This window comes from Vipera ursinii, assembly GCF_947247035.1.
Source record: "Vipera ursinii genome assembly, chromosome: 2".
NCBI lineage: Eukaryota > Metazoa > Chordata > Lepidosauria > Squamata > Viperidae > Vipera > Vipera ursinii.
In genome coordinates, this window is record NC_139513.1 from 86,710,861 (window position 1) to 86,855,039 (window position 144,179).

Genomic DNA, 144,179 nt, shown 5'->3' on the forward strand with positions numbered 1-144,179 from the left:
TTGAGATACACTACTGTAGACATGCGACATCACGTGACATCATGCAATGGATCAGGACGGTTTTGCCATTGCCGGCAATGGGATGGGCACAGCTTCCGGATGACGCATCCAGCCCGCGGGCTGGCAGTTTGACACTCCTGCATTACTGCTTTCTTCCCTCCATGTAGTAGTTCTATTAAAGACTACACATTGAGTGCTTACTTCTAGGTGTCTGCAGATCTGTTGCTTGATTATCTTTTCCAGGACCTTCCCAGATATTGATGACAGCCTGATTGGTATGTAAACTATAATTCTGCTGACTACCAACTGCCAGCAGTTCGATTCTCATTGGCTCAAGGTTGACTCAGCCTTCCATCCTTCCAAGATTGGTAATATGAGAGAATCCAGATTGTTGGGGCAATATGCTGAGTCTTTAAACCACTGTAAAGCACTGTAAAGTGGTATATAAGTCTAAGCACTAGGTTTCCCAATTGACATGGTTGTTAACCCCTCCCCCCATTTCTACTGTGGTGTGTTTTCTACACAAATTAGCAAAAAGTTATCTATTTCTTCTGCTTGGGTGGGTAGCCCGTAGGTACACATTCTCATTCTTTTTTTCTTTTATTTTAACCCATATGCATTCAAAGAGGCTTTTATCCTTGGTTTTATGCATTTCTAAAGAGATATGATTTTTTTTTACATATAATGCAATTCCACCTCCTCCTTTGGTAGGTCTGTTTCTTTTGAACATTTTATATTTAAATATAACTATAATACAATATTAAAATAAATTCAAATACTAAAAGAAATTCCCAATAAATTCAAATACTTCCTGAAATAAAATATAAATACAGAATTTGGCTCAATTTTAGCAATAGCAATAGCACTTTGACTTATATATTGCCCCAGAGTGCTTTACAGCACTCTCTGGTGGATTACAATATCAGCATATTGCCCCCAACAATCTGGGTTCTCATTTTACCGACCTCAGCAGAATGGAAGGCTGAGTCATCCTTGAGCCGGTCAGGATTGAACTCCAGACTATGGGTAGAGTTTGCTTGTAATACTGCACTTTAACCACTGTGTCACCAAACAAACAAATAAAAATTATAAGCTGTTTACAATTTAAAACCAAACCACCAAAGAACACAGCTGACCAGAAAAGCAAAATATCAACCATAAATCTACCAGAAGCAAATAAAACCAAATCAGGAGCTACATAATCACTCTGTTCCCAAGAGCAGGTCTTTAATAACAACAGAAGAGTAGAAGCCCTAGAAATGTCTGCAGGGAGATCATTCCAAATGGCAATAGAGTAGACATACTTCCCGAGTCCCGCAAGATGACACTGTTTATTTGACAGGTTGCAGTTACATTATAAATAAATAGATAGATAAATAAATAGGAGCATACTGCATTTAATTTTAATTCTGTATCAATTAGTTCAAATGTAAAGGTATGTATTTTGGTTTGATACATTCTTAACTATTAACTGTAGGGAACATATAGTTCTTATTTTTATTTTATACCTATTAATGTCATTATTTATCACCTGGATAAATACATTAATCTCACAGACTTTTATTTTTGTACATGTACATCAACATTCTGACGTTTGATACACAGCATTGTGATCTAGTTATTACAAAACTACTCACTGAAAAAAAATGGTTGAGATGACTTTACTTGGGTTTGTTTTAAACACTAACAATTAAATTGCTAAATCTTTCCATAATGCAGAATGTTACATACTGATAGCTTTATCTGAACTTTAGAGAATTGTTCAAGTATGTTTTTCTCATGTTACTTTCAGTAATTCAATAAGGCAAATTACAAGATTTGAAATTTAACAAGTTCATCAGGAGATACAGACTTTTCTCCTTTATTCTGAACTCTTAATTCCCAGATCTATACTGCTCTTCCACTAACATGTCAGTAACAGAACCCCAATATTTGAAGTTTTACATTCCTGCAATTTGCAGCCAAGAAGCATATTATTACTGTTATACAGAATGTTCAGGCAGATTTTGATAACACTAGCTTTTGTAGCACATAGTTATACGTTTGCCACAGTTCTAATAGTGTTACTGCTGCTTTTTACAAGTTTGTACATTACCATCAGTTTTCATTAGAGGACAAGGAAAAACAAGCTTTAGTTTAAAATTTGGGATACCAAAGAAGGCCAGTTGTATCAGATACAATACTAGCAGTGTAGTACTTTGCACCAGATGATGTCTGTGAAAATTGAAGACATAATTTTAAATTATTCTAATTGGAGAATAATCTAAGCACTTAATATTTAAGAAATGTACTTTCAATCTATATACTTCAGTACAGTCCATATTCCATTTCTCAAGGGGCATGGTATTGCCACTACATAATTAAGTACTAAAGAAAATAATTCAGTATTATATCTCAGATTCAGAATTCCTCATTTGCATAGAATAATTATGGCTTGATCAGTTTACCATGTAGGCATCATATCAGGGAACCACATTCTTCCAAGATGTTTGGAAACTTCAGAATGAATTTGATCCAGATTATAGTCACTATCTGGAATGAGCACTTCTTCCATGATGGACAATTGTCTGAGTCTGCCTCCACACATCTTTACAAATTCAATAAAGCCTCGACAGGTAACTTCACATTCACCAAGTCCCATGGCAGTTAAATTCTTACAACGTTCAGCAATGCGAATGAGCTCATCATCCAAAGGCTGAAGACCATTAGCACAGACAACCAATTCAATAAGTCTTGGGCAGTTCAATCCAATGCGGCCAAGCATTGATTTGCTTACGGCACGGCCAAAGTAAAGATGAGTTACAGGAGTTTCCTCCCTGAAGAATACATCAAACTCTTCCTCATATAGGAAGAAGTACATCACAATGTTGACTTTAGGGGAGTGCTTAATCAGCGCATCCCAGCTTTGCTTTTTGATGGTGTGAAATTCAGTCTGTCCAGGATTCTCACTTACAACGTCTATACGGAGATGTTCCAGGTTAACGTGCTTCTCACTTGAAAGAGCCAGCAACAGTTCATCACTTAGTAGTTGGTAGTTAAGGGCCAGCTCCCTAAGGCTGTGACACTGGTCAGCAACACAAAGAATTCCTAAAAAAAGATAGAAAATTCAACCTAAGTGTATAAAATATACTTCAATTTATCTTTTTATGCTATAGTGCTCATATGCCCAGCAAAGTTGCAAATATTTTAATCTATTCTAAACGGGGGAGGGGGGAATCATGAAATTGATGGGGAAAAGTTCTATATTATTTCCTCTGTTTGTTCAGAAAACACACATCTGCAAATTCAGTGAAGAAATACTATCAAGATATCAATAGGTTTATCATTTGGTTCTTTGCAGTGACATGTTCTAAACAAAACATTTACATACAGTAAATCATTCAGAAAAAAATATTTAAAATCAATGATGTTTCTTTCAATACAACTTCAGTCCAAAGCCATGCATAATAGACATAACTTGCAAAGATTTAATTGGTCACAGGAACATATATTGTCAGCAGGAAGACAAAAATGTGATGCAAGGAGGGTTTTTAGTTCCATTCCTTTTTCACTTTTAATTCTGCATAATTAAAGCCACTAAGTAATTTTATTTTGTAATCGAGATATTTTTGTGAAATCTTTTGACAATCATTGATTTGTAATTTTGCCTAATTTGAACTGAAAATAAATAAACTAAATACCTATTTAACTAGGTATCTAGTGAGCAAAACTCTCCCCCAACCATCTTCTGATGTGAAAAACATACAAATCAAAATAGTAACTCTTATGACTCTCACAGAACAACCATGTTTGTTGTCATCTTTTAAAAAAAGAACATGTGTTGCAAGTTGCAAGTAGGCTCGTGACCGCTTGGATGAAAAGATGATTTCCAGAGCCTCTCCATTTATGGTGCTTCTGGATCCCTCAGAAAAGAACAACTGGATACAGAGCTAAGGAACAGGACTACACGGGTTTTGGAAAGGAAAAGATTTCTCTCTTTGCCCCAAAGAGGATGAAATGATTAAGTGGTGAAGATTTGAGACACCCTATTGAAACATTTTGAAGTCGCAACCTGTCAACTTATGAAGAGAAATGTACTTCTTTTCTGGGTCTCACATTCAGAACATGATAGAAAAGATCCTGACTATAAATTTCTACTGAGACACATTGAAACAAATGATAGAATTTGATATAGTCTGAAGATACTGCAAGGAACTGAATTTCTGTACAATACAGCAATGAATCTAGAGGTACCAGCAGTATTTTTTTAGCCATTTCCTGTTGAATGATATGACCTTACAAGAAATTCTACAAGAATCAAATAATTGGTTAAACACGTTGTACCAATGGAAACAGTTTGGACTCTGATTCTTTGAGATATATGGAGAACAAACTAAAAGAATAGAGCACTTAATGCAGAAAAATCAATATAATTTACTAAGCATTATTTAAGTCTGGTAGAAAGAAACTACCAGAAGAACGCATAGGGGAATGCACAAACTGAAGAGTGTAATTTATTTAAAAAATTATAGACCATGTATCTCTGTCCCCCGAGTGCAAATGGGCATGGAACCTTCTTGGGACTGTGTTATAAACAGAAGTGTAATGTTTTCAATGAAAAAAGCAAGGAACTCCAGTTGCCTTTTAGAAAAGTACCCTTGAGATATGAAATTACAAGCATATTATTGTGGTGATGTGCTACAGATGGCCACGTCAGGCAAAAGATTACAAAGACATATGGAAGAGAGATCTTGTAATAATGGAAGACTTCAATTACCTGGACATCAGCTGGAAAACCAAATCAGCCAAGTCTTCCACTGTTGATTGTTCATTTTTCCAAAAGAAAATGAAGGGGGGGGGGAAAGGTGGCTGGTGCTCCTATATCTGATTTTAATCAACAGGGAAAAGCTGGTTGAAGAGCTAAACAGAAAGGGAACCCTAAGAGAATGGGACATGACATACCGATTTTCAATATGCTGGTCATATGGCACACACTATATTTCCGGAGAGCTAATGTCAGCAAACTCAGAGAAGTACTAGGTGGAACCCCATGGATGGCTATCCTCAGATTAAACAATATATGAGAGTCAGTAATGTTCCCAAAATAAGACCAACTACACACCACTCCAATGAGAAGAAAGATGGGAGAATTTAAGAAGCCATTTTGGTACAAGGGATTGGATGCTTAAGTTTCAAAAGTCCTTCAGATCTTATGCTTTATGCTTCTATGAAATTCAGAGCATTCCACAGCAGGTTAACATTACCAAACTGTAATATAACAAACCTGCTTCTTCATTTAAAAGATTAGCCTCTGTTGCTACATCCAAAAATCTATTCAATGTTTCTAGTTAAGAATGAACCCAGGAGCTGCAATGACAAGAGTAAAAAATGGCATGAAATAAATTCTATATCGCAAGTTAATTTTGAAACCAAAGGGCAAAGGCAATACAATTAGAACAGTTCATCACTCTTGCTGCAATGTTGTATTTTTGTTTACTTGGGTTTATTACTTACCAGCAGGGGATACATGAGGGCAGCTGCTCATTTTAAGCAATTTTAAAGTATCACTATTATTAGCAACAAGGACCTTCAAGGATGGATCATCTACTGGAGTATCTTCAATCTTAATGGAAGATAATGACTTGGAATTGATGAACACCACTGTCAACGCTGATACAAAATGAGCCTATTCAAACAAATTAGAAAGGAAACATTTCATATACATTGCCTATACAGTTATAAATTCATTGCACTTTCAGAAGTGATGTTTATCTAGAAGTATTTAATGAGTCATTACCATAAAATATACATAAGGTTTAGAGCTATTAATATTGAAGAGCAGTCTCCTAACAATCAATGAATCCTCTTTATGAGTACACAAGTCCTAAACGCAATAAAGATGGTTTTTAAGTTTATAATGAGATATTAAGTTCATGCTGAATTACTCAGCAGATCAAATTCAAATACTGAGGTAACAGCATAATTTTGCCAAAAGATTATAACCAATTATGTCATTTAGATGAAAGAAAAGCATTGAGCAATAGATTACTTCTCCTCACCCCGTCCGGTTAGTTGAATATTGACTGCAGTAAATTAGAGACACAAACAGAAAATGAATTGTGGGAAGAGAATTACTCTGAAGTAATTATAATTACATCAATTTATGAAATGATTTGAAATAATTGTGAAGAAGTACTGTTTGAGTGGAAGTTCACTTGAATTATACTGAAAGTAGTCCAATGACATGAGGATGTTGTTGTTGTTTTTTTTAAAAAACCACTCTTGTAGATTTTATTATCAGGAATGTTGCTCTAAAACTTCCCCACCTCTAGTCAGCATGATCATGATGGATAGTGTTGTGAATTATAATAAACCATCTTGAATGCTTATTTATCTAATTTAGCAAAAATATGCAATACAATTGTAAAAATTTGCAGATAAATGGATCGGCAAATGGTTAAGATTTTCAGAAGCAACTAAAATGATAGTAGATAACTTGAATATTCCAGCGCTTACAAAACTATTTTATGAAACAGGAAATATACGTACATTTCAAAGAACATGGATTTGGAGCATACTATTTCAGCAACCTCATCCCATTCATAACATTTTTTCAAACTTGGTATATTTTCTATTTTTGCCTATGTACTGATCATCAAGTGATCAACATACCACTAATGTAATATTTTCAACAATATATAGAATTCTTTTGTTTTCTCATGTTAGCATTTGTCATGATGTAAGGTTTTCACGGTAGCACCTGCTTATTTAAATAATAGAGTGGTACACAACTGTGCTGCTTCACTTGCATAGCAATATTTGATTCAGTGAATGGAAAAGGATGGAAAACAGTTTCACTAATTACTTCTTTATGCTGCAGCTACTTCTTCACTTTGTTCCAGAGGATTGATGGATTTTCTAGAAATGACAAGGAACTGCAGCAGAAAGAGACAGAAAAAGTCATTTTTTGTCTCTCAATTTGTAAAGGTTCCTATTGTACCAGAACTTTGTTCTTAAAGCAAAACCAATCAATGAATTATTTCCAAAAATGACACACTGGGGAAAAATTATATAGACTTTGTCCCCAAATATATGTATATAATAGTTGAATTTATCACTTTTCCAAGTTCATATCTTTGCAAGCAATACCTTAGAAACATCCATGAAACTTGGCTTTGCTGTTGAAATTAAGCCAAGTGTCTTGATAGAACAATTCACCAGCTGAGAAAGAATATCACATGCAGCTTCTGCAGACTCAGTACTGCTGTCAACCTGAAAAACAGCATTTCATCAAGATAAAGATTATCTCATGCTGCCATTCCTTTAAAGCATATTGGAACCCTTTGATTCTCAGCACTACTAAGTACTGTTTTTCATCAGTTAATTAAAGTTAACCACTCATCACCTACAATTCTTGAACAGAAAGGTGCATAAATATATATAGAAGCTGATACAGGACTTCAAAGAAGCAGACATAAATTGAATGCAGATGGTCCTTGCTTTGCAACAACTGGGCCTGGCAACTAATATGGTCATTAAGCAAGACATCATGTGATCACAATGGACTTACAACACTTCCAATGTTAACTGAGTCACCATAGGTCATTAAACAATACATTGTGTGACTACAACTTGCAATTTTAGGGCTAGCTTTTCCATTGACTCTGCTAGTCAGAAGCTGGCTATAAAGCACGCAAATAGTGTGATCACTATGGGAAGTTGCAATAACCATAAAAACCTAATGCTTATGAATATTTGATTCTTGATCATGTGACCACAGGGATACTGCTATGATTGTAAATGCAAGAACTGGTTGTAAATTTACTTTTACAGTGCCATTATAACTTCAACCTTTGCTAAACAGGTTGCTAAACAGGCAGTTGTTAAGCAAGTTCTACCTGTACATTTAAAAATATAAGGAGCCACCGTGCACTTACTAGGATGTAGCTGACAGGTGATCAAGACTGATTCAGTTTTAAAGAAAGTACACTAAGATTTCAATCAAGAGACAGTCAAAGACAGTCCCTTACATGTTTATTCCCACAAATTTCTAAAATTAGATGTGATGACAAATGATGAGTGATCCATATTTCAATCTGCTTTTGTTTGGTCTGTATATAAATATGTTTATTCACTTGTGCTAAATGTATTGTTTGCTGCCAGCAATTCCTCCCACACCTTCTGCTCTGAAGAATTGAGGGATTTATTTATTTATTTAGCATATGGTATATAATACATGCACTTGCGATATATATTAGCATATATTAATATATTAAGAACTGGAGGATATTGTGAACCACATATGGGCTGAAGGGACAAGGGTGTAAGAGAAGATTGAGCTGGAGTCCCCAAATCTATTTTAACACTTCTAATTACCATTTCTTCAATACTTCAAGTAGGCAATATATAAAAGAAGTTTCCCACACAAACAAAAAACAACAACAGAAAATGCAATCCAAGGTGCAAAACATACAACAAAATTCAGAGTTAGTAAAACATTCTTTACCTTGAAGCTTACATACTGCAAATGATTAGCATGTCTTTTGATAATCTGCTGAATAAGATCGGGATGAGTAGACTTCAGGTAAGACGTAGCAGGCTGATTAAGTTCAAATTCAAACTTTCTCCAAAGATCAGGGATATGAAATACCTCATTCCATCGCCGGCAAACTGAAGATGCCCGAGCACGATCAACAAGAGGCAGACACTGAAAGATTTGCAAAACTATATGGATTGGCAGGTTTCCCCAGTCAATCAAGTTGAAAGAATGAGATGCACCAAACATTGAACTATAAAAACCAGTTTTTTGCTTTTTTTTGCTTTCTAATGTTTGAACAACGGGATTTTCATATTTAACTGTGTCCTTGATTCTCTTCATACCGATAAGAAAAAAAAAGTCACGTCAAATGCTGTTGAGTTGTGTAGAAGTGGCAAAGCTTTCTGTAAGTTTTCAAATACAGTTGATCTCTAGAAAAACAGGGACAAAATTAAAGGACTTTCAGAATGCCAAATCAGACAATCTTTGTTCCAAGAAAAATACTACAATGAAATCCATATTATTAGAAAGATTAGGCATTATCTGAGGGTGGATGACTGCCATTCAGCCCCCCACTTTGACATGGTCAGTTGGATGTCTTTGATTGACATCCAGGAAAAAATGTGGCTGAATTTAAGATCACTTCGCCCTCCATGAGTTTTAACAGCAAAGTGGTATCTATAGACCTTTGGAAATTAATTTATTTATTACATTTATATAGCTGTCCATCTCACATATATGACTCTGTTCCAAATCCCACTGTTATATTCAAGGCAAGTCTTGAAAATGCCATTTTCAGGATTCTTTTCAGGGCTTTGAAGATGGAAACAGTTTGTCTAGCAGTGATTTCCTATGAGATGGAACTTAGCAGTCTGAATTCCCAAGAGGAAAGTGGTGTATTCCAGAGGAATCAGTTTGGAAAGATTCTGTCTTATAGGTGTGGAAGAATAAAGAAATGTGCTTGGAAGAATCACATGTCTGTCTTACTTTTGACATCAATCTTGCCAAACTCAAGCACCGTACTTTCTGACATCGAGCATATACTCTGAGAACTATCAGGGAGTTGCTGTCTTCACCCTCTTTCTCTCACACAAAGTATTTGAATTAAGCTGCCTCTTATTCCTCTGGAATGCACTCTCTTTCTCTCTCTCCAGGAAATCCAGACTATATTCTATCATGCTTGATTTATTCATCTTCATAAATTTCCCATATTATTTTCTTTAAAAAGGTTTGACCTTGTACTGGAGGCGGTCCGGGTCTGGATGGGGAGGAACAGGCTTCGACTCAACCCTGACAAGACTGAGTGGCTGTGCGTACCGGCATCTCGGGATATTCAGGATATCCCACCCCTCACTATGGGGGGTGAGTTATTACCTCCTGTAGATAGGGCTCGCAACTTGGGAGTCCTCCTAGATTCACAGCTCTCCCTAGAAGACCATATAGTAGCTGTGACTAGGGGGGCCTTCGCCCAGGTTCGCCTGGTGCGCCAGTTGCGGCCCTATCTAGACCGGGATGCCTTACGTACGGTCACTCATGCGCTCGTGACCTCTCGTCTTGATTACTGAAGCGCTCTCTACATGGGGCTACCCTTGAAGACCACTCGGAGGCTCCAACTGGTACAGAATGCAGCCGCGAGAGTTGTATTGGGAGTTTCCCGATACTCCCACGTCACACCTTTGCTCCGCGAGCTGCATTGGCTACCAGTTGTCTTCCGGGTGAGGTTCAAGGTGTTAGTAATGACCTACAAAGCCCTTCATGGCATGGGTCCGGAATACCTTGGGGAGCACCTGCAGCCGGCGTCAACTTCCCTCTGCCCAGTACGCTCCCACAGAGAGGGCCTCCTCAGGGTGCCACCGGTAAAAGAATGCCGACTGGTGGCCCCCAGGGGGAGGGCGTTCTCTGTGGGTGCACCGGATTTATGGAATCATCTTCCGGTCGAGCTCCGGATGGCGCCCGATCTCCGCTCCTTCCGGCGCGATCTTAAAACCCATCTCTTTAAACAAGCTGGCCTGGCCTGATGGGACGGGGTGGGATTTTTATAAATGAACTTCAATTTTTAATCTGTATTAATTTATTATGGGCATTGTTTAATCACGTTTTAATAATTTTTAATTTTTGTATCTAGTTTTTATGTATTGCCCTGTTCACCGCCCTGAGTCCTCCGGGAGAAGGGCGGTATGTAAATTAAATTAATAAATAATAAATAAATACTAAAAATGGTAGTGAGAGTGAGAATATAGATGGTTTACCTCTCAGAAGGTTCCTGCCCTCATTCCTTTCTTAGGAAGTTGACAGGGGTGATGGTGAAATCAACAATAACAATAAAAATTTTGGCAGTACAGTCTTAGAAATAAGGTAACTGCAGGTTAAACTGCTGTACCCATAGCGTAATAGACTCTTAAGGTAAAGATAAAGGTTCCCCTGCACATGCGTGCTAGTCGTTTCTGACTCTAGGGGCCAGTGCTCATCTCCGTTTCAAAGCTGAAGAGCCAGCACTTGTCCGAGGACGTCTCCGTGGTCATGTGGCCGGCATGACTAGACGCCAAAGGCGCACGGAACGCTGTTACCTTCCCACCATAGTGGTCCCTATTTTTCTACTTGCATTTCTTCATGCTTTCAAACTGCTAGGTTGGCAGAAGCTGGGATGAGTAACAGGTGCTCACTCTGCTACACGGCACTCGGGATTCGACCCACCAAACTGCCGACCTTCTGATCGACAAGCTCAGTGTCCTAACCCACTGAGCCACCTTGTCCCTTCTATAGATTCTTAAGTTATTTACTATTTGAGATTTCTTCATAGGAAATTGATTGCCACTGGCTATTGTGGACAGACTGTACAAATATTTCCCCCCCCCCGAAAAGGAATATGTATAGCTATCTCTATGTGGTTCTCCTCCTTCCCAAAGGGATTGAGGAAGAAACCAAATTTTAAACCTCTTAAGTGAGGGATGCTCTGGGCTCTTCACTCTCCCCATTCCTATTCAGGTAAATGAAACCCCATGGTAAGATCATCCAGTGGCACAGGGTCAGATTTAATCAGTCTTCTGATAATACCAATGTATACATCTTTATCGTTGGTAGAGTAAGTGATGCTATTAAAGCACTTTCAGCTGCCTGGAGGCTGTCCTTTCAGAGGGAGAGGATTAGGTTAAGACCTAATTCCAGTAAGATGGGAGTTACTGTGGGTCTGAAAGGTCAGCTGCTTCCTGGAAGATTCCATCACTAATTTTAAATGGATTTGCACTTCCTCTCAGACTCACAGCTCCTGCTTCAGGAGCAGATGGCAGCTATGCCTAAGAGGCCTTTGCTCTGTTCCATCTAGAAAACCCTTTTCTGGAATGTCTGTCGCTTAATTGGATGACTGTAGTACGCTGGACCTACAGCTACCTGCATGATAGGTTCTATGAGGCTCCCTATATGTCTCCCTCTATTAGAGGCTCTCATCTTTTACAGCCATGTAAGTATGGCCCTTCAGTCACTGTTCCCCTTCTCTAAAATAGCATTCTGCACATTATGTGATTGGCCCTTTCTCTTTTAAGAAATGGGTTGTCCCATCATGTCTGGTGATCAGGATATAGGGCTGAACATGTAGATTAGTTACGTCAGCTTGTGACTGATGAGTTTGTTTTTAGCCAGGCTACTATCCTACGTGCAGTGTTTTTGATATATATATTTAAGACTGTTAGTTGCCCAGAGTCATGAATTTGAGATAGGCAACTATATAAATTGAAATAATCAATAAAGTCAAGGAGGGTGGATTGTTCTGTTGGCTTCTTTATTGAAAGACTTTCTTTACAATTGCTAACATTTTTAGCCATGATTCCTGAATCATATTATTTCTAGTTGCTATTTTACATGATTATATATTTTTAATTGTTCCATATAACCCAGGGCCAGCAGACTGGAGCAGCCTATAAACCCAATAAATAAATACATATATGCATATTGAAACTTAAAAGAAACTACTTAATAGCAGAAATAAATTTACAAGACATACCATAAAAAGACCCATTAAAAAGAGGATTTATTTTATACTTTTTCTCTAATTGCAACAATATGAATTTTTTTATCATAAAGATCAGGCTACTGATACTGAATGGATAATGTTGATTCAGTTAAGTAAATATATTTAAAGTATGTTTAATTTATACAATGATGGTACATAGGACATATGCCTTGCACGTACAAGTTCCTAGATTTAAATTCCAAATAACATTTAGATGGCAACAATAGAAAGACCTGTGAATCTAGATACATAAACAAAAGGGAAAAGATACCAATTAAAAATGGCAACTTTGGATTGGTTGAAAAGGCTATTATATAAATTTCTTTATTCAAGCATTTATATCCTCTTTTCCCCTCCAAAGCTGTACAAAACTGCTACTAATAGAGACATATGCTTTATAGTATTTATATTAATTACGTTTCTTTAGGCACTACTGATTATTAATTTGTTACATTGACTTAAGTAAGAATTCTAACTAAAAATGTCTAATTAATTGCATGTTAAATTGCAGTTGGCAAGTAAAATTTCAAAAATCTCCCTTTCTTTGATGGAAAGCTTTTAATCAAACAAAAATTAAGCTTAATGGTTTCAAATTTATTTAATAAATTCATCATTTTATCAAATATACTAGACTTTCATTATCAGTTTAGTCAGTTATAGCTAATGACTAATGAATGGTCTGAAATTTAAATCCAGTGAATAAAACAAGAATTGACTAAGAGTACATATATTACTGTACAAATTTATATGTGTACGCATGATAACAGAAAAGTTGCATCTGAATATATAACCCTATCTGCATCTCTTTGCCCTATGAAATATATGAAATATATAGAGAAATTCTGCTGTACAGCATAGGTTCTAAAACTAATTCTATGCAGATGTAAGCCTAATTGTTTGAAGTCAGATCCATTAAATTTGTCTCATTGAGATTAGTAGTGAATAGTATTAAAAATAAGAATGGCTTAGGAACAGAACAAATGATTAGACCAACATCTACTACAGGCAGTGGAATGGCATTCCTCCTACTCATAGCATGCCGAAATATAGACCAATATTCAGAGGTATATTAATAATAGAACCAATAATAACAAATAGAATCAATAGACTAGCTCAACTGCTGCTATGCACCAATTTATTAGTTCCTTTACAAAGCTGCAAATTCTCCTTCGGAAATCAGTGTGCCAGTTAAAAGATTAGAAGTTGTAGTTTCATAGTTTTAAACTCCTTTTTGGTGAAAACTTTCAATAGATTAATCTCGCACATAGAATACAGGGATGTAAGCAAAATAACATGAAGTGAGTTGAAGAAACAGTAAGAAAGACACGTAAAAGTCTTTTTGTGTGCATGGGGTGGAGAAAAGGCTTAAATTTATTTAATTTATTTATTTTATTTAATTTGTATACCGCCCTTCTCCCGAAGGACTCAGGGCGGTGAACAGGGCAATAAATACCAAAAATACAAAAATTAAAAACAGATTAAACCGTAGTGCCCAAATACAATAAATAAATTACTTAAAAACAATAATTAAAACCCCAAACCCATCAGACCAGGCCGGCTTGTTCAAATAGGTTTTTAGATCACGTCGGAAGGAGCGAAGGTCGGGAGCCATCCGGAGCTGACCAATAATAGAGCTCAACAATGAATTGGTTTCAGATCACAATAGCCTGTTATCCTTTTTAAAGCTTGGGTCTTTTTAAAGCTTGGGCCACTGTAGACAAATCTTTTTGAAATACTGAAAGATGTTTCTCCACCCCCCCCAGCCCCAGCCCCCAATCATGGTATTTTCTAGAGGCAAGATGGACTTGAATCCAAAGGTTCAGACCATTCTGAGAAGCAGTTACCTTCAATCAAGGCACAACACTGCAGAAGATATCTCTACTGCTATCATCACTGCTGTATATATGTTCTGTAGTCAGAAGAATTCAGCCACCGGGGATGTTACTCCAGCAGCCATTGCATACACTAAGTTCATTTAAAAATATTTGAAGAAAATATTATATTTGAAATGTATACATGTATAAAAATATATGCATTAACATTATATAAATCAGAATAACACAACAGCGCAACAACCCTTAAAAATGACTGCAGAGGCACTGTAACATTTGTCCTGCCTATTCCCCCCTCCCCCCAGTTGGGTCGCCATAGGCACTGGGCCTTTGCACCTTGCAAATTAGTGAGCCTCCAGTTTCTTAGCCTGGTGCTTCAGGCCTTTGGTGCATTCACAGAAAATGGAGGCCTAAAGAACTGCAAGATCACACGAGATCATTAGCGCGAGACCTCGAGTGATCTCACAGTACTTAAGGCCTTTGTTCTCTGCAAATGGAATGGATGAGCAAAAGACTTTGCAAATGGAGGGAAGGCCTGAAGCACTGAAGCTTCCATCCATTTGCAAAGCCTTTTGCCATCTTTACAAAAAACTTTGCCACCGAGAACGGAGGCCAGGAGGGGCGCATGCGTCCCTCTGGGCCTCCATTTACGCTGGCAAAGGCCTTTTCTGAAAGCCTTTGCTTCCAAGAACTGAGGCTGGGAGGCGCATGCGCACCCCTCCTGGCCTCCGTTCTTGGCGGCAAAGGCTTTTTGCAAAGACAACCAGAGCCTATCGGGACGCAATCTCTCATCCCTGCAGGCCTCAGTATGCCTTTGCTCAAGGTGAAACCACGGCAGAGAGGCTGGAGAGGAGACAGCTCCCTTGATCATCGAGATCTATGTAAGGTAAGTGACCCGGTCAGGCAGGATTGGGGGGGAGAGGTAAGCATGATATATCTTAGTGGGTCGGGGGAGGCCTTGGGTGATCAGAAGCACTAGCCCCCCCATGGCTTTCCCCACCCTGAGATACCTCATGCACTTAAGGACCCGCGTATTCGATTAGCGAATGCATGAGTGAAAACAGCAAGTGATCACATTCAAGCGACGTGATTCACTCCTACGAATCCTCGGCTTACGAATGTAATTGGCAGGCTCCATTACATTCGTAACTCAAGGATTACCTGTACATGCATTTGTAAAATCAGATGGGTCTGATGTATGAATTATAGTCCTTTGAGCCCTGCCCTGAAAGGGTTGCAGAGTCAACTTACATCACCGGTCTTAAAACATGCAATCAAGCAAAATATAAAAGACCACACCACTAACGTTTTATCCTCTCATCCTTTGATTAAAATCTGTATGTATTAATAAGCTAGGTAGATCCTGAACAGAAAATCAAGTCTGTATAAACTTTTCTGCTATTTTTCAAAGCTTTAAAACTGAATACAATAGATTAAATAAAAACTAAGGGAAGCTAACGGCAGACCCACTGAAATAAACAAACAACCTAATATAGCTAAATTGAATCTCACTGATTTCAGGGGAACTACTTTAAGCGTGATGAAGTCTCAATATAACTCTGTATTGTTCACTACTAGTCTATTAAAGATTTCCATACTATGCACTTCTGAATCCAGGATGTATAACCCCAGTCATGTTTGGCTTTTCCAGATGGCAAATAATTTAATTGTGAAGAATAATAATGTGGTCTTAAATTCTACTCTTCAGAAAGTGACCAACAGAAATTCTGTACTCATGGATGCCATTTTTACCAACAGACTGGTTGCAGAGCACTGCATTTCCAATAGTGGTATTTGGCCCCAAAGCCTCAACTATGATTCCATCACAAATCCCTCCAGAAAATAACATCACCTCAGCCATTCTAGCTCTGAGGACATTAATAAGTCCACTATGACTTCTGTTAATGCATGGTAATGCTTATACTACCTCTTATTATAGTAATGCTTTAAGTAAGATATTATGCACATTGTACTTATATTTCAGAGATAATATGTATTATAATTGGACATAAAATACTGGCTAGGTCATGCAATATAGAAAACAGTTATATTTCCTTTCAGCTAATTTAAGCATAGAGCAGAATATTGTAGAGATTAGTGACTCGTACATCATAAAACTTTATCTGGTATCTTATTCAGAATAAATACACCACAAATATTTCATATATAACAATATATACCCAAATAGATTGAAGCATTTTAAATTAATTCCAGCCTAATGGCTAGTTTCACAAATCAGCTGGCCTTGAATTACAGGTGCACGTGCACACCTAGTTCCAGAAAATGTGGAAATTCCTGCTTAGCACAAACACCTTTCTGGTGTCTGAACAATCATCCCATTGCTGAGTTTTTTCTGACTGTACGAAAGCATTTAACTGGAGAGCAAGATGGAATCTCAGGAGAATGACTGACCTGTGAAGTCATCCACCAAAGCAAAGTGGCCTGCCCAGTCAAGGAAATCCATGGAAGGGACTAAGTTAAGGTTTGGAACTAGTGCTTGTTTAAGCAAATTATTTCATGTTTTGAATACAAAAATATCCAAAACTGGTTAATCATACAAAACATCACCATATAGCTAATTAAAGAGGAAACTGGACGATATCATGGAGCTAAACCTCTGCCACAAACTCTGTACTTTGAATTATTTAATAGCAGATTGCCTGTATTCATAAAAATATTAAGTATGACCTTCTTCAAGTGCATGTTTGAGAAATTACAAAATCTATATTATGCATATAATATTCGCTGAGAAAAACGGTTCTGATATGAAACACAATGTAAAAGAAATACTTTTTTCTTTAAACTCTTTAAAGATGACATTACTTGGAGAAGAAAATTCATTCTAATTTCCTTTTTATATAGTATAGTGAATTGAATTCTCATTGGGCAGTATATTTAATCTGCAAATCATTACCGTAGTTTCTGGCGTATAAGACTACTTTTTAACCCATGAAAATCTTCTCAAAAGTCAGGGGTCGTCTTATACGCCGGGTGCTGAAAATTTAGGGACAGGGCTGGCTGGAAAACCTGGAGCGGATCTCCCATTTAGTCTGCGCAGGGAAAGCGGGACCAAATGGAGAAAAAGCTGCAGTCTGTGATTTTTTACAGGCTAGGGTCTGGGCGTCTTTCCTTCTAAAGTTGAAGAGCAGCTGTAGTATATCCCAACTTGAAAGGCAGGTGGGGAAGGCAGCAGCCAGAGCAGCGGCTTAGCTCTAAGAACACATTTGACTCAGGAACTGGGCGGGCTGGCTGGAAAACCTGGAGCGGATCTCCCATTTGGTCTTTTTTTTAAAAAATCCCATTTATATCCTGCCCTTCTCCGAAGACTCAGGGTGGCTTACAATTTAAAGCACAAATCAATGTGCTTAGCAATAGCCTTCATTCTGTGTATATGCCTGTTTATTAGGGCTTTCACCACCCCCCAAGCAGCATTATTACAAAGTCAGCTTATTGCCCCCAACAATCTGGGTCCTCATTTTACCTACCTTGGAAGGATGGAAAGCTGAGTCAACCTTGAGCCTGGTGGGATGCGAACCTGCACTAATTGCAGGCAGCTGGTTTTACGTAAGGCTCTGCACAGGGAAAGCTTTAGAGTGAATTAGGAAAAGTGAAAAAGTGAATTAGGAAAATAGGGAACGGTTGCTGGAATTGGGTATGTGTAGTTTAACAAAGAGAAGGGTGAGGGGTGACATGATAGCAGTGACCCAATATCTCAGGGGCTGCCACAAAGCAGAGAGAGCCAAGCTATTCTCCAAAGCACCTGAAAGCAGGACAAGAAGCAACGGATGGAAACTAGTCAAGGAGAGAAGCAACCTAGAACTAAGGAGAAACTTCCTGACAGTTAGAACAATTAACCAGTGGAACAACCTGCCTCCAGAAGTGGTGAATGCTCCAACACTGGAAGTTTTTAAGAAGAGACTGGACAGCCATTTGTCTGAAATGGTATAGGGTTTCCTGCCTTAGCAGGGGGTTGGACTAGATGACCTCCAAGGTCCCCTCCAACAACTTCTTCTTCTTCTTCTTCTTCTTCTTCTTCTTCTTATTATTATTATTATTATTATTATTATTATTATTATTATTATTATTATAGTTTAATCCACTTGCACTGTTTTGTTTACATGTTTGATGACAAACAGCCTTATGTTTATAAGTGACAGTTTTCCTACTAAGCACCTGCATGTCATAAGCATTTGAATTAAAATTACCATATTAAAATCAAATCTGATGTTTTTTAATTTTTATTTGGTGTGCGTTGGAAGAGGGGTAGTCTTATACGGCGAGTATAACCCAAACCCTATAATTTAACAGGAAATGTAGGGGGTCGTCTTATATGCCCAGTCGTCTTATACGCCGGAAAATACGGTATTTGTTCCAATTGCACTGATATTACAGCACAAGTATATTACAAATTATATTACATACTGTGCTCATCTGCAATAATCCAATGTAGTTTTTCAAGGAAATGCACTTTGATTAATATTTGATTAATACCAAAGAATATAAAGCCTATCGGTGTTAATAATTTTACAGTATTATCTGGAAATTCTAGGAAAAGAAGCTAAATGAAAAGCAGTACAACTACTATTTTGTGCAAATTTAAGAAACGGGTAAGGGCAGGAGTAAAAAAAATGTTCTTGTAACTTTCAGAATCCATCTTCCAATAAAGTATTCAACATAGAGAAAAGTGCCATGGATATATAGTTTGTTTAGGATAATTTGTAAATAACATTACACACCCAAGCAATTTGCCACTCCCCTTTTTTCTTGACTGTGTGAGTGCTGAATGGCAAATGGCCTAACGCCCTTCTTTCAGCACTTCATACTGTGTTTCTCAAGCTGTGGGAATACAGTGTAGTGCTACCGTTATGCTGTGTGCATCTCTTTCATTTATGCATAAGAAATTCATTTAGCATTGTAAGAACCAACTAGGGAAACCTATTTCAGCGTAATCCACATTGGAAGATTCTGCTTTCGCTTCTTGCATCCAAATTCAGGGAAATTGTTTATCTTAACTACAGTTACTGAAAGGAAGCCAACCTTAACCTGAAAATTACAACTGACCAAATCTAAGCTTTCATGAGTAATATAACAAGAAAAGAAGTGAAAATTTCCAATTTTTGTGGCTTCACTTGTGAAAAAAAGGTTTTTTTCACATTGGAAAAAAATTCACACATTGAAACCCAAGAGTTTTCATCTAGTAACATTAAACTATAGTCAGTTATGTGCAAAAAGCAACAGCAAAAACAAAGAGGTAGAGAATAGCTCTCAAGGCTTTTATTGCAGAATGCCAGCTTTGTAACATATAGATATGGCTATCAGATCTCGGCTACAAACATTCAAACTTCCACTACAAGTAGGCCTCGATTTATGACCATAATGAAGCCTGCATAGTGGTCATAAAACAGGTCAGACAAATGACCAACCTTATTTTATGACTTTTTTTGCAGTGGTCATTAACCAAATGCAGCAGTTGTTAAGCGAACCAATGGTTCACTATTTAAGCATGGTTTTACCCCAAACAAGAAGTAACTTGTTTTCAGCTAAACAGTCGTTAAATGCAGTCACATGATCGCAGCATACTGCAAATGGACGAAAATATGGCCGTGCTGAAATGTGGTCACATGATGGCAGGGAGGCTCCGACAAGGGGAGCTTCAGACTGAGATCGTAAGTCCCCTTTTTCAGGTTGCTTGTACCTTCGACCAGTCAAAAACTGAGGACCAACTGTACATGGCAACAAAGTGAGCATGCAAATTTCATTGCTTTTAATTTAATTTTAATTTAATTTAATAACATTTATATACCGCCCTTCTCCCTGAGGACTCAGGGCGGTTCACAGGGCAGAATAAAATAACCAATACAAACATTAAAAACAGATTAAACAATTGCCCTAGTTAAAAACAATATAAATACAACGCTAAAAACCCCCAGAAAAATTAAAAAAGCAAAAGATAAAACAACCCCAACACTCCCCCTCAGGCTAGGCCGGCTTGTAAAAACAAAAATGTCTTGAGATCGCGGCGAAAGGAGCGAAGATCGGGCGCCGTCCGGAGCTCTACCGGTAGCTGATTCCACAGCTCCGGAGCGCCCACAGAGAAGGATCTCCCCCTGGGGGCCACCAATCGACATTCTCTGATCGGTGGCACCCTGAGGAGGCCCTCTCTGTGGGAACGCACAGGGCGAAGGGAAGTTGATGCCGGCAGCAGATGTTCCCTGAGGTACTCCGGCCCCATGCCATGGAGTGCTTTGAATACCGTTACCAGTACCTTGAATCTCACCCGGAAGACAACTGGCAACCAATGCAGCTCACGGAGCAGAGGTGTAACGTGGGAGTATCGGGAGACTCCCAACACCACTCTCGCGGCTGCATTCTGTACCAGTTGGAGCCTCCGGGTGGTCCTCAAGGGCAGCCCCATGTAGAGAGCGTTGCAGTAGTCCAGACGAGAGGACACGAGCGCATGAGTGACCGTGCACAAATCATCCCGGCTAAGATAGGGCCGCAACTGGCGCACCAGGCGAACCTGGGCGAAGGCCCCCCTAGTCACAGCTCCTATATGGTCTTCCAAGGTGAGCCGTGAATCTAGGAGGACTCCCAAGTTGCGAGCCCTATCTACGGGGGGTAATAGTTCACCCCCCATAGCCAGAGGTGGAATGTCCGAATAAACCCGGGATGAAGGTATGCAAAGCCACTCAGTCTTGTCGGGGTTGAGTTGAAGTCTGTTCCTCCCCATCCAGACCCGAACCGCCTCCAGGCAACGGGACATCACGTTGAGGGCATCACTGGGGTGGTTTGGGGTCGAAAAGAAAAGTTGGGTATCATCATTTATCTAACTGTCACATGGATGTTTATAGTCCAAATCTGACAGGGTTGATTTTCACCTACTATCTTCACATGGTTACATTCTGAAGCCATGAACAAAGAAGCTCCAATGCTCATGTTTCCTGTGCAGCCTGCTATAGCATAAGTAAGAATAAGAAACCAAAACTGCAACCTTACAAGTATTTTGAAATTTGAGCAATGTAAAAAATGGGATTCCTCAAATATGTCTCTTTTTTAAAAAACTTTATCCTGGCATTGAAAAAAATTTAGTCTAATGATAAATTTATAAAATTAAGCACTGAGAAAAAAAGATGAGAATCTCTCCTTTAGAACATTAAAATTTACAATTAATCTTAGCCAATTGGCAGGAAATTCAGAATAGTCAAAAAAGAAATACATATGGCATATTTTATTGGTATAAACTTTAGCAGTAGCCATTATTTAAATGACTTTTAAAAACCAATTGTATAAATTAAGTATGTCAACAGCTATTAACCTTTGTGGCCACGTTAACATCTAGGCCCATAGGCAATATGCCAATGATTATCTGTAGAAAATAGTAAGGAAAAAGCTTGTTATATTTATGCCATCCATGTGAAGCATTCTAGGATTCAAGATGTTGAAGTTAGTTAATAATATAATAGTTTTGATGGATAATCAAAGACTAAATTGCAATGAATTAAATGTAGAATTATTTCATATAAGCACTCTTAAAATGATGACAACCAGTGTTGTGAAGTGACTAAGGTGTTAGACCTAGCACTAGAGACACTAGAATTGTCACAAAAGCTCACTAGGTAAATTTGGACCAATTATTCTCTATCTAATCTATCTCCATAGGTTCTTATGGGGGGGGGGGAATGAGGAGGCAGACCTATAATACTTTATCTTCTGAATAAAAAGGCAAAATATAAATCTAATTAATAATAAAGTACAATTAGGTTATAAGATGTGAGATTTTTCCCTGCCAAGTTTGGAAAAAAGAGAAACTACTCATACTAGAGCACAGGGCTGAAAAGATACCAAATTTTTTTTGTTATTTAGTAAATATCTCTGCAGATCAGTTATTTATTTTAATAACTAAAAAACCCAAATATCAATATTTGACCAAAAGTCAGATGGATGGAGTCACTGAAGCAGTAGGCATGAGCTTAAATGGACTCCAGAAGATGGTAGAGGACAGGAAGGCCTGGAGGAACGTTGTCTATAGGGTTGCGATGGGTCAGACACGACTTCGCAGATAACAACAACAGATATTTTTCAAGTAAATATATACAAAAGTTCAGAAACTGGATATATAGGGCAGTCATGACATTTTGGATGTAATATTTATTAATATATTAAACAGTAATTTAACGAGAAGTAGTCACAGAAAATTAAATTAATTTAAATTAATATAATCTAATTGTAGGAATTACAGTACTCTTCCAATATTTTCCAAGATATATGATAAGTCTTGCAGAAGATATCTTTTTGGTTTACATGGCAATAAAACAGAATCAAGATGATTATTAGGTATAGCATACATATTTCTGAAAAAACATATAAGCAAACTTTTATGAATAATAATTTGGTATTAATTAGAATGATAAAATTAAATCCAAGTGAGGCTTTGCAACATCTTTCTGTAGGAGTATTTCCTTACCTAAAATGCTGGTCCACGTTACACAATGCTGGATGAATGATGTTCATCCCAATGGTTAACTGTGGCCATGAAGTAATCACCTGCATCTGCCTGCTTGTACTTTTATGCTATATAAAACAGTAAAGAAATTCTATTATAATCTGCCAAAACATTACTTCAGAACAGTCTTCTCAACTTTTCAGAAAATGCAAGAATGCAATCATTATTACAACTGACTCTAATCTCATATTATACATAGAGAATTCATTTTCTTCATCTTAGAAAAACAAATTCCATAAGCTCTTCCTTACAGCTAGATTGATATGCTATTCTGTTGTATCTGAGATAAGCCCATTGATATAAACTGTGCTGACCCATAGTTATTTTGTATGTCACTGGCATTTGACATGTCATCTCTTTCTGCACCCTCCCCGGGGAGAACTAGATGGGACTATCGTAGTAATTGTTTATTTTCAGTAAACATAACTGTGTTAAAAAACCAGTTTCAGTAGAAAATATTATCAGAAAATGCATTTTAAAACAAATTATACCCAATTCTATAATAACACTATTTCCAGCTGCCTGATAAACAAAGCATTATTTTCTTTGGAAGTCTATTTGCTTTAGGATGTACTCCAATTTGTAATGAAGGCTTCTGCATTTGCACTTCTTCAAAACCTGTCAGGACAAACAGTAGCCACTATATTACAGAGATGTATTCTTTCATGATGTATATGTCAAAATAATACAATGGCACTCTGTAAAAGAAATAGCACCATTCATGTTCGTAACATGCTAGCAATAAAGGCATAAACAACGAAAGTACCCAGTGTTTTGCTTCCCCATCTTGAAGATGCACTGACCAGACTTATATGGATGTGGGGAAAAATGCAGTTATGTCTAGCTGCTGTACTGTTTACAAACAGCTGCCTGAAGCATACCATCACACATGGAATTTTACATCAAGCAGATTTTCAGTTCATAAGGAATCACAGTCTATGGATGAATTTCTGACAATTACTTATTTAGGCTACTGCTTGACTTTTCTTTTTTTCTCCATGAGTCCCAGGGGTTCAGGCCTCCCTGTCACTTCTTGGAAAGTTATTAGGTTTCTGATAGTATAATTGCTTTATGGTGTGCATATGTCACCAGCGCACACCAAACTCATGGTTTTGGCCTTTTTCATTTCAGTTTGCTTTTTTTTCTGTTCAGTGACCTAACAGTGACTACAGTAAACAAAACAACAGGTGGCCAGAAAGAGCTTCTAGTGAAAGACAGCCCTATTTCTTTCCTCTGTTATGGGTTTAACATTTTACCTGCATTAGTCTTTCTCCTGCGGGAAGAAATAATCTCAAAGAAGATAAGATAACCTTCACTGTCATTTTTTTACCGTGAACACATTGGCCCACGTTAAAAATGCCTGCTCTCAAAAGTATACATCTACCCATACACAACACACACATGCTATATATACATACATACACATATATACATACATACACACGCACACAGATATATAGATGAGCCACACAGCCCTCTCTTGTAAATCACGACTTTGAAATTATTTGCACCCTGAAGAAGCTAGTTCTCATGAGAGTTTACCTGCCTGGCCATCCACCGACAGTCGCCAAGCCAGAATGCAACGAAACTACTTGGCCCGGGAAGCCTGGCAAGGAGCTTTATCAACACTTAGAAGGCGGCTTCCCACCTTCTAAGCGACGCCTTTTCCTTCAGCCCCCTCTACATGTCTCCGCCGCTATCCCTGACCTCCCAGCCCAATGGCGCTGCTGCCCAAAGGCGTCCCGGGCTCCTTCTCTACCTTCCAAACTCCTGCTGACCTCACCGGCGTCCGCGGCGGAGCCGGAGCCAGGCCCAGGCTTCTGGCGCAGAAGCAACAATCTTCTCGCTCCAAGTGGCAAACCCTTCCCTCCACACACACTTACGTCGCTCGCCGCGCCTCCGCCTGCCGGGATCCAGGCAGCGCAGCGCCTGCCAAGAGAGGGGCGAAGGAGCCGCACGCGACGCAACCGAGACCTACTTCCGCGACTCAGAGCTGGAGTGGGCGTTGCCGCTTGACAGCTGTTTGCCCTCCCCCCCCGCTCACCCACGTGTTCTTTCCGCGCAGGCGCTTGGCTGATACGCAACCGGTTGACCCAGATTCGCGAGTTCGAACTTCTTGTCGCTCGCTTCCGCTCTCTTGCGGACGTCGAAGGTACTACCTTCTCCACCCCTCCAGCCTCCGGGAACGAAGGGAAAGGCAATAACGCATGCGCGTACCCTGCGACGATGACGGCGACGACGACGAGTTCGTCACGTGACCGCTTCTACCATTTTGGGCTGAAGCGGATTTGTGGGCGTTTAAGATGGTAGAAAGTGCTTTTTTTTTGTCACGTCGGGAAAGTTAGCGGGTCGTCTTGCTATTTTTTTTTTTGGACGTGGGGTAGAGTCTGTAAGCAAAGATGCGAAGAAGGGGGAATATGGCTAAGAGTTAATGCAACATTTTTGTGATAGTAAGAGGGAATCAAAACATTAAGACGACTCAAGTTTGAAAGCCAGGTGTTTTTCTTAAAAAAAATACAAACACGAAGTTACTTTTTTATTATTTAGAACTACAATCCCGTTGGGTACTCATGAATTATCTGCAAGCGTTGCTGGTAGTTGAGGTTATAAGAGAACCTGTTTCGTGTCGTGATTAAGGTGTCAGACTAGAAAGTGGGAGGTGGTGAATTCTAGTGTGGCCTTGAGCCAGTCCCCCTCTCTCAGCCCTAGGTAGCAGGCAATGGCAAGCCACTTTCGCAAATGTTGCCAAGAAAACCACAGGGACTTGGCAACATTTGCCAAGGGGTCGAGACTGATTTATAGGCACCCCTCAAAAAATTGAGGCTGTAGATGTTTGCCCTAGGGCAGGGGTAGGCAACCTTGGCTCTTTTATGACTTGTGGACTTCAACTCCCAGAATTCCTGAGTCAGCATGGCTGGTTCAGGAATTCTGGGTATTGGAAGTCCTCCACAAGTCATAAAAGAGCCAAGGTTGCCTACCTCTGCCCTAGGGAATGAGATCCACTGATACTGAAACTTGTATAAAGGACATTTAGAACTGAGGTATTCATTAAAATAACTTTTGCCTCGATATAAAAAATATTTACATAAAAACACATAAAATATTTACCCTCTAATGTAAAAAAACCTATATTGCATAAACTAGAAATTTCTACTACACAAAAATATTGGAAGATATTTCATATTCTAACAGAGTTTTCGTTGCTGAAGTATGCAGGATTGGCATGCCTTAGACATTTGTTTCATTCAAATCTTGGAAACTGCAACTAATTTATTAGGTACAAGTGTACATACCTGGAGTATTTTCATCTTCATCTGTCTCGGTGAAACCTTTTAAATCCTTCTTGCAGATCTAATGGTTTCAAATATTTTTTATACTGCTGCTGTTTCTGTCACAAGTTCATGGGGTAGTTGTTTCAGAAATATTCATTGGTTCTAAATGATTTCTAAGTTTATGACATGTAAGTTAAGGTCACTTATATTTAATATAGCAAAAGAAATACTATGGGCTATCACTTAATGTTTCTAGCAACGGTGAATGTGGCCCACATTTTATCAGCAAAACTAGGAATAATATACGAATATACAAAATAGCTACAGAAATGTATTAAACAAACACTTTTCCAATATAAATGAGAAATTTCTCCTTTGCTATTTGACTGTAATAGGGGGTTTGAGATTCTGGAGATGAAAAGTCATAATTCTGGAAGTTTTGAATGGTTGGCTGTTGCTTTGTTTATACTCCTTAGGTTTATGGAAGATGGGATTCGCAAGGGTGTTTTTGTCATCAAAATACCTCCAGTCTTGGGCAGAATCACTTTTGTTGTTCTCAGTTGTACTACACCCAGTTTTAATATGTTGTATGAAATTGTCTGCATTTTGGAGGTGGGGGTTTACTTTGTATTTATTACCCATTTAAAAGGTCAGTGAATATTTATTTGTATAGGTTGCTCCAGTCAGAATAGCTAAATTTGTACACTCTTCTCTGAACAGTGAGAAGCTTCAGTGGTGTCAGCACTTACCTGGGTTTCTTGGAAGCAGGTCACTGGAGACAACATTTATTTATACAGATATACATGCTGAGCATAAAATGAGGGTTTATTAGTTACAGATTTCTCGGACAACCTTCAGTGTCCTAGGATTTCTTACAGAATAGCCTCATTTTATTCTAGCTCACACCACTTTTAAAAAAATACATTGTCCTAGGAACTTACTCTTGAATTTTGAGATTGGGAGAAACTGTACTTCCTACTGCAAATGCATTTGCAGAAAAAAATTTCCTTGACATCCTCAGTGATGTATCTTTTGATATAAGTCATAGAACGGGGTGTTCTGCAAACTACATGTAGACAGATTTTAGTAATACAAATGCACACTTTGGGCTGGAGTAGGAAAGCAATGCATGTTTGTGCAAAATTGTATCAGTTTATTCTACTTAGAATTAGAGCTTCAACTATCAATCCAGTTCATGATAACTAAATCTTACCATAATTAAATACTGCAGTTCTACTGGGTTAGAATTGCCAAAGAGATAGAAATGGGAACAACATTAATATTCTTGAAGTAGGTTAGTATGTCACATTCAAAAAGGTGCCTAATAGATTTATTAGTCACCAAGCAGTTTTCAGGACTATGTGACTATAAATATTCTTTCAAGTGGTTTAGGCAATTTGTTTTGGTCTTTATTTTTAGAAGAAACAATTGCTTCTCTTTTTTAAAAAAAAGAATGCAGCCGCGCGAGTTGTGATGGGGGTTTCCCGATACTCCCATGTAACACCTCTACTCCGCAAGCTGCATTGGCTTCCGGTTGCCCTCTGGGTGAGATTCAAGGTGCTGGTGATGACCTATAAAGCCCTAAATGGCTTGGATCCGGGATATCTGAGGGAACACCTGCTGCCGGCATCAAGTTCCCTTCGTCCTGTGCGTTCCCACAGGGAGGGCCTTCTCAGGGTGCCGCCGGTAAAAGACTGCTGGCAGATAACACCCAGGGGGAGGGCCTTCTCTGTGGGTGTGCCTGCCCTTTGGAACCAGCTGCCCGTGGAGCTTAGGACTGCCCCTGACCTTCATTCATTTCGCCGGGACCTAAAGACCTGGCTCTTTGAGCTTTCCGGCCCAGGCTGAGAGTTTTTAATTGGGGTTTTTATATTTTTTACTTCAGGGATCGAATTTAATTATTTTTAATTGTTTTTTAATTTTTGTATTGTATTGATGTTTTAAACACCTTGTAAACCGCCCTGAGTCCTACGGGAAAAGGGCGGTATATAAATCTAATAAAATCTAAATCTAAAATTAATTTTTGATTGGCTTTTGTTATTTTTAGGCAAATATTCTTGTTTGGTGCTATCATAGTTTAAAACAACAGGATTGCCATTTTTGGAGTGATGGTTAAAAAAAAATCCCAGCAAACTGATTTGAACTTCTGCATTGAAAAATAAGAAATGACTGGCATATAAAGGAATCTTGTATCTAGACCAGGGGTGTCAAACTGCTGGCCCACGGGCTGGATGCGTCATGAGGAAGCCACACCCAGCCCATTGCTGGCAATGGCAAAACCGTCCCGATACATTGCGCGACGTCACGTGACGTCGCAAGTTTGACATGTCTAATCTAGATGGTTAGCAATGATGCCTATGATTGTATCAAAAAATGCAGTTTTGAAATCTGCCTGTGAATAAACAATATGGAGGTCTGTTCATCTGCAAGAAGCTGATGAAAGTTTCGAAAATGTCTTCTAGGAGTATCTTTCAATTCCATGATGGGCAATTTTGTTTCATGTGTTCTGTTCCTGACCATGCACACACAAATACACAAGAGGGGTGGTTGCAAACACAAGCAGGAAAGTCTCCCAAGTCAAGCAAATTTGTCGTACCAGGGTCCCAAAGTCTCCCAAGACCAAAACAGCAGGCAGAAGAGTAGTCAGAGTGAGGTACGAAGGTCAGATCACCATGAAAGGTTCATCAGCTTATCCCGGATCCAAAACCACCATGACGACTATGGAAACTTCCAGAAGATGATTTTTTGAGAGGAAAGAAATAATTTGCAATCATAATTTTCTATTATCAGGGACATTAGCTTGTGGCTACTGGGAATCTAATTCAGAAGTTGAAATATGAATAGTGATTATCATCTGACACTGTTTGAGCTTATGGCAGTTTGTAAATACTCCAAATTTCTAAGATCAGTGTATACCTCTCCCTGGTGGCAGACGGTGACTCCAAGTTTCAAGGCAACTTTGATTGCCAGAGTCCCTTATCCTGAATGGTATAATTAGACTCTGCATAGCTCAGTTTTAAGTAATACGCACACAAGAAAGTAATAGAGGAACCAGGATTGGCTTGGAGAAGTACAGGATTTAATAGTGGCACTGGAAACATTCTCTAACTTCCTGGAGATTTCAAACTCTTCATCAGAGGCTGCTGGGAAGATGGAGGCCTCATTTCTTATCCCACATTTTTCCTAGAAATATTTTCTTTGTTTTAAATAGGCCATAACTTTTATATATTCAGTAGAGGAAGATGCTACAGGAAGTTGCCTCGGTCATGGATATATGGATAGTAAATCTGTACTCTGCAGTTTTTAAGGCTATGAAAACCTTTAAAAGTATGTTTTCTTTCAATAACAGTTTGAGGAAAGAACTCCTTCAAAGTGTCTGAAATAAGCACTGTAAACCCCACTTCTGACTGGTGACGCTGGCCCCAACATCTTACTCATTCAAACATTCCTTTGAAACTGATTCAATAATAGATTGAATAAAATGCAGTTCAGTGGTGAGAAAAATAAGATCCTACACTTAGGCAGGAAAAAAACAAATGTAAATGTACAGAATAGGCAGTACCTGGCTCAACAATAATACCTGTGAGAGGGAACCACAACTTAAGTATGAACCAGCAGTGTATTGCAGCTGACAAAAAAGCTGCATCAACAGGGATAGCAGAACACGAGAAGTGAAAGTACCACTCTATGCTGTACTAGTAAGGCCACACTTGGATGTAAGGCTACATCCAGGTCCGATCATCACGATACAGAAAAGAAGCTGAGGCCCTAGAAAAGAATGCAGAGAAGACCAATAGAAATGATGAGTAATCTGGGGGCTAAGCCTAGGTATATTTAATCTAACAAAGACAAAGCTTAAAAGTGACATGATAGCTGTTTTCCAATACTCGTAGGGCTGTCACAGGGAAGAGGGGATTGATTTATTCTGCAAAGCACCCGAGGACAGAACAAGAAGCAATGGGTGGAAGCTCATCAGAGAGAGATCCAAAATGAAAGTAAGGAAAACTTCCTGACAGTGAGAGCAATTAGTGGAATATCTTGCCCCCTAGAAGTTATGGGTGCTCCGTTGCTGGTGGTTTTCAAGAAAAAATTGGACAACCATTTATCTAGGATGGAATAAGGAGTCCTGCCTAGGACAGGGTTGGAGTAGAAGACCTCCAAGGTCCCTTCCAGCCATATGATTCTACAATTCTATTTATGTGAAATAGCCAATCAAGTCAGATTGGCCTTGCATCCGTTGCTTTTTAGTGATGGCAACTTACTCAAGCTGTTCACATTGAGTCCTTGCAATATTCTCAGAATGACAAAGTGAGAATGAATTTCTCATTTAAATTCAAGATGTTATGTTTAAGTTTCTCATTTAACTTGAAGATGAGTTACCTGTGAACTACACAGATTTATCTCTTCTATAATGTTTATGTCTCTAATCTGTCCTCTAATACTTTAACTTAAGGTACTTCCACACTGCCATTGTTTTCATTCTTGAAAACTTCATAAGTTCTTTGAAAGTGAATAGTAATTGTCTTCTGTTAGCTTGAAATGACAAGAATAATGGAAGTAATTTCCCTGGCCCAAGCTACTTCAGCTTCAGAAGCAATATAAAGCCTTGCACCTCCAATTTAAAAAGAGAGAGAAGGGGAAAGTATTCAGTAATCTGGGACAACTTAAATAACACATGAGCTGAAAAGAGATGTAGCTATTTTAATGATGTTCAAATGGAAGTCTGCAAAAAAAAGACACAACTGCTTTAATAAAATCTGAAAATGCTGTGCTCATTTGAGGTCAGAAGCATTTTTGATTAATTTTCAAAATATGTCTTCTGCCCTATTTTAAAATAAAGCATCTTAGCTTGGGAACAGAGATTCAAAACTGCTTTAAGCTGACATAGAAACTTGTAAAAGTTTCCTAACTTTTCTTCTATTCAACAATTCATCTAGACTTCTGTTATTTTTCTGTTATTTTTCCCTGTTACAAATAGTAATGCTGTATTGGGCCACAGGAGGGAACTGACATGTTATTAATGTAATTGGGCAATTTTTCAGTGCTGCTACAGTAACAATGAGTAATTCTTAACAAAAAGTTCCTGATGTATTTATATCAAACAGCTTTGCATAAACAGCCAAAATTGATTTATAGTGTCTTGTTTCACCATCTCTATGAAAGGTAATTCTCATTTATCACCTAATTTTCCATAGCTGCCATATTAGCACATTTTTTCATTATAGTAAAACAAAATTAAAAATGCCATGTTATAATTGCCACTCTAACAAAGGGTGCTATAATAGGTGCAAACCAGTAGATGTCAGTGTTATGTTTCAGTATACTTACAGCTAGCAATTACTCTGCAGTTTGCTTTATAATCACTAAGAAAAAGTTGGAAGCTGGAATTGATCTATTCTTTGTGACAACTAGACCAATCATTAAATCAGAAAGAATTTCAGAATAGTATAAGTAACTATCTTCAAGTGTTAAAATACCTGACGAGGTTAGAAAGTGGATTGGATAAAGAGTGATATAGTATGATAGGTGTTACATTACACTTATGGGATGAACATGGAATATAAAGGATACAGTAAAATGATAACCCAGGTCAAGGCCTTCTCTGTAAAAACATAAAAATACCTATAGCAATTATCCTTTTTATATCACAATTTTCTTTTGCTGGACAGCTTCATATTTGCTGGGATTATACATTCTTGGCAGGTTTATCAGTTGTATTCAGTTGAAGTCTTGTCACATTTAGTGGGGGAGATAAACCTCTTTTGTCTGAGTTTTTATGAGATCTGACCTTGCTGCTGCTTTTTTTAATTGCTCCAAAAACATAACTTTTAAAATAGTTAAAGTGTTTTATAGAAGATAGTTATTTTTTGTGTGTGTGAACCAAAAATATTTGTTTGGAAGGAAATGTATGTAAATAGCCAGTTTAGCACTGAACAAGAATCAATCAATCAATCAAGGATTTTGCTAAATGTGATTGAGTTGATTGTTGAGGTTGCGACAGAAGTTATGAGGAGTGAACTTACTATATTTTTTCATAAATTAAATCAGTTTTAGATTTAGTCAGCTAACACAGTATCAGGCTCCAAAATCCAAGAAAGATATGCTGAGGTTCTTCTAAGCCAGACATGTCAAACACAAGGCCCGGGGGCCGGATCCGGCCCGCGAAGTGGTTTCATGCGGCCCGCGAAGCCATCTTGGAAACAGTGAGGGAATGGCCCCCACTGCCTTGGCCCTGGCCCAGAGACCCTCCTTCTGCCACAGACCCTCAGATCTGTCCCACTCCTGCCCGGGCCCCCATAGGCACCCTTGATGCAAATGATGTAGAGCTGGCCACGCCCACCCAGTAGGCCATACGCACTCTAGCCACACCCACCCAGTAGGCCACGCTCACCCTGGCCATACCCACCCGGCCCCCTGAGGGCAACCACAATGCTGATGCGGCCCTCAATGAAATTGAGTTTGACACCCCTGTTCTAAGCAGTTTTCTTTATTGTTCTATACCTATAGATAGAAATCTTGCAAAACTGAACTAAAAACTAATGCAAATTACTTGCATCATTAAAGATGCACTTGAGATCTCTGAGGAGCTATTCTGAGTCTTTTCCTCCCACTGAAACTATCTAAACTTCAGTCTTGTTCCTTTGGAATGCACTCCCTCCCTTCTGGGAATCCAGACTGCTTTCCACCACCGCTCCTTCCGGCGCGGGTTAAAGACCCATTTATTCGAACAAGCTGGCCTGGCCTGATGGTGAGTTAACTTAGGGTTTTAATATTTGTATATTCTTACTGTTTTATTTTGGGCAATAATTTAATTCTTTTTTAACTTTTGTACTTTTGTATTTTTATTATATGCCCTGTTCACCGCCCTGAGTCCTTCGGGAGAAGGGCGGTATAAAAATTTAATAAAACTTAAAACATAAAACTTAAACATGCAGTTTGCAAAATTTCATGGCACAATTTTTTCAGGTTCAGAAACTAGGTGATGTGAGGTAGAACCTATGCAAAAGTCAGATCTCTCTTATCCTAAAAGCTTATTAGTCCCAAAATGGAGCAAGCAGACTTGGACTAATAGCTAGAACTATTCTTATATATGACGATAAAGCTATATTCTCCCCCCCCCAAAAAAAAAATTCGTAGCAATTTTTCTACGGATATTTTTGTTTTAGGCATGGCTGCTCTTGTGCCACATCCCTAATATTGTTCCTGAGCAATTTTTTTCAGGGATCAGATGAATATAGATGCACAAAAAGTTCAATCAAATCTGTTAAGTCAATTGTAGTAGATCTCCTAAGAAGAAAAAGTACAATGAATGAACTTTCACCTGATAGTTATTATAAATTAAAATATTACACACAATGTGGATAAAGATAAGCTTATCAATATCTCTTATGGTGTTTGGTCCAATTAAGCCATAAAAAATTGTCCAAATTTCCATTATATGTAATGATAAACCTTGTCATATATAAAAACGAAGCTTCATGACTTTCTTCTGATTGGTTCTCCGTTAGTCCCTACTTTCAGTGGTACTTTAAATTTTTCTGAATTAGTGCATGTATTTGCATTCAAAATGTTTTAGCTTTTTTACATGTCCACCAAACATGACAAAATGTCCCTTCATATTGTTCCCGTTTCCAGCAAAGTATTGAAGTAACATTATGCATTCTAAACAGTTTTTCAAGTGACAAATACCAATGATACATCATTTTACAAAAATTATCTTTAAAACTGGAACATAATGTGAATTTCAATCTTTTCAACCACATATTTTCCCACTGATCCATCTGTATAGTAGAGCCATAAATTGTAGCCAATTGTATCATACATTCTTTCATTTGCTTTTCTTCTGTCTCATATTTCAGCAAATGTTTTAGCAATAATGTGTTCATCATTAGTACATAATTAATTTCAAACTCAGTCCTACTTTGTTCAAAACCATAAGAACTTTTATCCACTTTAAACCTCTCTGTTAATTGTACATAAGAAAACCATTGACGAGGATATTGTTCTATTATCAAATCTTCTCTTGCTTTCATTTTACAATCTCCCTGAGAAAATTCTAGGAAGGGTCTCATTTATTGTCTTTAAAATCTTTCTTGAGCTGAAAATTATAAAGGTGTTTTGGAGCAAAACCTGAGTTTATATTTATTTTATATTCTAAGAATAGCTTGCCCGACATAATGAACCTGTAAGTCTACATTCAGCTTTATCTTACCATATCATGACACCCAAATCTCAGATCATAACTTTTCAAATCCAGTAAACTTCTGTTTCTTAACACTACCCAGTCTTTCATCCAAACTTTAATGATTTACTCTTTTCTAGTTGTTTCTGAGAGTTTCCTTACCACTATAAGTTCATTTGTAAGTTTTTTCTGCATGTAAAAATATCTTGGTAGATTTCTTTAAAGATATTTTCTATAGCAATAATTACAGTTGAATTTTTGACACAGTTGAATTTTGAGGGAGTCCTTTCACTTAAAATTGACTCAACCTACGTTGTTTATAATGATAATGATGATAACTTTATTGTCACTTTGAATGTACACCAATCGGCAAACATCAAAATGAAATTTCGTTGCATACAGCTCTCAAAGGGTCACCACCTCCGATATATACTCCTTGTTCGTGGCCCGCTCAAATTTCACATTGTCCATTTTAGTCTCTAGGGAGTGAACAATGGCACACAGGACAGATGGAAATGGGGCTCCATGTGGATTAGCCCTCAAGTTAGCTTGTATTCTGACAACCTCGCCTTCTTTCCTTTTTCTGATCCTGACTCTTCCACCTTTTCCTTAAAGAGGCCTTGCTTCTTTATGCCCCTGGAGCACGCTGCTGCCGCCACCACCAACTCCTCCAAAAGCCTCTCTCTCTTCCTCTGGGCCTGCCAACAGCCTCATCCAGTTCCTTCACTCCATAAGCTCCAGGTACTCTCCTCCTCTGCCTCCTCCGGAAACAGCCCTGATTTACAATACAATCCATTACTGGGCCAGCAGTCAGATCTTGTTGCTGGTAGAACAAATTCAAACAGTGCCAACGACTTTTAACGGTCTCTCCAACAGTTCCAAAACAACTAGAAACGTGCCATGCCAGCAAAGATTATCGGTCGTATGTCGTATGTTACCTTAGTTCCACCATGTTGCTCAAACACATTAAAATCTTCCTGATCATGTGGCCTATAGCCCTTACTATCCCTCCCAAAACTATTTGCCTTCAAGAGCCAATGCAGCCGCAGCCATTCCAGGCGCCGCCATCTTAGATCTATGGTGATGATTCTGTTGATCCCCCTGGAAAAGTGAGGTGATTGTCATCTGGGAGTCACTTAAGGTCTTCACGGGTGCTATGTCATAGATTTCCAGATATGAGTCCCTGTTCATTAAGTTGGATTCTAGGGATCAGTCAAGTGTCGAGCCCCATGGGCCCGACACTCCATGGGGGGGACAACCATGCGTGTCGGCCCTGTGTGCCACTCACCTAGCCTCAGGTGCTCTGGGTCCTACTCCTGAGTCGTCGTCTCGCCGGTCTGTCCTCTGTGCTGCTGCAGGCTCTTCCAGTTCCCTTCTCCCAGCAGCCGGTCTCCATCTGCCTCCGGTGGCCACGCCTATGCAGACGGGCCTTCCGGCTGGGCCTGCCGATGCTCAGCTGGCTTCTCCGACCACCACTTGCCAGCTGGTAGCCATGCCTGCGCAGATGGGGTCTCTGGTCGGACATGCCGATTCCCAGCTGGACCCGCCATTTTTGGCAACTTGCCAGCCGGTGTTGGGCATGCTGGCAGCCGTGGTTCCACGAACGGACCCTCCAGCCGAACTGACAGTGACTGGGTCCCTGGTTGCCAGTGGGCTGCTTGCTAGGTCCCTGGCTGATACGGCTATACCACTGAACCCTCCTGGTTGGGTTGCCGCTGGGTGACTGCTAGGTGGTGAGGCCCAGGGCACTTCGGGACTCGGGGGGGGCTCCCTCAGGGTGCCCGGTGTGGTTGAATATGGTGGGAGTGGGTGTTTGGGAATAAGGGTGGGGGTTACCTGGGGTGCTTAGCTTGTTGGGAACGGCATGCCGAAAAGGGAGGGTGGACAAACGCACATGCATGGATAAGCAAACGGAACTAAAGGGGAGGGGTGAAGTATATACACGTGTGGACGGATGTTGGCTTCTGATGGGGGGGCGGGGTTTCTGTGCCTGCTGGCTATATATGTGCGTTGGAAGCGTAGTGCTGCCAACGCTGACTTTGTCTCTGTTCGAAGCTGAATAAAAGCGTTTTTTGAGTTGTCACCCGTTCCTGCTGGTTGTTGTGAGTGTATTCCTACTTCACGGACGGGGCTGGACATCAAGATTGTTGCTGTTGTACTAGCCTCTCTTTTGCATATCAGTTTCCTTATCTCAGTTCCTTGAGTCCATTTCTTGGGGGGGGGGGTGGAATTCTTCAGATTTTGGGGTAAACTTTAATCTGCCTTCCCTAGGAATGGGGTCTGAGATGGCTTGGGAAATCATGGTCCTCATGACAGCTGTGGGCTTATCCTAGATCATCCAAAGCACGATGCAGGATAGTGGTCACACTCTGGATCTGGTATTCATGTCAGAGCAAATTTAGTACCATTTGACTTCCACCCTTTCCCTCAAATCAAAGGAAGTGGGCATCTCTGTTTGCCTCAAAAACTGGAAAAGACTGTCAAGATCTGGTTGAAGAGACAAAAGTATGGAGGGGTTTGTTCCTTTTTTAAAGCAGCTTGTCCCATCGGGGGCAGAAGTATGTAGCAAATGGTGGACATTGCATAAAGAAATAAATACTGACATCAAAAGGGTTCATTTCAAGAATAATTTATTAATTACAGTATCATTAATTAAATTAAAATTGTGAAAGTAGAGGCATTGCTTTTCATTAACCTTCTTACATTACTTTTTAAAATTTTATTGAGGGTGGGCAGGGCGCCTAGAAATAGTTCTTGTTAAATTACTTTTGTGTATTTTTTTTCCAACAAATAACAGAATTTCAAGCAATTAAATCTTTTTTTAAGAAAAAAACCCACCAAAAACATGGTTTGTGCAGATACAGAGCAATTGGATGCTGTCCATGATATCCACCCCAAATGCTCAAGGTTCTGTAAAACTGACCTGGAATTTAAGGATTTGTCTCTACTTTTCTTAAGGTTTTGAGTGAAAGTTCGTATCCAAGGAATGTGGCAGCACTTACGGGGAATCCTCGCACTGTATTCACTGTAAGACCTCTGAAAAAGACCTAATTATAAGAAAAAAGAAAATGTTACATCTGTCAGAAATTTTTTTGAAAAGATTATTTGAACAGGGAAGAAAAAACATCAAAAAGGTCTATTTTCTCATCATTATTTTATAAGAAACACAAAGAATGGGCTCAGCTAAATGATTTCTCACAAGATTCTACAGTATATTGTATGTATTAACATTAAATCTGTGTCTTTTAAACATCCAGTATTACAATTGCAAGGGGGAAATAAGCAACCTATAAATCTACAGACAGTATACAAGGAAAGCCAGTTGATAGTGGAACAACATCAAGATCAAAGTTTCCCACAACGAGGTTTCCAATTGCTCAGACACTCAAGGCTCTGAAAATACTGTGGATACATGTCTATTTGTCCAGTACTGCAAATGGGAACGCAAGCTTGATGATTCACTTATACCCTGCCCTTTATTAACTCTGCAATATCATGTTCTTCTAGGCTTCCAGGTTTTTTCAGTGTAGGGCAGTCCAAGGTTGTTGTCTTCAGGTTTAAAAAGTGTTGTCTAAGCAGTACTCAAGATTTCATAAAATCCAGTCTCCTTAAAGAACTTTCCTATCATTGTTCTGTTCCATTTCAGGATTAGCTCCAGATCTCATGTGAGATGTAGAATCCATCTATTTCTGCTTTGGTTCCAGTTTACTACAGTAAATCTTAAAAATCAAAAATCACTGTAACACTACACTGTCTGCCGACCTTGTAGTCTGCTTTTCGGTGTGAATTCTTGCCATAACCTAGAGGTGCACCAATGGGCAAAACTGAAATATTTTAGCATTTATATATAAAAGTTGGGTTCAGAACTCACAAGCAGTCTCTGAAGAATTGGAGAAAGATTAGTAATGGAGAGTTTGACTAGATAGCTCAGTAATGACATCAGGATGAAAAGTCCTTCAAGAGACTCTTTTTTTGAAGATAGTGAAGGTAGTGGTGATGAATTTTTTAGTTACAATATTCTGATTATGAAATACTTTCTCTAGAAAGAACCAGTGCACATCTAATAATGTTATTCCAACATCAAGGAAACATGCCCGGAAATTTTAATATAGTGTTCATATTATTGTTAGCATGTGTTGCTGCTTTAAACATTATTTTATAATATTTTTATTGTTTATATAATTAACTTGGTTTTAAATTGAAGCTGATGACTGTGTGATCCTGGTGCATAGTTGATATAGAACATATTCTCAGATGCTGCTATTCTCTTTGACCTGACTACCAGCCTGAACAAGACAAAAGTACTTTATACCAGACAGTGCCACATATTAACCCTGTAGAACTTCTAAGTTGTCCATGCAAGCAACACAAAGATGCTAGTAAAGGATACCCTATGCCACTGTGACATCCTGCCATGGGAACTAGAAGCTGTGACTGCTGACAGAACCCACTGGCAAGTCCTATGCTAAGAAGCCTCCGCTGGCTTTGAAGACAGGCACCACCTAAAACTGATAAAAAAGGGTAAGCAGCACCACAAAATAACACCCACAGTTATAACAATGGCCTTCCAGTGTCCCCATTTTGCTGTAGATCTGTGCTTTCAGGCTTAGACTGCAAAGCCACTTCTGTCCACAGATGAACTGCACAATAGAGTGTTGTCTTTGAACACAAAGAATGTGTGTGTGTGTGTGTGTAGGGGCGGGTATTCATGTATATTTACTTACAGAACAGAATAGCTAAATTAATCTCCAGCAAAAAGTAATCAAGTGCCTTTCCTTTTATATATCAACATAGATTTCAATCTGTGATAATTGATAGTAATATATGGAAAGAGTTCTAAGTAAAAGAGTTGCATAAATATTATACAATAGTTTACTATTGTGAAAATGCAAAAGAATTGACTAATTGTTGTTCTATAGTCTCTCACTACAATAATTTGATTGACCCAGCACCCATAATGCTTTGCTCCATAGATGGAAGGAAACTCTTTCCCATTTCCCTGCCCTGGTTATGTTCATATAATGTTTTCATGGATATGATTGTAAAGAGAGCCAACACCGATTGAAATTTTTTTTCTTGGCATTAGTGTTTGGAGGAAAAATGTTTGCTGATCTAATTCCAAATAAATGGGAAGGGATTCGTCCATTCCTAATTACTGATTAAAAATGAACAGGAAAGCAGAATACATCAGCAGATTACTTGCTCAGGTTTTTCTCTAAAATATCCTTTAGATTAGGGGTAGGTATTTTTGGGGAGTGAGAGCCACACTCAACAACACAAGCTGAGCAGAGGGAAGGACTTGATCACAGATGTGAAGGAGGCCAAGATTTTTTTTGGGGGGGGGATATCTGGAAGGATGTTACAGTTCAGGAAAGTTGTTTTAGTCATTCTTTTTTAAAAAAAATATGCTTATGGCCTGCTTTCTAGTGTTTCTTATGTGTACATATGTGTGTATTTGTGTGCACAGGGATTAATTTTCTGCCTCAAAATTGTAAGAAGCAATGTCTTGATGTTTCTGATTTTCACTGGTGACTAATTATCAAACAGTTGTGAGATCCTAAGGGCATGGGAGAAGTGAAGTGAAGATAAAAAGAGAAGCAGCTACCCTAAGGACAGAGCAAGTATAAATCAGAAGTAGACATAATATTAGAAATAACTCTGTAAACCACATCATAAATATTGTTGCTATGACTTGTTTGATGAATCAATGTAAACAAAATATGAGCCAGAAACCAATAATTTGCCCCCAAGAAAGGATCAGATTGAAACCATGATGCTGCAGAGTAATCAGGATAAGATTAGCTCCTTTGTCTTCCATATACAAATCCAATCCCCTGTGTTCTCTCCCTCTCGCTTCTTCCCTCTCTCCCCCTGCCCCTCCCTCCAGTGGAAATTCAGGAGGAGGCAGCTGTATTTTCAGGTACAACTTTAGTCAACCTAGTCATTTTCACTACTTAGAATTCCGAAGTAAGCATGCTGAAAAAGGATTTCTAGAATGTTTAATCCAAGAAATCCAGAAGGCCCTTGAATGGTGAAGATCATCCATCCATCCATTCAAAATTAACTTTTCCAAGGCCATTGACTTCCAAACAGGTACAATCATGTTATTTTAAATAAACAGTCTATCACATTCCATGTTACAATTCATCTAGCAGGGAAATGGCATTCTTCCACAAAAAACAAGATTAAACAATCTTGTGAATGCCTGCAGGCAGTGAGAAACTGGCTTTGGAAATGCCCATGGAGATATAACAGCAAGATTGATATACTTAAATTGATATAATGTGATGACCGAGACAAGCACTGAGATTTTCTATGTAAATTTATATTGACACTCAGTATGTCTGTTGAACCAACTACTATGCCTGCAGAAAAATAAGTGTGGAGAGTGACAGTATAAATGTCTGAGTTGTATTTTGAATTATAAATGGGTTCATAGCAAGATTGACTAGATGGAGCAGGACTGAACAGACAAGAATAACGTTTTGAAAAATAAGTCAATTTATTTAACTTTTGGGACTTAAGACTATAATTCCATTGATAAATTGTACAAGGTCTTGCCAACTGATGCTATCAGCAGAATAGAGGTCTTGGATTTATGGATTAAAGAGCCTTGGTGGAGCAGTGGGCTAATGCCTCCTTAAGTAACACCAGCTGCCTGCAATTAGTGCAGGTTCGCATCCCACCAGGCTCAAGGTTGACTCAGCCTTCCATCCTTCCGAGGTAGGTAAAATGAGGACCCAGATTGTTGGGGGCAATTAAGCTGACTTTGTAATAATGCCACTTGGGTGTGTGTGTGTGAAAGCCCTAATAAGCAGGCATATACATAGAATGAAGGATACTGCTAAGCTTGTAAGCCGCCCTGAGTCTTCGGAGAAGGGCGGGATATAAATGGAATTAAAAATAAAAAAAAATTTGAAATGCCATAGTTGAATGTATTCAAAATGAGGCACTACCTCAAAAAATGGGCAAAGAATTTGTAATTTATGGATATCATAAAAAAAGGAAACTGGAATATATTTGGGACATATATGCCATGAGAAATATCAGTTACTTCAACTAATTGCAGAAAGAAAAAGTCAAGGGAAAATGATATTGGAAAATGATACGCATCCTAATAGAAAAATCTTATTTTGCTATTTGGACAAAAAAGAGACTTATTTCTGTTAGTAACATCAAAAAACCAAATAGAATTATGCTCACCATACTTTATTGCTTTGCTTCAGACATCTAATCATCAGGCTTTTCTATTTATAACTGTATAAAGCTTTGAAAAGGTGTGTTGCTTCAATAAAGGGTTGTGCAAATCATGCTTTGGAAACAACCCAAAACAGCCCCGATCTACCTCCAGTACTTCTTGGGGTTGCTGGGCAAGGATTCAGAGTGATGCACATTCCATTCTTGATGAGAATCATATTTTGTGGTACCAACTATCTCCATGAACCATAATACTCAAAATACTGGTGGCTGCCTGCATAGGAGGAAGACCCCTAATGGACTGTTCCCGCACCCCTCATTGCTGTACCTGATTTTGTGAGCTAATATATGAAATTAAATTAAAGTCTTCAGCTAACAGAAATGGGATGACTTTCTTGAGAATTCCAGGTATTTTCCAACATAGCAAAAGGACTGAATTGGAACCACTGATCTACTAACATGTTATAAGAAAAAGAGAGAATCCAGAAGGGTAAAACCACCTGTGACATCCCTGCTGATTTAGTTTTAGTTGCCTATATTTTTGTTGCCACCTTCAAAATTCATATATTGTTACAAGCTACAATTCAGAGTCTGATCTTGACGCTGGAGATGTTGTTCCACCTGAACCTGTGCTTCATAATACCTTCATAAATGACTTAGATGAGGGAATAAAAGGGGATCTCATCAGATTTGCAGATGACATTAAGCTGGCAGGAACAGCCACCTCCTCAGAAGACAAGCTCAGGATCCAAAAAGATCTTGATAGACTTGAACAATGGGAGCTATCCAACAAAATGACATTTAATGTGTAGAAAAGCAAGGTTTTACACCTAGGCAGGAAAAACCAAAGGTACAAATACAGATTAGGTGAAACCTGACTCAAAACAGTAACTGTGAGATGGACCATGGAGTCCTAGTGGACGATCACTTAAACATGAGTCAGCAGTATGCGGCAGCAGCCAAAAAAGCTAATACCATCCTTGGTTATATAAACAGGCATAGAATCAAAATCACATGAAGTATTAGTACTACTTTATAAAGCCTTAGTAAGGCCGCATCTGTAATACTACATCCAGTTTTGGTCATCACATTACTAAAAAGATGTTGAGACTTTGGGAAAAGTGCAAAGAAGAGCAATTAAGATGATCAAAGGCCTGAAGAACGGTTGCAGGATTTGGGAATGGCCAGTCTAGAGAAAAGAAGGACTAGCGGGGACATGTTAGCAGTATTCCAGTGTTTGAGAGGCTGCCACAGGGAAGACGGGGTCAACTTATTTTCCAAAGCACCGGAGGGCAGGAGAAGAAACAACGGATAGAAACTGATCAAGGAGAGAAGCAACCTGGAATTAAGGAGAAACTTCGTACCAGTGAGGGCAATTAACCAGTGGAACAGCTTGCCTTCAGACATTGTGGGTGCTTTATCACTCAAGGTTTTTAAGAGGAGACTGGACGGCCACTTGTCTGGAATGATAAAGGGCAGAGGTCCCAAACCTTTTGGGCTCCAGGGACCGGTTCCGTGGAGACAGGTTTTTCTATGAACCAGAGAGTGTGTGGTTTTGTGTGCTGCCTGCATCTTGCGGATGGGACTTTGCTTGTTTGTGCGGACTGGTTGCTGACATGCCGCGGCCCAGTACCAGTCCGGGGGCTTGGGACCCCTTAGGGACTCCTGCTTGAGCAGACCTCAAGCAGACCTGGAAGACCTCCAAGGTCCCTTCCAGCTCTATTCTGATTATTCAGCATTGTCAGCCTCAGGAATCAAAAAGCCAGGATTCAACTGAGGCTCATTAGTCACAGGCATCTCCTGTTCGAATGGAGCAATCCGATGATGAGACATAAACCCCAGGTGTTAATACATAAAGAAGCAAGCAGAACAATTTCCCTCAATGAGACTTCTCGTGAAACAAAAATCAAGGCCTGAGTAATTGCAGCCAGTGCTGCAGATAAATTTAGCTCCTGTACTTGAGTCCTTGTTAGAGACAACCATTTGGCTATCCAGCTCTTCAATTGTGTTGTTGCTTCTTATTTGTGGCTCTTAACTCTTGGACTACCCAACTATTGATTTGGGGTCCTGTGATTTTTGGAATCTTTATGGACGACATTATTGCTACTTGGACTGTGTTCGACTCCGTTCAGGCAAGCATTTTTTTTTTACTAAGCATTTCAATTGCATCCCTGTCTGCTATTATTTGCCCTAAACTACAGCAAATATTCTTGGTTCTAAAGTGCTGTAAATGTGTGAGGGAGAGAAAGAGCAACCTTGAAATATATATTTTGCTTGAGCTGCAGCAATTACATGAATCAATTGAGTAACATGATGTGCCAATACGCTTCAAATGAGATAAGGAATGAGACTTCTTAGTGGTGCTGATTCCATTTAGCTCTTCTGATCTCATAGCTGCTGATAGACCTATTCTACAAGTTCTGCTCTATTTATATATCTATTTTTAAAATTACTAAATTTATGCCCTCCGTTTCTATGTATTTGATCATCAAGCCAGCTTACAATAAAAATATTGAAATATAAAGTAGAAAAACATTAATAAAATTAAATCCATATAAAGTATATTTACCTTTTAAAAACACCTGAGAAACTGGCCAGATTTCTGGTCCTTATATTTTGACCAGAAATTTTATAGTATGGTTTTACTGAAATTTTCTCAGTGTATCAATATCAATATTTATCAATATCCATTGGTGGGTTTGAAGGTAAAGGGATCAGACTAATGAAAGTAGCATTTTTGTATCACTTTTTTTCTACATGCATGCCTAAAGTTTGTGGTGTGATGTGATGTGCCTTTGTCATTCTGACCCTAGTTTCTCCCCAGCTTCCCATGGATGCACCTCTATAATTGGGATAATTTATTTATGTTAAGTTTGTTACCAATAATGTAGTATTCTCAAAAGGTTAGTGCTTACTTTTAGACCTTCATTGTTGTAACTTTGATAGATACAGTCAATGACTCCTTTGTATTTGTTTAAATAAACCCCATCTGCTTGGAGACGACATTTCACAACATCCATAGGAGTTGCTGTTCCCCAAGATATGATTCCTAGGGAGAAATTGGTAGATGTTAGTCATTAGATAGACAATAAACTTTGAATTCATTTTTGAAACCAAGTAGCTGGGTTAGTATCTTTTGGGATGAAGGAATTGGAGAAATCTTAAAAATGGGGGATAGGAGATTTGTAAAAGCAAAACATTTTGGCTTAGAAGTATTTTTGCTAAGGTGGGAAAAGAGTGGCAAAATGTTATTATAGGTAATCCTTGCTTAAAGATTGCTCTGTTTAGCAACCATTCAAAATTATGATGGCACTGAAAAAGTAACTTTACAACCAACCATCTCAGCATCCCTACAGTCATGTGATCACCATTTGGGCACCTCACAGTTGGTCGGGACTTGCAACCGTTGCAGTGACTCTCAGCCATGTGACCACTACTTGTATGCTTCACAGCTGGTTTCCGTCAAACAATCAATGGAGAAACTGGCAGTACACTCACAAGTTGTGATGATGTGATATCTCTTAATGATGATAGGTGACTCATTTAATGACTGCAGAGAAGTGAGGTTGTAAAATGGGACAAAACTCATTTGTCTTGCTTAGCAACAGAAATGTTAGGCTCAGTTGTGGTTGTAAGTCTAAGATTACCACTAAATGTTTTACATTCAGAATAAATGAATGCCACTCAAACATGGTATAATCTTAAAATCCCACACCTCAAACACAATTGCACCAGAGTTTCAGATAAATGGACGGTACATTATAAGTTAACCTATGTTTTGCACGTTGCTCTCTCTCTGTGAATGTTTTTACAGAGCATTGGCTTGGAGGAATGTAGTTAGGTTGTGCTACTCTTGTGAAATGCTGGAAAAATCTATTCATGTTAACCAATAACTGGCTTTGCTTTTATGTGAGCCAGTGCCAAGGTTTGAGAATAATTGGACAGATTAAATAGTGACTGCAATGAAAATCTATTATTCAAAATAAATTAGAAGACAGTAAAAGAGAGAACAGAATAGCCAAATGGTTTCAATGTTATTTTATAAATTAGAAGATCAACCTACAATGGCACAAAGCAGAAATTACTATCCCTCAATAGCAATTGTTACATGAGAGAGAGAGAGAGAAAGGAAAGTCCATGATTTTCTGTGAGGAAAAAAAGGAAAGTTTGTGATTTTTTTCACATTTCTGTATTAAAAATTTAGCTAATTGTAACAATACATGACTTTAAAAAGAGATCAAAATTTTTACCTACATTGTGATGATACATTTCATGATAACATTAAATCAGATTTACAACCTTGACCTTAGAGATATTTCTTCCCCTTTCCCCTTTTCTAGTAAAAGAAAAATAGATCTGATTGTGTATTTTAACATTTTTCAAAATCTCATCCCCAGCATGTCATATTTTCTACTTGCATCCTTGCCAGTATAAACGTCCTTGAATATCTGTACTAACTTTACTGGAATAGTACACACCAGTATGATCAAGGTATTTTGTTTGGATCTAGATTTTCTGATGTGACTTGGTAGACTATATTTTCATTCAGTTCTGTTCATGTAACGCTGATTCAACCAACCAGTCACGGATCAGTTTATAATTAATAAGATAGCAATTGTGCTAAAGAAGAAATAAAAATAAAAACTCATAATAATAGAATAAAGTAAAGATAAGATTATTAAAGTACGGATATAAAATGCAAAAGGATCCTATAAAATTACAATTAAATTTTACAGTAAATAATCTAAATAGCAATAGCACTTAGACTTATATACCACTTCATAGTGCTTTACAGCCCTCTCTAAGTGGTTTACAGAGTCAGCCTATTGCCCCAAACAATCTGGGTCCTCATTTTACCGACCTCAGAAAGATGGAAGGCTGAGTCAACCTTGAGCCACTCAGAATCGAACTCCTGGAGTGAGCAGTGAGTTAGCCTGCAATACTGCATTCTAACCACTGCACCACCACAGCTCAATAAATGCTATAAACAAAGACAAAAAACTATAAAAGGATATAAATAATACTAGAATTTATAAAGCACTACGATAATACAAGACTATGCTAGCTTATCTCTTTACACTTGCTGAAGCTCTTCTAGTGTTTTCTGTAATTAAGACCATTATGCTTCAGACAATAACAAATGAAATGAAATGAAATGAAAACAAGAAAGCCATATGTATATTTAAAAGTATAAAAGAGGAAAGAGAGGAAAATATATTGACTTATGGGAACCTAGTTAAAGCTCAGCATCACCTCACTGGGAGGAATTTTTACATTTAATCATAGGTCTAACATAAAATCTGGCTCTATAGTTTAAAATCTCTACCATCCAATTAACTAGCAAGAGACTAAGATATTCAGCCTCTAGCCAGTCCAGATATTGTGTTATATATATATATATATGAGGAAATACACATTTCCATAGATTTCTATAAAAAAGGCCATTCATTTAAGAAGTAAATTTAAGTAGCATTTACATAATGCTACTCCAAGAGCTTTGAATAATACTATGAATTTTTCTTGTTTGCCCAAGATGCTAGCATATAGCCAGTGCATTTATTTATTCCAATGCAAAAGCAAACCAACCATATTAAGGCCCAATGTCACGATGTGAACCCAGCCAAATAACATTCAGAAAGATAGGTTCATACCTGCAATGCCACCAGCCATCCATGCTGCAAAGGGAGTGGGAGAAAGACATTCTTCTGAAGTGATCCAGACGGAAACCAATGCGTAAGGGATAAAGTAGAGGCAGTATCCTGGGACATCCCTCAGAAGCATGGCGGTAGTACCTCGAAAGAGTCCTGCCAAACCTTCCTGCTGAAGAATTGTAGCGACACAGTGAATTGGACCTCGGTAGGCAGCCTGTGCTGAAACGCCAGTTGCTTTGTGCTTTATTTCCAAGTTGGCTAGAGAGGAAGTAAAAGGAGATTTCAGGGTCTGATACAAATTAATTCCTTAGAGATTTGCTGTGTATATTGGCTTAGGAGTCAGGCAGTATTATTTGTTTTGATTTCTACACAGCCTTCCAGAAAGCTAAAAGGGTAGGGATACCTCAGATCGCAGGAGGGGAGGGCATGCCAAAGGGCTGGGGTAGCCAGCGGGTATATCGCGAATTGATGAGATACCTTCTATTTTAAGGCTCTTCCTTGATCTAGGTTCACTAGATAGAAAATAGAAGACAGAATAACAGAGTTGAAAGGGACCTTGTAGGTCATCTAGTCCAAGCAGGAGACCCTACAGCATTTCTGACAGATGGCAGTCCAATCTCTTCTTGAAAGCTTCCAGTGATGAAGCTCCCACAACATCTGAAGGCAAACTGTTCCATTGGTTGATTGTTCTCACTGTCAGAAAATTTCTCCTTATTTCTAGGTTTAAATCTCTCCTGGATCAGTTTCCATCCGTTATTCCTTGTCTGGCCTTCAGGTGCTTTGGAAAATAGTATGGTGCCACCACAAATTAGAAAAAGGAAAATGATTCATGGAATTCAAACACCCACATTTCATCCCATTGCAAGTGATGTGATATATCTGATGAAATCAGAAGTTTGCTTAATTTACAATTACTTTTAACTACTGTTTTCCTTTTGATTTTATGTTTCAGTTGTACTCATTCAAGTGGTGGTGTGTTTGTTTTTCCCATGTCTGTTTCTCTCATGCTCTATTTGGTTGCTTTCCAAAGAAATCTGGTTGTGATCTTTGTGCAAAACGATGCTAGACTATCAATCTGGGCATGGACCAGCAAAATTTGTGTTGTGCAGTGCTATTGGTGGCTCAAATTATACTATTAAAGGTGAATATTTTTAAATTAAGGTAAATATATTTTTAAATGATATGTGATTTAAACCCAATATGGAAATATTCATACTGAATGAACTATAATTCAGAGATTCTTTCAGAGATAGCTGTGTTATTGCCTTATAGGAATAATTGTATGGAATAATCAATGTGCAGAACAAAATAAGGTTGCATTAAAATGATGACGCATGTTTTGTGTTTGGATAAAAATATATAAGCTGTGAGTTTGCTGTCATGACATCATGACATGTTACATCCTATCCTATCCTATCATTATATCATACATAATTGGTATGGGAAAAGAACAGTGTGGTAGCCTAGTGATGAAGAAGCTTGCCTCCCATTCGGAAGATTGAGAGTTTAATCCAGGCTAGTGGCAGATGTTTTTCTCCTAGTGGACAAAGAAAAAAAATTATATGCTGTGACCCACATAAGGTCAGGAAGGGCATCTGGCCAATAAATGCTTAGTTCCATCCAGTTGCCCCAACTCTACCCTAAATAAAGGAATTACAGGGTGGTAAAATGGAAGGTTTTTTAAAACTGGTATGATAAAAAGCAAAGGTATGTCCTGGACTTACCTTTAGGAAAAGTCTGTGTCTGCATCTGCAGCCTTATTTTTACTAGGTCAACTGGGCAACCAATTCCTACTGAGAAAGCCCCAGTTACCATGCTTGCTAAAGTTATATCTGTGAGTGCAGGAGGATGGTTAGGTTTCCCATAGCGATGTTGGCAAATAAGCCTTTGGGTACTGCTGAAGACACCAAATACCAATGAATTATAAGCAGCAATGCTGATTAAAGGGAAAGACATTCCCTTAAAAAAACCAGTAACCTGCAAGAAAAGTAAAATAGGATATGAATAAGACTCCACTGGAGCTGGGCAGCCAATAACTTAAATAACTTTTATGTCATTGCCCCTTTAAGATCCAAATGACAACTTTTCAATAGCTTTTTTATTCTTGCTGGAAAACTTGTATTCCACATTCTGGACATTGCTTTATATTTTTAGTTTTTGAAAATCTTATCTCTATCTCCAGTAAGATTTTAAATTAGCAAATTAGAGGAGACTCTGAAGGGCACAGAACATATAAAATCTAAGAACTGAATATTGCTAATGGCAGATGTTAGATGAATTTTGCAGTCAATGCACTTTAATAATGGAAAAGAATTGATCAATTACAGTTCTTCCCACATCTGAAACAGAAAGTGTTGTTTATATTAAAATGAAAAAAACCAGTTTCATATACATAGACATGAAATTTCTTTCTAGAGGTAAATGAGTAGAGAGATCTTGAAGGGATTGATAACTGGTAGAACCATAACACCGAGTTACTTTCTATATCTAGTAGAAATAGGTTGCCTATGGTATGTTGTGTAAGAAATTCTGCTCTGGTCTGCTCCATTGTCCACAGGCTGGACTTCATGAGAACAAAAAGTAAGTGGAAAGTTTATGAAACATAGAAAACTATAGTGAGTTAATTTAATGTGAGCTACAATAGGAACAATATAGAGGATATAAGAAACAGATTTCTTGGATTCTAGCAAAAAGACAGATTATGTAGTCACTAGGGAACTTCTAGTTTTCATCCAGACATCCCCTAATTATATTGGGGGATATATTGTATTGGGGGATTATCTATTAACTTATTAATCAATGTAGAACTTATCTAAGAACTTCCCTAACATCATTAATTTTTATGACAAAGCAGAATGTACATTCTTCTGTAGGGTCTCATTGATGCACCTAGGGAGAGGTGCTCAGTGCTAGAAAGTATAGTGTTGTTTTCAACAACAGAGGTGGGAAAAATGTATATGTTCCTAATTGTCCATATTAATGATCTTTAAACAGTCACTACCGTTTTGTACTATATGGCATCATCATATATTCTCTTGTGCTTCTCTAACTTTCCTTTTTCTCTTCATCAGCTGTGCTTTCTTCTGAAGAGATCCAGAACAAAGGACGTGGATGGGAAAAAGAAAGGGGAAAAATACATATGCTTATCTCTATAAACATTCTGGCATTACAAATACTATATATTAGAAATATATAGGTATTATTAAAACCGGAAAGCACAAAAACAGACTTCTGTTAATTTTGTTAAGCATCAGGAATTCTTACTTGAAATGTTAGCAGATCTTTCTGAATTCTTTTTGGAATTCTTTTTGTAGTACTCCAGAAATCATATTCTTTGACATTCTTGTCGAAAGCCACTGTCAAGCTCTTGGCAATCCACTTTTATAGAAAGCAAGATTCTCCCAGAGTTTCTTTTAATAAGATTTATTGAAAGAGAACAGAACAAGGTTACAGAGATCTCAGCTACTGGATTGCTTTACCTTAAAACCTAATTTATAGCCACCTAGTTAAAGTAGAGTTTTTCAGTCTTTTACTAACAAAAAAAAAATCTGAATAAATTGTCAAGGAGGGTATGATCTTAATCGATAAGAATGGCCAGAATGTCACTTTATCTTAGGTTTTTAATATACCATTATAGCCATATTCTAAGATGACGGGAACATCGGAGTGGAGGACTCCACAAATAATATTGTTTGAAAAAGTTTTGTTTCTTGGATGTGTTTGTGTTTTTGTGATGAAGAATATGTACCATAAGAAGAATTGTCCCTTACAAGGAGCAGAAAAATACGTTTGGCGTGAATTTTGCGAGCTGATCAAGTGAGCAATGAAAGTCCAAAAACTATCCCTGCATGATTCCAAATGTTGGAAAGTGAAACGTGTGAAACCAGAGTCACAGTGGAAGAACTCCCAAAATGCAAGAAAAATCAACAAATGTGGTTTCCAGCACCTCTCCTCTACCCAGCTGCATGCAATGTGCTTGAAATAAGATGAATGGTTTATAAATACATCAGTAATAATTACAGAAAGATGGTAGGATGACATGTAGAAATTGAATGCAGAAATTGGATCTTATAATATCATATGACATGTTAAAAAAGAATAGGTCAGTTGGAAAGAGAGGGTTAATGTTATAATCTGATGTTGATGTATATACACCTAAAAGCACGATTTGAGTATTTCAATAAATTATGCCAATAGAGTACTGTAGAATACCAAAGATCACTAAGAAATGCAAAATGATGCCATATTGTGCCAGATTTCCAAACTTTCAGAAAGAATGGCAGTCTCAGTAATGAAAAGCAGATTGTATCTTTAGAAGCCAAACTCACTGAAGCATGGATCATGGAATTAGAAGGGGCAATTTAAGCCATCAAGTCCAGCTGCCTGCTGAAAGCAGAGTCCAAATTAAAGTAACACCATCAGAAGGATGACTAGCCTCTACTTGAACTGATTAGTAAAGGGGAGTCCACTTCTTTATGGGGAATTGATTTTACTTCTAAGAATTTGTCTTCTGGCATTTAATTGGATAATATATTCCATGTTTTATGCTCTGAAAGAACATAGATGTTCAATGTCTTCTATGTGACATTCTTCCAGATATTCAGAGCATGTTATTAAGTTCCTCACAATCTTCTCAAAACTGAATATTCCTAGTTCTTTCCATTGTTTTTCATGGGACATTTTCTCAGGATAACTTCATAGGGAAACTTTTGTTTGTTTACTTTCATGTTTATACTTCTTTTATTTTTCTATGTTTTAATTTTGTTTTGATGAGCTTTTCCTTTTTTTCTTATTGTTCAAGCAGAAAAATATATCAGTCAACCAAACAATTATATAGTACATACTGAAGACACAATTCCATTCCAGTGAGGAAGAACAAACTACCTAAAATTAAGAAAATCTGATAGCAGAAACATATAGAGCATGTCAGAAGAGTTTCAACTCAGAGTGAGCTTAGTTATATGAGATACTCTAAGAGTAAAAGAAAAAAGAATGAAAAAGATGCATTTTAATATCGAGGGGGGAACGAGACATGGATAGAATGTATGGACAAGTAATAGTTATTGTTCTATTTAAGGTAAAATAAAAGGCTTTCAATTCCCCTTTTAACAGCAAGTCTGACTTTTGCATAAAATGAAGACAAAAACACAATAGGTATATTGTGTGATATTTCTAAACTGGAAAGGGAAATGTTTTATAAATGTTTATGATATGAAAGAGGATAAATTTGTATATTTAACTATTAAACTACAGTGTGTGGAGTTTACCTTATGTGGATAGCTTGATTGTGTTTTGTATATTCAAGAGATTGTTAAGGATTGCTAATATAGGTATCTTAATATCTGAAGCAAGAAATCATGGATGATAGAATGAATTTATTTGCTGCCCCTGATTTTCAAATGAGGTAATTCAGCTTAAGTTTAGAAATAATCTTTCTAGCATTCTCAACTGTTTATGGTAGAGCAGACTGCCTCAGAAAATAATGAAGATCTTTGGGATGCTCTTCAGCTGTACAATAAGTTTGTGATTCTTGTTCTAAAATACTAGTTAGCCAATAGTGAAGAAAGGTTAGGAGCCTTCCAGATGTGACCTTATTCCACAGACACATATCACTTAGCAACAGCACTTAGATTTATATTGCTTCATAGTGCTCTACAGCCCTCTATAAGCAGAGTCAGCATATTGCCCCCAACAACCTGGGTCCACATTTTACCAACCTTGGAAGGATGGAAGGCTGAGTCAACCTTGAGCCCCATCATGGTCAAACTCCAGGCTGTGGGCAGAGTTAGCCTGCAGTATTGCATTCTAACCACTGCACCATCACAGCTCCACATACACCATTATAATTAATATCTTTGAGTGGATTCTATTTTCCTTCCGCTTCAGTTGCATGATTTGACCAAAACTATTGTAACTAAAAAAGGCACGCTGAGCTTGTCGATCAGAAGGTCGGCAGTTTGGCGGGTCGAATCCCGAGTGCCGCGTAACAGTGAGCACCTGTTACTCGTCCCAGCTTCTGTCAACCTAGCAGTTTGAAAGCTCATAAAAATGCAAGTAGAAAAGTAGGGACCACTATGGTGGAAAGGTAACAGCGTTCCATGCGCCTTTGGCGTCTAGTCATGCCAGCCACATGACCACGGAGACGTCCTCGGACAAGTGCTGGCTCTTCGGCTTTGAAATGGAGATGAGCACCGGCCCTTAGAGTTGGAAACGACTGGCACACATGTGCGGGGGAACCTTTACCTTTATTGTAACTAAAGCAGGAGAAAGCTGAAACATGAAAGAGTGCTTGCAGCCAGCAATAGTGGTGTGTGGAGGAGAAACATGTTCCTTTGATTAGAACTACACCTGTCTGGGAGAGCCCACAGTCAGCACTGCAAAATGCATGCCAGAGTACTTACTGCATGAGTAAGAATTTCAAAAGAGAGCTGAGAAAACACTGTTCAAAATCCTACTAATCCATCAACTGGTCTTAATCTCTCTTACAGTTGTAATTAAAGATTGCTCGTCTTACTGTATTTTTATACCATCATAGAATACTCATTTTATATTACATAAAATACTCGTGGAATTAGAATACATAGTAAAACTACATGAGTTTCCTAGAGAATGAGGAATGAGTAAATATCAAAAATATTAATAAAGAAGCATAGTATACTTCACTCCTTCATGTGTTTTGGGCATTCAGAAATCCTAATGGATGTAAACAAGGTGTGATATAAGTGCCCAATATCAATATATCTTCAAGTCCACATTAATTAAGAAAGGTTTTTTGGGGGGAAGAAAGTGTCAATATAAAAAAAAAATTTCATGGATGATTTACCTAGATTGCACTTGTCATCACAAAGATTTTGAAAGCCATAAATGTTTTACTTGACAGACAATATACAAGCAAAATAGCAAATCAAAATCAAATTTGGGTGTTCTTACTACATGGTCTGAACACTGATGTGCCATCAGTACATAAATCTGTTGATGAAAATACTAATAGGTGAAGTATTCCATTAATATAGGGAGCAGTAAAGATGGTAATAACCATGACATAGAATTTTAGTTGAAGCTTTCTTTGAACCTTTTAGATGACTGTATTCCTGTCATAGTTTTGAAATCCCAGCATTAAAGATTTGTACAAGTGATACTGGTTTAAAGGAATCTAATTCCCAGTTGAATATTATTTGTCTGGAGACAAAGCTTGTAAATTAATGCACCTCAAAAACTACCCTTGTTCTCTGTACAGGTATATTTCAGACACAAGAACATACTTACAGCTTCATTTTTGTATATAGTGCGGATGCAGTTAAATGTGTTTCCATAGCCTTGCCCAGCTTGTAAGCGAGTCTACAGAAGAATACAGTTATGAAATGCAATTACTGAGAGCTCACATTTCACAAACAAGGAGCGCTTGTATTTTACCCCAATCTATGCTTTGTTTCAAAAGAGGAGAAAACAAGAAAACGTGCATTTTATCAAGTGTCTGCCAAAGATAACAAGTGCATATAACTGCTTAATCTTCACTCTCAGCATACTCTGCAAATAATAATAATAATAATAATAATAATAATAATAATAATAATAATAATAATAATAATAAATAAAGTTGGAAGGGACCTTGGAGGTCATCTAGTCCAACCCCCTGCTCAGGCAGGAAACCCTATACCATTTCAGGCAAATGGCTGTCCAGTCTCTTCTTAAAAACCTCCAGTGTTGGAGCATTCACCACCTCTGGAGGCAGGTTGTTCCACTGGTTAATTGTTCTAACTGTCAGGAAGTTTCTCCTAGGTTGCTTCTCTCCTTGACTAGTTTCCATCCGTTGCTTCTTGTCCTGCTTTCAGGTGCTTTGGAGAATAGCTTGACTCCTTCTTCTTTGTGGCAGCCCCTGAGATATTGGAACACTGCTATCATGTCACCCCTCACCCTTCTCTTCATTAAACTACCCATACCCAATTCCAGCAACCGTTCCCTATATGTTTTAGCCTCCAGCCCCCCAATCATCTTTTTTGCTCTTCTCTGTACCCTTTCTAGAGTCTCAACATCTTTTTTACATCGTGGTGACCAAAACTGGATGCAGTATTCCAGGTGTGGCCTTACAAAAGCATTGTAAAGTGGTATTAGTACTTCACTTGATCTTGATTCTGTCCCTCTGTTAATGCAGCCTAGCACTGTGTTGGCTTTTTTGGCAGCTGCAGCACACTGCTGGCTCATATTGAAGTGATTGTCTACTAAGACTCCGAGATCCCTCTCACAGTTACTACTATTGAGCAAGGTACCACCTATACTATACCTATGCATTTGATTTTTCCTGCCTAAATGTAGAACCTTACTTTTTTCACCATTGAATTTCATTTTGTTAGATAGTGCCCAGTGTTCGAGTCTGTCCAGAACCTTCTGTATCTTAAGCCTATCTTCTGGAGTATTGGCTATTCCTGCCAGCTTGGTGTCGTCTGCAAATTTGATGAGTTCCCCATCTATCCCCTCAAATCGTTAATGAAGATATTGAAGAGCACTGGGCCCAGAACAGAGCCCTGGGGCACCCCACTACACACTTCCTTCCATGTAGATGCGGTTCCATTGAGGACCACACGCTGAGTACAGCCTGTCAGCCAGCTACGAATCCAGCTGGTGGTGATGCTATCTAACCCACATTTTTCTATCTTATCAAGTAGTAGGTTGTGATCTACTTTATCAAATGCCTTACTGAAGTCCAAATGAAAAACATGAACCCTGAGTGTTATACAAATTTACCTGATTTATGATTATTATCTTCTTAACTTCTTTATGCACACTTGATTCAGAATAATCTGTCCAGCTCTCGTAAATATTACGCTTAAACATGTCTTACGATTGCTAAGTATCTCTGCTTGTTAACAATGCAGAGTAAAACAATGTCACTTCTGCAATGTAGAATTTTGTAGAATCTATAGGTTTTGGGAACTCCATAGATTACCCTTCTGCATAGAATATCTGGATTAATTACATTTAATTAAATTTTATAGAAACAGTTTCCTAGCAAAAATCTGATGATCTGAAATTAGGTGGTCATCTCTGTACTGGACAATCAGGACTGGACACCATTCGTCCAAGGACTCCTGTCTTGGGCAAGGTGTTGGACTAGAAGACATCCAAGGACTTTTCCAATCCTATGATTCTATACAATTATTCACACTCTATGCACATTGCCGACACTTGATAATCTCTACTGTAATCCACTATTCCTAAAATTCAGTTGAGGAAAAAACATTCCATTTATTGTTTATTATAAAAATCCATTTAATAAAATCAAGACAAGACATAGATTTCTGGAATTTTATAAAAGCCCAAGTAAAAATCCCCGTGGGGTATCTGCTTTAGGCAACATACCACATGTATTATCCACTACATAACTGCAAATTATGATTGCTCCTATTGGAAATGATTTGTATTGAACTTGATCACTGTTTTCCCAACTAATTTCTAATGGTAGAAATTATGATGGATCAAAAACAGATATTGATGCACCTAATGATAAACAAGAGTAATTTTATCAACTCACTACTTTTTATAGTAACTAGCAGGGGATCTCTAGCTACGAGTCTTACCCAGCCATAATCTGAGACCAAACATGCAACTTTTTGTTGGTAAATCTTATGCTTTGCTGTTGAGTTTTGCTCATGTCCAAGAGCTCTAACAAGGAATCACACCAAAGCCCTGTGCCAAAATTAGTGCTATTTAATGTATTGATTCATGGTTTGAAAGGAAGAATAGAAAGCACTTCTAAACAGCTCATTTCAAAACTGAACAAGAATAATTGCCTTATTTGGGTAAAAAATAAAATGTGCCCTCACACAAAAGGAAAAGATAAGAATCAAATGCTGCTGAGTGGGCTACATTATCAAAAGAAATGCAGGTAAAGTGTTTATTATTATTATTTATTAAATTATTATTATTTATTAAATTTTTATACCGCCCTTCTCCCAAAGGACTCAGGGTGGTGTACAGGGCAATAAATATCAAAATACAAAAGTTAAAAAGATTAAATAATTATGCCCGATATAATACAGTAATTAAAAGCTATGTTAAAACCCAAACCCAAACCCCAAACCCATCAGATCAGCTGCTCAGAGCCCTCCAAGCCGCGGCGCCTCCCGACTCCACAGAGGGCCTCTGAAAAAATGCTGGAGCTCACAGTTCGAAACGGAGGACTGCATCACCAACGAAGGTGCCGACCATCTCTCTTCCTGGATCTTTCAACTCACCAGACCCCAGCACAGAGGAAAAAAACACCTCTGCAGACCCTTCGGACTCCAAAAACTCCAAGGACGCCGAAATAGCTGGAGCTCTCCGTGAAGCTCAGCCAAGCACGTCCGCCATCTTGGGCATGAGAAATTATGAGAAATTCATCTCCCATTCTTTCATTAATTGCTTTAGTATGCCACACCTCATAGTTTGAATTGATAATATGCTTGAATACCATGTTTGATTTTATTTGTAATGCAAAGAAATGTTTACTATCACTATTGTCCTAATTTAAATATGAACTAATGCAAATGAAAACAGAGTCAATGAGGGCTGGAAAAATAAAAACGGTGCCAGGTGGAAGTTTATAAAGCCAACATAAGTGGGGGGAGAAAAATCTGTTCTGCTAGATATCTGTTCTGCACTATATAAAGTTATAGTACAGCTATAAATAACAGAAGTCTTCTTAATCACAAGAATCATATTAAAAATCTTGAAGTGCTTGCAGATTAATATTTCAACCCAATAGTAGTGTGCAATGAGCCCTACCAATCAGATTTGCAAATAGAATGCAAACAAGTGCTCCAACACTGGAAGTCTTTAAGAAGAGACGGGATAACCATTTGTCTGAAATGGTATTGGGTTTCCTGCCTAAGCAGAGGGTTGGACTAGAAGACCTCCAAGGTCCCTTCCAGGTCTGCCATTCTATTCTGAGCCCTACCAATCAGACTTGCAGATAGAATGCACATGAGCCCTACCAATCAGATTATTTGCTATGACTGACATTCTTGCAAATGCATATTATCCCTATTTCTTTTGCAGAACAGCAATAATGAGAATGAGAAGCGGTCTGTACTCCTGGTGGAGAATCTGGCTCCCCAAGTTACATCTTCCCATGGGGCACTGGTTTGAAAGGAAACACTCCTGACATATCAGCAAGGATTATAGCACAGAGGCTGAAGAAATGCCACTCAGCAAGCAGAATACTGCCAGAATGTTTTGTTCCCTTTTTCTTACTGAAGAGAAGATTGGCTGGCATCAAAGTCTCTCTCTCTCTCTTAAGCATCCTAGTTTCTGCAGTATTAGGGACAGCTCACAATAATATTGTCTGAAATTGAGCCTGGAAGGGTTGGACAGAAGTTTCATTATCAGAATGTCTCCCTGACCTCTGTGGTCAAGAATCATTTATCCTGGGACATTCTGAAAACAAATTCCTTACTCTGAGTGGCAAATAATTGCAAGTTAGGGCTGATCCTTTCAATGAGTGCAAAATTGGCTATTTTAGAAAAGTTTGATTTAGAATAGGAGACCCAGTTCAAGTTTCTATTCAGCCATAAAACTCTTTTGGTGAGTTTGGGCTCATCACCAACTCTCAGCCTAATTTATCTTAGAGAATTATTGTGGGGATAAAAAGGAGGCCTAAGTATTTTAGCCTCCTTGGATAAATTGTGGGAAAGAAAAAAAAAGTCGTTTTCTCAGCAAAATCACTTACTAGCAGCCATTGCAAAGCCTGTAAGCTTCTATCTCTCCCTCTACATCTAGACCATTGTATCACTGTGATAGGTACAAAAATGTCATGTAAACTTCACAGTTATCTATACTGAGGTGTATCACCATACTAATCAAAATACATGCAGTATTTTGGACCTCGATAGCTCTTCTGATAAGCAAATTTGATATAAACTTAATGAGTTCCTTGAAAGAAGAAAAAAGATGACGTTAGATGATAGACAGACAGACAGTATAGATGGTTGTTTTAAACATACAAATGTCTGGATCTTATCAAGAAATACCCCAATGTATTTATGGAGAAAAAATCCATTAATAAGTCTTACTAGCTGGAGGTCAGTAGTGATAAGAAAAATGTACTAGGCAGTCAAACAGCTTGAGATATTGGAGAGCTACAAAGCAAACTTGTCTCCCTTTGTTTTCACTCAGTTTGTTGCCCTATCCCTGAACCCCCATCTTCCATTATAAAGGAGAATGTATGTGGGCTATGCCTTTCTTGCTATCCAGATATCTGAAAAAGAGAAGCAGCCAGGAAACCTCAGCAACAAAGGAGGAGAAACAGTGCCAAGGGGCTTCGCTGCTCAGAGTGGGTGGTCTGGGTTTAGGCATAGACAGAGACTGGCACCAACTTGACTAATTAGTGATCAATGTTATTTGTGTACTGCTGCTTTTGCAATGACAACATATTGGAAAAAGTAAAAAAAAGTATCACCTCCACCTTTTTTTTTTTTTTTGTGGGAGAGGAATATTTCGCAGAATGTCTGTATAGGGTATTTGCCAATGCCCTAAAAGAAATGTAAACATTAACTACTGTACTGTGGTCTATGCCAAAAAAAAGCAGTACATTTTTTTAGGAAGCAGGTTTGTTATTCATAAGATCAACAGCCCAATAACTCTGAAACCACGACACCCCATTCACTCATCCAACTTCAAAACCAATCCAGTGTAGCAATGTTATAATCCAGGTTATACATAAAATGCTTTCCAAATTCTTCTCATTCACTGACCATCATGTTATTTTCTTGTTTATTGAAATCTGGCATGTTTCTAACTGAGCTCAAAGTTTTGCAAAGAGTCAAAGTACTCACTTTGAGCATGGTCTCTATGCCTTATTTGTTGATTTGAGGAGACTTGCTGTACTAGGACATAATCCACATTCAAATACACTGAGCTATTCAGCACAGCTCTCTGCTCTCATTCCCTTATTCCTCAGGATGCACCTTTGCTACTTAATCAGTAAGTACTGAATTAGTCTATGACTCTGTTTCTTAATTCACTCTTTAAGATCTTTCCCTTTCCCTTGCTGATTTGGAAATGGAACAAAGCTGCCTAGTTGCCATTCCCAAGCTGCATCAAGATCCAATAGTAAAGAAGGGGCCAGCTTGACAGTTGTATTGAACGATGTGTGGCTTGTTTCTTGGCTGTGCCCAAGCAAAAGTAGGAAACGTAGCAAAAATGTTCCCACAAGGTCTATTGTTGACTCCTAGCACGCGCTACCAGCAATGACAGTAAAGCCATCCATTTGGCAGAACTGGAAAGCACATATTCCTTCAATACTCACTTCCAGACAAATTCACGGACAGCACAGCAAATTGTAAATACACAAATGTGATTAGTTTTTTGGCACAGTTATTTCAGGAAAGGGGAGCATTCAACCAAACACTGTACTTTGGCACTTTTGTCTTTAAAATCCCCCAAGCATACAGAACTGCAATCCTATTCATGGGAACCTAGTAATTGTTACATATTGTATCAGTGTGCACCACGAAGTGTATGAGGCCATGAAGGAAGAAAATAAACTGCTTGTTACAATCTCAGGACTTATTCCCACATTAATAAAAGTTTCCTTCTAATTTGCTATGCCATCCAAATGCACCAAAGTGATTCTTCAGTTGTACCATAATACATCCAAATAAACTGTTGGTAACAGGGTGCTAAATCAGGAATCTGAACTCTGATGGAATATACTTATTCAGAAGGCAACGTCTTCATGGGTATATTTAAATTATAACTACTAGTGTAAAAAAAAGTTTCACATAACTACAATAACCTCCCAAAAGACATAACCTTCCAAATAAAAATCCCAGTTTCAATATAACACAAATGTAATCCCCTTGGCAGAAAGGGGGCAATAAAGGGTTATTAATTTTCTAGATAAGATCACTCTGGGCTTATCTGTACTCTGCATTGTCAGTATTTTTTAAAATAGTCCTAAGTATTTACCTTAGTAGCAGATTCCCCCCAATCCACCTAAAAGTAGCAATCAGATACTACACATGAGCTTTATGAATGTGCTCTATAATTAAACCAGGACGGAAATATTTTTTGGTTATGTTAATCACACAAAATATACCCTTCCAGAGAAAATATCTCCATTCTCCCTAGTGCTAAATGATTTATTTAGATGTGTAAGAATGCATTAAATATACACATACATACGCTAACCTTTACTGTGTCCAAAGGATGTCCCACGATAACACCTGCAGCTCCTGTAATTTAAAGTAATAATTAAAAGAGTTTCATGAAAAAGAAAACAACAACAAAAGAGCATTTTTCTATCAATGGCCAGCATAACTAGTTACAATTCTTCCTTGTTCAGCTCCCACTGTCAGAATTATGTGACCTATGAAACAATGGGAGCCATAGATGGCCAGTAGAGAAGCACAGAGGAGCCACTGCAAGTCAGTTCCCAAGCAGTAGTTTCCACCTTAGCTCTAAGGAATAGAAAATAATAATAATAATAATAATAATAATAATAATAATAATAATAATAATAATAATAGTAATAGTAATAATAATAATAATAATAATAATAATAATAATAATAATAATAATAATAATAATTTTATTTATAAAATAAAGAAGCAGAAGTTACTATTGTGGAGGAAGACATGGCTTATAAGGCCCGTGTGAGCTCATTTCTTCTTGTTATGTTGTCTTTATGACTCTGCTTGCCAAAAATATATTGATTTTTTTTATTTATTCTGGAGGGTTCAATAACAGTGTCAGTAACCAGATTCAGAAACTTTGCACAAAGCATGACTTTAAGAAGGAATTGCAATTTAGCTACTCAACATAATTTGAAAATTTAAAAAAAATTAGATGCTGGCTTCAGCTACCTAACTTTGGAACAAGGAAGAAAATTATTTTCACTGATTCTTTCTCCCCACCTACATTCTCTGCTACCTCCAGTGCTCATTTGGAGAGCCACTCCGATGATCAGGGACAAATGGCAAATTTGAATTCACTGCAGGAAGGTTTCCTAAGTAAAATTCCATTGCTTAATTTAACTTGTTCTTTAAATTTTCTTTTCTTGGATTCATGATTCAGGTAATTTGCTGGATAATGTTTAATCTATTACCAAACCTTAGAAATGACTACCCATAATTTTAATTAAAGAACGTAACAGAGCGAGCGCCTGTTACTCGTCCCAGCTTCTGCCAACCTAGCAGTTCGAAAGCACGTAAAAATGCAAGTAGAAAAATAGGGACCACTACGGTGGGAAGGTAACAGCGTTCTGTGCGCCTTTGATGTCTAGTCATGCCGGCCACATGACCACGGAGACGTCCTCGGACAAGCGCTGGCTCTTCGGCTCTGAAACGGAGATGAGCACCGGCCCCTAGAGTTGGAAACGACTAGCACGCATGTGCGGGGGAACCTTGACCTTGACCTTGAATCTGATCTATAACCGCCTAGTGATTTTTTAGTATGGGAACATAGTATGTTTATTGTATAATATTAAGGATAACCCTCAAGGTAGACACATTTCTATCATAAGGCATGTTCTAAAAAAGAGATGTTTATTTCTGGCAATATAAGTAAATGACATTTGCTGTTAATGACTCATCAGTGTAACAGTTGCTATCTCTACTGGAAAAGAATTGGAAAGGTGATAGGTCATTTACATTTTCCAAAGTATTCATTCTACAGCATTTTGCAACTTGACAGTATTATTGTCCAAGGAGTCACCAGATATTAAGAAATGTGATCTGTCTAGATTGACAGGTTTGGTTGCAGATGTTTCATTAGTCAACTAGATAACATCATCAGTACTTATGAATGTGGGGCTTGCTTCCTGTTTATATATAGTAGCTTGCCCAGCCATCATTGGTGGTGGTGTGGTTTTCTCCTTGGCGGTTCATTGATTAGAATATTGTATTGTTCTTGATTGTTTGTCTGGTGATAATCCCTGCTTGATGGCTGATTTGTCTGAACTTCCAGGATTTCCCTAGAAGCAACCCAGAACACCAGAAAAAAGGAAACAGACCTATACAACATCTTCCAACAAAGTGGATAGTACACAACTTCATCAGAAAATGACTGACCTCTCAACCCTCTATAGCACAACTAACACGAGCTATGAAAAAGGTAACATTGCCATACATTTAAAACATCTTAGAAACTAGCAACAGATTATACAACCACAAAGTATCATTGTAGGACACAAACCAACTAAAGTCCTACAAAACATATTAAGTAAGTCAGAAGACATAGTAGCCCAACAAATAAAAACAAGATATTATATCACATTTACACACCATTCAAAAGAGACAATAAACACCTAAGAAGGAAATAAACCACAATACATTCTCTCCAACAACTAATACCCAGATAAGCAGGGACTAACACCAGACCAGTTGTTATGCCTGCTTGTATATGTATTTTAACACTGTGTGGGGTCTCCAGACTTGGCGACTTGACTGGCTGCGGAATTCTGAGAACTGAAGTCCACAAGTCTTAAATTCACAAGGTTTGGGGAGCCCTGGTATAATGGAAGGGCATGGTAACCTGCTGTCTGGGCTGATTGCCTTTCAAAATAGAAATCTCAATAAATAAATAAAATGTTGACAAAGTATCTCAGATAGACAGGATTGTCTTGAAGCAGTTTAAAGTTAAACCAGCATAAACACAGATCAGGAACAGTTGAGACTGCTGTGTGTAATATAGCTTGAGTCAGAAAATGCAAACATTTTCTTCTTCCTCCCAAAAGCAAGAGAGCCTACTTTCCATACTTGTATATGGGACATCTGCTTAATGAATAGAAGAAATAGAAAAATAGTAATTTTTCATTTGCTAAGACTATCATCACTCCAGATTTCTCTCTCAATTATCTTCTACATTCACTGCAGTCAAACCCAAGTACAGTCTGGCAAGTTCTGCTAGAACCCTATATAAATTGCAACCAAAGGCAATTGGCAATTTATAAGAAGTTTTCTTGCAGGGACTGTTAAAGAATGAGTTACAGTGCTTGCTATCATGAAGCCACAAGCCAACTGATCATGAGGCAAGCCTTGGGTTTTCACCTAGGGGTTTAGAATAAGTCACTGTGAGTCTTGCATTGGTCATTTAAATTACACTGACAAGATCTTAATATCAGACTTTATAGCTAAAGAGCACAAATTACTATTTTCTAGTGTTAGTTTAAAGAACAAAGGATAACCTGTGACATCAAGCATGTTTGACAAGATGCAATAATTCTCAGGTGAGAAGATTAAGAGACAGTCAAGTGAACAAGACCATATATTTTTTATATAAACTTTATTCAAGTACATGTGATAATAATTGTCTCTCCCTCAAGATTTATTTTATTAAGGGAGCAAGTTCATCAAGTAATGGAAACTATGCAGAGACATATTTATCATGTCACCATGTACAACTTTACTTTTTATATATACTCCATTGAAACTCAATATACTCCATGGGTGATGCCAATGTATAATTCTGAGTTGAAGAGAAAAAAAATATGCAGACATTGAGAAAACATAGTAAATAGAGTCAGGACTAAAAGTAGGGTAGTTAACTCACTAGAAAATAGAAGTCCTGGAAAAAATGGAATTGTTAGACCATAATATTAAAACCAAGGCTAAATAAATAACAGAAAAGCAGATATTATAAAAGGTTGCTATAACTCAGCAAGATGTATAGATAGTATTAGATAATTTTAACTTAACATTACAGGTAGTCCTTGTTTAGTGACCACAAATGGGACCAGCAACTCAGTTCTTAACCAAAGCAGTCACTAAATGAAACTGCAATTGTGTTTATGATCTTACTTTAGATTTCCTTTGCTTTATTGATCTGTAAAGGTCATAAATCCAAGGATTGGTCATAAAGTTACCCATGTCTCCTATTTCTAAATGTAGTAAAAGGGAATTTCAATTCACATTTAGTCACCAGGAATACTAATATTATGACCATTCCATGGAAATAATGGGATTTTCCAAAAAATCTCTATCCCATGGATGCCACTCCATTTGAGCATTCTGCAAATACCTTTAATTGTTCCATATGTGTATGGATCCAATTATGCAAAAATCTCCCCTGAATCACTGATAACAGAAGGGGATGTGTATAACTGAAAAATAGAAGTGTATTCCAAATCACAATTTAAGAGTCTCATAATTCTCAACCTGCACCACCGTGCAATGTTAAATGTTTGTTGAATATGAAACTGAAGACATCTGTACTGTATGTGGAGGAGTAAAACTTTACAGTCCCCATTGAATCTAATGTTGCAAATAGTCTTTTTTTTTAAAAAAAAGTTCATATACTGAAACTAAACTAAAATGATAAAGGAAAGTTATTAAAAATTGACTATAAACAAATTAAACTTATCAGAATCACCCAGTATATAGCTTACCATGCATCATAGGTGAAACATCTTTACAGGATGGATTTCCAAATTGAAAATGCCTTAATCATGGCATGTTATCCTGTAGTATTACTTTTTGAATTAACTATTCTATTAATACTCTGAGTATTGTATGTTAAGATCAAAAAGTTACAATCTGTACAATCTGTAAATATGCAACAAACGTATCTTTTTCTGTTATGTAATAACCATGATATAACTTGGGAATTTAGGAACTGTCACTTATATATGCTGCTTGCTACGTGCATTTATAACCTTATCTTCAAAGGAATGTACTTCATAATAGATGAGTATATGGCCGGGAGATCATATAATGGATATACATATGCCTTGTAATTCTTCCTTCGATACAGACCTGAACTACAGAAGATGAATTGTGATTGCCAGGTGATCACTCTGTTGTTATTCTCCAGGAGTTATGGAGTTTGGAGTATTTGAATCCGTAAGAGCATTAGTTTGTCAATAGGTTGGGGACCAGTAGTGAAAAAGACAGATAATGTTGGTATTTGTCCACATTTTCTTATCTTGATCTCTAGTCAAACCAACAGTTCGTGAAAGGAGTGGCTGTAAGGAGGTTTCCGATTGGCCAATATTAGACCAGCTGTCTAAGCATCAGGATCTGACTCCACAGCTCAATTTATTAGGAGATCTCTGTTGAATCTTTATTAGAGGCATGAGTAAAATGGGGAAGGAACCTGAGTAACTTTCAATTAAACTTAATCCTGTTTGTTTGTGTTTTCCTCTCCTGAACCATACTTGTGATTTATGGATCTAGTACCTTTGAAAGATCACAGGACTGAATGTTCATAACAAGCAATTACTGCTTACTTCAAAAGATGTTTTCTTCATTAATTGGGTAAATTATACTCACAGAACCATACAAATGGCTGAGAAATGCACTGAACTATGTGTGCAAACTGTTAAATTCAGAACGGTTTATCATCCAGCTAAAAATTCGAGCCCCTTTTTAATGCTCCTTTGTTGTATTATCATATTATTCCCACATGAATCACTTACCTCCTACCCATCCAGCTATAAAATCATCCAACTGAAAGCTGCCCGTTTTACCATATCTTAAGCAGTCCTGTTCAGTTTTAGTCTTGGGTGATGCGGTTACATTCATCTCCTTCAGCACCAGGCAAGCAACAGAAGAGAGTTCTCAATGTGCCTCTTTTAAATCTGTATTTTTTTTTGTCCTGTTATGACTGCAGAGCAGTGGTTTCTTTGACAACTTTCAACAGCCTCAGAACTCAAACAACTCGATTCCAGTCTCTGTCTCTCTTCCCTGCAAAAGTGCCTTCAAAGCACAAAGTGACCTCATAGTCACAAAGCTTAAAGGGACAGTACAATCAGAACCACAGGTTCCAGAAGTCACTCTAGCATGTTACTAATTAAAGGCAGATAGCTAATCTATGGTCAACATAGAAAATAATGAACTCTTTATGTCTTGTATATTTGGTCTGTAACCAAACCAAACCAAACCAAAATTGTATATGTGGAAACTAAATTGTTCAGAGTGAAAGCATCCAAGTGACTACAGTATTTTAGAAGAATGGTGATGAAAAGCTATTATAACCTGAAAGCTGTATGATACTCCTCCTTAGAATAAATTTACAATCGATGAAATAGATCAGACATGTCAAACACAAGGCCCGGGGCCCGGATCCGGCCCGCGAAGTGGTTTCATGCGGCCCGCGAAGCCATCCTGGAAACAGTGAGGGAATGGCCCCCACTGTCTTGGCCCTGGCCCAGAGACCCTCCTTCTGCCAGAGACCCTCAGATCTGTCCCACTCCTGCCCAGGCCCCCCATAGGCACCCTTGATGTGAACGATGTAGAGCTGGCCACGCCCACTCAGTAGGCCATACGCACTCTAGCCACGCCCACCCAGTAGGCCACGCCCACCCTGGCCATACCCACCCGGCCCCCTGAGGGCAACCGCAATGCTGATGCGGCCCTCAATGAAATTGAGTTTGACACCCCTGAAATAGAACGACGTTTATCACCTGATGGAACAGCATCTGCTATTAGAAAAGAGTGAGCCTTCATTCTTTAAAACTGTTCTGTTGAATTGAGGATCCTTTAAAGCAGCTTTTGAGAATCACCAAGAAAGTGAAAGGATGGGGGGGGGAGAGAGAGATGAAAAGAAGAGTTGTTGTGTAATGGAAGATGTAGCGAAAACATTGAGAAGATGTGATATTTTAATAGTGCTTTCATAGGAACTGAAAGAAAAAAAAGCTGTATTAAGACAAGTTGGGTTAAATAATAATGGGTTCATTTGTTTTCTTAGCTCTCCATGGTACTCTCAGGAGATTTCTCTAATATCAAAGTTCAAAAGTTTCTCTAATGCCAAAGTTCAAAAGCAGGAATAATCTTTCTGTCCTGCTTCCATAGACTGACACAGGAAAATGATGCTGGTGTCATTATGATTTTTGTCGGTATAGCCACATTTTGGCAACTGAATAACTTTTCCCAGACTTTCCTTGGTGTTGAATGAAATGCTTGTTTCTGCCATATTTGGTTGCTGGCTCCTTTACTGTTGATAGCTGATGGTCAAAGGCAGAAGATACCCACCACTTCAGAAGCTCCCTTGTGAAAAGTTAGATCTAGATTGCCATCTTATATGACATACTTCACTACAAAACTGTGGTCTGAACTCTGCTGTACCCGTCACCAAGTTTACAGTCTTACATTTTGTAAACTTATAAACTGAAGATTTGTATTTTCTTGCTGTTTGTGCTGCTGATTTTTACACATATAAACTGGCTGCAGGATTATTTGGGCTGAAGACTTGAATAAAATCCTTTAATGAAGATCAAAGTTAAAAAAGTTAAAGTCCTATTACATTTTCCTGCGGCTGAATTTAATGACTTTTGTATCCAGCTCACTAACTTTAATGCAACATACACTTCCATGCATCTGAGTTGTAGAGTTCTGTTGTAAAGAAAGTTTATTTTAAACTGATAGGACAATATGTGTTAAATGTTTGTTAAGCATTCAGAATACACTTGCTTAGTCCCAGACATAGGACAAATCTTATTTCCTGTTTCAGCCTAGCCCAAGGCCATCTACAGGCAGTAGCCACAGAAGTGGCAGCTCATATTTGTGTAATTTTTTGGGGGGGTTGCTAACAAAGAATACAGGGAGACCGATATGATCATTTCAAACTTATTTGTTCTCATCAGTCAGCCATACCCTTCTGAGATTCGAAGATGGCCTTGGGCTAGGCTGAAACAGGAAATAAGATTTGTCCCATGTCTGGGACTAAGCAAGTGTATTCTGAATGCTTAACAAACATTTAACACATATCTTCCTTGCTTCTCAGCTAACAGAGAGAAAGAGAGCGCGCCTGTGGCCTAGGGGTTAAAACAACTGCTTAAGACGCAGTCGGCCCAGGTTCGAATCTCAGAAGGGTATGGCTGACTGATGAGAACAAATAAGTTGAAATGATCATATCGGTCTCCCTTTATTCTTTGTTAGCAACCCAAAAAAAATTACATTATATATATACAAAGCCGAAGACACCAGCCTGAAGATGACGAGTGGGACCTCGTCGAAATGTCGCCAAGACACTCTAAATCTTACATGGGAAAAGACCCGAATATGCCAAGACCTACATATATACATATATACATGCACATATATATATATATATATATATATATATATATATATATATATATATATATATATATATATATATATAATATAATACCAATGAGATTTTTAGTTAAATCGGATTATTATTATCGCCACATTTTAATTTTTATAAATGTATAGAATTTGTAATACTTTTAAATTTTAGTTACTTGAGTTCTATGTGAGTTTTTGCATGAAAGCCCACTAATACCAATAGCCCTTAAGTTAAGACCATTTATTTGAGCAACCATTCAAAGGAATGACCATTCATTTAGACTGCTGAAAAAAGTGACTGGTCCTCGCACGAATGATCGTTGCAGCATCTTTGCAGTCATGTGATCACAGTTCAGACACTTGGCAATCACCTTGAATTTACAACAATTCTGCAGTCACATGGCCACCATTTGTGACCTTTTTAGTTGGTTTCTGCCAAGCAAAGTCAATGGCAAGGAAGGTTGTAAGTCACAGTCACTTAATGTCTCACTGAACGACCTTAGCTATTTGTTTAACACAGCAGCAAAGGTGATAAAATTCGGTATATTCATGTATTACCACACATAATTACTGAATCGTTTAACAACAATATTTTCAATCTCAGTTGTGGTTGTAAGTCAAGGACTACTTGTAGCTTCTTTGTCTGTTTCCATAATAGGGCAACATGCAATTTCCAGGTGTTTTAGCTATATTGATTATATGTTTAATATTTTTTCCAGCTCCTCAATATAGCCAGGCTGAGATGAAACAACATTAAATTGTGTTGTGGCACATAAAAGCTTATACATCACTACACATGCCTGGTCTCTGGACCTCAGCTGTTTCTTTTCTTCTGTTTTACACTAATCCATTATAGTACTTTAAATACTAACACTTCTAGAACTACTCAGGTTGGCATTTACATTATATAGCTTCCTATATCCAGCTTCCCTCCCTCCCTCCTGTTCCAAGATGTGACCAACTTATAATTGTAAAATTTCTATGCAAATGTCATGTATGCATGTTCTACACTCTGTTTCTTAGTCACAATAACTCTGAACAGATTCAAATGCAGGGCCGTTGTTCATCTCCCTATGGTTATCCTTCATGATTAATTTGATTTGGAAATCATGTTACTAACAGCACTACAATTGTTGTCAGATTTGTTCCTGTTCCTATTATTGTAACTATTACTATTTCTGCTAATTTTTCTTTCATATCAGAATTGATGCTTAATACAGAGAGTATGAAATAAATGAATAGCACAAAAATATCTTCTAAGTAAATAGATAAAAATATTTGAAGACAGATTTCTAAACACCTAAACCACTGGGTATTCTAAGAATAATGATACCTCTTGCCTGTATGCTGAGAACTGGAAAAATAATCTCAAAATTTTGAAATATAAAGTAATCGTGAGTGTGTGTGTGTGTGTGTGTGTGTGTGTGTGTGTACACTTGCATGCACAAATACGTACATACATACACACACTCCTGCACAGAGTCTAGAACAGCATAATTAGCATTGTCTGTGTGTCTATAACTGCATTCTTTAATTTATGACTGTATTTGAGCTTGTAATTACACTAGTAAGGCATACTCATTAAGCAGCTGTCCTGTGCCCAATTTTTTGCCCTTTTTTGCATGTTTGTTTACCAAATACTGTGGTCATTAAGCAAACTTATTTTGACCAATACACTTTTTTGTTGCTGGAAACTGGAAATAAATGCCAGTTTCCAGCAAAAAAGTTGTAAATTGTAAATCTTCATGGTTGTTCTTTACCATTCTATCCTGGAATCTGATGATAAGTTGCAAGAGGGAAGCCTTCTTTCCCAAAGAGCTAAGAGGCAAATCTGCCTTGAGTCCTTAGTATACAGAAAAAGACCATCTGATAGTTATGCAGAGTGTACTTTAGTCTAGCATTTTCCTTTTTATGTACGAGCAGCAATAAACAAATTATTTGAGCAATTTATCATGTCATTCATGGCTCCTTGTGCCTGACACATACAGATTCAGTGACGCATTAACAGAGATAATGAATTTCAAAGCATGATTGTCTCCATCATATACTTTTTCCCAAAGGTAACCTATTTCAGTCTGAAATAATTATTATACTAGAGATAATTCTTCTTTGTGTAGGAAAGCCTGTGAATAATTTAACATAGTTATATAATTACGATTTTAACTGTTATTGAAACATTTACAGAAACAAAATATTTTTCAACCAAGATACAAAAACAGACTATACAAAGTGAAAAAAAGTCTAGCTTATATTTAGCTATTTGTTTTGAATAAAAGCAAGTGGTTAAAAATGTAATAGTTTTTTAAAAAAAAAAATAATACAGCCACCCCCAATACTTGGTATTACTATTGCTTTCAAACTGTTTCCACTGTTCCCAGAGATTTTAATTGCCATGCCCTAAATCTTTTGTGATATCTAACTCCAGGCAGAATATCATAAATAATCTTGTTTATGAGTTTATCAAGTTAATGATTTGATAACCATCTAGATCAGGCCTTATGCCACATGTAGATTTTTTTTAACTGATAGCATTTCCTTATTGTTCTTCAGTTGTATTTTGTGAATGACTCAGTCTATAGACATACTGACCTAGAAGTAAAAAGATCTTCTATAATACAGTATGCCTGTGCAGTCTTTAAATTGGATTCTACGAAGATTATATTCAAATGTAACACCCATCTTCACTCTTTAAAGCAAATTTATCTGGTTGCTCTCTGCACCTGCTATGAGATATAAGACTGGAAATAGCTGTTTTAAAGCCATGGATGCAAGTTCTGTAACTGAACTCAATTTGCTTTCAAGCACCTGTCATCAAAGGTGAAACACTACACGGCCATACTATGTTATGATAAACAATAGCCATTCTTCTGATTTATACACCTCCTGTGGGATGATACAGGTACTCCTCGGGTTCTGATGGCAATTGGGACTAGGTTCATGGTTGTAAAATGTGATCTCATGTGACCACATTATTTAGCAATGGCAACCCTGGCAATCCTAGTTGCCATCGTAATCACAAGATGTGTGGGTCGCTAACCAAGAAGAAGAGGGAGTCCTAGATAAGAAATGGGGGTGCAGAGTGCTGCTATAGAGGGGCATAGGGAGTGTTGTTGGGAGCCTTAGAAGGGCTGGTTCAACCCGTGCATGAGTTGAGTGAGACTGGGAGGCTCAGGAGGCCTGGCATAGGCTACATGTGAGTATAGAAGGACTAGGGCATGAATAGGGCATGAGTACAGGGTGGCTTGGGATGGTGAGTAATACCTGGGGGTGATGTCAACATTGCAAACATTCTTCATTCCATGCCTGACTAAATGTGGTGGAAATCACAAAAATAAGTGTAGGTGAAGAGCAGGCAAAGCTTGAGGGTGGAGTTAAATGCATCATCAATTTAGAGTCCTTGCATTGCCAAAAGAAGTCCAGCTCCAACTGAATTCCATTGACTCTTATATAGTGCTGGTTGTAGTTGACCAGATTCTTGTGAATAGGCTTCAATAGATCATTTATGCTGCAATTTTATGAATGGTCCTGATTCTTTGCACCTGATAGTAAATTATACACTATTAAGAACAAAGCTGGGAACTGCAGAGCAGATCTAAAATTAATCTCAAGAGCTTAGGCTGTGGCAGCTGAGGGCAAGGACATATCCCCAGCAGAATATCTGACAGGATGAAAAGCACCAACATAATACTTTGAATATGTTTAATTTATTATTTCATTGAATTAAAGGTTTCTCTTATGTCTCCCAGACTGACTTGAGAGACAAAGCAACCTCAAGCTGAAAGAAAAAAAATGCTAGACTTAAATACTCCAAGACTGTAAAACTAAATACACTTTCTCTGCATATGCATCACTGAAGCTTGTGCTTTTTTTTACCACTGATTATTAGTAGTAAACAATGATTTCTGAACTCATTGTTGGGTAGAAATAGCTTGCTGGGTAGAAATTTTTAACAAATTTAAAATAACTCACCCCATTAAATAAAGAATTAACATATGTATACATACATGTATACAGGTGTATCTTTTTTAGAATTATGTTTAAAATTCCGATTATACTTTTTCTGCATACAGGTCATTAAGAATTCAAGATATCCTTAAAAGTATTTATTGAACTAGCACATGCCACTAATCTCCAACCCTCCTTCTCAAAACCACAAAAAGAGAAAGGGTTAGGTGTTAGTTTCCTGCCCTGTGTGAACCTATAATCTTAGTTTATGGTTCACCTCTAGGAAAAAAAATCATAGTGTGTAATGGTGACAGATTAAAAGTCTTCTGCTAATGTTTTGAATCTTTACTTTGCTCTGAAGCCTCTGTAAATATTGACATGAATTACATATTAAAGCAAATTTATAGGAAGATTGTTATCACACTGCCCTCTGCTGTTAGAAAGATCAATTTGAGTTCATCCATCCCATTCATAATAAACAAGTTAATAGTTGAGAACAGAAATGTGTAAAGCTTCTGCGATTAGATCTTAGGAATTCAAAGAAACAATGCTTAAATGTAGGTCTGGGAAAAATCAAATCTTCCAGTTTCTATTAATCAGAGCAAACAGCACAAAGCAAGTTAAATCCTCTCAATGCTGCTATTCCAGCATTTTTCATAATTGCTATAACATGTTTAAATGGTTTAATAGAGATAAATATTTAACTCCTTTGGTAACAAAGTGCTACATTTTCTAACGTGATATGAGAAACAAAGTAGGATTGTCAGACTGGGATGCAAAAACATAAGATAGGTCACCAGATGAAAACAAAGAGATAGAGAAAATCCTAAATCTTTGCTGCTTTTTAGGGATAATCTTGATTTTTGCAGCCTTGGTAGTTGATAACTTTGGCACACAGGAACAGTGCAAGAATTAGTTACTGCAAAATATTTCCATCCCAATGTAATATCAAGAACAAAAGAATATGGTGGTCATAAAATGCCAGAATTGTTTAGGCAGCATTTCTTACCCACATTCTTCATATCTCCAAAATAAACCTTGTTGGAGGTCAAAATCCAATTAGTACCACTTCAGTACCTTAAGACCACAGGAGGACAGGAAGGATTTCCTGTGACACCCTCCCCCCCCCCACTTTGTATAAGACTGTTAGACCATCTTTGTCTAAGAGGTTGCTAATTTAAGACCACTTCCTTCTGCCTTTTCCAGGCTCACATGCACAGAGCAAATGCTTCTGACTTCTCTTCATAGGATATGGCTAGCAAGGTGCTAGGCTTTCCCTGTCTCGTTTCAGATAGAATAATAAAACCTGCTTCATTATCTCTTGGCTAGGTCATATTCCAGCTTCCACAAATGCTCACATTTTCGGGACACGTCTTGGCTACCAACTCCTAGGTATTAATGTCACTTAGACTTTCTGGGAGAAGGAAGCAGGTCTTAACAGCTGAAATTCACACAGCTGCCATGTCAAAAAATGGCAGTTGCTATGCAAGAGCTCCATCTGAGATGGCTTGGGACTCTGAAAGACCTTATTCAACTTCTTTTACCCTCTCAGTCTACGGCAATTGTAACCTTTCAGTTAGCATTTTGTGTTCTTCCAGCCACTCTTACCTTATGGGGAGACTCTTTTGTGCTCATGGAAAACTGAAACAATAAAATCTACCTGCTGGGGGTGCTTTGTGACAAAACTTGATTTGTGCTAGTTCCAGTCGGCCTAGGAGAGAACGGAGGTGGTGAGGGAAACAATAGCTTTCAAGGTGAGATCGAGAGAAATGCATTCCCAGAGCAGAGAATTAGTCATTGGGGTGTCTTTCAATACCAGTGCCTATTTCTGGCAGAACAGAACAATTAAATGAAATTTCAATGGAATGTAATTAAAACGTGATGAGGAGTTATGGGTGTACGGGTTTTGGAATGGAAATATAGAAACTACTCAGCCTGATTTAGGATTCTGATCTCAAAGCTTTAGAAGATGCTTATATAACATGAGTCAAGTAATCCAGTTTGCTATCACTGGCTCTGGAATGATATTCAGGGATGAAAAGCCCCTTCCATTCTTCTGCAGTCTGTCAAATATAAACCACAAAAAGATTATTTATTTTCAGACTACAGCAAAATGTGCAGTCAGGACAGAGATACTAGGGGGCTGAAATATGACAAATGTCATAGAAAGTACAGGATTTTGAGCCACTCTCCTTTAAAATCTGATTTTAAAGATTGTAATGCAGTGGGCAGTGCCTGCAGCCTCTTCTCTGAAGAACAGAAATTAAATTTCAAATAAATACATTGGAAGACCATTGTGGAAAGTGGTCTTAAGAAGAGGAAGATATTTGTGTGCAAAGCTTAGGCAAAAGAATAAAGGTTTAGCTTAAAAAACTTTTGCATCTGCTTATGCTAGATGTACCATCCCACTGAGCAAATGGTAAAACTAAGGGTCCTTTAACTCTCAAGATTCTCCTGTTATTCAAAACACTTTGAGAGGGTGATCAGTCAGATGTGTTGGTTACTGATATCTAACATTTTCCCTCTCTTCTTTCCCCTTTGTTATGGTGTATGAAATGAAATTATTGGTTTTGCCACAATACAGTCTTTTGCTCTAGCTGTCCAATACTAAAGAAAAAACAAAAAAAATTGAATTGTTTGAAAGAGTTAGTGGTAAAAGGAAACCAGGTTGTTAAAGAACATGGTAGCTGGATACCATCAAAGCTGACACCAGCCAGAATGTAGAAAAACTCAAAGAAATACAGTAATGCAAGATCAGAAGATGCAGAGAGAACTGGCCCATAGAATCACCAAGAGTCGGACATGACTGAAATAGATAACATCAGCATCATCAGCATCATCATCATCAGCAGCAGCATCATTACGACAACCAAAATTAGAATGCAGTGGGTAAGCTTGTTTGCCATTCCCAAAAAGAATGGAAATACAGTCCAAATTAACCCTGATCTTCCTTTGGGATCTTGAGTCAAGTTAAAATTTAATGTAGTGTATAATCAATATAAGATTTCTGAATTCTAACTGTTTTGGGACCTCTATTTTAACAATATATTTACCTTCATTATTAATACCTTTTGCTTTAAAGGAGCACCTTTCCTAGAAGCTTGCAAGTCAGTTGACAATTGGAAATTTGACAAGAGTAGAAGAAGCAAGCCACCTGAATAGCAAGCAGAGCTCCAATTCATTTATCAGAAACCTTCATGTCTGCCTGTGGCTTAATGCAACAGGATTATTCACATCCATGGACATAGTCACTACCTTTAGAGCATTCATCGGTGAAAACACTAAAGAACTTTTTTTGTTCCAAATTTTGGCAGCATTCCTTGTATAGATTCACATGCATAGATTAATATAACCTTTTGTGCCTAGCAGAATTCAGCGTAATCTTTTCTAAGGAGAAACTCAAAGATTACAAAGAGAGAAAACATGAACATATTGCTTTAACAAGCAAAAGATTACATCATACTGCAACGTGATCAAACATCAAAGAAAAAGATCCTTTCCAAACTGTTGCAAAATTCCATTTATTGCACATCACCTGAATAGAATAGCAACTCAATAAAGAGTATTTGATCCACTTCATATGGGAGCTAGCTGGGATAATTCTGGTCAAAACCCTAGTGTCAGTGTTCATTTCCAGCATGTCAATTAGCACTTATTAATTGTGATTGGAACTCATAAATAGTAAATTTTGCCTCCCATCATACTAAAAACAGAAGTTAATGCACTCTCTAAGTTAGAGAAACGGTTGGGCTTTAATTAACCACCCCACCCCTCAGACCTCCTCTACACAATATGGCTTTTCCATTTATATTTCCTTTCCCTCTTTTTTCTAAATACAGCTGCAACAGTTGGAGAATTGGCCCTATTTTTCTCACATTGCTGTCCTGAGGATAATTGCCTCTCATTATATTCAAGAAGAGGAAAGTAGAACTGTTTACCTGAACTGTTCAGATGGTTCCTAATCTCAGAGGCTTCTGGGAAGATGAGGATTATAATGGATGCCCCATGTAAAAAAATAGATGGCACATGTAAAAATGGTGGTGGTGGGGTTTTAACTATGCAGTTGTGGTTCGCATCATAATATTTTGTATTATTATAATATTCTTTCTGCGAATGCTGCTGCAGGACTGCTACAGTACTTGTGGCTAAAAACAATGAATTTTATGTAATCAAAATATCCAGGGTTTTAATTACTCAAAATGTTATAAACATTGCCACAGTGTCTTGCAATCTGTTAAAATGAAATAGAATTTAAAATATAATGGTATGATCAGAATGTAAAGAAAGGGTAAGTTTAATTCTTCCACACTTTTGATTAAAAAAACCCACCCAACCCAATCCATTGTGCAGTAGTTTTTGATGGAAAAACGAAGCACCTATTATCCTAATGGTGACTGAGGGAAAATATTTTTCAGTTGTGAATTGCTGTGTCCAGGACAAGTCCTTTTCAGGACCATAGTGCTTCCTGAATGCAGTGGTCCTTATTAAAAACAGCCAACTATTTAATATTTTCAAAACTCAAATGCAAATGTGACATGCAGCTAGTTTATCAGTGTCTCTTGGTAAAAAAAGAAATGGAGGTGAATTAGTTTTTCTGGCAACATAGTTTAACATTCACAAGTTTAGAGTCATGGATTTCCAAAACTCAATACAAATCCCGTTTTTAAATTGTTGATGTATTTCACCCAATTGTCGTGGGAGGTTTTGGAGAGCTAATTACAGTTTTGTCCGTGTTTATCTCTCAGGCATTCTTCTATCCGTCTTATTCTGTGGTTTGCTTTCTTTGCAAGGGATTGTTTCAGTGCCAACATTTGGCATGATTGTACTCTGAGGTAATGGCTGAAGAAAGAGAAACTGGCTTGTTTTAAAGGAAAATATTTCTGTTTACTCACAGACTCTGGCAAACAGTCATGAGGAAAAAGAATAAACTATGGAAAAATCACAAAACAATTAGAAAGGAGATTTAATTGCTGAGCAATTTTAACAGAGAAAGTAAATGCTACAATGATGTTTCAAAAAAAACCCACCACATACATATGCATGCTTGGATAATGTATATTGATGGTAAAACTGATGGTTGAAACTACCCATGAGTTTCTGGGAAAGAATGAATATAGCGAACACTAACATCAACTCAAAATTGGTATACTATATTTAATAATAGTAGATAAGTATAGAATGAGAGGGGACGCGGTGGCTCAGTGGGTTAGGACGCTGAACTTGTCAATCAGATGGTCGGCAGTTTGGAGGGTCGAATCCCGAGTGCCGCATAACAGAGTGAGCGCCTGTTACTCGTCCCAGCTTCTGCCAACCTAGCAGTTCGAAAGCATGTAAAAATGCAAGTAGAAAAATAGGGACCAGTACGCTGGGAAGGTAACAGCGTTCTGTGCGCCTTTGGCGTCTAGTCATGCCGGCCACATGACCACGGAGACGTCCTCGGACAAGCGCTGGCTCTTCGGCTTTGAAACGGAGATGAGCACTGGCCCCTAGAGTCGGAAACGACTAGCACACATGTGCGGGGGAACCTTTACCTTTACCTTTACCTTATAGAATGAGAATGGAACAGTAACCCTAGTGATGCTTTTAAAATGTTTGCAAGTTCTCCAAACAAATATGATTTCTCCAAAACAGCTAAGTCCCATCAGGTGAAAACATTTAAAGTAGAGGACTTGGAGTGTGCTCATTCTATAACCTGGTAGGATGGTGGATACTCTCAAGGAGAAGTGGTCCCACAAATAAACCTGTGGCATGTAGGATTGTAAAGATAATAACCAGGAACTCTTTATCAGCATAAAGGAAAGACTGGGCAATAAGATTCTATGTGGTCAAGTTTCAATTGGTTCTTTAAAAACTTTAATAGCAGTTCATACCTGTAACTACCTATTGTTGCATTTAGTTAACTTTTTTCCCCTTTTCGTTTTTGCTTCTTTAAGGGCTATACGTTGCCTAATTGTTGAAATAATTTGCCATATAGTTTCTCAGATACTTTTGGTGTATGGAAGAAGTATTCTTTTCATGAGTTTTTGTTCCAATTGGTTATATGGAAAAGCACCTTTCAATTCTGTGGGTACTCAGTGTGTTGAAGGGTGCCATAAAAGTAGTGTGCTTCTTTCCATTGAAGTTTTGGGCTGTGGTAGGATGGTTTTGCTCATTTTTTATACTATTTGTAAGAACAAAGGGAATGGTTACTCTAATACATTGTTTTGAAAATCCAAATCTCCATATTTGTTTCAAGCTTCCCCCCAATTTTAATTACAAATCTGTTTCATTCAGATGCCTTTTCTTCAACTGATGTTTTGAAATTTTCCATTTAAGGAGAGTTATACAATCTCAAACATTTCCTGTCCTTAAAAAAACAACAACACAGATTGTACATGCCTATTATTTTATTATTGTTTCAAATTATACATCATCAAATGAAATAGTACTTTTTCTTAGAAAGTTGTTGCAAAACCAGAAGTATGTGCATGTGTGAAATTTTAACAAGAAATGCTCCTGGCAGATGCTAATGTGTATTAAAAACAAAAGTTAATTTCTACCACAAAGCATAATATGCACTATGTATGCCGAAGTGCTCAGGGTTTGTGAACAATGACAGAACATTTGGAGATAATTTACTGCAAATTCAATGAAAAGAAAATACAAAATAAAATACAAACGGTTGAAAGTAAAATCATAAGGTCTAATCCAAGCCGGGAATAAACAAAATGGAGACTGCTTAGGAAAGAAGGTTCAGTTTATTGAAGAACAGAACAGCAACTGCATGCAGTTCTGGGAAAGCTGACAAAATGGAGCTGGGAGTGGTGGGATTTTATACCTTCTTGGGCTTTTGTGTTTGGAGTTGTTCCTGTTTAAGGTTGTTCCTGTTCCTGTGCAATGAACTTTGACCTGTGGTTCAGTGTGCCCTTTTGGTATTCTAGTGGTGGTGGGTTAATCCTATTATGTCCTAAAAGTCATGTCTTTAGATTTTGGGTGAGGGATGTAGATTTTTAGAGGTCTTTGTCTTTCTAATCCCAACAGCTCCAAGCTTCTGGGCTCCAGTCTTTCTGAAAGGATGATCAAATCTGCATTTCTACAGAGCTGGCCTGCTGAGTTTCTGCTTGGGGGAAAGGGAGAAGTTTCTCCCTTTTAAAATTTTCTCCCATTATTCCTTTGGGAAAATATAATATTCTGCCTTTTTGTTAATATTCCCCAAATATTTCCTTCTTGGTGGGGGTGGGGGGGCTGCTGATTTCCTACATATTTTAAAAAGTTTTACTTTAATTACAGTCCATGGGAAGAAATACTCCATTCAAATACAAAACAGCATTGCACTGGAAATCATTTGGATCACAGGAATGTATAAATGATCATAACTCTTGCTGTTAGACTAATGTGACTCAGCCGTATCCCATGGCATGGCTAAAATGGCTATTACTGTATATAGAACTAAAATAATCAGGGATATACTCAGGGACATGCCTCAGAGGATTGCAATTTTTTTATTTTTTTATTTTTTTTCCATCTCCATCCCTCTGTATGCCAGAGTATCATGGCAAATGGGAGGACTCTGTGCATAATTCAGAAGCTGTGCAAGACAAGTCCAGAGAAAAAGGCAGCCAAAACCATAAGGAGATTGGAAAAATTCCCCCATGAGAAAAGGTTGCAGTATTTGAGGCATGATAAAGGGTTAAAAAATATGCAGGGAAGAAACAATTATAATAAAGATAAAAGAGAGGCTAGCAGCAATCTGCACAAGTCCACCCTTCTTTCCCTCCAGAACTTTCGGGCTGGACCTGAATTAGTTGTACCACACCTGTCCTCAAGCTACAAAAGGAGGAGGCTGGCAGGCTGGGATATAGGTGTGTCAGGAAAGGGTGATGGGTTACATCAGACATGTCAAACTCGCAATGTATCAGAGCTTTTCCCCCATTGCCGTCAATGGGGTGGGCGGGGTTTCCTCGTGACCGGCAGTTTGACACCCCTGGGTTACATAGTTTTGCACTGGAATGCAGGAAAGAGAGAATCACAGCTGAGAGAAGATCAAAGCAAAGGATGCCCCAGACAAAGCTGTCTTGATGAATGTGTGGGGTCAGAGCCTGTGGGCAGCAGGCAACTGAAGGCCTGGAAGAAGGGGGAGCTGCTTCAGCAGCTGCATGCTGTGGGCAGAGAGACAGAGGCCTGCAGCCACACCAGCTTTTGCAGCAGTGCCAACAGCATAACAAGCTTCTCCCTTCCTACCAGAATTGGACAAATACAGCAGCTGAGGCAACCTGGCTGAAAAAACCAACAACCATGTCAGTGAAACCTCACAGGCTGAAGACTGACTGAGACTCAAGCTAAGCAGAAAAAGAGAAAAATGATAGAGACCAACCCTAGGAACCTATAGCTACCAAGAGGAATGCAATCCATAGTAAACACAATTTAGAAATAGATATATATCAAGAGATAGACTTGGATGTCTCCTGAATTTTGTTTGAAAAGATATCACTATTTTTGTAAAACAAATATAAGGAGATAAAATTTCACTTCTTGCTTGCAGTCTGTTCTTCTCAAAAGATTACTGTCCTGAAATATCCAATAATGCAGAATGAGGCGAGTTTAGGACAGGGGGCGGGGGAGGACTTAATTCTTCACAAGCATATTGTCGAAATGCAGAATTTGGTAAGATGCAGTTATGGCTGCTTATTTGAATCACTTTGAAAGGGGATTAGAGAAATCTCTGGTTAAAGGTAGTTGTACTACAACATCCTAGTGACTAAGTGCTGGCCTAAAGTTTTCATAATATTAGCACCAGGGAATCAGATGTTCCAGGCAGTTCAAATGGGTATCAAGATTTATTGCAAGCTTATGCTCTCTACAAGAATCTGAACTACTAATGATCTAAGCCAGGGGTAAGCAACCTTGGCTCTTTTATGACTCATGGACTTCAACTCCCAGAATTCCTGAGCCAGCCAAGCTCAGGAATTCTGGTAGTTGAAGTCCACGAGTCATAAAAGAGCCAAGATTGCCTATCCCTAGTCTAAGCAAATTGGCTGTAGATAAGAGTCAATGTAATTCAAGGTGGGCTGGACTTAGATCTCTTCTGAGCATGAAGAGACTTGAGACTGATGATGCGTTTGACCCCTCCCTTGGGCTCAGCCTGGTTGTCTCCTACAATTAGAGACTGTTGTTTCCTGAAATTCAGAACTAGGAATAATGGTGTAGTTTACCTTGCTTTTAAATGAATTTTTCTACACACACATAGACACAGAGTTAAGATTTATCTTTAGGTATTCCCAAAGCAGTTAATTTTTTTAACTCCTCTTTATCCCAGCCCCAGCCCCATACATAATTTCTTAAAAACAAATGTAAGGCTTATGCTGAATATTAGTTACTGGGGAGAGGGAATGTGAAAATCCCAGGAAATTTAGTTAGCCCCAAATGGGAGGGGTGGGGTGGGGGGAGAAACTGCTGATCTAGTTAGGTTTTGATTTGTTCCAAAAAGCTCTTCTCATATTCTGTCCCATGAACAGTACTTCAGTTTTTAGTGAAGAATCTGTTTTATGTAAAAGTATTGATTTACAATAACATTACCACTCAAGAACATAAAATAAAAGTATTATACGCTCCTGGAAATGTTATCAGTCAAAGTTTCAGGGAAATATATATGCAGATTTAAGATTGCCTCTATAAATTTTCAGGCTTATCATAATTAAAATTTCAATTGAACACACTGGTAGAGTAACTAAAGGCAATGTAATTATCATAATGAAATACATCAGGTTTGATTTCAGAAATGACACACAGATGTATCAACCCTCTCATGTTTAGTTTTCCAGAGGACCTATATTACTTTCTCCATAACCCTGCATCATTCCTCATATTTCCTTTAGGCAGGAGTATGTGCTTAAATTTCATCTTTTTTTAAAAAAAAGAAAGAAAGAAAAATGAAAAACTTTATTGGCATTTTTGGATGGAAAGAAAGATTATGTGTTATAGGAAAAGTACTGGTTTGCTGATTAGTCATTATTCAGCTTACAGTATTTCGACAATACATGTATCCCTCTAGGAGTAAAGATGTTGCAGTAAAAAAATAGGACTTCAACTGTTTCTTTTGAATTTGATCGGCCCCAAGTGGGGAAAAAAGAATCCTCCTAACTGGTCTTTCAGCTCTACAAAATTTTCAGGTGGCAGTCTAAGTTGGATGAGGAAGTTATTTGACCACGCAATGGACTAGCAACAATGTCCTCCTTTTTCAGATCACAACATAATTGCTCTGAGGAGAAGATAAGGTTCAAAATGTGCCTACCCATATGTGATGGACCAGAGGTTATCTATACAAAATCATGGTTACCATGAAGATCCTGAACTTTGTAGCTGTTCCTTACCTTGCCTTCAGGACATGGGATTGAAGTAACTCATCACCAAAGGACGTCTGAACTCAGTATCAGCCAAATGACAAAGTCAAGGAGCCCCAAGAGAGTTCCCACTGGGCAACAGGGCAGCCAGAATAGCAGATGTATATCCAGCTTGTCTTGACAGTTCAATATAGGTGTATATTTCTCTGACATCATGGGGGACAGGCCCTCAGTAACAAGTAAGATAGATAACATGACTGCCACCTTTTCCCCTCACTTGGTAAATAGTTCAAGACTGTGGCAGGATCCAAAATGCAGAAGGTAGTTTTTGCCTACGTTTTGGGAATACACCCCATGTGTATCATACACCAAGCTATGAATAAACATGAACTGGAATCTGTGGGTAGATGGAAGGCCTTGATACTGAGGTTATGGAATAATGCAGTGGGATAAAAGCACGTTTTCCTCAGTTGTCTCTTTTCAAGTATGCAATAACATCATGACTAAGTGTCATGGAGACTGTTTGACATAAGACTGTAATTTTTCTCCCAATAACCCTGAGAGCCAGAGTTTATTTATTTAGAAAGCAAAATCACAAGTGTTAAGCATCCTGCAGGCAATTGCTTTTTTGTGTGGGTGCCATCCATCTTAGCTCAATAGGGCTGTTCTTGCAGATTCCATTTGGTTTTGTGGCTGAGCAAGTGTAATCTGGCAGTTCTTTCTGTACAGGCACAGCCAGCTGTCCATGTTAACATGTTATCCTCCAGTCCTTGAGTCGGAATATATTGCACTGCCTTGACTGCCAAGCCACAATAATGAGACTGGTGACTAATGTGGTCCTTACTGTTCTAAAGCAGGACAAGTTAAGAAAAGCAGTTGGCAGATTTCCTGGTGTTTGGTTACCCCCCCCCCCACACACACACACCAAACATCACCTGCCAGCCACAAAATAACCACCAATGCTTGTTTTTAAGGGGAGGTAGAGTAGGGACGCGGTGGCTCAGTGGGTTAGGACGCTGAGCTTGTCGATCAGAAGGTCGGCAGTTTGGCGGGTCGAATCCCGAGTGCCGTGTAACAGAGTGAGCGCCTGTTACTTGTCCCAGCTTCTGCCAACTTAGCAGTTTGAAAGCAGATAAAAATGCAAGTAGAAAAGTAGGGACCACTATGGTGGGAAGGTAACAACGTTTGGAGATGTCCTCAGACAAGCGCTGGCTCTTTGGCTTTGAAACAGAGATGAGCACCGGCCCCTAGAGTTGGAAACGACTAGCATGCATGTGCGGGGGAACCTTTACCTTTACTTTAGAGTAGGATTGGTAGGTGCTTGGAAGTGAAGGCATAGCCACCTTTCAAGTTGCTCAAGTCATAATTTTATGTCTGGAGCTCTTACTTCATCCCACATTCCACTTCTACATGTGGGACTTTTCAAATAGTAATTCTTGGATGAGGTATTGGCATTATTTCCAAAGAATTCTACACTCAAGTTAAGAAATAGCCCAGCCGAGAGGTCACAGATGCAGAAGTGGAGTTAGCCAGATGGTTCAGGTGCAATTTCTCCTGCATCACCCTATTTCCTCCTTCAAGCCTGTGTGCTATCATTCAGGCTAGCAGACATAGCAAAGGGGAACAGGTTGAAGTGGGGAGAGCAATCAATCAATCAACCGTCTGCAAGCTTCATCCTTGACTATGGTCATACAGTAGTCTACAAAGTATTCACGCCCTCCTTAATTCAAGTGAAATTGTAAGCTCCCTTTGTATCCAAAGTAGTGAAAAGCATGCCCTTCGAAAGCATTCCAGAAAATCCAAAATGAGAGCAGGTAGCCATCCCTGATGATTACAGAGTTTAAAACCCCAAAATCTTAGATGTAGATGTTAACAATGAAGAAAAAAATCCTTTCTTTTGGGTATCATTATTTGGGACAGATTAGGTGAGCTCTGCTACTGTTGAGGAGTTTCTTTGTGAATGGAGTTATTGTTTTACCCTTGGACACTGAGATTGTATGCTATGGTTTTGTGAACCACCTTATTGGTAGAAGCAATGCAAAAACCTGTAACACACTCCCTGGTGACAGGAGCAGCAATAGCCAGTTTACAGAACCCAGACCTTTTTCCTGGCTTATGTTAACCTTCAGTACAGCACAGAACTAGCACTCTCTTATCAAGAGCATTAAACCAAATTAACAAAACAGGTCTAGACCTCTTTCCATAGTCATAGAGGGCAATGCCCAGCAAACAGAGAAAAGGGGGCATGTCAGTAACAACCTAAAGTTCTCAACCCCAATGAAATCATTAACCATATAGTTGATGAAGTGTCCTAGATTATGTCCATAGCAAAATCTGCACTGAAAGAAGTAGGAAAATATCACCTCAAACTGGAAGATTAAATATAACTTTAAGAAATCTCTATTATGCACTGGGGGTGGGAAGAATGCAATATCAAGTGATAACCTATAGACCAAAACCACTAAAACTCTCATTCCCATAACCTTTAATTGGGCAAACCAATGCAACATAGGAAAGCAATTTTTGAATGAAGATACTTCATATCAGCTTACAGAATACAGTCCAAATTCTGGGATCCACGACTCCAGTGGAACCGAAATTTACAAATTTTATACAACATTTTGACATAAAAATAATCATCAAGCAATTTATGACATAAATGCTTTACAAAGCATTTGTACAATTCAAATACAACATGTCATAAAGCATTTCCTTTGTCATCTCCTGATGTTTGACTATACTATACAGTTCAACATGTGTTATAAGACAGATATATATATATATATATATATATACCTGAATATCTTCTTCCCTCCCTTTTCCAATGAAGGAAGGAAGTACATGAGAACCTCTGTCATTGTTGAAGGCACTGAGGACTATGGTAAGGAAATATCGCTGAAACAATGACCCAACAGGTCACTGGTTGTCTAGTGACATGTAAAAATGGTTACCTGGGACATTTCACACCATGATTAGGGGACGTAATGATTCATTCTCTGAAATAACAACACAAGCAAAAGAGAAAATGGAGATTCAAATGTTGTTGTCCTATATTCCTACCTGGCCCTAAAACTAAATGTTATTTAATCCAAATAGTGTATTGCCTATCTGCATTTTGTGGATAATTACTGTATACCTTATGGGGTTCTTGGAGCTGTCTGAGTATGGTTGTTTTCTTGCAGACATTTCATTACCAAACTAGGTAACATCATCAGTGCATTAATGTCTGCAAGAAAACAGCCGAGCTCAGAGATCACCAAGGACCTCTCAGTTCAACCAGGTGTTACAAATATTCTCTTCTATTAATAATTATACCTTTCTTCATATTATGCATACAATACATTCATGGGAATAATGGTCATGTTCTATTTTAATAATTCTATCTCCTAATGGGGGGTTATAGGGTATTGGGCTAGATTTTCCATACAGATGTGTTTCGGGAATTGCTCGGATCTAAATACAAATCATAGCCATTTGCATGACCATTCTCAGGAGAAAGCCTAATAAGAACTAAAAGGAGAATTTTGTTACAAATTGAGGTTTTGTTGAATATGTCAGTATGTATTTCACTTAAATATTCAAGCAGCTCTTAGTGAAGAAAGCCAGAAATGCTCTGAATGTAGACATTTCAGGGATAAGTGAATATATAAAATGATATATGTAAAAAAAAAAAGCAGCTTGGCGAGTTTCTAAAATCAGCTTGGGAAGGAAAATTCCAGGCGCAAATTAACTCCTCTTGAATAAATCATTTCCATTTTTGCATGAAATGAAAAGGCAAAATCTCTATAAGCCTCTTTTGTTAAATGTTAAGTTCTGTTGTTCTGTGATCAATGCAAAATGCCAAAAGCTGATCTTCTCACAAGAGTTCAAAGCCAAGTTATTAAATCAGATTCAGCAGGTGAGGCACAATCCTAAACATAGTGCCCCAGCTTGTCTTGTAGAGCTCAGTGCAGTTTACTCCCAAGTAAATGGGCATAGGATTGTTATCTAAATTGCTTTAAAAGTGACAAGGCTGGCCTTTGATATAATTTTCTACAGTTGTCTTTATGCTTTCAATTTTTAAACTTGAGAGGTTAAGAGAGAAATACTGAAGCTTTGGGGATTAACCCCAGTAACTTATTGGAATAGAAATATGCTCTTGTAGATATATGGTTTAAGAATGTCAACCAAAAAACCCCTGCCTTTAATGATTGGAAACAGAGCAGACACACTGTGTCATTTCCTGGAGACATTATTGAAAATAGAGTTGCTTTTGAATAAACTCACATATCTGCAACATGCATGATCATCTCTCCCAGAAACAGGGAGGCAAAAGTGGAGATGATAGAAAAGATCAGTAAGGAAGAATAATTTATGGAGGAATAAGAGAGGGCAGCAGATGCCATTAATTCAGAACAGAGATAGTGACATTTGTTTAGAATGAGAATCCAGAATTTGATGAGAAAGGGAAAATGGGTCATAAAAAATGGGGGGAGGATAATTCTCTTCTATTATTATAAGTGTACTTTAGATCACTTCTGTAACATTTATTATCCTTTCATGGAGTTTTGAGATTGCATTTTACCATTTTATTGCACATAACCCCATCTCTGTTAATAAAAGACGGTCTATAAATATTGAAATGAATTAATAAGGCCTGTGAAACAATTTGAAGTTGAAAAAGCTGCTTCAGAGTGTGCTGGAGTGCAAACATACCATTGACCTCTAACTCCTTCAAGGAGCCATGTTTCTTTCCTCAATTGTAGGACTGCTCTTCCCAGCTGCTGTACAATCCTGAGAAAAGATTAATTTTGTTTGAGGAGTGGAAGCAGGTGCTATGTTCAAGCCCCAGCACACATCTCTCTCAGCCTCTTATCCTCCAGATATGTTGGATTACAGATCCCAGCAGCTATGCAGAGCTGGACATGACTGGCTTATCCTCCAGCACATCTGGAAGGTAATAGTTTAGGAAAAGCTGATTGATATATTCAGGAGGGAGAGAATAATAGAAGGAAGTAATCTATTATAATAAGAAAACAAGCTTTGAAAAATATTTGTCATTATTATTCAGGCAGCTTGTTTGACTTTATACACAAGAGTTAAAGTTGTTCCTGCTATGCGGAGTGAGAATTCTTGTTTCCTGAAGAGCCACAACCAATCTGAGCTAAGTGGTTCAGTTGTGTGTGACTCAAAGCAAAGCGTTCCCTATGTTACTCTCAGCCATTATGCCAAAGAATAAAAACTACATTAAACTCTACTGGAATCAATTCTTGCTCAGTTTAAATGTCAGTCTAAGTCCAATGCGTAACTCTTTCTCACTGTGTAATGTAGTGATTAGCTTGACTAGGTAGAGTCTATTTGTGCTGGACAGAACTTTGTTTCCTTGGAAAATACTCCAAGCCACAGTTCTGCTGACTCACATCATTTTAAGCCACAATTTATTGAATAGATCATGGTTGTCTAGATGCATATGCAATGATAAACTAATTCCAAACAGACCATTATGGAGCTTATTAGAATATGTGAATCTAGTTTGTTCTTAAAATCTCTTTTACAAAGAGTAAATCTGATGAACATCAATGGCATCTTTTGTGTTTGTAAGCAACAAGCTATACCTTGATTGCAGTGGTTCCCGATTTCCTCTTTCTTACTTATATCAATGATTATGTGCCATTTTTGATTCCTAGTGACAACATAGATTTTCTCCATGACAATCCATCCCTATACCTGATCTTTCAGGTCTTCCAACAGTGCAGTCATTACCACTGTAACTGAGTCCATTCACTTTGCTGCTGAACATCCTCTTACTTTCCACCTTTTCCAGCATTAGAGCCACAGCTTGATGTATTTGACACAGTCAATGGCTTTTCTATAATTGCGTAGCACAGGGGTCTTCAAACTTGGTCCTTTTATATTTATATATTTATATTGATTAAACTTATATACCACCCTTCTCCCGTGACTTGTGGACTTCAACTTCCAGAATTCCTCAGCCAGCGTGCACATACTGGCATAGCACATACTTTAGTCTTTTGGTATTCTTTGGCTTGCTCAATTACCCAGCAGGCATCAGCAATAATGTCTTACATTCTTTGGACTTCTCTAAAACCAACTTGAACCTGTAGAGCTCTGGTCTGTGTTGGATGATCCTAAGCGTTATTTGGCTAGTGTGTGAAATTAAGGATATTGTATGATAGTTTGCACATGCTGTTAAGTCTCCTTTTTTAGTATTGGAATGTAGATTGACCTGTCCCAAACAGTTGGTCACTAGGTCTTTCTCAAATTTTCTGGCATAACCTGGTTAGAATCTTGTCTAATTCTTCTGCCATATTTCAGTGGGTACCCCTGTAACCCTCCAAATTGATAATGGCTGGAGTGCTGTCCCCAACTACATCTTCTAGCACTAAAGGTTCTTTTAAGTAAAGAATATCTTCTGAAATACTGCATGTTCCATGTTGATATCTCTTTTTTTCCTTCCATTCAATTTGTCTGATTCTCAGAGTCAAGCTGGACAAGTCCCTGAAGTTTTCTTGGCAAACTTTTTTCAGAAATGGTTTGCCATTGCCTCCTTCCTAGAGCTGAGAGAAAACAATTGGCTCTGTGACATGTGGTTTTCTTGGTAAAAATACAGGAATAATTTACCATTGCCTTCTCCCACACAATATGAATTGATGCCTTTGCCATTGTCATTAAATTGACTGTCTGCCTCCATCATGGTCCTATCACTATTGCCCAGTATAGATAGCTGCTTGCTTTACTTGGGCAGCTGAGATAAACTTCACACCTTGCATTACAAATACTGTATCTCAACAGAAATTATACGACAATTCATGCACATAGTCTATGGATAATATTAAAACTGAACTACTCAGTACCGCAAGATTATATCCTGGTGGTAAAGACCATATTGATTGCAATTTTTGGTAGGAAAGAAGTACTTTATTGGAATTTTTCTCTCAGTTTGAAAGCCCTAGAGCACGGATGCTAAACTCATGACATCATGTGACATGTCGCAACATATCGTGACTTTTTTTCCATTGCCGGGAATGGGGTGGGCGCAGTTTTGGCATGACATATCCAGCCCACGGGCTGGCAGTTTGACACCCCTGCCCTAGAGCATCTAAATTAGTGTTTTTCAACCCTGGTAATTTAAGATGTGTGAACTGCAACTCCCAGAGTTCTCCAGCCAGTATGCTGGCTGGGGAATTCTGGGAGCTGAAGTCTACCACTTTGAAATAGGTTTGGTTAAAGTGTTATCCAAATCCTAATACAGAAACAAACGATATGATGGATTTTTTTAATATGTCTCAAAATGTGGTCTAATCTAACTTCTTGAGAAAGATCTCTAACGATTCACCAATACACATCCCCAATTTCATTATTAAAACATGAATACACCCTATGTCCCATTCATTATTAAAACAGTATATTTTGTTTAGGCTTGTTTTAAAGAATGAACTTTGTGGATACCTGAAATTAAAAGATTATATAAGATCAATGAAAACAACATGAAGTGTTCCTAAGTAATTGTGGATTGTTTTGCAAACATGAAAGGGCCATATTGAAATATTGAGGTCTCAGAGTAATAATTGTAGATATTTCAAATAGAAACATAAAAGCAAATATGTTTCATCTGGCAAGCCTTTACCAAAATATTTATTCCCTCAATAAGGCATTTTCTTTGGCAAAAAGATGCATCATATTCTTTCAGATTGAACATTAATAAATGGATAAATTTTTGAGACATTTGTTCTTCATAAATTCTATGGAAGGTAACAAGACAGTGGGAAATATGAATAAAAATACATTTAGATAATAAAATAAGGAACTTCACTGCACCTTGTTTACGTTTCTGTTTTTCCATTGTGCAACTATAGGTGAAATGAAATAGCTTCTTCTATATTGTATTGTAGAGGTCTTAATAGTTTTGCTTCTTTTTTATCCTAATTGAGAAAACTAGCAATAAATTTATCTCCAGATGTAGGGAAGCTAATTTTAGACCTATCTCATAGCTATACATTATATTTTTATTTAATGTTGTTGGAGCAGCAAAAGATAATAATAATAATAATAATAATAATAATAATAATAATAATAATAACAACAACAACAACAACAACAATAAAGTTGGAAGGGACCTTGGAGGTCATCTAGTCCAACCCCCTGCTCAGGCAGGAAACCCTATACCATTTCAGACAAATGGCTGTCCAGTCTCTTCTTTAAAACTTCCAGTGTTGGACCATTCACCACTTCTGGAGGCAGATTGCATTATAAAGTTCATATTTTTGTATAAACTTTAGACTGACAACTGCACTATAAAGTTCATATTTTTGCATAACCATCAGACTGACAAAGACTAATAAAATTTAGGATTTTGAGAAGGAAATTTCAGCAAAAGGGCAAAAGCTATAATACACTACAGTATAGCTTTTGTCCTTCTAAAACAATTAATTACCAAATGTCTGCTCACTGTGACTTGCAGGATCCTGGAAAAAGTTGTGGCTATCTAAAATCTTGGGAAAGAAGAGATTATGTATGAATCTTCAGATGTGGCTTTAAAGTATAACTCCCAGCCACACCTACCATTGGTCAATTAAGCTGGAAGCCATATTTCACCAAATTAGGAGAATCATACATCACTCTTTTTGTGTTATGAATAGATGATTCACTGCAGCATTTTTAGTACTGGCCCCAGTTGCTCTGACTTCCTTACAAGTGTATTTCTACCTAGGTTGAATTCTGGCAAATCTGAATTGTTTTAAGGTACAGCTGCTACAAATTGTTAAGCATAAACTAAGCTCTTTTGTAGTGGAATTGGTAAACAAGTGTTGTATGAATGCTAAGCATATATAACTGACTTCTCTTGAATAAGGAATTATTGTCATGGTATCTGCAATCCTCAGGATAGTTTGGCCAGCCTAAATTCAACTCAAGAGCCTAGCAAGATGGAACTGCCCTGCTTGATCTGAACATGGAACTACTAATTAGTAACTGTGCTATGCAGAAGATAAAATAACCAATGTACAGTATGGGATTAAACTTGGAACAGTCTTATGAAAGGTGAACTCCAAAAATCCTGAATTCTTCTCTTGCTTGGATTAAGATCTAACTGAAGAAAATCAAATCCCCTAAGATGAAGGCACAGAACTAAATCTCTTAAGAGACAAACCCCCAGTTTCTAGGTTTTGCTTAAATCTATCAAATACTGGTATTGCTCTTAATGGGATTGGTGGACTTCATAAAAAGAGCCTCTGATTACACAAATAATTCTCCTTTGGTTTCAGACCCCTTAGTCCTTGCATTTAATACATCAAGAGTTGAGCATTGGAAAACAGTCCTCAACTATAAGAAACCTGGAGAAGTAAGAAGCGGAGTCAGCTTCCTCTGTTTATATTGATATCACTTCTACTATAACTGGGAGAACAAGTTGCTTGGTTGGTTTCTTTAGAACATGTATTCTTGGCCTTAATGGCTCAAGGGTGCTTCCAGAAAAGCAATTAAAACAAAAGTGTACTTTAAACCAAATATTAAAACATTCAAATGATTCCACATATTACTCAACAGTAAATATTAAAACTGTTAAAAACATTTGCCACTAGAATAATTAAAATGCCTAGGTAAATAAATGTAGTTTAAACCCCCCTCCTAAACTGTTTAATCTGCCTTTGATCATAGAAAGCTGATGAAAAAGTTGTGCAAAGAAATTCATTAGCTGAGCTTGGACTTGGAACCCAGCCCCAAAGACCCAGGGCTGCAGCCCTACCAGTAACGTTTTGCCAATTCTTTTGAGGAGGACTGCCAATTTTTTCAAGGGTTTTGTAAATACATACAGTAAACATGGAGAGAGAAGTTGGGAACTTTGGCTCTACCAACTCAAGGCTGCTGAGAGTGAAGAGGTCAAACCTTTGGGTCTTGCTATCATTGCTAAATTACCTTGCTGATTACTGTGTCAAGAAAAACAAACTACCGTGTTTTCCTGAAAATAAGACCCAACCAGAAAATAAACCCTACCCTGTGCTCCTAATATAAGCCCTACCCCCAAAATAAGCCCCAGTTAAGATCATCATCATCAGCCCTGGGAGGGTGGGCGTGGTCAGCACCAGAGATGGTAAGCATGTGGGAGCTGATGGTATCTGGTAGTAACTGTAGCCCATGCTACAACCACAGGCCGGCTCTCCAAACAGAGGCGTGTGTGTGTGTGGGAGGCAGGTGATCCTGACATGCTGCATTGCTGCCTGCTCTGTCACAGCCTCAGGCAAGCCGAGAGATGATGGGACAGAGTGGGTGAGTGGCTTGGACAGGTAATCAACTCACCTGCGCTGCATGGGCTGTTGGCCCCCGCACGCTTGCCACTTCTTGTGTGCGCACTGGGCTGGGGGTACCCGGCCCGACCGATCACCCTGATTCTGTGTTTCCCTGAAAATAGGCCCCAATGCGTCTTTTGGAGCAAACATAAATAAATAAGACTGGGTCGTATTTTCATGGAAACAAGGTAATTTCACCACAGATATTTTCTTGCTCCCGTTTAACATAAATTATGAAGCTATTCTAATGCCAGGATAAACACATTCAATACTGGGGGAGAAAGGCTGTCTATATCTTTTGTCAAATCTTAGTTCTTTCTGAAAGACAGGATATATTTAGCAGAGGTTAAGGTGGCGCAGCGGTCAGAATGCAATATTGCAGGGTAATTCTGCTGACTGCTGGCTGCTAGCAGTTCAGCAGTTCGAGTCTTACTGGCTCAAGGTTGACTCAGCCTTCCAACCTTCCAAGGTCAGTAAAATGAGGACCCAGATTGTTGGGGGCAATATGCTGACTCTGTAAACCACTTAGAGAGGGCTGTAAAGCACTGTGAAGCGGTCTATAAGTCTAAGTGCTGTTGCTATTCTCCAATTCTTCATTCTTCTCAGTAGCAATGAAAATAGTTCCCTTTCTTTTAAACTGTATGTTTCTACTGCATTGCCCATTCCACCTACCGGTAATCTCAGTGTTTAATTGCAATACTTACAACAATAATAAATGATTGTTGTTGTTGTTGCTGCTATTATTTCAAAGAAGATCCTGTATATACTATTGATTGATTATATGATATTAAGAATGCGAATAGTAATAAATACTATTGATAAGAATCCATCAGTTTCCAAAGTGGGCCAGACAGGAAACCCGACAAGCTAGTTAATCTGATTTTATTATAAAGCTACATTAATTTTCTATTACTGGATAGGCATTTCTTGATTGATTGAAAAAAACAAGACAGTAAAATTGAACAAATGTATACATTCTTTGCCTAAATAGTGGCTTTGATTATTTAAATGCAAAGGTACTAATTCATTTGAATGTATATACTGTATGGGCTTATAGTTATCAAAGATTGGTTCACTATCAAAGATTGGTGTGCACTATCTTTCTCATAAATCATAATGAATCTTGGTGGGCTACCCTGATTCAGTACAGACTTCAGTTAGGCTTTAAACTATTACATAGTTTGTCCTTATGTATTTCAAGCTATGCAGATTTTATAGGAAGGGTTCAAATATCGTAAATTACAAAGGGCTACTAAAAAGGGGGAACATGTAATAATAGCATGAATGATTAGCTCCTTGAACTATCTTATGAAAATAGGCAATGTTTGTCTGTATGATGGATTTGGGGGCAACTCTAATGGTTTTGGAATAAATAATTAAAAACAGCTACCGTGGTTAACAATATTGGCTCAAATCCCCCTTCATGTTTCCATTTATAAGGACAGGCAAATACTTTAAAACTAGTTGTACATATTATGTGTGCCTGGAAAATGATCTGTTTACAGCACACAATGAAATTTTATGCAGCAGTTATTCCAAATGCAACATTTGGATCGCAGGATAGTTTGCAAATCAGAAGTAAGCTGATTTGGACCTCTTAGGCCGTTTGATAATAGCTAAATTAGTAATTAGGACTAATTTTGCGGAATATAAACTTTATAGTTTTTTATATTAAAATATAAAATATTTTTATACTTTATATTAAAATATAATTAAATATATGTTTTTAAAATCACAAAGATGTATCGCTGTTACTGGTGATTTGGATTGCTTATTAAAAGATAAGTAGTTATTTCTGGATCCATTTTTTTTATTTCCCCAAATGTCCGAACTCATTCCATTGACAAACTGGCAATGAAGAATGCTGCTTTTCAAATAGGAGCTGAAATATCCGAAAGAGGAATTGAAGATGGAGTAGAAATTAAAGTTAGAGCTAAGCAATCCTGAAGGTGAAGAAGTCAGGTCCTGTCCTGCCCTAAAATAAAAATACTAGCTAGCAAGTTAATGTTTCAAAGGTGTGGGAAAGTAAACCCAAACTCTGTAACAGAATATCAACAGAAAATGTATACAGTGAGGATTTAAATTTGGGCAGAGCTTTTCACACAATGGATTGCAGCTTCCAAGAGAACAATCTGAGCTTATCCCCAGAAAGTAGAAAGTTCAGCAGACATTGCCAAAAAGTTTGTGCTTGTATAAGCTAGCTCTCCTCCTCGCTCCATGTACCTAGCGACTGAGGATCTAAACAAATCAAAGCACCTCATGTCCAGATTGAAGACTCTATCCCAAGGGCAGCATATACCACACGCAGTAGTGGGATTCAGCCGATTCGCACCATTTCGGCAGAACTGGTAGCTAATTTTTTGTTGCCCAGGCCCAGAATGGACTTCTGGAAGTGGCATCCACATGGAGAACCGGTTGTTCACATATTTGAATCCCACCACTGGCCACAAGTATGATTTTTCCACCCTCATCTTTGAAATCCCTTTCAAAGTCCCAATGGAGATCCAAATGAGGTGCAGTTAACTCTCAATTAGGCCACTGTATTCTGGTATTTATCTGTGATAACCTGATTAAATCTCTTGGCAAGGACAATATTCCCTTAACTTCAAATCTTAAGGCAGAGCCTAAGAGCAGGGTGGGGTAGGTTAAAAAAAAACCCAACAACCTCTGAACAAGGTTAATCAGCAAGAGGAAGAGAAATGTCTCCAATCTTCAACATGACCAACACATATGTTAAAAGGGTTAGGGAGTGGGTGCTGCATCCTGCTTAATGAAAAGGAAGGGAAAGGAACATTTGAGGGTTATAAAATCCCTAGGGAAGATCAGTTTTTTATTTATTTATTTTATTTTTTATTTTATTGAATTTATATACCACCCTTTCCCGAAGGACTCAGGGCGGTTTACAGGGTACTTAAAACATTGATACAAAAATTAAAAACAATTAAAAAGATTAAATTTAATCCCTAAAATTTTTTTTAAAAAACCCAATTAATACTCTCAGCCTGGGCCAGAAAGCTCAAAGAGCCAGGTCTTCAGGTCCTGGTGAAATGAACGAAGGTCGGGGGCAGTCCTAAGCTCTGCGGGCAGCTGGTTCCAAAGGGCAGGCACACCCACAGAGAAGGCCCTCCCCCTGGGTGTTATCCGTCAGCAATCTTTTACCGGCGGCACCCTGAGAAGGCCCTCCCTGTGGGAGCACACTGGACGAAGGAAACTTGATGCCGGCAGCAGGTGTTCCCTCAGATATCCTGGACCCAAGCCATTTAGGGTTTTATAGGTCATCACCAGCACCTTGAATCTCACCCAGAGGGCAACCGGAAGCCAATGCAGCTCGCGGAGTAGAGGTGTTACATGGGAGTGTCGGGAAGCCCCCATCACAACTCACGCGGCCGCATTCTGCACCAGCTGAAGCCTCCGAGTGGTCCTCAAGGGCAGCCCCATGTAGAGAGCATTGCAGTAGTCTAAACGGGAGGTCACGAGCACATGAGTGACTGTGCATAGGGCATCTCGGTCCAGGTAGGGTCGCAACTGGCGCACCAGGCGAACCTGGGCAAAAGCCCCCCTGGTCATGGCTCCTATGTGGTCTTCAAAATTGAGCCATGAATCCAGGAGGACACCCAAGTTGTGAGCCCTATTAACCGGGGGTTACACCTCACCCCCCATCGTTAAAGATGGAATAGTCTGGTTAACCCGAGATGCCGGTATGCACAGCCACTCAGTCTTAGCAGGATTGAGACGAAGCCTGTTTCTCCCCATCCAGACCCAGACCGCCTCCAGGCAACGGGACATGTAGGTGCTCCAACTCAGGATCAGCCTCAGTTGTGCAGCACTGCACCAGACGTAGACTTCCCAAAAGAACTTTCCCCTTGTTGCCATTTCTGAATGGGATCAGGGCATGAGACATGACTTTACTCATGTTTCTGTAAACTGAAGTGGCAGGTGGACAATCTATACCAGCTGAAGAAGAGAGAATACATTAGTTTCCACCCTACCCTATCAGAGTAATCTAAAGGAAAGGATGAATACAGATATTTATCAGCCTAAAGTGAAGGTGATAAATTGTCCTCAGCTTATGACCACAATCGAGCCCACAATTTCCATTGCTAAGCAAGGCAGTTAAGTGAATTTTGCCCCATTTTATGATCTTTGTTGCCACAGTTGCTAAGTAAATCACTGCAATTGTTAAATTAGCAACACAGTTTTTAAGTGAATCTGGCTTCCCCATTGGCTTTGCTTGTCAAAAGGTCACAAGAAGTGACCACATGACCCTGGGACACCGCACCTGTCATAAATATGTTCTAGTTGCCAAGGGTCCAAAATTTGATCATTTCTCCATGGGGATGCTGCAACAGTTGTAAGTGCAAATGGTCAGAAGCCACTTTTTGAATGCCTTTGTAACTTTGATCAGTCACTACATGAATGATTGTAAGTTGAGGACTACCTGTATCTTTTCAGTCTCACCTATTGGAATCCCCACCAAATTTCGTCTGGACATTTTGAAAACCCCAGTGATAAAACACAACTAAACAAATGCCAATAAAAATGTAGTGAAAAGCCTTCTTCTATTAAGCATGATTTCATCAATATTAAAAGTGTGAGCTTCAGTCTTCAGGATTCACAATTCTTGCTGGTTGGGAGAATTGTAGGAAGCCCTAAACACTGCCCTAAAGGATATGGCGGATACACTTATTCCAGGTACTAGCAGTTGATGGAAAAGCAAAATTGAGAGACAGGCCTCTCGTTGAGTGTCAGGGGCTAAACCAGATCCCTCTTCCCAAAAGTTAATTCCCTCTATGATAGCCAAAGCTCAAATATATAGAAAAAATCTTCAAAATCTCTGGAAGCAGAGACTTTTTGTCAGCAAAAATAAGTAACTGATGTACAGAAAATTCTTTTTGGTTTCCTTTTTATTTGGTGGAAGGGAGATTACAGAGGATAGGGTTTGAGGGACCATTTCTGCTGGAATTGATGATATATGAGATTAAATAATGTAGATTATGATACAAAAATAAAATCAGTTGCTGCTGAATTATGTATTACGCATTAGTTTTCATCTACAGCATCTCACTTTCCATCTTTTACATTTGAACTCTATTATTATTATTATTATTATTATTATTATTATTATTATTATTATTATTATTATTATTTAAAAAATGTTACAGTATCTTTCCTTTCCATGGATGAAGTGTATATAGAGGAAAGAGAGTAGCTCAGTCCAGAATCTCATATTATTTTAAACAATTAGAAAAACAAAACCATCCTTATCTGAGAACATGCCCAATCAGGACAACAAACTTCTCTCCTTTGTTTATTGGTATTTTGCCTTCTATAGTCTCTGATAAAGAAAGTGCTTTTTTTTCATTTCCATTGTTGTCCATTCTACTCTGTTCTGCAAAAGATCTTCCATTTTGAGTTCAAGATCATTCAAGATAAAACTCATGTGATGTCTCTCTAAGTTATTTAAAATAACATCCCCTGAAATTCTATAATTTCATATATGAAGATTTAAATATTAATTCTAATTAGGCCTATGATAAGACAAACATCTTTAAAACAATGCCTGTGACTTCTGTCTCATTGGATTCAACACACTGCACAGCTGTTGCTGGAATTGGCTTCCCTCTCTAATATCTTCCATTTTCATCCCAAACTATCCCAGTATGTTGCCACTATGACCAAAGTTAATTGAGTCTTCTGGAGTAACAATTAATTTTCCATATGTCCGATAGTATGGAAAATAGCCATTGGAAGAAGAAGGTAATTGATTCTGGCTTAATATTTCTTCCAAGAGAAAGGTCTCAGAATCACCAGAATCTATTGTGGAATTAGTGGATGAAAGGGTTTCAGTGAAATCAAAATTCTCAAGGCACTGGCCAATATCTTCATTTGTTATACTGTTTTCCTGAAAGTCCTAAAAACAAAAGATGGACAAATTGTCAAAATGGGTTCTATGTCAACTAAAAACTAGTTCCTAATATGTGTTTTAAAATTAAAATGGGACAGCCTTTCAAAAATCTATAGGTATCAAACCCATGTTGGAAGAAGACAGCTTAATATTTAAATGGATTGAAAGAATTTGTGATAGTTATGAAAATTATTAACATATAATAACTACCAAATTTGAAAATAAAGAATTATCTGTAAAAATAATTAAATGCCTTGATTCCAATTCCCCAAGTGAATTAGAAAGTACATGTTTCATATTGTTAATTTTTACTTTTTCTTTGGGAAAAAAGGAGTTGTAATATGATTTTTCTGGTTGGAAATTCCAGATGTTTTAGTTGCAATTGAAGGTCATCATATTGGGAAAGTTACAGCACTGGATCAAATATAAATAGGTTTTGCCATTCTCATGCAACTTACTGTATTAGCATATTCAGTCTCAGCATTAGAGACAGCTTCACTCCTTATTTTTTCATCACTGTTAGTGTCAGCCTCTTCGTTCTCCTCTCTACTTTTAATTTCTTCAGAGGGATTTGAACTGCTCAAATATTCTTCATATGTTCTATAATATGGGAAATATTCAGGGTCAAGTTCTCTTTCATTTGAAGACTCTTCTTTGTATTTTAACTTAAAAACACAGCAATTGCTTTGAACTCTGTTTATTCCCTCTGGGCTCTTCTGGTTTGCTTCTGAATTTATGCAGGGAAGGCTTTCCACAAGATTGGTATCAGTTCTATAATAAGGCATGTATTCAGAACAGGTTATTGAGTTGCACCTGACCACCAGATTATTAAAGTTTGCCAATTCAGTATTGAAATCCTCAGTACCATCTTCAGTTGATAGTGGTAGGGGTTTTGAAGTTTCGGGATGGTTTAATGTTGGGATGCTTTCATTTCTTTCCTGAAGAATATGGACACCATTCTAGAAGATATTGACAAATGAAGACAAAATTCTGTAATGCATTATTTCAAAGTGTGAAGGAGGTTCAGTGAGATGGAAAATGAGTTTAGGTATCATTTTCCACTTAAGAAGCCAGAGGAAGATCTAATTTGGTTTAATGGTGAGTGCCTTCTTATAAATGCAGAAACTGACTTGGTTCCATGGCATAGATCAGGGGTGTCAAACTCAATTTCATTGAGGGCCGCATCAGCACTGCAGTTGCCCTCAGGGGGCCGGGTGGGTATGGCCAGGGTGGGCGTGGCCTACTGGGTGGGCGTGGCTAGAGTGTGTATGGCCTACTGGGTGGGCATGGCCAGCTCTACATCGTTCGCATCAAGGGTGCCTATGGGGGCCTGGGCAGGAGTGGGACAGATCTGAGGGTCTCTGGCAGAAGGAGGGTCTCTGGGCCAGGGCCAAGGCAGTGGGGGCCGTTCCCTCACTGTTTCCAGGATGGCTTCGCGGGCCACATGAAACCACTTCGCGGGCCGAATCTGGCCCCCGGGCCTTGTGTTTGACATGTCTGGCATAGATGAAGGCTCCAAAATTAGTTGATTAAAGAGCCAACTTTCCTTCAGCTTTTATTAGGCATCACAGAATATAGAATACTTTATTTGCAATATACTACTGGTGCAGTTCTTCCTCTTCAGTGGAATCCTAAATATTCTATTGATTGGAAACCAAGTGGTATCAAAATATGATCTGTTTAATTCTAATGGAGTTTATAAAAGAAATTGGAATCTTTTTTTATCTTTCTGCTCAGTCCTTTATTTAGAATATCATCCAAATGTCATCTATGCTCATAATGTTAAATGTTGGAGAAAGGGAGACAGAGAGAAAGAGATAACACTGGAGAAAGTGCACTGGAAAATGAACGTAGAAGGACATATAATAATTCCCATCCATTCTGAAAGAGGCTATCATCTTTTGTCTGTTGATAAGTGTCAGTACGATAATTCAATAAATAGGATGCACCAATTTTTGTGTAAGAAAGCAGTAGTCAGAATAGAAATGGGTAAGGTGTTAGATTGGACCCAGAGAGACCCCAGGTTATTCTCAGCCACAGGAGATCAGAAAGTGCCTTTGTACCAGTCACCCTCTTTCAACCCAGCCTAACTCACAGTGTGATTGGTTGTGGGAAAACTTGAGAGAAGGGGATACTAAATATGCTACCTTACACTCGTGAAGGAAAGGCAGGATATAATTCTAACAAACAAATGTTTAAAATGATGGTAGAGAATTTTTTTAAAAAAAAGACCTTCTACAGAGAACATATCTCATACCTTTTTATTCTCTGTTTTCTGCCATGGAGAAATTCCATTTTTTGTTTGCCTCTTCATTAATTTGTACCTCATTTTTTTGCTATAGGCCTTTTCATGGATCATCACATTCGCCTCTACATTATTCTCCTTTTTCATCCTGACCAGCTTTAAGATGGACAAAAAATATCAAAATAATATGATAATTTATTTAGAAATCACTGCAGCTTTAAAAGCCCAGACACTTTTATATAACAATGTGCAGGTAGTCCTCAACTTATGAGCACGATTGAGCCCAAAATTTCTGTTGTTAAGTGAGACATTTGTTAAGCAACGTTTGCCCCATTTTACAACTTTTCTTGCCACAGCTATTTAAGTGAATCACCACTGTTGATAAGTTAGTAACAAGGTTGTTAAGTGAATCTGGCTTCCCCCTTGATTTTGCTTCTCAAAAGGTTGCAAAGGTCATAAGTAGGAGTCAGTTGCCAAGTATCTGAATTCTGATCACCTGATCATGGGGATAGTACGAATGTCGTAAATGTGAAAAATGATCATAAGTCACTTTTTTCAGTGCTGTTGTAACTTTGAACAGTTACTAAATGAATTGTTGTAAGTTGAGGACCACTGGTATTGTTGAGCTTCAAAGGACTTCCATATTGGAGCCTCCAGGATATTTAACATCTTTGCATATTCATCCCAACTGAATAGGAGTGTAGAAAGGATCATGTCTGCTATTCTATATGGGTTTGGAAAAGGGATTATCTCACTGTGAATTTATATCAATTGCACAAAATTAACGCTTGTACTGAGTGCTTAATAGAGATCTGGGAGAAGAGTTGATCCTGTAGCCATAAGTCTTTCTTACAACCAAAACCTGTTTAACAATTATTTTGGAAATTCCAAAAGATTTTCAGAATTTGGAAATCCTTGGTGCTGAATTTATTTATCGAATTTCTAAGCCACCAAACTGCAAAATGATCCTAACTAGCTTCACAACATTAAAAAGCAAGAAGAAAGCAACATTATTTTAGAAAAGAATACAATTGTTCCATGGGAATAGATTTTAAAATGTCACTTTTTAAGCCAACTGGTTGAGAAGGTCATAAGTGACAATATTCTATTGATGGACTCTGCTCCCAGTTAACTGTGAACCTCACGTGAACGAGAGATATTAAGTGATATTTATTTTTATTTTATTTTTTTATTTTAATTCCATTTATATCCCGCCCTTCTCCGAAGACTCAGGGCGGCTTACAAGCTTAGCAGTAGCCTTCATTCTATGTATATGCCTGCTTATTAGGGCTTTCACACACACCCCAAGCGGCATTATTACAAAGTCAGCTTAATTGCCCCCAACAATCTGGGTCCTCATTTTACCTACCTCGGGAGGATGGAAGGCTGAGTCAACCTTGAGCCTGGTGGGATGCGAACCTGCACTAATTGCAGGCAGCTGGTGTTACTTAAGGAGGCATTAGCCCACTGCACTAGTAGGACTCCCTCACTTCTCTCCCAATAGAGAAGGAGAACAATATGGTCAAGCCAGAAGGCTTGTTAGTATCTAAAAAGTAAGTGTGTTTCATGAAATTACATCCTGCTACTTCAACCAAGGAATGTTTCTGGATTTAATTCTCAATCATTACTTGCAAAGCAGAAAAATATATAGCTGTTGTTAACTCTAAATTAATTTCATGTTTCCATTAGTTGTTGCTGTTTCCTTCATTGTTCTTAGCTTTCCAGGGTTCAGTTCAATCATCCATGGAAATGGTGGTTACTGAATGCAAAGCAGTCCAAATAGGATATTTTAGATTTCCATTTTTCCATCAGGTGTGCATAAATCTATTTATGGTACCATGTTATGGATTGCTCATTTATTTAAAATAGTTGTGCCCATGCGCTTAAACATTAATTAATTAATTAATTAATTCCATCACTTTTTCCAGGATACTTCCTTTGTTTAATCCAGTTTATAATTTTTCCCTGCTCTACAAATATTTCAATATTCTGAAGGCATGCAGGGAAATTAGATTCTTTAGTGCCTTCCTATCCATGTCAAAAGGGTATTTGCAATGAAAGCAAGTCACAGTTTACCACCTTTCAAATATTCCCATTGATTTAACCTAGCAGATATTTCAATATCTGTTTAACGGACTCAGTGTTTCTATGGTAGTTATTATGTTTGCATATGAGAGTGCTTAAATAATCTGAGTGCTAAGAAACATGCACAGCCTCAATGCATCTTTAAATCATTTACTAAGTGGTAATGAATCTGATCTTCTTTCAGCTATAACAATAATTGGAATATATCACTGTATTTTAGAGGAACACTGAAATGACTTTTTTTCTCAAATAGGATTTGATTTGAAAATTTTTACCTATACCTGTTCCTAAATAACTCTTTATTTTCCTTACCAATTATAATTTTTGGAGCAGTATTTCATTGAAGACTGTTTTGATTAATCCTGTAAAGATTTTAATATGCAGTAATAACACACCTTTTAAAGTTTGTCATGAGATGAAGACATTAAAAAAGTATCTCAGCTCAAGGGGTTGGGTGGGGTGGTAAGAATCTAATCACATATCTTCATTTCATTTCTTTAGACAAACCTTAATTATCTGCCTCAAAATTTTGTCCATAAATCATATGCTTGTAAGTAGGTAGTCTCTTTTCATACTTACCTTCTGTTAAACCAGAACCTGAGAATAATGGAAAGATACAGCTGTGACATCAAAGAAACAGTTTGTACTCTTGTGTGAGGTCATAAATAAGATTCCAAGAGAGTTCTAAAATGACTGGTGTCAATAGGTTGAAATAATGTTGATGGAGTTGATTGGTTTTATCTCCTTTTAGCTTTTATGAGCAGGAGCATTTTTATAACAGGAACTTTCCAATGTTATATTTTTCTTCTGGAACCATTATTTCTTAGCCTATTGTTCAAAAGTTGAGATTTTAAATCTCATTCTAGCCTGTATTTCAAATTAAGAGATTAAAAACTTTTAAAGCTATTATTTTCTTTCATCTTATGTTCAGATATAGGTGCAGTATTCTTATAAATGTAATGCACAAATATTTGTGTATCAAACTTGTATGCCGCCCATCTCGTTGAAGGCAATAAATGTATTTGTCCAAAATATATTTGTCCAATTATTCAGGTTTAGTTGAAAGCTGATTTTTAATGTAGCAAACCCAAATGTTGCTGAACTAGCAAGTTCAAATATGGTTAACATGTTAGAGGAATGCTAATGGAAAGATCATTAGCTTCAGAAGCTTCTGTAGAAAGGTTACAGAATGTCAAGACAATGGTTTTTAATGCATAATCACAGCCACCATCTTAAACTTTTTAAACTCTCCCCCTAGTCCTTAGATGATCCAAACTGACTCAGTCTTTGATGAACTGGGTTCAAAGTTTTATAGACAACTATGGAATAGTAGGCAAGAGATAATATTTTACTTATCTTTAATATTTTACTACCATTTAGTGATTGCCTGATTTGTGCAGCCAAAATCTTAATATTGTTCTAGTAAAATATGCACCCACCCCCACACACACATTGCTGTGTGATAACAACATGCTAAATAACTTCCTCCTATTACAACTTTGCCCTGGGATTGTCCTACATGTTTCAAATTTACAGTAGAGAGTCTGCTTCCTATTAGTAAATTTGTGTGATAACAAACTTCCCACTCTAATCTCAGATACCGTAATTATTTCCCTCTTTTGTTTTTTCCCCCTGCAGGAAGAAACCCCATAACATATACCCAAACCACGCACAAAACAGCTAAGCCTTTATAGATGTTTGAAAGCTCAAGAATGGGAAGGCCGATCTAATCTCTGGGAACCCCAGAGATAGGGGCAGCAATGAAGAAGAATCTTGACTGATTGAGTTTGGATGAAATCAACAGCATTAATGGTAACAATCCTTGTAGTCATTTTTAAAAAAAGAGTGTTGGGCCATCTGTTCTTTTAGACTGTAAGCACGTCTCTTTGGATACCATTCTAGTCTTGCTATATGCTCTGCTACTTTTGGAGTCTGGCGTATGAAGTGGAGAATTCTAAGCCAGAGGTCCCCAACCTTTTGGGCATCAGGGACTGGTTCTGTGGAGAAAGGTTTTTCCATGGACTGGAGAGTGCATGGTTTTGTGTGTTGCCTGCATCCCATGGATGGGGCTTTGCTTCTTTGTGCAGACCAGTTGCTGGCATGCCACAGCCCAGTACCGGTCCACAGACTGGGGGTTGGGGACTCCTGTTCTAAGCGGCTGACCTCTAAATTTTCCTACTCCTGATCTTCCTGGAAGTTGCATTGCTAACAAAGTGTTCTGTGTAATGGAACCAGTTCCATGGCAGGCTGAAGAAACTTTTCTGATGCTATTAGCAGGTTCCATGGAAAGAGTGAAAGAATGTGGGATGGACGAGTAAGGTGTTTGTTTGTTTTTTCATGAAATCCAAATTGGAAAAAGGATTCAGTGATATTAATTCTCAGCCTCATATTTGAAAGAAAATACTATGAGTTGCCATTATCAAGCTGATTTTAGCATAAAGACAGAAAATACATCAATGTCCAATTTTCTTTTCTCCTTCTAAAATCCTCAGTCCATGTGTCTGCATTTATGCAATTGAGAAAGTATGTTCTGGCTTATTTGCAGCAAAGAAATGGCAGTAGGCAAAAGAGAGCAATGCACATTGCACCAGTATTATCTTCTTTGATTCCTAGGATGCCTCCTCACTATACTATTTTATTAGGGCTATTGTATCTGGACTGCACAAATCTGTATGACCACTAGGTAGCAGGAAGGAATTTGAGTTTCTTAAACTCTTTACTGCCATCTGCTGGTTGACAGGATTTTTGAAGTCCAGATATGATAACTCTAAGTATGTCACATGAATACATCATGCCTTCAAGGAGGATACAGTCAGCTTCCTCTCCTGCGGTTTCTTTCTGAATTTTCTCTTTCAAGCAGATGCAGAAAAGTGTCAGAAATCTCTTATGAAAGTCCTGAGCCAATTTTTTTTTTTTTGCACAGCACTTTTGAAATTAGCCCAACAGCTGGATAAAAGCAGCCGAAGATTGCATGTGTTCTAGACAGTAAAATAAAATCAGAAACAACGGATAGGCTTCCTTTGGGGGCAAATACAATTATTGGTTGTTAACTTTTTATAATAAGCATAATATTGTTGTCTGCCTTTAAACAACACATAAAAATACAAGAAACACTGAACAATTGTATTTGTGAATGGAATAAATCAACACCTGCTTTCTCCAAAATTTTAGTTATACAGGCTAATAGAATAATGTTAAATAAAGGTTATTCTGCAAAATTTGTCAAGGAAGCATAAGATACCAATACTGTAGTAGAAGAAGGGAGCACCTTCTGAAATTCTTCATGCACCCTCTTGTTCCTTTCAAAACATGGTTGTCATTAAGTCTCTAAATCCAGGGTTTTTTCTTCAGGATAGAAATATGGGAGTAATCTCTTTCTAGCCAGCTGTGATAGCTTTTCTGGCTTAAACCATTTGTTTTAAATAAATGTTTTCCTTATTATCTTTCTTTAAAATATACATATGTAGGCTTATAATTTTCTATAGAACCCATACCATCTGTTTTGCTTTACGAGTTCTTACATAAATCTTTTTTTTAACAGATAATCAATTTTCTTTTATATGAAGTCCATCATTTAAACCACTCACAACATATAGAAATGTAGGGGAAACTTGTTCTTGTTGGAAAACATCGCAGTGTCTGGCACAAAGTCATTGTAAGTAAGGATACCTGTTATGAATTGTGCTCATTCCAAAAAGTACACATTGTAAATGAAGCATAACTTGAGAAGCAGGTCAGATTCTGCACAAGGAATGACCTGTGGTAACATTCAGATGTACTAGAACAGGGGTGTCAAACTCAATTTCATTGAGGGCCGCATCAGCATTGCGGTTGCCCTCAGGGGGCCAGGTGGGTATGGCCAGGGTGGGCATGGCCTAGTGGGTGGGCGTGGCTGGAGTGCGTATGGCCTACTGGGTGGGCATGGCCAGCTCTACATCGTTCGCATCAAGGGTGCCTATGGGGGCCTGGGCAGGAGTGGGACAGATCTGGGGGTCTCTGGCAGAAGGAGGGTCTCTGGGCCAGGGCCAAGGCAGTGGGGGCCGTTCCCTCACTGTTTCCAGGATGGCTTCACGGGCCGCATGAAATCACTTCACAGGCCGGATCTGGGCCCCGGGCCTTGTGTTTGACATGTCTGTACTAGAACCTGAGAGAAGGACAATTTATATCTCAATTTCTTCCTCATCATAAGCTTCCTTTCTTGATCATGATAACTATGACACTAGATGCTAACAAGACTGGTGTTGTGAATATCTTTTACCTAACTGGACTATATATTCTAACAATGAATAGGGATGGAATTCTAACTCTACAAAATGATATGAGCAGTTTGCTTAAAAAACAGATTGAAACAACAATTGCAATTACAATTTACACACATACGCACATCATTCTATTCCCTTTTAAGGTACGCCATGTTATGCAAACTACAGAACAAAAGTGAGGTATTGCAAACCCTAAAGGCATTCAATAGAAAAAGAAAAAGAGACACAGCTATATTTAATTTACTCCCATTCATCTCTGTCTCATTATCCCCATTATCTCTGCTTCCACAGTGTATTGGTGGAACAATTGTCTTTTGTTCTTTAAACTTCTTATCTGTATCTTCTGTAGGGCCTTACCACCTCCACTCCCATCCTCAAAAGATTTTTGTCCTTTTCATTTTCCACATCTATTCATTCTTCAAATATTATGAAGGCCCAGGGTTGCTTTATGGGTGAGATGGATAGCATATACTGTAAATGTAATAAATACATATACTTTGCTTTTCAAACCCTATTCACTCTCTGTGACTGACTACAGTAGTGGCCAAAATTGTGGAAACCTTTTGGGAAAATGTATTTTTGAGGTTTGATGGCTAATAACACCAATTTTTTGGGAGTAGTACCATAAAATTATATATCAATGGAAAGGTAATTTAATCAAGAATGTAATGCAACAAAGTTTGTTCAATTGTCTGTACTGTATTATATGCAACATTATAGCCAAATAACCAGAAAAAGGAAGCACAATTTGCTTAGGTTGACATCAGGTAGCTTTCCTTCATCTGATTGTAGCCAATGAGCATGATTGTTTAGAGAGCCAATCAGGTGTCATCTTGTTTTGGCAATGAGCCAATCAGATCACAGTAGGATTCAGTTATTGATGTCATGTATTGAAACTGAGAGGAGGACATTTGTCAGTGTGTCATGCGATCGCTATCAAGTTAGTTGGTTTTTTCATTTAGTGAGCTTGTAATAAAATTAAAGTAATGGTGCAAAGAGTTGACTGGTCACCCAGAAAGCGATGTAAAATAGTATTATTAAGTGAGCAAGGCTATAGTTATAAAGAAATTAGAAGAAAAATTGATGGAAACGTAACCAAATGTGGCATTTCTACTGTACACTTTTTCTAAAAGGTTTCCACAATTTTGGCCACTACTGTACCTCTAGTTTCTGCTTTTGTGTCAATGACAAACTCCATTCAAAAATCTTATCAAGGGATGGTCCGCATTGACCTCAGCTGCTAAAAGTCAATACTGGCTTAAAGGCTGCTTGCACAGACACACACACAACTCCTAGAACTAGAAACAAGGGGTTATCAAACAGAATCCAAAGGAGATGATCAAAATTAGTTGTAGATAAAAGGCCAATGCAAAAAAAGTCAACTAAACAAATATATTTGATATGTTTTTAGAAAGTTTCTTTGTTAAAGAACTTTTATGATTCTTATAAAAGGTCTGCTTGATTCTCTTTCAGAGATCATTGAGATGTGCCTGCATTTGCACCGTGATTTTAATATTCTAATCTGAATGAATCAAATTAATATATGCCTATACCAGGGGTAGGCAACCTTGACTCTTTTATGACTCATGGACTTCAACTTCTGGCTCAGGAATTCTGGGAGTTGAAGTCCACAAGTCATAAAAGAGCCAAGGTTGCCTACCCCTGGCCTATACTAAGAGAAAAATCTTACAAAACAATGTTAACCAGGCTAGTCTACCCTCAACCTCATAAGTCAAGTGGTAGAACAAAATTGTAGAATATCTACTTCTCAAGAAGCATTTTTGTAGTGATGGCCCGCTATACATTCAGTACAGAGTTTGAATTTTTTTAGTGCCACAATTATTTTAAAAAGGAAGATCCTACAATGTTGAGCTCAACTATTAAGAATAGCATCCATGCAGTGCTCTCATCATCATTACAGAAGTGGTTTGCCATTTTATTTTTATTACCGTATGTTTATTTTGTTTATTATGTATGTATGTATGTGTTTATTTATTATTTTATTTTAATTTGAATTCCCAGTCTAGCCAACAACCCTGGTCTCCCATCTAAGTACTAATATTAAGTTGTAGAGTTTGGGGATCATCCAAAGTTGGGAGGGTGCTGTCAACTCTTCAGGCATCAAGAGAATAATTTGCTTCAGACAGAGAGAGTTAAGAAAAGTAACAAGTCAGTACATACTGCCTACTTAAATGTTTTTAAAAAGGCAGGTAAAGGCTGGATTAGAGTTGTGGGTGGAAAAGAACATAATTAGAGGAATTATGGCAGATCTATTTATTTGTCAACACCACTCAAGTATCAAGAATAAGCAGGGCTTTTTTTCTCATAGAACGCTCAGAACGGAGTTCCGGCACCTTTTTTGGATGGAACCTTGTAGGATAGGCAAGGCGGGTTTTATGACATGTCTGAGTTCCGGCACCTTTTTCTTTTACAAAAAAAGCACTGAGAATAAGAATATTGTTTGCACAAAACCAGCAACCAAGTACTCTGAAAAAGTCAGCTGGCTCTACTGAAATCTTTACCTATTCATCTAATACTATATTCCATGATATCATGCCAGAGCTGAAGAAAAAATGAGGGACAAATGCTTTTGTATTTTCGAAAGAGAGAGAGGAAAATTTCCTATTATTTTTGTCTTTACTGGTATAACCTGATATCAAAAAACCTACCAATGACTAATCTGTTCAGTCTACAAGCTTTGCACTTATTCATTGGGAGACAAATATGTACCATATTTTGCTAATGATGCTATGAAAAACCTTTAAACAAGGTTCTTTGAAATGTGCAATAAAGCACCTCTTTCTAAATTTTTAAAGTAGCCATGAGGACTACTTCCTAATGAATCATACAGTACGTATTCCTTCATATTTTCAGAATATCTTTGTATAACCTTTTTTCCATTTTTTCTATTTTTTTTTCCTTTTTACTGAGAGCAACTTGAATCTCATTTTGCTGTATAGACCTCATAGATGAAAACTTTGGGTATATTTTTGAAATCCTCTGTGCCATTTTGCCACAAAAATATTATCATTTTATAGATATTGGGCAACCCTTTCTTCAAGCTATACATCAAAGTAATTTTATATGCCCTATCCATAACACATTTGAATACTTCCAATTGAATTAGTCTCTAAAATATAATAATCTGCTGCATCTTTAAATATTAAATTTTTAGGAAAATTGTTCCCTGAAATGGTTCCTTAAATCGTACTGTTATACTTGTCTTTTTCCATGCTGCAATCAATTCCAGTAATGTTTTCCATGTTAAATCATGTTATTTATTTAAATACATGCACTTTAACAAAGAATGCCATTTTTATTTATACAATAGGCCTTTTTTAAAAAAAAGAAACTCAGCTTTGTTTGATTATCATTATGTTTTTATGCATCAAATGTAATTTCCATAAAGAAAGCTGAGACACACAGTTGTTGCCACAACATTTTAGGATTCTCAATGAGAATTAAGGGAGGCATTCTAGACTGTTATGAAAATGGTTTCCCGGAACACCATTTGCTGAATACCAGATGTTTTAAGGGAAAAGCATTTATTGCTTAGATCACATCCACTGTCCATCAATTGTCTACCTGTTTGCCTTGTGAAACTAAACATTCAAAGCGAAACACTGAATACTTATCCAGGACCTCTGGGATTATCAATGTAGCCACAATACATTTGTTCAGTAACTGCCTACAATATCTGGGTTTTTTTGGGGGGAGGGGTTTGAGGGAGGGGGGACTTTCCAGGATTGAAATGTTGAAAAGAATCTATTTTCAATATAATGTCCAGAAATTTAATATTCACAAAGCAGATAGTTTGCCAAGTCAGTTTTCAAATAGTTCCCTCTTTAATAATATCCATTCACTTCACTTATCTTAAGCAGTGTTATTGGATATATTATGATTCTGCTCCTTAATTTATTTTTACTGGCAAGCACAAGGAGAGATTCTTGTTATGCTTTCAGAAATCAAAATGACTAGTATTACATACCACACATCTTTAGAGGTTGAAGGGACCACAAGGAGACTCATTTGTGCAGAAATACAGCTTGAGACAGTCCCAGCCTATTTTACATCTAATGTAAGGTAGCTGCACAATCCAACCAAATTGCTATTATACGGAAATCAGCAGATTGGCTGATTTGATTGGATTGTGGAACTACTGTACACTAGACAGAAAATAAACTGGGACTGTCTCAAGCCACATTTCTGTCTGAATCTGTTAAGGAAGGATAAAACAGAGCAAAAGTAACCCTTTCTTTATCTTGCATTCAGTTTGGCTGCCTCTGCAAACAGGAGTAAGCAGCAAAAAGTATGCCTTGTTCTGCATGTATATAGTTACTTATATCTGATTTTAGCACTTTTATAAAAATCTGAAAGATGACCAGCAGCAAGATGGATGGCAGCTCAGCTCAGCTGAAGAAACTTCTTGGATGAGAAGCAAAATGTCTTCAAAGAAAAACAAGAAAGTTCAGTTGCCTCGTAAAAAGCATCTGTGGGATATCCATGTGCAAATCAATAACATTTATACAATAATAATATATAGTCATAATGTGAAAACAATATATCAAAGAAATTCCTAGTTAACCTGAATCTTGTTAAATTAACTATGCAGTTAGTGTAGCCAAGTTAACAAATCATATGCTGACCGAAGATGAATATTATCAAATACCTGGGCAGACCACAGATACAGTTCCAAAATGTTATGCTCCTTAAATACATAAAATGATAATTTGACTCAATTTAAGATCAGATTTGGCCAAAGGATTTGAATACTAAACACAGAATTCACAATGCAGACTCTATTTTTTTTTCTTTATAATCAGGATGTTATTTTAAAATTTGAAAAACGTCCTATGGTTGTAAGAGAAATGATTGAACTTGAATTCAGGTATGAGGCTAGTAGGGGGAATTTTTTTCCCCCATTGTTGTCCACCTAGATGTTGACAAAAATATCAGCCATGATGCATCAAGCCACCACTTCATCTAGTTCAGCATTTTGTGTCATGATGTTTCCAAACAGATGCTTTTGAGCTTGTGGGAAAGAAATTATAAATTGACAATGTCAACTTCTTATAAAGAAAACCTAAATAAAATGTTTTACAGATGGCACTTGCCACCAGCAACGTTAGCAAAAATGTTTAAAAATATGTCAGATAGATGATGGAAATGTAAACATAAGTCAGGTACTTATTGTTAGGTATGGTGGACGTGTTAAAGCAAAGCAGTACCGGACAAAAATACATATTTGGCTAGAAAAGATGTTGGGAAAGCATGTAGATTTTAAACCTGAACTTTTTTTACTAGGTATAATACCAGAAAAGATTGATAAGCAAAGTATATACTTGATTTTACATGTGATAACCATGGCAAGAATCATATTCACACAATATTGGAAAAATGAAGAAATGCCACTAGAGGACGAAATAAGTTAAAAAAATACTAGAATGTGTGGAAATGGACAGACTTACGATGAGGTTGAAAGAAAAGAAGAAACAGAATACTTTCAAACTTGGGACTTATCAATGGCTGGAGAAAAGAACAAAGGATTAGGAATTAAATTTGTATTTTTTTTTGTTGTTGTTAGTTGCGAAGTCATGTCCGACCCATCGCGACCCTATGGACAATGTTCCTCCAGGCCTTCCTGTCCTCTACCATCTTCTGGAGTCCATTTAAGCTCACGCCTACTGCTTCAGTGACTCCATCCAGCCACCTCATTCTCTGTCGTCCCCTTCTTCTATTGCCCTCAATCTTTCCCAGCATTAGGCTCTTCTCCAGTGAGTCCTTCCTTCTCATTAGGTGGCCAAAGTATTTGAGTTTTAGCTTCAGGATCTGGCCTTCTAAAGAGCAGTCAGGGTTGATCTCCTCTAGGACTGACCCGTTTGATCGCCTTGCAGTCCAAGGGACTCGCAGGAGTCTTCTCCAGCACCATAGTTCAAAGGCTTCAATTCTTTGGCGCTCAGCCTTTCTTATGGTCCAGCTTTCACTGCCATACATTGCAACTGGGAAGACCATAGCCTTGACTATACGCACTTTTGTTGACAGGGTGGTGTCTCTGCTTTTTAGTGTGCTGTCTAGATTTGCCATGGCTTTCCTCCCCAGGAGCAAGCGTCTTTTAACTCAGACAGCATGTTTGTTGAATAAATATTACTAAATTGTATGAAAAAAATTAATAAAAACTTTTTTTAAAAAACCAAAAAAATCAGCCTTGATGCATCAAGTCACCGCTTCATCTAGTTCAGTATTTTGTGTCATGGTGTTTCCAAACAGATGCTTTTAAGCTGCTAACGAGCATGTTTAGGAGCGGGTTGTTTCCCAGCAGATAGCATTTAAGGTATGTGGCAGAAAAAAATGTGTTAAATTTTCCCTGTATTATTTTGTTAGTTAGTTCTGTTTAACCTATTAGGCTGGTATGTTTTCATGATATGTTTGTACGCATGATTATTACTGTAAACAATGTAGAAGTATAATATCCAAGGGAATAGCAAACACAGGGCACTTACACAGTGTTACTAATTCTCTTCAGTTTACTATGCTTGAATGGATGCAGAAAATAATCTATGAAAAGAAGCTGCAAATGCATCAAACAATCTTACATCTTGAACATCCACTAGAGCAGTTGCATCCCAGAAGAAGAAACAGTTACGGTTGCCCTGACAGATGACCTCTTGCAGAAAAAGACAAGGAGTATGTTTCTGTTGATCCTGCTTGATTTTAAAAATAGCTATGAATTAAGGAAACAGACAGCTACGAGCTGAGTAACAGATTCACAGCATGGCCAAGGGAATGTCATTTCTGCTCTAGATTTCAATAAACTGCAGGGAGGGAGGGAGGGAGGGAGGGAGGGAGGGAGGGAGGGAGGAAGGAAGGAAGGAAGGAAGGAAGGAAGGAAGGAAGGAAGGAAGGAAGGAAGGAAGGAAGGAAGGAAGGCTGATTCAGGTCTCAAAAACAGCTATAGTATTGCCATATGAGACTGAAAGAAGACTCTGAAATGGCAAAGCCTTTGTGTAAATTGTTCTGTAGCCGGTTCATAGCAGGCAGTAAGCGAGATGGAAAGTTGCAAACAGGAACATGCTTTATTTAGATAAACAGGAACCGAACTGAAACAGAGGCTGCTGCACAGCTACTTATATGGTTGGCCACTAGGTGGCAGCCAATAGGTTTAAAGGAACCCATTCCCACCCCAAATCATCCAATGATCTTCTTGGAGACAAGAAGTCTGATTTAGTCAGTGACTGTTACACAGACACACCATGGAGCAACCTTAAGCAGCATTTAAACAGACACGTGAATCAGTTCAAGTACAAATCCCAATACATTACACTCCTCTCCCCTAGAATGTACACACATTATTTAAGAATATAATATTGTAGATATTGTGGTGGCGACCATTTAGAATGCCTGGGAGATCCAGGCAGCTCCCAGTGTACCAGCTTGCCCGCCAGGCTGGGTAGACTCTTGGGTTCATGTGAGCCAGATTGAGTTGGGTTCCTTTGGCTGGCCATTCCTGGTTGGCCCAAACCAAAGTCCAATGAGGTAGCTGTGTCAGTGAAACTGCTGCCTTGTTTGGGTTGACCATCCCCAGCGGGAGACCCATGTTGCACTCCCGTACTGTGTCCCTCTACAACCACCTCTCTGTTGAATTGACTGAATGAGTCCTCAGTGTGTGAACTGCTCTGTTAAGCTGCTGATTGCCGGCTCTGATTGCGGACCCGCTGTGAGGTCCTCACTTAGTGGCCATTCTGTAAAATGCTTCCACAGCTGATCAATATGTCGGAGAATGACTCGGGCCCCCATCCAAAGCTACCTCATAAGAAAGGGGTCCCAAGATTTTAACAATTTTACCTGGTACCCACAAATTCCCATGCCCATAGTTCCGGGCCCACACCCCATCACCCACTTGCAACACCCGTGGTGCCTTTGGGCATGTGGTGTCTACCCGGTCAGGATGCAACCTGTCCAGTTTCATGATTAATCTTCTTCCCCAGTGAAGTTCTGCTGGGCTTTTGCCCATTGCTGTGCAAGGCGTAGTGTGCTGGCAAAGCAAGAAATCAGACAGCCTATGGTGCCAATCCCCTGAAACAATGTGCTTGAGTGACTCTTTCATCATACGCACCATGCGTTCAGCCTGCCCGTTAGTCAAGGGGTGAAAAGGAGCTGACATTGCATACCTTATGAGGTTAGCTCTCAAGAAGGCCTGAAATTCTGCTGCTGTGAACTGGGCTCCGTTGTCCATGTGTGGCAAAAAACTTTCTAAGCACCTGGATGGTCCTAGCAGTAGTCATAGTAGATATAGGAATTACTTCCAACCATGTAGAGTGGCTGTTGACCACTATTAAAACAAATGTCCCTGAAAGAGACCAGCGAAGTCAATGTGAATCCTTGACCATGGTGTATGAGTCTCCTCCCATTGGTGGACAGGGGCCTGCGGCATCTCTGGTCTGGACTGTTGACACATGTAACACCCGTATACTTGGGCCTCAATAGCCTTATCTTACCCTGGGCACCAAAGGTAGCTCCGTGCAAGTGCCTTCATCCGGACTATGCCTGGATGGCCCTCATGAAGAGACTGAAGCACACGATGCCTTAATGAACTGGGGACAATAACCCTACTATCCCATAAGATGCAGCCTTTGTGAGCTGAAACCTCATGTCTCTGTGTGAAGTAGCTCTGGAACTCTGGTCCTGGGCTATTTTTCAGCCACCTGGTGTGAACCCATGACAATACTCTACTTAGAATTCTGTCTGCGGCAGTTTCCGCAGCAACATCCCTAGCATGGAGGGCAAGGTCAGGCAAATCTTAAATTGACAAGATGTGTGCTGCTGGAGCCGGGTCTGGCTCCATGTCAGGCAATGGCAACCTGCTAAGGCTTGAGGAAAATATATGTCTTATTGTTGTCAAGAAGATGCATTCATACAAGTTGTTTCATGTGTGTTTTTCTGGCCTCACATAGCTGGGGGTAAGGGCCAGGTGATGGTTGAGATAGAAAAAAATGTGCAAAAACATGTTACTTCCCCCCACTCCCCCCCCACTCCCCAAAACACATGAGCAAAATCAGAAGAGATTTATATACTCTTTTAAGATTTAGAAGACGTTTCCTGTATTATCTGATTATAATGTCTTGCAAACAGTCAAATTACACAGAACCCAAGATACATAATATCTTTTTTATTAACTGCATTGGAAATAAAATGGAAGGGAATCATAAAATTCCTTCTACTGGGTCTACCCAATGGGAATTATTTGTTAGTCAGTCAACAGGAGCTGCATTCCTCTCCACAGACTCATCTTTTTGTTATACAGGTAGTAGTCAACTTACAACAGTTTATTTAGTGTCCGTTTGAAGTTACAACAGCACTGAAAAGGTGACTTATGACCGTTTTTCACACTTACGACTATTGCAGCATCCCCATGTTCATGCTTGGCAACTGACTCATATTTATGACGGTTGCAGTGTCCCAGGGTCACGTGATCACCTCTTGTAATCTTCCAACAAGCAGTCAATGGGGAAGCCAGATTCACTTAACAAACATGTTACTAACTTAACAACTGCAGTGATTCACTTATCAACTCTGGCAAGAAAGGTCATAACATGGATCAAAACTCACTTAACAAATGTCTCACCTAGCAGCAAAAATTTTGGGCTCAACTGTGGTCATAGATCAAAGACTTGCTGTAATTATATAGATCCCCTGAAATGGGGCAAGGCAGACAAATCTATAGGGTAAAGGCAGAACTCTTGGGCATCCTGATGGCTTCTCCAACATTCACCATTGGCCATTGTCATCTTTGCCCCCAAGCCTCTCAAGCTTTGGTGTAGGTAGGGAATAAACCCCAGGCAACCTTACTTTTGCCTGTCTCTAAATGCTTTCTCATCACTGAGGATCCCATTTTGCCTTAAGATCCAGAGTGATCTGGATGAGAATTTATAATATCCTTTCGAAAATAGTTACGATGTCTTCTGACTTGAAGGGATGTCTCTCTTAAGGGTAAATCTGGACTAGGTTGAAGTTGAGTTGATGATTATATCCTATATTTGGCTTAGTTTTATCCATTTGTTTAGTTTACACTGATGATGTGGTGGCTCTTCTAAACTTTATGCAACACCCATGCTATGAATAGGTTATAGTTCCAGCCTGATAAAGCATGTTGTATCTGTCTGGTAATATTCCACCTTTTTGCTAATAATTACTATGGACACTTACTGACCTAGTCCTTTTGTAGAACCCTTTACTAAAATTGCAACTGTTCTGAATACTGTTCTTTGTTGTACTGGTTTCCCTTGTTGAATGGCAATTTTAAAGGACCAATGTACATCAGCAGAGAATGAATAGAAGAAAAGCCAGCCTGACTTGGCATTCCACACTAAACAACCCTTTTCAGCAAGAACTCTTAGGGTCTCATCTGGTGCAGATGTAAAATGGACAAGTACTCCAAGAAATAGCAATAGCATTTAGACTTATATACTGTACTGCTTTACAGTATATAAGTTTACAGAGTCAACATATTTCCCCAATCTGGGACCTCTTTTTACCGACCTCAAAGGTTGGAAAGATGAGTCAATCTTGAGCCAGTCAGGATCGAACTCCTGGTAGTCAGCAGAATTACCCTGCAATATTGCATTCTAACCACTGCATCATCATAGCTCAAATGTCCAAGCCAACATGAGAATGTTTCAATTTCAAGAACTGAGTAAACAAAGATGCACTGGACTATGTGGTTCGGCAGTAACTTCTTTCCACATAGGAGGGACTAGATCATGTACAAAATCTGAGAACTGGATCTGTCATCCAGAAGGCGATGAAAGGCTGATCATTTACTTGATACACATTGGGGGAGTGTTAAATTATGGGAGACTACTGTTTTCCTTCCCGAACCTGTCTCTAGAGTCAGCTGAACTACAACCTGAGTTATCATGATCTGGAGTTTCAGATAAAAGTAAAGGTAAAGGTTCCCCCGCACATGCGTGCTAGTCGTTTCCGACTTTAGGGGGTGGTGCTCATCTCCGTTTCAAAGCCGAAGAGCCAGCGTTTGTCCGAGGACGTCTCCGTGGTCATGTGGCCAGCATGACTAGATGCCAAAGGCACACGGAACGCTGTTACCTTCCCACCGTAGTGGTCCCTATTTGTCTACTTGCATTTTTACATGCTTTCGACCTGCTAGGTTGGCAGATAGGAGGCCCAAATAAGGCTGGGGGTCACTTTCTGTCTTAACTTTTGCTGTACCCAGAGGACGTTCAACTTACTGGTCGAAGAACAAGATGCTGTGGAAGAGGAGGAGGGGACAAAAAACCTAATTAAATTCAAAAATAGTATGCAGGGTTTTTTTTGTCCCAAAATAACAAGACTGATCCTCCAAAATCATTTTGTTTTGTTATACTATGGAAATGAATGTTTCTACAGCATAATCCCAAATAGTAAAATGTTTAATTTTATTTACACAGCTGTTCATTATAGGTACACTGTAATCAATGAATAATAAAATGTAAAGAAAATGGCATTCTTCCAAAAACCAAATTCAAAGAAAATACACGAGAGAGAGAAAGTGTGTGTGTGTGACTGAGTGGTAGAGTGTAGGGTTAGGGTTAACATCACAGAAGTAATTACTCATCTGATGTCAATTAAAGTGGGGGTAGATGGGTAGAGAATAGGAGGAAGGATTCCTTTTTTAAAACTTACCAGTAGATCTGTATTTATGGCCGTCAATTCCATTAATGAAAATATTATTCTTAGGAAACCACATATGGACCTAGCAATTAAGACATTACCACAATAATTGCCATTTAAAATTGGTGTTCTTCTGTGGGACAACCAAATAAATGTGGTCATGTTTATCTGAACTCCATTGTGACCTTAAACTATCATTTTCCTTAAACTTGTTTTCATTAGTATCCACTAAACTTAATTTATGCTTTACACATTAGTTGCCTTGCCCTTAGGGTCCATGACAGGGAAAATGCAAGTATTATAAAGCATACCAGAACAAGATGGAGGAGAAAGATGTCACCTTCACTATTTCATTACATCCAAATATCATGGATTTGGAGAGGAAAAGGAGCGGGGGATATTTACTTTTTAAAGCAACTACTGATTTGATATACAATTTAGAGTATAGTATTATGGACCTAAGGGACATGGTGGCTCAGTGGGTTAGGACACTGAGCTTCTCGATCAGAAGGTCAGCAGTTTGGCGGGTTGAATCCCGAGTGCCGCATAACAGAGTGAGCGCCTGTTACTCGTCCCAGCTTCTGCCAACCTAGCAGTTCGAAAGCACATAAAAATGCAAGTAAAAAATAGGGACCACTATGGTGGGAAGGTAACAGCGTTCTGTGTGCCTCTGGCATCTAGTCATGCCGGCCACATGACCACGGAGACGTCCTCGGACAAGCACTGGCTCTTCGGCTTTGAAACGGAGATGAGCACTGGCCCCTAGAGTTGAAAACGACTAGCACGCATGTGCGGGGGAACCTTTACCTTTACCTTTTACTTATTATGGACCTAGATCCATGTTTCCCATTCAAGTCCCAAAGGTGCTTTTTCAAAAGGGAACTGGACTTTGTTTTTCCTTGAAGATGTTTTCCTTCTCATCAAAGCAGTGTTTTTTTTTTTTTGATAAAAGAAAAAGGTGCCGGAACTCACACATGTCATACATCCTGCCTTGCCTTCTCTACAAGGTTCCATCCAAAAAAGGTGCCGGAACTCCGTTCTGAGCGTTCTATGAGAACAAAAGCCCTGCATCCAAGAAACTTTTTTCAGTTCTGACTGAACAAAAATCCAATTACCTTTTGAAAAAGCACATTTGGAACAACCCTGACTCGGATGACTGAGCATCTCCATAGAATCTTCCCACCCAAGGTTGATTATGTATATATCTGTTTCTGTCATTTAGCTTCTTTAATTGATACTGTTTTGGGTGTACTATTCCATTTTTCCAGATTATAGCCTACATTTTTAATTCCCACAGTATGAAACCATACACAGGTGTAAGCAGTTGGGGCCCCTCCTTTTCCAAAGCCATTGAAAGCTTTGTAGCCCACCCATCTCAGATACATGTGGAGCCATAAAGGCATCAAAGAGACATGGCATGTTTTCAGGAAAAGCATCTTCATGGGTCCAAATCTCAGCATTCTTGACATTCCTTCTTCTTTTGCTATTCGTAGGAAATAACACCTGTGAATGGAAAAGCCATCTGTGCCATTTGGCTTGTGATCTGCTCATGTCAATCTATTCACTGACAGGAAATACAACTTAATTTGTTTCACGCATTACAGAAATAGTTCTAATCCAGCCTCAGGCAGAAAGCCAGCTGGGTGACCTTGGGCCACTCACGTTCTCTCAGCCCTAGGAAGCAGGCAATGGCAAACCACTTCCAAAACCTTGCCAAGAAAACTGTAGGGACTTGTCTGGTACTCGACGGGAATCAACACTGACTGACTCAAAGGCATCAAAACAAAACAGCTCTCAACTATTAACTCAATGCCTAAAGCCCATCTTCTGCTAAGAGAGGAAAGAAAGAAGTCTTTAAATATTAGATGTCTGACTAAAGCCTTATGCTACAGCATCTGCTTTCTATCCATTTAATTCTTAAATTTAAAGGAGAAGCAACTGCTTTGGCTGATTGGTGAAATTCCAGAAGTTGTCCTTGGCCTGAATGATATGCTACATCATCACCCTGAGAGAAGAAGGGGCAGAATCCTGCTTTTATGTATGTTCCCTTTGCTTGGTTATTGTCTACTGTACTCAACTCCTGGGTAACAACAGTTTCAATCCATACCATTAGAGGTAGTCCTCGACTTACAATCATTTGTTCAGTGACCATTTGAAGTTACAACGGTAGTGAAAACAAGTAACGTATAACCATTTTTCACACTTATGACAGTGATCAAAATTCAGATGCTTTACAAGTGCCGTGTCCCAGGGTCACGTAATCATCCTTTTGTGACCTTCTGACAAGCAAAGTCAGTGGGGAAGCCACGTTCACTTAACAATTGTGTGACTAACTTAACAACTGCAATGATTCATGGAATAACTGTGACAGGAAAGGTTGTAAAATGGGGCAAAATTCATTTATCCACTGTTTTGCTTAGCAACAGAAATTTTGGGCTCAATTGTTGTCATATGTTTAGACCTGTTTAGAAAACTTGTTCTCCAATTTTGCAAGAAAAACTATGACTGTAGAAGACCTGAAGAACCAGGTTAGGCATACATTATTGTGGAGAAAACCTATGTGTGTGCACTGATGTAATAGCACATAAACAATCAAAAGATCACTGTGGGGGAAAAATCAGTGCAGTACACTTTCAGCCACTTTTTTTTTTAACAGCAACCACTGTTTTTCAAACCTGGGACCAGTGCACCCTAGAAATTTGCTTTCTTTAGGGAAAAATGTTTTATTTTGTATACAAATCATAACTGTGTGCTTGCACACAAATTTAATTCCATTGTTAAGATGTATCAGCCTGTGATTTGGCCTTGTATTAAATTGTCACAAGGCCACTTCCATGAACAGCCACAGCATATGAACATGTGGGATATTTTCAACATAATGATCAAAAGAGCTCCAGCTTTATTTGGGAGCTTCAGCAAGAAAAGGTGGCTTCTCCTTGTTAGCTTGTCAGCATTATATCACTTCTCAACTTACCAGCATAATTTATTGACGGTTTTGAACAAGAGCTAAAGCTGGACACAATCAAACCCCTGTTGTGCTGGATTTTGAATGCCCAAGAGACTTTTTCATCAGTCAAGTTTTCCTGTCACCTAAAAACAACCTGTCCTCAAATAGCATAACATTTGTTTTTCCAAAATAAACCATTTTCAGACATCACCAGTCTTAATTATCTTGGAGATGTTCACAGACTTATTTTTGGTTAATGTTTATTTATCTGGCACAAATTACAATCTATAACACTGTCTTCAGAATAGGAATAAAGACATACAGTATTTACATTTTTCCTACTTTCCTGAGATCTTTAAAAAACATGCTTGAAGTAGCCCTTTTTGGATCTCTAAGTAACCGCTAATATTTCTAGATGTCTGTATTTTTATTGAGCAATAACTTTCACTTAGATTGTTTTCTTATAAGGACTGTTATGTTATTGGAAAAGTATCACATCCATTTTCAATTTTCAAAATTCTGTTTGTGTCTTTCTTTCTCTCACACACACCTGAATTCATTATCCTTCTAAAGGTAAAACATATATTAAGTATTCCTGGATGAATAGAATTATAAACAAGGTGTTTACTAGATGACTAGATTTTGTTGTTAAACAGTCTATGCATCTTAACACAACAGTAGCTCAGGATACATACATATTATTAACATGTCAGCTTACATCATAAATCATAATTTATAAATCTTTATAAATATGTAAATCTTTAAGAAATCATGACAGCTGCTCTTCTCATAATCAATGTATTAACCATTAGATCAGGGGTGTCAAGCTGCCAGCCTGCGGACCGGATGTGTCATGGCAAAACTGCACCCACCCCATTGCCGGCAATGGGAAAAAAGTTGCAATATGTCACAACACGTCACGTGATGTTGCGAGTTTGACACCCCTGTATTATATTATCTAGTGGTATTTTTGAGCCCTTAAGTGGGTTCATGCATCTCAAAGTGTATTGAAAAGACTAAAGATATTGGTATTAGAACCAGTATTATAAATATAATTGTAGTTCTAAGTTCTACAATACTTAGAAATTATGTTATATTGAGAGGGGGAGGGATGTAATTCTTCACAACATATTTTGAAGTGTTAATTTATTTGTGTCATACAATAAATAAGCATTCCACTCACTGATTTTTATATCAAGGACAAGCTGACCTAATGCTATTATTTTGAATTTCATCATGTGCTATCAGTCAATTACTTGAATTATCCATAATTTTAAAGTGGATAAACCTGAACATTTAAAAATTAACTTGGCCAAGCCTACTGTTAATCCCTGGATATTTCTTTTATAATTCCAAATTTAGCCTAAAGCTCTCAGCATTTGGGTCTTTGCTCCACTAAATCTCCAGAAGTCACCCATTTCGGCAATGTAATATTAATATTCACCTCCTTTTTTCATTCAACTTTAAGAATGTTGTGCTTAATAAAGAAGTCTTAAATACCCAAAGACTTAAATAGTTATAAATGACCACCCAAATGCTAAAAGTCCTAGGCTTTGATCTCCCAATCTACGCTTTGCTTCTTAGCAAACGTTATTCAATATCAAGAATGTAAAACCTGGCTGAAGAACACAGAGTCTATGAGTAATCGCCCAAGAGAGAGATAGAAGATGGAGATTTGTAGCAAACAAAAGTCTATTGTTGGTAAATGACTTGTGGGACAGCACTTGTGTTTCTATTATGTGTTATTCTTTTTTTAAATTATATACTAAAACATCGAGGATAAAAACACACAAAACCAAGTTCTCTTCCCTTTCCTTTTCTCTGATATTAACTCACAAAAGAGGTCTAAACATTTCTATTTATGGATATTTGAAACAGAGGAGAAAATCATCAAAATAATTCCTTTATTCTCCTACTTTGTCTCATTCTAGCTATCTAGTGTCAGAACACCTGGCCTCAGCTGTTTTTGGTAAGCTCCACATCAGCCTTCAATATGACCGCGTCCATAATAGTACGATATCAAGGGTGGGCCAGTGGGGGTGGTCAAGTTGAGTGTAGGCATTAAGAGGTATATTGTCTAATGAGTTGGGTATAACAAGGGAGCAACTATCTGGAGAATCGGTAACAGGTGTGAAGTCTCTGCTTCTGGCTTGTTGATCAGCTGTTTGTTCTGCTTTTTCCTTAGAGCAGGGATGTCCAACCTTAGCAATTTTAAGACTTGTGGACTTCAACTCCCAGAATTCCCTAGCCACTCATGGCTGGCTGGGGAATTCTGGGAATTGAAGTCCCCAGGCCTTAAATTTGCCAAGGTTGGACACCACACCCCTCCTTAGAGGATGGTAATGGTTAGTTGCTCCCTTTTAAGTATAGAAGACGTCTGTTCAATTCCCCTCCTCCTCACTGGAATATTTATATGGAGCTATTGGGAGAAGCCATCCAGTTATTTGGGATCTAGTGCAATCAGTAGAGGCAGTTTGGCATAGTGGTTAATGGCCGCTTATAAGCATCCAAGACTTACATTCTGTTAAGAAGAAATTAGTCTAAAACTGCAACCCTAGATTTACTTAACCTAGAAAGAAGCTTCATCTGACTTCGTTTACTTGCAGAAAGCAGTTACTGGATAGCAGGAAAAAGCATATCAGCCCCAGACACTAATCTTACAGCAATGTGATAGAAGCATTTTAAGAACTTGTAGTTCAATTCCACCTCCCACCCTCAGGAGCTTTCCTTTTCATAGCTGCTGTACTAGTCGTTGTTGTCTCCTCCTCCTCCTCCTCCTCCTCCTCCTCCTCCTTTTTTGGGGGGGCATAAATCTCACTTATCAAATTGTCAGAAGATATATCTCATATGCTCACATCCTTCAAGTAGCAATTGTCCTTTCTACAGGGTCAGTAAACAAACTCTTAACCACAGCCAACAATTGTGTTGTCATAATTATTAACAATTATATAACAATGATTGTGTTCCTTTGTCATTGCCTATTTTATTGTTCTATTATCTTACTTCTGGTTACACTCCTTTCATTTTTCTTCCTTTTTATTATCGTAAGCTGCCTAAGAGTAGTCCCATGGTGAGATAGGCAGCAAATAAATTTAACAAATAAATATAAGTATGGCAATTATGTTCTGTGCAATCCATATTAATTCCACATAGCAATAGCAACAGCACTTAGACTTATATACCTCTTCATAGTGCTTTACAGCCTTCCCTTAGTGATTTACAGAGTCAGCATATTGCCCCCAGCAACCTGGGTCCTCATTTTACCAACCTCGGAAGGATAGAAGACTGAATCAACCTTGAGCCGGTGAGAATCAAACTGCCGGAGTGAGTAGTGAATTAGCCTGCAGTACTCCATTCTAGTAGGGACGCGGTGGCTCAGTGGGTTAGGACGCTGAGCTTGTCGATCAGAAGGTCGGCAGTTTGGCGGGTCGAATCCCGAGTGCTGCGTAACAGAGTAAGCGCCTGTTACTCGTCCCAGCTTCTGCCAACCTAGCAGTTCGAAAGCACGTAAAAATGCAAGTAGAAAAATAGGGACCACTACGGTGGGAAGGTAACAGCGTTCCGTGCGCCTTTGGCGTCTAGTCATGCTGGCCACATGACCACGGAAGACGTCTTCGGACAAGCGCTGGCTCTTCGGCTTTGAAACGGAGATGAGCACCGCCCCCTAGAGTCGGAAACGACTAGCACACATGTGCGGGGGAACCTTTACCTTTACCTTTACCTTACTCCATTCTAACCACTGCACCACCATGGCTCTTCCAGTTCATTGATATTTCATTGATCCAGCCCAAGTGGCTGTCAAAAAATAAAATGGAAGATTGAATGAAAGTGGTTACCTTTGCTCCAGATGAGCTGATCTTTCCTGGATCTATCATATGATGAATTCAACCATGAACCTCACACAAGCATTAAGAAAGGTCTTTGGGGAGTTGCATGTTTTTGTTTGTTTGTTTGTGTATTCAAGTAGTAACAGATGCAGGAAAAACAAATAGTGACATTTAGGACCAGTAGCAAAGTTCAGAAAATGCAACCAATAGAAGGCTTCCATACTCCTACTAAATTAGAAATAGCCTGGTTTTCAGGAAGGAGACTCAAAATTCCGAGATACCCTATTTTAAAGAAAACGAAAACCAGAAGAGCTGTCCTGTTTACTTCTTTTCTGAGCATGCCGTGCTCTGTCCTTCTGTCTCAGATGTAGCAGTAAGAGATTCCAGATTGTTAGAATATTCAGCTAACAGAGGAGAAAAAGCAGATGGTATGAACATGTAGTTCTTTACTGTTGTTCTCTGATTAAGTTTTCAGAGAATTAAAGGCCAAGCTACATGGTCATTGGTCAAGATGACACTTTCGTTTCCATTATTGCCCTTCATCTTAGTCACAGATATATACCTAAATGTTAATTTGCAACCTGTAGGTTACATGTGTGGGCCATGAGTCATTGGTGGTGTTCTGCATGCCATACCTTCTCTACTATAATGTGGCACCATATAATGTACCAATAGCTACCACAGCTTTTCTCTAATCATCTGTTACTTTCCCTAGCACCTCCTTCACCACCATCCGAAACCCCCATAGGATCTTTCCTTTGACCACAAAGAATTTGACCCCACAGTTCAAGCATGTTAATTTAGTAGTAAATCACACCGTATTCAGTAGGAGAATTATTCTCATGTAAATTTGTATAGGATTGCAGCCGGGGGTAGCAGAAAGATCTCTTATTGAAAAAGGAGTCTGGTACATACTAATCAGTTACAACAAGGAATAGTTTGAGACAAGATTTCTGGTTCAGACAAGCTACATGTAGATTTGCCCTGAGGTTTGCTTTGCTTTAAACTGTTTGGTTCCAACCTGCTTGTTTCGTTTTGTTTTGCTTGTTTGGAACATTGTAGAAAGGAACTCTATTTCAAGTTACAGGTTCTATTCTATATTTATGTTTTTCTCATAATGGGAAAACTGTATACAGAGGACAAAAAAAGCAGTATGAGGCAGCAGACTATATCTATATCCTTTACAATAAGCTTTTCTTTGATTAATGAAGCACAAAGGGCAAAATATGAAGAATACAGGGCGTGCTTTGCTTGAAGTTAGACTAGAAAAAAGTAATTTTCTTGAACATACTCTAAAATGAACAATTCCTACAGTTTAAAATAGAAAGCTGAATATTATGTAATTGGATACGAACATTTACAAGTATATTTATTACACTTCCATACAGCCACTACCTTCAGTTTAGTAATTTACATGATATGGGCAGCAGGAGGCCCTTAAAAGCGAAAGCAATGACAGTGAGGATGCAGATGTTAAAACATATACCCAATTTCTGAGAATAAAAGAGAAACCAGGATCAGCTATTTACCAGGAATCAGTGAAATTCCTCAACCAAACTGGAAGCCATTCTGTTAGCAGAAAATGGCTGGTTATAATTATTTACTTGCAGAATGTGTTACGGCACTACAGTTTGTGGGGAACTCTAGCAGTTTGTTGCTTACCAGTCATGAGAAGTATTTGAAGAAATGCATCTGTTCAGAAAGCTAATATTATTTTGGGCTTCCTCTGCAAAGCATTTTAAAAGAATATTTTATGAAAAAGAAAATCAATAGTTTCCACAGTTTGGCATTATTAACTTTAAGTACAACATTAAGAAATGTACGAGCCTGGCCTGGGCATCCTTCTGCTATAATGTAACTTCAAAGGAAAAGGAAATGGAAAGCCCATGGAGCAAGGGCCTCTTTTCCTACTTCTCACACCTTGAATATGTTTTATAAAACAAATTAAACATATAAACATTTAATAGGTATTAAGAAACTTGTTGAGAACCATACGTAGGGTGCAGAATTTGCTAACCTTCTACAAGTCAGCTAATTGTAAAATTACTAACCAGATCTTTGCTGAAATGACAGGTCCATTGAAAACTATCTTGCAAGTGATGCCCAAATTTCATTTGCACGCTGTTACTCAAATCTCTGCATGAGTTGTATATCTTCCTTTTCTTTTTTTACTACAACAACAACAAATATAATAATAATAATAATAATAATAATAATAATAATAATAATTGCCATGAAAGCGAAGAACAAGCACTACAAACTAATGCCATGAAAGCGTAGATACAAAAATCTACTGACAATCCAAATTGCCGACTTTGCAACAACAAAATTGAAACTATTTCACATTTAATATGTGAGTGCAGCAAAATCGCGCAAACTGATTACAAAGCTAAACATGACTGAGTTGCTAAACTAATCCACTGGGCATTGTGTAAAAAATACGACTTGCCTGTGTCCGAAAAGTCGGTGGGAACATAGGGTGGAAAAAGTTGTCGAGAATGAGAGGGTGAGGATCTTGTGGGACTTCTGAATACAGACAGATCACCATTTGGAACACAACACGCCAGATATCACAGTCATAGAGAACCAAAGCATACAGTTGATTGATATCACTGTACCAGGAGATGCCAGAGTCGAAGAAAAAGAACTGGAAAAAATTATGAAATACCACGACCTGGCCATCGAAACTGCACGATTATGGAGGAAACGTGTAACAGTAATACCCATTGTCATCAGGGAACACAGGGAACTATGTCCAAAAGCTTTGCAAAATACATCAAGAAATTACAGCTTCCTGCAATAACTCCAGCAAAGCTACAAAAAACTGCGCTACTATGAACATCTTATATTTTAAGGAGATACCTCGTTGATACTGCCTGGCAGCAACCCGTGTCAACCATTAGAGCCAGTCAATTTGAGTGTTCAGTTGACTGAGTTCCATGTTTTATGAATAAAAGTTTAATAATAACAATAATCAGGGCTTTTTTCCTCATAGAACGCTCAGAATGGAGTTCCGGCACCTTTTTTGGATGGAACCTTGTAGGGTAGGCAAGGCGGGTTGTATTATGTGTGAGTTCCGGCACCTTTTTATTTTACAAAAAAAGCACTGATAATAATAATAATAATAATAATAATAATAATAATAATAATAATAATAATAATAATAATAATAATAATAATTAATAATAATAGAGTTGGAAGGGACCTTGAAGGTCTTCTAGTCCAAATCCCTGCTCAGGCAGGAAACCCTATACCATTTCAGACAAATATTTTTAGTGTTGTTTTTAGTTTTGACTAAATCTGTTCAAAGTAACATTAGGAAAAGATCTCTCATACTATCAAAATGACAAAACTTTTAGATTAAAACTGTGTGTTGGGGGGAGAGAGCACAGGGGGAGGCTCAGCTAATCTCAATGTACACATGTTGTACTTTGACAATAAAGGTTTATTATTGTTTTTCATTGAGGCAGCTGTGGAGCAGCCATTTTCCTGTGATCTATTCCCAGGCTGTAGAAATGTTTCAAATAATATAGAGAAGACATGAATATTTCCCTCTTGATTGTCTCAAGCAAAGTGGCTCTTCTTCTGTTGTACTGGCAAACCTATGTAAATTAAACAACAGGCTGGAGGGATCACAATGTCTTTCTAAGGGTGAGAGGACACTCACATATCATATGCCAGGGCACCACATGAGGTGCCCCTCTATGATAGTAACAAGAACTTTTAAGCTGCTATCCCAAATCAGGAAGTGGAACCAAGGCAGGAAGATGCATGATTCTTTTGGTGGATGAGGCCTGAGCCCCTTAGCCTCTCCGCTTACTGGCTTAGCCATTTTTCACTGTCTGGATAGGGTCATCAAATATTCCTTTTCCTTTCAGCTGCTGTTTTCTTAAGCCATGTCTTCATTTAATGTCTTTTGTTTTTTGACCTTCCCTTTCTCTTTGTACCACTCAGCCAGCTTGGTTACATAAGCAAACTTACAATTCAGAGTGAAGATGTTTGATTTCTTTTCCTTCTTTTCTTTTATCTTTAAACAGACCAAGTCAGAGCTATCCAGATACGGAACTAAAACCCCTTCAAAGCAGTGGGCTTCCTTTCAAACAGGAAAGCATTGACTATTAAAGCACCACACCTGTGCTACAAGTATCACTCTAACACCTGGAAAGAGTCCTCCGGTGTTTACATTATTCTAAACTTCTTTCATTGAGATGATATCCTCTTTGAGAGCTATTCTGACTCACCCATGAGTTCTGGTCTTTCAGATTGGATTGGTAATGGAAACAAACACATTAATATGCAGAGGATATTACTGCCTAGGCAATGTCTACTTGATTGGGCCACTGACATTTTTTTGGTCTGCATATCCCATCATTTTCACACTGTTTCAGATGTGGAGATATGTTCAGAAACTTACAGGGAGAAAATGGTGGAAACCATCTTTTTCTTCTTCAGTTAATTCTCCTTTTATGTAATAGGAGAGATTATATAGTAGTTTAATTGAGGTTAAATAGGATCATCACATTTTGTGGGAGATTTAATACTTCTTCTATCACCCTCAATCTTTCCCAGCATTAGGCTCTTCTCCAGTGAGTCCTTCCTTCTCATTAGGTGGCCAAAGTATTTGAGTTTTAGCTTCAGGATCTGGCCTTCTAAAGAGCAGTTAGGATTGATCTCCTCTAGGACTGACCGGTTTGATTGCCTTGCAGTACAAGGGACTCGCAGGAGTCTTCTGCAGCACCATAGTTCAAAGGCTTCAATTCTTTGGTGCTCAGCCTTTCTTATGGTCCAACTTTCACAGCCATACATTGCAACTGGGAAGACCATAGTCTTGACTATATGCACTTTTGTTGGCAGAGTGATGTCTCTGCTTTTTAGTGTGCTGTATAGATTTGCCATGGCTTTCCACCCCAGGAGCAAGCGTATTTCAATTTCTTGGCTACAGTCCCCATCTGCAGTGATTTTGCAGGCCAGGAAAATAAAATCTGTCACTACCTCCATTTCTTCCCCATCTATTTGCCAGGAATTGAGAGGGCCAGATGCCATGATCTTGGTTTTCTTAATGTTAAGTTTCAACCCAACTTTTGCACTCTCCTTCTTCACCTGCAATCTTAATTCCAACTTTTGATTCATCTAGCCCTGCCTTTCTCAAAATGTGCTCTGTATATAAGTTAAATAGGCAGGGCGACAGTATACAGCCTTGCCGGACTCCTTTCCCAATTTTGAACCAATCAGTGTTTCTGTGTCCAGTTCTCACTGTTGCTTCTTGGCCCACATATAGGTTTCTCAACAGACAAATAAGATGGTCTGGTACTCCCATCTCTTTAAGAACTTGCCACAGTTTGTTGTGATCCACACAATCAAAGGCTTTAGCATAGTCAATGAAGCAGAAGTAGATGTTTTTCTGGAACACCCTAGCTTTCTCCATGATCGAGCATATGTTGGCAATATGATCTCTAGTTTCTCTGCCTCTTCGAAATCCTGCCTGTACTTCTGGTAGTTCTCGATCCACATACTGCTGGAGTCTAGCTTGTAGGATTTTAAGCATGACTTTACTAGCATGTGAAATGAGTGCAATGGTGTGATAGTTTGAACATTCTTTGGCACTGCCTTTCTTTGGAACTGGAATGTAAACTGATCTTTTCCAATCCTGTAGCCACTGTTGAGTTTTCCAAATTTGCTGGCAAATGGAGTGTAGCACTTTTATTGCATCATCTTTTAAGATTTTGAATAGCTCAGCTGGAATACTGTCACCTCCTCTAGCTTTGTTGTTGCTCAGCTTTTCTAAGGCCCACTTCACTTCACATCTTAGGATGTCTGGCTTGAGGTCAGTGATCACCTCATCGTGGTTATCAGGGACGTTAAGCTCGTTCTTGTATAGTTCTGTGTAATTTTGCCACCTCTTCTTAATCTCTTCAGCCTCTGTTAGGTCCCTGCCATTTTGGTGCTTTATCATGTCCATTTTTGCATTAAACGTTCTCTTCATCTCTCCAATTTTCTTGAAAAGATCTCTGGTCCTATTCTATTGTTTTCTTCTATTTCTTTGCACTGTTCATTTAAGAAGGCATTCTTATCTCTTCCTAGCTATTCTCTGGAATTCTGCATTAAATTGGGCATATCTTTCTTTTTCTCCCTTGCCTTTCGCTTCCCTCCTTTCTTCAGCTATTTGCAAAGCTTCCTCAGACAGCCATTTTGCTTTCTTGCATTTCTTTTTCTTTGGGTTGGTTTTGGTTGCTACCTCTTGTACAATGTTGCAAACCTCCGTCCATAGTTCTTCAGGCACTCTGTCTATCAGATCTAATTCCTTAAATCTATTTGTCACCTCTATTGTATATTCATCAGGGATATGATTTAACTCATACCTGAGTGGCCTAGTGCTTTTCCCTACTTTCTTCAGTTTAAGCCTAAACTTTGTAACGAGAAGATCATGGTCTGAGCCACAGTCAGTTCCTGGTCTTGTTTTTACTGACTGTATACAGCTTCTCCATCTTTGGCTGCAGAGCACATAGTCAATGTGATTTCTGTGTTGACCGTCTGGTGATGTCCATGTGTAGAGCCATTTCTTGGGTTGTTGGAAAAGTGTGTTTGCTATGACCATCGTATTCTCTTGACAAAATTCTATCAGCCTGTGCCCTGCTTCATTTTGTACTCCAAGGCCAAACTTGCCTGTTATTCCGGTTATCTTTTGGCTTCCTACTTTAGCACTCCAATCCCCCATGATGATAAGGACATCATTTTTGGGTGTTAGTTCTATAAGGTGCTGTAGGGCTTCATAGAACTGGTCAATTTCATCCTCTTCAGCACTGGTGGTTGGGGCATAGACTTGGACTACTGTGATATTGAATGGTTTGCCTTGGATTCGAACTGAGATCATTCTGTCATTTTGAGGATTGTATCCCAGTATTACTTTTCCTACTCTTTTATTGACTATGAAGGCTAGTCCATTTCTTCTGAGGGATTCTTGCCCACAGTAGTATACCTGATGGTCATCTGAATTAAATTCACCCATTCCTGTCCATTTTAGTTTGCTGATACCTAAGATGTCGATGTTCAGTCTTGTCATCTCTTGTTTGACCACATCCAGCTTTCCTTGATTCATGGATCTTACATTCCAGGTTCCTATGGAGAAAAAATCTTTACAGCATCGGACTTTCCTGTCACCACCAGACACATCCACAGCTGAGCGTCCTTTCGGCTTTGGCCCAGTCGCTTCATTCTTTCTGGCACTACTAGTACTAGCCCTCTGCTCTTCCCCAGTAGCATATTGGACGCCTTCCGACCTGAGGAGCTCATCTTCCAGCGTCATATCGTTTTGCCTTTTGGTACTGTCGATAGGGTTTTCATGGTAAAGATACTGGAGTGGGTTGCCATTTCCTTCTCCAGTGGATTACATTTTGTCAGAACTCTCTGCTATGACCTGTCCATCTTGGGTGGCCCTGCTTGGCATAGCTCATAGCTTCATTGAATTACACAAGCCCTTTCGCCATGACAAGGCAGTAATCCATGAAGGGGAAGGAAGCTATAGCTATAGTTTATTTATTCAAGATCAATTTCTGAGATATGTTCTAAGCATGTGGAATCAGGTTAACCTGTAATTTCCTAAGTTTCCATATTTTATAGAAAAACAGTATTAGTATCTTTCTCCTTCTGTCCTGGCCACTTTTTAACAGAGGCACAACTGAGAGCTTTTTTAACAAACTGCCTCACTGTTTGGTTTGGTGGTAGCAGTGCCTCAGATAGAAGGTCCATACAGAGAGTGGTAAGGACAGCTGAGAATATAGGAAGCTCGATTCCCTTCATTCAGGACACTGCTTATAAGCGCTATGTGCTTAGAGCTCAAAGCATTGTTAGAGACCCCATACACTACTTTACAGTCTGTTTCTGTTGCTCCCCTTTTGCCAGCAGGACTACCAAATTCTGTAACAACTTTGTTCCCTATGCTATCCATCTGGTAAAGTTGCAAGATTCGTTTTTCTCACCATGTTCATGTATACATCTGAACTAGACTGTGTTTTTTCTTTGTGTCATAGAATATATGTGAATATATACAAATTTTTTGTCCTATTTAGATAGCGTATATTGGAGGTGGTGACTCTTTGAGAGCTGTATGCAACAGAATTTCATTTTAATGTATGTCGATTAGTGTACATTTAGAATGACAATAAAGATATTCTATGTCTATGTCTAGTACTGCTTTAAAAAATGGAAACTGTTACCAACATATATAATCCACAAACTTTTGAAATACATGCACCTCCAAACATTTGTTATCTGCTTCAAATAACATGTTGTGACAGTATAAGCAAATTCCATTTAAACACATATGTAATGGTGGCATCTCCAAGATGTTTTATGAAACTTTTCTTGCACATGAGGAACCTCTCCACTGGGTTATCTTGTCCTCCAAAAGGTGAATGTTTTGTGCATATCCTTACCTATATTGCAAAAACATCTAAAAAGTCTTCCTCCTGAATATGCTTGAATGTGTTGAAACAGATGGTGCTTTTAGCCATTTTTATAGTCCAAACAACTATCCAATCACAACTACCATTAAACATTCTGGTGGCATAATTAATGAAGAACTGGAGGTCACCATTTTAGCATATTTGTGGTGAACCCATTGTGAAATTTTGCACTGCCCCACAGAGTGGGAAGCATATTTTATCAATTTGAAGAACTTGGTAAATAATTGTTGACCTTTCTTTCATGACGTACTGTTTTGAAATAGAATTATGGTAACATTTGGAACATTGCATGCATATTCAGGCCCAGGCCCTGGTCCACTAATCATTGAAAAAAAATTATCTGCAGCAAGAAGAGCCCTCAAGAGAAGTGGACGTTTCTCTCATGTATTACTCCACATAAATAACTATGAATGTCCACAAAGAGCCTATTATGTATAACCTATGCAACAAATGGGAACAATAGTGTATAAACAGAGGAAATTGTTGTTCTGGTGTAAGGAAAGCCATTTAGTTAGATATTATTAAATGTACTGAATCAAAGAACCATGGTCAATTTGTAATAGATAATATGGCCACGTTCATAAAGCAGAGGGAATTTATTCTAAATGATAGTTGATCAATGTTACTTGAAAAATTAGTATAGTTGATCATGGAATTCAACTCCTAAAATCTAAGTATTTGTTTGAAATTATTACTTGCAAATCTCTGAAGTTATAGATAAGGCTTGTTTAACTCCTGGCAAATCCAATGCCCATTTTGTTTTCTTGGCAACACTGCTTTCTTCTAGAATTTTTTTTTACAAAACTTCTCAATTTAGTCTGCTCTCTTGTGGTTTCCAGGTGATCTCCTTAGATAGTTTCACTAATCTTTCTTGTTTTTTTCAAGATCAGTCAAAGTTATCTGGATATTGCTACTTAGTCAATAGGGGATTAAGGCCTATGTCATTATGCACAAGCATCTGTTTGGAATGCTACAAAGCAGCCACATGTTTTCCTGGGCTCCCCTCTACTACTGTTATATATTCCTGGGAAAAGATGTTTTTGGTTTAAAGCAGGGGTCTTCAAACTTGACCCTTTTATGACTTGTGGACTTCAACTCCCAGAATTCCTCAGCCAGCATGTCTGGCTGAGGAATTCTGGGAATTGAAGTCCACAAGTCATAAAAGGGCTACGTTTGAAGACCCCTGGTTTAAAATGTTCCATATAGGTGCTACATATGTGTCTTCCAAATTACATCACAAGTGCTGACTCCACAGAATTCGTGCTCCTGGGCTGAAATTCCTATAGGTAGCCTCATTTGAACATATAGACAGATATAATGAGATGCCTTGTCTTGTGAGTAGATTCCTTCTTCCTCTATTTCTAAGCCAAACACATATGGCTTTGCTAAGCAAAAGTCAATACCTTATCCTCCCTTTTTCATATCCTCTGGATTGCATGGACTGATTTATATAAATTGCTGATCAAAGGAGTTCCCATTTAGCTGCAGATCTTTTTATAATAACTTGCAATTTGTTATACAGTAATTATCTCTTTTGTTCAAATTATTACATCAGTTACATCTAGTTAGTTGTGAAGTCGTGTCCAACCCATCGTGACCCCATGGACAATGTTCCTCCAGGCCTTCCTGTCCTCTACCATCTTCTGGAGTCCATTTAGGCTCACACCTACTGCTTCAGTGACTCCATCCAGCCACCTCATTCGTCCCCTTCTTCTCTTGGCCTCAATCTTTCCCAGCATTAGGCTATTCTCCAGTGAGTCCTTCCTTCTCATTAGGTGGCCAAAGTATTTGAGTTGCAAGTTCAGGATCTGGCCTTCTAAAAGGCAGTCAGATTGATCTCTTCCAGGACTGACTGGTTTGATCACCATGCAGTCCAAGGGACTCGCAGAAGTCTTCTCCAGCACCATAGTTCAAAAGCCTCAATTCTTTAGTGCTCAGCCTTTTTTATGGTCCAACTTTCACTGCCATACATTGCAACTGGGAAGACCATAGCCTTGATTATACACACTTTTGCTGGCAGGGAGATGTCTCTGCTTTTTAGTGTGCTGTCTAGATTTCCATGGCTTTCCTTCCCAGGAGCAAGCGTCTTTTAATTTCCTGGCTGCAGTCCCCATTTCTTGTGATCTTGGAGCCCAGGAAAATAAAATCTGTCACTACCTCCATTTCTTCCCCATCTATTTGCCAGGAATTGAGAGGGCCAGAAGCCATGATCTTGGTTTTCTTAATGTTAAGTTTCAAGTCAACTTTTACACTCTCCTTCTTCACTCGCAACAAGAGGCTCTTTAGTTCTTCTTCACTTTCTGCCATTAGAGTGGTATCATCTGCATATCTTAGGTTGTTGATATTTCTCCCGGCAATTTTAATTACAACTTTTGATTCATCTAGCCCTGCCTTTCTCATGATGTGCTCTTCATATAAGTTAAACAGGCAGGGCGAAAGTATACAGCCTTTCCGGATTCCTTTCCCAATTTTGAACCAATCAGTGGTTCCGTATCCAGTTCTCTCTGCTATGACCTGCATGGCATAGCTCATAGCTTCATTGAATTATGCAAGCCCCTTCGCCATGACAAGGCAGTAATCCATGAAGGGGATTACATCGATAAGAAGTGATTTTACCATCTAGGAAAAATTGCTAGATCAGACTTACTCCCCTTTATGTTTTTAAATTAAATTTCCTGTCCGATGTAATTTTCTGCCACTTTTTTCTTGATTATGTATTAATTTATTAGTCAACTTAATCAGGCACACACACACACACACACACACACACACAAACACATGCAGAGAGAGAGAGAGAGAGAGAGAGAGAGAGAGAGAGAGAGAGAGAGAGAGAGAGAGAGAGAGAGAGACAGGCAGACAGACGCAGTGTGTATCAAACCTTAAACCCCATGATAAGCCAATGACAATGTGTTTTATTTTTATTGATTTATTTAGAGGCACTGTTACTGTGCTTAGGAATATTCAAAAGTCTTTTGTTGATTAAGGAAATGTTTAGAAGAGGCGTGTCAAACTGCCGGCCTGCGGGCTGGATGCGTCATGCTGAAACTGCACCCATCCCATTGCCGGCAATAGAAAAAAAGTCATGATACGTTGAGACACGTCACGTGACATTGTGAGTTGACACCCCTGGTTTAGAAGAAAATGGCAATGAATTTGAACATTTAACATAAATTATATTAAAAATTGTCTATGGGGCCTACTTTTGATGACTGTTTGTATCTGATTGTGGTTTGGAAATGTGCAACCTCAAAATTGCTAATCATTCCAAAACAGAACTTGCCTTTAATTGCTGTGATGGGAGGTAGTTTAATTAGGACCATGAGGAGGGATACCGGACATGCTATTGCCTCAGTCCTCATATTCTCCACCCTTAATTTTGAGAGTTTCTTGATTCTTCTTATTCAATCATGGTAGCAGAGAAACTCCAGAAAGCAATGGGATATCACAAGATTAGAAGAACAATCCAACTATGACTATGGACACATCCTATTTGATATCAAAAACCTCAGGAAAGTTTTTGGCCTATGTTTAATTGGCTGGTGTATTTCTTATTTGCATTTAAATAATCAATTGCTGCAATGTCTGCTCAAAGTAAAGATCTGTCTTCCTGCCCTATTCCTCTTGAACTGATAATCTTTTGATTTGTTCCCTTCACATAAGACAAAGAGAAAAATTACAATGTTAATAACTTCCATAACTTTATTAGTTAACTTAATCAGGCTCACTGATTAAGTCAGTATAACTAATAACACTCCTAGACATAAAAACATATAATTGCTTGCTCTGCTGTGTCTAGATTGGGACTCACTTGTCTGTCAATTTGTGTAAGGATATAACAAGTCTGAAAATACAATAGTGAGGTTTATGAAGCATCAATAATCTATGAATGTATACTAGACAGATTGAAATGTAAACAGCTGGGTAATAGAGAAGTCCACCATATTCTCAATTATTTAACAAAGACATACTAAACTGTTGTTTTCTCAAATTCATCAATGTCACAGCAACAATTTGGGGAAAGAAGGAAGGAGAATTGATCTCCTCATTAGTGAGAGACAGGCATTGTTTCTTTTTTGAACTTGATATGTCTGCACAGCTGAAGAGCATCTGCTTTTAAATTATTTCTTCCACCCAATTACTTGCTGGAGTGCATCACATTACCAGGCAGGAACTTGCAGAATTAAAAGCAAGCATAATCAGAAAATTCCAAAGTTCTTTTTAAAAAATATTTTAAAATGTACTATACGTTTGTAAATGTACTATATGTTTTAAACTATTTAGGTCTTTATTTATTTAGAGCTAGGGAAAAGAATTTGGGGAAAAATTGTCATATGAATGCAAGCAAAACCCTTCTCTACAATTCTTCAGAATGTTCCCCCCCCTTTTTTATTTTCAGTACAAATATGGAAGAGATGGAACCACTTCCTTAGGAATCCCATTGAGTTTGATGAATGGATTTGTTAAAGCAGAGCATCTTGTGGGAGAAATGTGGCTGCTTTAATGAGTAGCTGAGAGGTGTTGTGTTGGGTGCAAGGTGTAAATAAAAATTTCTCATTCATTTTCAAAACATGTCCATACATCATGTTTTGTTTCTCGAAACAGATCCTTAAAGTAGCTAATATGAAAATACAATGATGTTTTTACAGGGTTGTTTTTCTGTGTAGTGGTGGGATAGATAGGCATGTCTGAGACAAAGCTGGAGCAAAGCAGGTTCAGTACCATGGACAGTACTGGAAATATTGGCCATAAGGAATTGAAAGCAACCTGTGCACATCAAATGTACATGACTGGTGGCAAGTGTCCATTGGAGTTGTCATTCGACATATTGGAGGACCCTAAAGTACTTGACTTTGGACTAGAATATTGGCTAACCATCTTGGATTTAAGATAGGAATGTGCATGTATAAAGTTTTAAAAGAAACTAAACTCTAATTTTTATTAACTGTTGCAAGCAAGATCAAAATGAAGATAGTCCACTTAAAGCAAATCACATCAATCATGGTAGATTTGTGATTTCCACTTTTCCAAATTTTTCACCTGGCCATTTCACTAATTAGTTTTACTAATAAGAAAAGTTACTGTCTTCCTCCAGGTTTGGAGGAGTTTGGATCTAATAAACTCCTAAATATGTTACTTCTTGCAGGATTCAACCATGCTAGTATGAAGCAACAATCTTATGTTTCTGGAATTAGTTGTTGGGTGTAGAATCCAAGATGTACTTGGAGGAAAAAGGAAATGAAAAAGGAATGCACATGAATCAAAGATGAATACATTTCTAACAGTTTTAATTTTAGGGCAATAAAGAGAAACTTCCATCAATTAGCCCCATGGTCTTCTCAAGGTCTTTCAGAACAAATTTGGAAAGCTGTAAGGTCCTGCAGCAAAAAGATGGATTGCTGAAAATCACTTTCCTCGCCATTGTACAAGAAAAAGACCCTACCAGCAGAGAGAGATGACAAAATAAAAATATATGGAAAATGTAAAAATACAAATAGCTAACAAAAAATATTTGAAGTCTCAAACAAGCTTCCTCAACTTTGATACCATTCTGAAAAGTATTTTCTTAGTGGCAAAAAAGATGTAATTTTTACAGTATCTAAATAAACTTTGATATTGTACTTACTTCAGATTGACAGTAGATATTGATGCTGGCAGGCAATAATGTTACCTAGTTGGCTAATAAAACAACTGCAAGCAAACAATCAAGTTCAGAGAGCACCAGGGTCTCCAGAACTCAACAATGAGCTACATATATTCTCTTCTATTGACAGATCTTTTCTCACTTTTCTTCCCTCACGTAGCCTTGGACTAGAAAGAAATTCTCTCTTCTAAAGTACTAAAGAACAGATGTTGCTTCATATTCACTCTGTGTACTCTTCCCAATGTTTTGCTCTGTCAGATCTTTCAGTCTCACTCAGAATTGGCTCATAAAAATTATGAAATTCTTCAGCACCCAAAGGAACATGAATGAAGTATCTCTTTGCTTTGAATGCTGTTCCCAGGCATTCCCATATGGCCAATGCATATACAGAAAGTTCATTTTGGTATTTTAAAAAAGGTTACTGCCTTAATTTTATGCTGGCATACTGCACCCTCTATAAATCTTTTGTTTTTCAAAATTGAAATATAATCCCAATAAAACAGATCTCTTGGGGGGGGGTCTATTAGTTTGCTTGGCACCACCAAACTCCCTCCTTGCCTGGAAATATTTTTTTTTATTTCTCTCCTTGATTTGTGACTAAATAGAAGTGGGGATACAGAACGGTACAGTCATTTTGTAACATTTAAACAAAGCGTGTCTATGGAGAGTCTCAGTCATCCAGGTCATGGTTGAACCAACAGTGATTTTTCAAGAGGCAACTGTATTTTCTTGTTTTTCTTTGAAGATGTTTCACTTCTCATCCAAGACATTTCTTCAGCTTGAGAACACAGATAAACCTCCAAGTGGCCTCAACAACTCTCTAAAAGAATGCAAAGAATGACCAGCTGTCTGCAAGGAATATAAATCCTTTCATTCCCCATCATCCAGTCAGAGCTGAAGAAGCTTCTTGGATGAGAAGTAAAATGTCTTCAAAGATAAACAAAGTCCAGTTTCCACTTGAAAAAGCACCTTTGGGATTTAAACAAAGAATTTAATTAATGTTTATTAAATAAACAGTTCCCTTAATATTACAATGCCTTAATAGATGACAAATTCTTGAGTTATCTGGCACAATATTATTATATGTTCATATGAAGCTTTCCTAGGACTAGGATTCAGAACTTCCCTCACAATCCATCCATTCATCCACACCACTTAAACTCCCATTTTCTCACTCCCCCACTCCAATCATCTCCAATAACATGCTTTGAGTGAGTGAACAGTCTAATACCCTGTCCTCATATATTCTTGTGCAAGTGAAAGAGTTCAGGTGTAATTCTCACAAATAACCTAATCGAAAGAAGGAAACATTTAAGGTATTTTCACTTCAGATTTAACTTTTGTATATAACTATAATCTCACCACAGAATTTGCAAACAGTATTGGATCTTGAAGGTCACCAGACCACTATTCTTTTGCAGGAAAATTATTTCTGTCCTGCCATTTAAATTCCAATTTTAGTAATATTCAGTATACAAACCAACAAGCAATATATTACAATATATTCATCCTTCCAAAAGCCATCTTTAACTATTAACAGTTGCCAAAATGCTTTCAACAAGCAGAAAAATGTTCCCTTACTTTAAGCAAATCCATGGACAGTTTAACTAGAGGAATGTTAAATTCTTAATTGCAAACATGCTTTGAGCTGTACTGTTTCTGCAATAAATTTTTCATCCATTCTTTCTATACACACTGCATAAATCAAGTTTGTTTATTATATTTGTATTGTACCATAATCTACAAAAACTTCTGACAATTGACAATAATTATAACACAATCATACATTAATACATTCAAGCATCCCCAGTAGAGATCAATGTCAATTATAAAATGGTGTTAAAGAGAGCTGCTTTCAAATTGTGGTGCTGGAGAAGACTCTTGAGAATCCCTTGGACTGCAAGGAAATCAGATCAGTCAATCCTAAAAGAAGACAACCCTGACAGTTCTTTGGAAGGACAGATACTAAAGCTGAAGCTCAAATATCTTGGCCACTTTGTTGAAAACACCCTGATATTGGGAAAGATTAAAGACAAAAGGAGAAGGAGATGGCAGAGGATGAGGTGATTAGATGATGTCACCAACACAATGAACATGAATTTGGTCAAACTCCAGGAGACTGTTGAGGACAGGGGAGCCTGGTGTACTATGGTCCATGGGGTCACAGAGTCAGACATGATAGGGGCCTCGAGTCAAGACATGCTAAGAGGCCCCTGATAAAATTTTTAGCCGGTTATTTTAAGAGGTTAGGGAGGGGGAGGGAGGGGGGGGTAGGGAGGGAATCTTTAACCGGCACTCAGTCTGGTCCTGTTAGAGGTCCTGGCGGGACGGGGTTGGGGGAGGTGGCTGCTGGTTCTGGGAATGTGGGGGTGGGGCTTCAAATCCCCACGGCGATAGGGAATGGCAGCAGGTGTTTGCGCGGAGGGCCATATCAACATCTGGGATCGCGCCCCCGCTATCTCCGAGCGGTGGCGCGCTCCGACCCTCCGGTTAGCACCCTCCTACCCGGGGATGAGGGTGATCAGGCCCCTGAGCTCAGGTTGGTCTATTTTAACGCTAGATCCGTAGTTAACAAAGCTCCCCTCATCCGTGATCTGATCGAGGAGGAATGTGCGGATCTGGCGTGCATCACGGAAACTTGGTTGGGTTCGGAGGGAGGGGTGCCTCTCACCGAGTTATGCCCGCCAGGTTTCCGGGTGCTGCACCAGCCACGGGCTCAGGGCAGGGGTGGTGGGGTGGCAGTGGTTATTCGGGAGACTTTGTGTCCCCGGGAGGCCACCATTGTCCAGATGGCCGGGAGTGAATCCCTCCTCTTGAGATGTGGTCCTCGGGTTCAGTTGGGCTTGTTGCTCACATACCTGGCGCCCAGCTGTGTGGCAACAGCCCTGCCTGAGCTGCTCGACACCCTCTCAGGGTTGGCGGTGGAGTTCCCCAGGCTTATAGTCCTGGGTGACTTCAACCTGCCATCACTGGGGGGGTCGTCGGAGTTAGCTCGGGAGTTCATGGCTTCCATGACAGCCATGGGCCTGACCCAGGTTATTGAGGGCCCTACTCACGAGGGGGATCATACTCTCGACCTGGTGTTCCTGTCTGGACAGTGGTTGGATGATCTGGGGGGGGGTTCTCCGTCCATCACCCCTCTGTCATGGTCAGATCATTACCTCCTGAGGCTGGTTTTCCGTCATGCCATCCCCCGCCGCTGGGCGGCGGAACCGACCAGGTGGTTCCGCCCCAGGCGCCTAATGGACCCGGACCGGTTCCAGAGGGCGCTTGGGCCGATACCTATCACCCTTACCCACAGCCCAGTCGAGGCTCTGGTGGAGGCCTGGGAAACGGCTGCCACCAGGGCACTCGACTGTGTTGTACCCATGCGACCTCTGACTCGGCGCAGATCCCGTTGGGCTCCATGGTTCTCGGTGGAGCTCCGGGAGA

At 38.4% G+C, this 144,179-nt stretch overlaps 2 protein-coding genes across 5 annotated transcripts; both read right to left on the reverse strand.

Annotated features, from left to right (window-relative positions):
- Nucleotides 1–1,312: 1,312 nt before the first annotated feature.
- Nucleotides 1,313–24,861, reverse strand: LOC310633831 (F-box/LRR-repeat protein 21-like). 4 transcript variants are annotated; one of them, XM_083351741.1, is made up of 6 exons: nucleotides 24,740–24,861; nucleotides 22,818–22,924; nucleotides 8,486–8,946; nucleotides 7,129–7,251; nucleotides 5,494–5,665; nucleotides 1,313–3,087 (listed from the first exon to the last, which is right to left on the reverse strand). In XM_083351741.1, exons 3-6 carry the CDS (start codon nucleotides 8,855–8,857, stop codon nucleotides 2,444–2,446), a joined length of 1,311 nt encoding a protein of 436 aa, XP_083207867.1. In that variant the 5' UTR covers nucleotides 8,858–8,946; nucleotides 22,818–22,924; nucleotides 24,740–24,861; the 3' UTR covers nucleotides 1,313–2,443. The 4 variants fall into 4 exon arrangements, with proteins under 4 accessions (XP_083207867.1, XP_083207868.1, XP_083207866.1 ...); XM_083351742.1 differs by lacking the exon at nucleotides 24,740–24,861 and adding an exon at nucleotides 24,616–24,731; XM_083351740.1 differs by lacking the exon at nucleotides 24,740–24,861 and adding an exon at nucleotides 24,399–24,677.
- A 12,379-nt stretch (nucleotides 24,862–37,240) lies between these two features.
- SLC25A48 (solute carrier family 25 member 48) lies at nucleotides 37,241–66,585 on the reverse strand (the record flags this gene model as incomplete). The annotated part of the gene is made up of 7 exons (XM_083351467.1): nucleotides 66,549–66,585; nucleotides 61,325–61,368; nucleotides 54,425–54,496; nucleotides 48,883–49,135; nucleotides 47,159–47,416; nucleotides 44,423–44,556; nucleotides 37,241–37,357 (listed from the first exon to the last, which is right to left on the reverse strand). The coding sequence occupies exons 4-7, from the start codon at nucleotides 49,112–49,114 to the stop codon at nucleotides 37,241–37,243; spliced, it is 741 nt and encodes a 246-aa protein (XP_083207593.1). The 5' UTR covers nucleotides 49,115–49,135; nucleotides 54,425–54,496; nucleotides 61,325–61,368; nucleotides 66,549–66,585.
- Nucleotides 66,586–144,179: the final 77,594 nt, after the last annotated feature.

Coding starts and splice junctions, on each gene's coding strand:
- LOC310633831 (XM_083351741.1), bottom strand. CDS start 8,857: ATGAAGAGAATCAAGGACACAGTTAAATATGAAAATCCCGTTGTTCAA. Junction 7,252..8,485: donor TGCAGTATGTAAGCTTCAAG/GTAAAGAATGTT, acceptor GCTGTTTTTCAG/GTTGACAGCAGTACTGAGTC. Junction 3,088..5,493: donor CCCTCATGTATCCCCTGCTG/GTAAGTAATAAA, acceptor ATCTTTTTTTAG/GAATTCTTTGTGTTGCTGAC.